The 109,732-nt window shown below is 36.2% G+C and overlaps 5 protein-coding genes and 1 long non-coding RNA gene across 8 annotated transcripts; 2 read left to right on the top strand and 4 right to left on the bottom strand.

The window, feature by feature from the left end:
* Nucleotides 1-18,725: 18,725 nt before the first annotated feature.
* On the top strand, nucleotides 18,726-49,002 carry LOC127882089 (resistance to inhibitors of cholinesterase protein 3-like). 2 transcript variants are annotated; one of them, XM_052430533.1, is made up of 7 exons: nucleotides 18,726-18,898; nucleotides 27,295-27,380; nucleotides 31,166-31,312; nucleotides 32,819-32,921; nucleotides 34,687-34,859; nucleotides 40,156-40,300; nucleotides 41,779-49,002. In XM_052430533.1, the coding sequence occupies exons 1-7, from the start codon at nucleotides 18,757-18,759 to the stop codon at nucleotides 41,931-41,933; spliced, it is 951 nt and encodes a 316-aa protein (XP_052286493.1). In that variant the 5' UTR covers nucleotides 18,726-18,756; the 3' UTR covers nucleotides 41,934-49,002. The 2 variants fall into 2 exon arrangements, with proteins under 2 accessions (XP_052286493.1, XP_052286486.1); XM_052430526.1 differs by having other exon boundaries at nucleotides 32,819-33,002.
* Nucleotides 49,003-51,043: 2,041 nt separating this feature from the next.
* Nucleotides 51,044-83,296, bottom strand: LOC127881882 (uncharacterized). Its single transcript, XM_052430073.1, has 17 exons — nucleotides 83,192-83,296; nucleotides 82,199-82,906; nucleotides 81,463-81,631; nucleotides 81,275-81,336; nucleotides 80,806-81,020; nucleotides 76,298-76,458; nucleotides 75,691-75,799; nucleotides 75,297-75,342; nucleotides 73,932-74,023; nucleotides 72,924-73,127; nucleotides 72,177-72,317; nucleotides 68,077-69,939; nucleotides 65,927-66,043; nucleotides 63,478-63,648; nucleotides 61,921-62,057; nucleotides 59,169-59,740; nucleotides 51,044-56,740 (listed from the first exon to the last, which is right to left on the bottom strand). Exons 2-17 carry the CDS (start codon nucleotides 82,548-82,550, stop codon nucleotides 53,262-53,264), a joined length of 7,890 nt encoding a protein of 2,629 aa, XP_052286033.1. The 5' UTR covers nucleotides 82,551-82,906; nucleotides 83,192-83,296; the 3' UTR covers nucleotides 51,044-53,261.
* Nucleotides 83,297-92,023: 8,727 nt separating this feature from the next.
* On the bottom strand, nucleotides 92,024-92,968 carry LOC127876601 (uncharacterized). Its single transcript, XM_052421965.1, has one exon. The coding sequence runs from the start codon at nucleotides 92,966-92,968 to the stop codon at nucleotides 92,024-92,026; it is 945 nt and encodes a 314-aa protein (XP_052277925.1).
* Nucleotides 92,969-94,840: 1,872 nt separating this feature from the next.
* Nucleotides 94,841-101,035, bottom strand: LOC127882110 (sulfotransferase 1A1-like). Of its 2 annotated transcripts, none has more exons than XM_052430566.1 (7): nucleotides 100,919-101,035; nucleotides 99,253-99,455; nucleotides 98,791-98,960; nucleotides 98,341-98,491; nucleotides 97,865-97,968; nucleotides 96,758-96,947; nucleotides 94,841-95,236 (listed from the first exon to the last, which is right to left on the bottom strand). In XM_052430566.1, the coding sequence occupies exons 2-7, from the start codon at nucleotides 99,449-99,451 to the stop codon at nucleotides 95,106-95,108; spliced, it is 945 nt and encodes a 314-aa protein (XP_052286526.1). In that variant the 5' UTR covers nucleotides 99,452-99,455; nucleotides 100,919-101,035; the 3' UTR covers nucleotides 94,841-95,105. The 2 variants fall into 2 exon arrangements, with proteins under 2 accessions (XP_052286526.1, XP_052286535.1); XM_052430575.1 differs by lacking the exon at nucleotides 100,919-101,035 and adding an exon at nucleotides 100,774-100,896.
* Nucleotides 101,036-101,507: 472 nt separating this feature from the next.
* LOC127882218 (uncharacterized) lies at nucleotides 101,508-103,097 on the top strand. Its single transcript, XR_008050448.1, has 3 exons — nucleotides 101,508-101,707; nucleotides 102,436-102,551; nucleotides 102,809-103,097. It is a non-coding gene; the product is annotated as an uncharacterized LOC127882218 (long non-coding RNA).
* A 3,305-nt stretch (nucleotides 103,098-106,402) lies between these two features.
* On the bottom strand, nucleotides 106,403-107,527 carry LOC127876528 (uncharacterized). The gene has a single exon (XM_052421863.1). It carries the CDS (start codon nucleotides 107,525-107,527, stop codon nucleotides 106,403-106,405), a length of 1,125 nt encoding a protein of 374 aa, XP_052277823.1.
* Nucleotides 107,528-109,732: the final 2,205 nt, after the last annotated feature.

The following is a 109,732-nucleotide window of genomic DNA, read 5'->3' as shown; positions in this document are numbered from 1 at the left end:
CATGTCAAGCGAGAAGCAGACATGGCTTCGGACCATCATCTCCTTGTCGCCCGATTGAAACTAAAGCTGAAGAAGAGTTGGACAGGGGGGCCCAACCAACGCCAACGGTACAACACTGCCACTCTGAAAGACACCTGGAAGCAAGAAGAGTTCAAGGTCACTCTCTCCAACAAGTTCCAGGTCCTAGAGGAGCTGCTTAAAAAAGGGACGATAGAGCAGAAGTGGCAGAACATGAAAGAAGCAGTGACTTCAACATGCCAAGAAGTACTGGGCCCCAAGTCTTACACCCACAAGGAGTGGATGACAGCAGAGACGCTTCAGAAAGTTGAGGAAAGACGAGAAAAGAAGGCAAGTGTAAACAACAGCAGAACACGCGCCGCAAAAGTGAAAGCACAAGAAGAGTACACCGAAGCAAATAGGAGCGTCAAGCGAAGTATCAGAGAAGACAAGAGGAACTACCTAGAGACGCTTGCAACAGAGGCGGAAGAGGCAGCCTATCAAAACAGAACTAAAGATATGTACTCAATCACCAAGAGATTAGCAGGAAAGTTTGCCAAGCCAGAGAGGCCAGTTAAGGACAAAAATGGAGGAGTAATACCAGATGATGAAGGGCAGAAGAAGAGGTTGATTGAGCACTTCCAGGAGCTACTCAACAGGCCTGCCCCTGTGAACCCACCGGAGATTCGGCCAGCTACAAGCGATCTGCCAATCAAATGCTGCACTCCCACAAAGCAAGAGATCAGCAGCGCCATCAAACAATTGAAGAACGGCAAATCTGCAGGACCTGACAGAATACCGACAAAAGCGATTAAGGCTGACGTGGCGACCAGTGTGGACCTACTACACCCGCTCTTCAGCAAGATATGGGAAGAAGAAGAAATCCCAACAGAGTGGAAAGAAGGTTACCTCATCAAGCTTCCCAAGAAAGTCGACCTCAGTTCCTGCTCCAACTACCGAGGAATCACGCTGTTATCCATCCCAGGAAAGGTGTTTAATCGCATCCTACTGAACCGAATGACTGAGGCAGTAGACTCGCATCTCCGTGACCAACAAGCAGGCTTCCGAAAGGAGAGCTCGTGCACGGATCAGATCGCAACCCTGAGCATCATTCTGGAACAATCCCTGGAGTGGAATTCGCCGTTGTATGTCAACTTTATTGACTATGAAAAGGCGTTCGACAGCGTTGACCGGGAGTCCCTCTGGAGACTTCTGAGACACTACGGAGTGCCAGAAAAGATCACCAACATCATCAGGAAGTCTTATGAGGAAATGACCTGCAGAATTGTTCCCAACAAATAGCTCACGGATGCCTTTGAAGTCAGAACTGGTGTGAGGCAAGGCTGTTTACTCTCACCTTTCCTGTTCCTGCTGGCCATAGACTGGGTAATGAAGACATCAACGGTGCAGAAGCGGAATGGAATTCAGTGGACACTCTGGGAAAGGTTGGAAGACCTTGACTTTGCCGATGATTTGGCTCTTCTCTCCCACACCCAACAACAGATGCAGGAAAAGACAAACATGGTAGCGGACAAATCAGCTAGACTGGGCCTCACCATCAACAAAGCGAAGAGCAAGGTGTTCAGGACCAACGCATCAAACAACACACCCATCACAGTCCAAGGCGAGGCGCTGGAGGAGGTGGACAGCTTCACCTATCTCGGCAGCATTCTGGACAACCAGGGAGGAACGGATGCAGATGTCAGAACCCGCATCGGTAAAGCACGAACAGCCTTCTATCAGCTGAAGAACATCTGGGGATCCAGCGTAATTGGCATCACCACCAAGATTAGGCTCTTCAATACCAGTGTGAAGCCGCTACTCCTCTATGGATCAGAGACCTGGAGAACCACTGTCACCACCATAAAGAAAATACAGGTCTTCATCAACACCTGCCTCAGGAAGATCCTCAAGATCCGCTGGCCAGACAAGATCTCCAACGAAGAATTAAGGAGAAGAACAAACCAGCAGCCAGTTGAAGAAGACATCCTCCAGTTACGTTGGAGGTGGGTAGGCCACACCCTTAGCATGCCTGCATCCAATACGACAAGGCAATCCCTCACATGGAACCCCCAAGGGAAAATGAAAAGAGGGCGGCCTAGAAACACCTGGCGCCGTGACCTGGATGCAGATGCTTAGCAGATGGGCCAAACATGGGGGCAGCTAGAGAGACTCGCCCAGAACCGAAACGCCTGGAGGAAGCTGGTTGGCGGCCTATGTCCCAGATGGGACCACAGGCGAAGATGAAGAGATGATAAAAAAAATAAGCGGCATATAAAACATTGAATAAAGCTACAATTAATCCATAATCAAACTAACATAATTGCTACGTAATTTAAAAATCTAAGCATCACCCTGGAATAAACATGGCCTTTTTTTCAAACACGGAGCGTTTATTGAAAGGAGTTGAATCGAGTATTTGACCCTTACTGTAGTAAATTCAATTGTATGCAAAAACTAATCATCCGATTTCATTGGTTTATACGTTATCTTGTTGCTTGTTAATTCCTTTTTCAAACAAAATATAACTTTTAGTATATTTCCGTTGTTATTAATGGATTTATAGCGCGTTTAACATAAAAATAAACATTTTATGTTTTACCCCCACGCGTTTAACCGTGTCGTAACTTAGTCACGTGACCGGTAGCTATCGCTTAGGGTACATCAAAGCGCCGAGATTATACATTTTGATGTACCCACTAACGTCTTTTTTGACAAATTATATATCATTAGAAAGCCTACGTTTTGTAGTTTTCAGATATATAAATATATATGAAGTTTTGTCTTCTGATTTTGGCAGCCCGGCGAGTTATAACTTTAACTTTTGCAAATATCATACCGTTTCAGAATCTAGATTTACGGTTCACATGTTCGTACTTTATACCGATTTGTAGCAGTTATATTTGGAGTTCAGTTTTTAAAACTACATCTTGCTTAGGAGAATAAAATTCTGTATACGATAGAATAAAAGGTTTAAAAATGAAAATAAATAAGGAATGAAGGCGTACGAAAGTAGCGCGCGATCCTAACGCTCCGAACGTTTGTAGTTGTAGAATCTAGGTTGACATGTTCGTACTTTATACCGATTTGTAGCGTTTATATTTGGAGTTCAGTTTTAAAAATTACATGTTGCTAAGGAGAATAGAATTTTGTATACGATATAAAACAAATGGTTTAAAAAATGAAAGTAAGTAAGGAATAAAGACGGAAGAAATTAGTGCGCGGTCTTAACGCACCGAACTGATGCTACGGTCATGGCGCTTATAAAATGCGTTTGTTTAAATACCGGCCATTTAATTTCCTTTGACATGACTATTATATTTTTTATGGAATAAATTGAAATATTTTGTTCTAGAAACATATAAATTAAGTTAATTAGTATTGAAGCTTGATAAATTAACGATTACAGCTGTTGTTTATAATTTTATGATGAGACAGCGTATATATAGCGGACCCTCTTGATATTTTTCGGCTTTGCATACTTCAAATAAAATGGGTGTCAAAACATTCATTGTTTGTGGTTTAATTATTTTCAAAGAGGTTATTGTGTATAATTATATGAAAGGTTATTTACCTTAAATTATCAATTAATTAAAATTATTTAAAGATTCTTGAAAATCCCGACCGAAAAAATATCAAGAGGGCCCGCTATATATACGCTGTCTCGTCATAAAATACCAATTCCTTGGTATTATTGTAGATTCTGTTAATATTGCTATTTTTCCATCATAGCAATTTTTGTACATTGTTATACATTAAATCTTGTTAAAATTGCTATTTTGTATAGCAAATTTCCTTATTTTTGTGTGAAACTACTATTTTATATAGCAAATTTCCTTATTTTTGTGTGAAACTGCTATTTAATATAGCAAATTTCCTTATTTTTGTGTGAAACTGCTATTTTATATAGCCAATTGCTTTAACATTTTCTTTGTGTTGCTGTTTCTGCGTCATAGCGGGCTTTGTACCTTGTACTACATTAATCCTTGTTAAAATTGCTATTTTATATAGCGAATTCCTTATTTTATGTTAAATTGCTATTTTAAATAACAAATTGCCTCGGTTCTGTGTTTAATTGCTAATTTACATAGCAGATAAGGTACTTCAGTACTTATTCCTCTATTATTATCCCCAATATATTAATAATATTGGTTGGATAAGAGCTTTTTGTGTGTTTTTTCCTGCATTTAGGTTATATCTGGTCTTTTTACCAATTTTATATCACGCTTTTTTTAAATTTTCTTCAATTGTATTCAAACTATTTTTCATCTACCGTGCACTCCCTCTGGTCCTGGGGAAACAACCGTTGTAGACCCCATCCCCACAATTACCTCCCTTAGTTCAACCGAGGGGCATCGCCCATGCTGGCTATTCCCCTATTCACTCCAGCCTGCACTTCCTAATCTCTTCTTCTTTCAACCCTACAGGGTGGCAATTTGTATTATATATATATATAAATGCATATAGTACTGTACATATTGTAAATAATGTACTTTTTGTTCAAATTTAGTTGTTTTTTCTCCTTTTTAACTGTAAAGCACATTGTTTTACTCATGATTTTTATGTGGCCCTATAAAGGTGACCGGTTGGCGACACGCAAGTTATTACCCTCATTATATACCTGTAAGGGTTTTTACAAATTTCACTTTTAAATATTGTTTTAACGCCACTCTGGGGGGACTTCTCTTCTCCATAGCCCAATCCTCTTTTAGTTCCATACAGACAGTGTCTTATGTTGGAGCATTACGGCTATACTCCCTGTCTGCAAGTGTTTAATATTGAGCCACATACATAAATATATACACAATTACAATAACAATTTTCCATATAACTGCATGTCTACATGCAAATTCTCTTTTCATATGAGAGCTATTCAACCAGGCTCTAACTTTCCTACTAATTTATGTTGTAAATAGTCATATTTTCCCACTGCCTAGATCTTGTTGTATGACATTTAATTTAAACCTTAAATATACACCTAATTTTGATACTTTATTATGTATGTAAATATATAGTGGTTAATACATGTTTAACCACTTTGTGATCTGAAAAATCCTTAAATATTATTATTTGTTTTTGTTTTACAAACATATTACACATCCGTGTATTCCTTTTCTTTTCTATAAACATTATATCAAAAGTAATCCTATTTGGATTTTGATATTTAAAACATAGATCACAAAGTTTCAAGATTCCAACAACCCATTCCAGTAAATACTGAACAATGGGTCAAGTAATGATGATAACACATATAATAAATAGTATGTGTTTTCACCATCAATACTTATAAAAATTGGGCTATTCCTCTCCTTCTCTCTCTTTTCAACACAAACAACATACATAAATTAATAATAATAATAATAATAACAATAATATTAATATAACATCTTCATAGTGGTTTAATAACATATACCAATCATATTAAATTCAAATAGATTCAAGCATTAATGGTTGTAATTATTTCTTCTTGTTTCATACATTTCCTAATGAAATTCTGCTTATTTTACATTTTAAAAGTGCAAAAGAGCAGACGCCATACAATATGATTGGTTGTCTCTTTCACGTCCTTTTTGACGATGCTGCGAAGCAGCTCGTCTAAGTTATCATACCATGAGAAAATTCTTAACAACGGCGACCTATGTAAAAGACCGAGCCATTCCGATTGAGATAGCTCAATTTTTCTAATCGGCATACCTCGCTGATAATCATTGATTAAGGTATAGGAAGCTCAGCTATAAATAGGACAGCATATTCTGGGGAACAGTTTTAATAATAGTTTGAAAACGTTAATTTTTAATCAGTTATATTCAATCCATTTTATGTTTATAGATCAAGTAAACAACTATGTATTTTCTGTATTGTATTTGATATTTGTCGTGATTTAGTAAATAAATTGCGAATTAAAACGTGTATAATTCACTTTCAACGCGATCATGAGTGTAAAGAAACGAATTATTTTGAACCTGCCATTTGTAAACATTGTAGCGACTATGGTATATAAACAGCATATTAACCGCATGACATCTGTGAAACTCGCTCTAATGCGTGCTTTCTCAATTTGCATATTAAATAAACTATTCAAACAGAAATTGCAGAGCCACATCAGTGCACTGCACATACTATGTTTGATAATTCATTCGTTTGTTGGATATTGTTTGCTGTTTTAAACACATATTAGGTCATATCGCGGAGATTTAGTTAACTTTACTATGTGTTCATTGGCGAACTCACGTATTCAAGTGCTCTTACGACTATGTGCTCATACCTACCGGTTCTTTCGGGAATCATTATGAAATTATTGCCGTACTTAACGAACAAACATGCCTAAGCTTATTGAATTAGAGAAAACAACAATAATCAAAAGAGAGAAATTATATGGTCATGCACATGGGCATGTGAAATCCACGTCCGTACACATAGCATCATTTACTTAGGAAAGGAAACAACGAAAAGTTTGGTATGATAAACGTGTGAAATTAAAGAGCATGGTGTAATTAAAGAGCATGTCAAGTTTTCAATTTATATGCTATTACTTAATGTTATAACCCACAAAGTTTTACTGTAACAGAACGTTTTTAAGATAAGTGGTACAGAAAATACACGGCGAATATCTTTTTAAAGATATTTCTTGTTATATTTGATCGAGAATGTAACCCGCCTCCCAGTTTCGCTGAATAGATCAAGTTCCCCACGGGTACTACTTTCCCGTACCCCCAATTTTTTTTCGTACACTACATTTTTCGTACCCAATTGTTTTAGTACCCATTTTTTTTCGCACCAAAATTTTTGCTCGTAACCAAATCTTTTTTCGTACCCAATTTTTTGTTGGAATAATTTGTGTACCCAAAATTTTCGTACCCATTTTTTTCCTACCCAAAATGTTCGTACCCACATGCTACTACTACTACTACCACTACTACTACTACTACTACTACTACTACTACTACTACTACTACTACTACTACTACTACTACTACTACTACTACTACTAGTACTACTATTACTACTACTACTACTACTACTACTACTACTACTACTACTACTACTACTACTACTACTACTACTACTACAATTGCTGCTGATACTACTTCTACTACTACTACTACTACTACTACTACTACTACAACTACTACTACTACTACTACTACAACTACTACTACATCTACTACTACTACTACTACTACTACTACTACTACTACTACTACTACTACTACTACTACTACTACTACTACTACTACTACTACCGTAGGCGGATCCAGGTGGGGGCGGACGCGGCGTACGGCCCCCTAAAATCGCCAAAGTAAAGTCAATTCATTTGATGCCCCCTGGACCACCAAAACTAAAAACTATGCACTTTTTTGGCATTAGAAGAAGGTACTTTGATGAAAGTATATAAGGCGTGACATGCTCGAGAAGTGGTTGTCAACGCCTTCAAAATCACTAAAATCGTGGAGCTTACGGGCCTGGACCCTCTAGCAGGACTTTGTCCTGCACCAACCAGGTGCCCTAGCGGCCCCCCCCCCCCCTGGACCCCCAACAAATCTTTCAATTACCCCCCCCCCCCCTCCCCCTTACCAGAAATCCTGGATTCGCCCCTGCTGTAAATACTAAGCCCCCCCCCCCCATATAAATTTTAGTAAATAAAAAACGTTTACATGCGAAACAACGGATGTTGGCGTGCGCTTATTATCGAACCTGTTGACAAACTGTAATGGGCGTAGACAGAAAACATAAGAACAGTTATCTTGAAACTCTCTATTTTCTTCTTTATTGTAGCTCTAGTTTTATTTTGTTGTTACTGATTTCGTTACTTAAAACGCGATACAACCGTGAAAGAATGCACACAGGGCGGTTTAAAATAATTGATATATAAATTCTTACAGATGGTCTTAAAGCTTGCCGAATCAAATCATTTAAACATCATCTTTAATATAAAACATAACCAAATTATTATGTGGTTTCTTTGCAATTTCTTACTAATTTATTCTAAAAGATTAAAGCCGACTATATATGTTCACTAGAAATTCAATCAGATTGTAGACGATAGATTTAAGGCCCTCTGAAGTGAAACGGAGTCGAAAGAAACTTGTACAGATTTTTAGTAATATCAGTCACGTAAATAGTTTTCTTAAAGCATGGGCAATCGACATATAAAACTGTGTATGTTTCGTTCGTGTTTGACCCTTTGTTACTAACGTGTGGATGTTCTCTACAGCGTTGTTGTTATCACTGTTTGGTAATTGCCCAGTTGGTACATTGCCATTCAAAGCACCACATTGTAAAATACGGTTCCTTTCATGCTACTGCAACTGAAATTACAGTTTATGTGTTTCTCATAAATTCTTAAACTCTTTACTTATTATAAAGTTTTACATTTTGTCTGTGTAAATTTTATAATCCGTAACAAAATGTACATTTGAGTACATAACAACTATTAAATTTATAAAATTTATAAATGTACCAATAGTGTGGAACACCTATATAACCAAAGTGCCGGCATATTATATAGTTTCGATTAATTAAACATACAAATGAGTCAAATGATAGCGACTTTCTTTAAAAAAAGTTATCAGTCACACGAATTTTTACTATAATATGTTAAGGAATCAATCGCAATCTCCAGTCTGCCAATTTATATAAAGAAAAAAATAATTATGCAGAAACAATCATATTGCACAACACAGGTGGTTAGCGTGTGGCTATGCTATTAATTAGTGAAAACATCATTTTGAATGATAAATAATCATATTATAACGAAAAATTAACTTTTCTGAAAAAAAATATTTCACTATCAAATATATATATAACAAGGTATGCAACTCAAAATCAGCCCAAAACGGGGTGCATCGCTTTGAACAGCCATATCTTCATCAATTTTGCAGCGATTTTCACGATCTCGGTCTTATTCAACGCAGAAATGAATTTCCTTTCTGGAAATGTATATGTCTTGCAATATTTTTACAAATGCTGGGTCAACTTTTAAGAAATAACACGATACACAACACGCATGACCCAGTTGACAGTGATCATGCTGTCTTTAAGACTGAAATCTTCACGGAGTAAAGGGCAACTCCACTATAAAGTTCATGTAGTTCGATACCATAATTCAATAAAACGTATGAAAAAACATTATTACCGTTCTTGTCGTTACATTCTGCATCAAGACTAACTGTCCAGCGCCGTTTAAAACCTTTGTTTACATGCATTTCAACTAACTGACATTTTAAACATACGAGTGATTTCATTGGTCCAATGCGGAGGTGTGTCTTTACAACTGGATATTTCATTCATAAAGAATACATGATCACTGTCAACTGGGTCATGCGTGTTGTGTATCGTGTTATTTCTTAAAAGTTGACCCAGCATTTGTAAAAATATTGCAAGACATATACATTTCCAGAAAGGAAATTCATTTCTGCGTTGAATAAGACCGAGATCGTGAAAATCGCTGCAAAATTGATGAAGATATGGCTGTTCAAAGCGATGCACCCCGTTTTGGGCTGATTTTGAGTTGCATACCTTGTTATATATATATATTTGATAGTGAAATATTTTTTTTCAGAAAAGTTAATTTTTCGTTATAATATGATTATTTATCATCCAAAATGATGTTTTCACTAATTAATATCATAGCCACACGCTAACCACCTGTGTTGCACAATAGGAATCTTATTTTGACAAAGACTTCGGCATCAAATGTTCAGTGAACCGTTTAGAATGGCACGCAATACCGAAAGCAAAACGCGTCAATGTTAATAATAAAAACATATCATTCCAAATAATTATTACTTTGTTATTATTCCGAACTTCAACTGATTTGAGTGATATTTAATGGATAAGTAGCCAACTATGTAATTGACATTTTATTTTTATTATAAACAAATAGATTTGTTAACACATAAGTTAACCACGCACAAATAGCAATTTGTTTATGAAATCTTGAATGTTTCCATTGTTTGCATTTGTAAAACTAAGAATCCCGATAGCATATCCAATAGTCATCATTGAATGCATATCTTCAGAAACGACTTAAACATTACAAAAGAGAAACATTGTGGGACCATTTTCGTCATTACAATTATCACTGTACTATTGTTGTTTTGGTCTTTTCTCTATATGTCGAATTCTATAACGGTACGTACAATGGGACCGCGTAGTTTATGTTTGTCGACAAATGCTTGAGCGTCCTATACAGCATTTAAATATATTATAGATATGCGTGTAAAACTGTGTGTATTGTTTTTTGTTATTTTTGTGTTGTTTTTTGAAAACACAGAGTACGAATAATGATTTCAAAACTTATCATTCAATGGAATCTTCAAAAATAAATGTTAGTGTTTAGATATGGTTTCTGCTTTCATGCTGAGCAAAACTAGTACAGAATCTCACGATCTTTCCATACAATTTATTACACGTTCCTTTTGAATTAAGACATAAAACTGGCAGATGCACGGTATATGGTCTGAATATAAAATTGCTAAAACTACACGGTTTCTTCACGCCTTATGTTCTAAAATAAATGTGTATAATGTGTGTTCTTGAATGAACGTTTGGAGGCTCTTAAAAATGTTAGTCGCGTATGTTCTTATTTCCAGTTACAAAATATTGTCTGAAAGACATACCGTCGTAATAAAGGTTCACAAAAACATGGATTCATGTTAAACGGTCTCATTTTGCTACAAAAATAGCATAGAATATAAACAGTTAGTATTTCTCATTTAGTTGTCTTATAGAAAGGAAAATAAACTTCATCTTCAAACCTTGAAACTGTCTCTATATCACCGAGCAATTAGGTCCATAGCTGCAAACCTCTTATATTTTCCTGCACGTGTCTTGAAATGACCATTAGCCATGTGTACAATATATAATAAACAATGTGTATATAATAAACAATGACCCGTTTGAAACACATTGATAGTTTCGAGTTATGTGAAACATAATATTAAATTCTTCTTTTAATGAATTAATCCAGATATTGTCAATAATTTAAATGTATCAAAAGTAAATCTCTTACTTCCAGTGGTCGCTTAACAGTTTAAAAGATCGACGTTACTCTGGCAAACAACTCTAGGGGTCTTGAGATTTCCATTAAAATCAAATAAAGTTAAATATGATTATATTTGGTAATTGACGCGTCGCTGAGTAGCGTAGCCATGTTAAACAAGTGTGCACTTGCTTTAATTGAATGCAATATGTGTTGGTAAATGTACCACGATGACTTCAGGTAACAAAATATCAATAATATATTGCGCGAAGAAAAACATGCAAAGACCTGCGTGTATACTCTGATTATGATACTAGGTTCATTTAATACCGAATTATACATTTACTCTTCAATTACTTGGATATAATTCGTACGTTTCTATATAACAAATAACACTTAAAGTGTATGTGTATTCATTTTTTATGATTTGCCTTTGTAAGCATCTGGTGTTTACAGTAGTGTTAGGTTGCCAAATTGTATTTTGGAACAGGATAATACAATAAGGTCGAAATCGTGTAATTTAATCATGGTTCAAATACTTTATGGGTATCCTGCGCATAGTTTTGCATATTTTAACATGCTTTATCGGTGATTATCATATAGTCTTTTAGTACATGTTTTTGAATCAAACTTATATTTTAAATTGTAACAATGTTATTCCGATTTACGTTTTTTTTGTTTAGGCTTATAGTGAACGTATATCAACGATTGTTCATTCACAACAGGAGGATACGCCACTGCTAATACAGCAAAACAAGTTTTATAAAACGTGCACTAACAACTTAACTCTTTGAGGATTGTTTTTAAGCCGACAAAGTTCGGAATTTAGACAAAAACACACGACCAGCGCTGGACCGGACGCATTGTGTCACACCGGTCTTTACTGACAATAACGTAGTGACTTCACCATCTATGTATAGAATGGGACCGGACGTTTATAATCGGCCCGCGGCCGACATAACGGCCCGTTGAAAAGAACCGTTGTATGTGTTCAATAACTAAGCCACATAAACACAATTTGTTCAACCCTTTGTCAGTGATTAGGAATCTCGAAAATACGAAAACTCAAATAAAATCGTAATAATATATGTGTATGAGCGTCGTTGAAAAACTTATAGGGCAACGTCATTTCCATTTTCTCCATGAAAAATCGTTTATTTGTTCAAAAATTCGCCACTAAAATTCGAAAATTTTGATGTTTACATATTGATAGCTATATGTCACTTCATTTCATCGAAAACAATGTCAACGTGACCTAACGAAATCAGTTTTGAATATATTCTTTGCCTGTTGTCTTTCGTTTTTTGTACGAGTAACATATCGCAAAATATACGGTTTTTACGCCATATGGCACTTGATTTCATCGAAAACAATGTCAACGTGACCTAACGAAATCAGTTTTCAATATATCATTTGCCAGTGTAATTTCGTTTTTGTACGAATAGCAAATCGTATAATATACGTTTTTGCAGCCATATATCACTTGATTAGAACGCAAACAATGTCAACGTGACCTAACGAAATCAGTTTTGAATATACTATTTGCCTGTGTTATATCGTTTTTTTTGTACGAATAACATATCGTAAAATATGCGTGTTTTAAGCCATATGTCACTTGATTAGAACGAAAACAATGTCAACGTGACCTAACGAAATCAGTTTTGAATATAGTATTTTCCTGTGTTATTTCGTTTTTATCTCACCCGAGCTGTGCTCATGGTGAGCTTTTGTGATCACTTTTTGTCCGTCGTGCGTCGTCAACATTTGCCTTGTGAACACTCCAGACGCCACATTTATTGTCCGATCTTCATGAAACTTGGTCAGAACATTTGTCCCATTGATACCTCAACTGAGTTCGAAACTGGGTCATGCTGGATCAAAAACTAGGTCACTAGGTAAAAAAAGAAAAACCTTGTGAAAACTGTAGAAGTCACATTTGATGCCCAATCTTCATGTAACTTGTCAAAATGTTTGTCTAAATGATATGTTGGTTGAGTTCAAAAATGGTTCCGGTCCGTTGAAAACATGGCCGCCAGGGGGCGGGGCAGTATTCCTTATATGGCTATAGAGAAACCTTGTGAACACTATAGAAGTCACAATTTTTGCCAAATCATCAAGAAACTTGGTCAAAACATTAGTTTCATTGATATCTCGGACGAGTTCGAAAATCTGGATATGACGGTTGTGTTCGAAAATGGACCAGATCGGTGGAAAAACATGGCCGCCAGGGGGTGGGGCAGATTTCTCTATATGTATATAGTGAAAGCATTTGAACAGTCTAGTTGCGATAAGCCATAATGTTAAAGAAAGATAACCTGTACATACTTTCTAATAGTTAACTAAAAGTTAACTCCCTTGTATAAACCTGGGACTTCTTTCTTTCATAAAATGTGGTGTACATAAAGACAGTAGTTTGCATGCAATTTAATAAACCTATGTCATAAAATTACTGTACATGTACTAATGCACTGTAGAGCCTTTTCTTTGATCTTTACTGATAAGCCAAGTTGACCTACTGTGTTTTGGTGTATTTAGCAGACTACTGTGCTATGAAACTGTTTCCATGGCAACCTTGTTATTTGGCATTTTCTAAATTAGAAAGACTCTTTTGATTGAAAAAACTTTTGTAAATTCTTTTTATTTTTTACATTTGAGTCACTGGAGTTTTCCACTCTCCATAAATTGTGTTCTTTAGATTAAGTTGGACTTATTTTATAAACAAATCTTTTGAAGCAACTTCTAGCCTAACAGTAACTAATGTTTATATCAGTTTTTTTGACAGATTGTGAACTTCTTTTTACGCCATAACGCCATAACAGACCACTTTATCACTATTTGTTTATAAATTATTGTATACGTTTACATTATTGAGTTTAATGAATGTTATCCTATTCCGCTGTTCGAAATGCTAAAATTAATTGAATAATGAAAGGTTAGTAGTACAAAATTGCAATAATTTTAATAACATGCGAATCCCACGTGTGATCGTTCCGGTAATATCTTGAAGGAGACTACCTCTAAGGACAGTCAGGTTTGTTCAGTTGAGTTGTATAGTATTTGAAGATGCAATTATCCTTATAATACTGTATAATTTTCCCGCAAAATGCAATATTTTACAATTTACCTCTATACCATATACATTTTGCTATGTAAGATAACTCATACAACTCTTCAATTTGCAATACATGCACATTTGTTAAGACCGACTGTGCACAAATGTAATAATGCAACGACAAACGGTCTACAAAAATGATATGCATTTCTAAACAATTATGGAACCAGACACGGTGCACAACCTGGACTCGGAGCAACTCTTACCGCTTCATTCATACGCTCACCAATTCGTGCTTGGAATGGAAAAATTATTAACATGCTTGAATAATTTCTGTTCCATAAACATAAAGTCAAATCACATGCAAATACCCCACTACCATCTAGCAGCATTTCTTATTGACGATGCTGCGAAGCAGCTCGTCTAAGTTATCATACCATGAGAAAATTCTTCACAATGGCGACCTATGTAAAAGACTGAGCCGGACTGATTGAGATAGCTCGATTTTTCTAATCGGTATACCTCGCTGATTATCATTGATTAAGGTATAGGAAGCTCAGCTATAAATAGGACAGCATATTTTAAACAAAGATTTAATAATAGTTTGAAAACGTTAATTTTAAATCAGTTATGTTCAATCTATTATATGTTCATTGATCAATGAAACAACTATGCATTTTCTGTATTGTTTTTGTAATTTGTCGTGATTCAGTAAATAAATTGCAAATTAAAACGTGTATAATTAACTTTCAACGCGATCATGAGTGTAAAGAAAACGAATTATTTCGAACCTACCATTTGTAAACGTTGTAGCGATTATGGTATATAAACAGCATACTAGTCGTAAGACATCTGTGGAACTCGCTCTTATGCGTGCTTTCTCATTTTGCATATCTAATAAACTTTTCAAACAGAAATTACAGAGCCTACATCAGTGCACATACTATGTTTGATAATTCATTCGTTTGTTGGATATTGTTTGCTGTTTTAAACACATATTATGTCATATCGCGGAGATTTAGTTAACCTTACCATATGTTCATGGGATAACTCACGTATTCAAGTGCTCTTACGACTATGTGCTCATACCTACTTTCGGGAATCATAATGAAATTATTGCCGTACTTAACGAACAAACATGCCTAAGCTTATTGAATTGGAGAAAAAAACAATAATCAAAAGAGAAAAATTATATGTTCATGCACATGGGCATGTGAAATCACGTCCGTACACATAGCATCATTAACTAAGGAAAGGAAACAACAAAATAAAAAGTTTGGTATGATATAAATGTGAAATTAAAGAGCATGGTGTAATTAAAGAGCATGTCAAGCATTCAATTTTTATGCTGAAACGTAATGTTATAACCCACAAGCGTTTTACTGTAACAGAACGCTTTTTTAAGATAAGTGGTACAGAAAATATTTCTTGTTATATTTGATCGAGAATGTAGCCCGCCTCTCAGTTTCGCTGAATGGATCAAGTTCTCCACGGGTACTACTTCCCGTACCCCCAATTGTTTTCTCGTACCCTACATTTTTCGTACCCAATTTTTTTCGTACCCATTTTTTTTCGTACCCACATTTTCGCTCGTACCCAAATTTTTTTCGTACCCAATTTGTATTTCCTTCCCAAATTGTTTTTCGTAACCAAATCTTTTTTCGTACCCATTTTTTGGGGCAGAATTTGTGCACCCAAAATTTTCGTACCCATCCTTTTCCTACCCAAAAATTTCGTACCCACATACACAATTGTGGCGATGTAGATAAACTTAAATAGATGCTTTTATATCAATCCTCTTCAAAAGCATCGTCACACCAGAACTGTCAGTACTTTGATTGTAAAGAAAAGTACAGATATTTTTAAACCAATAGATTTTTATTGAAGCACCGCATCAACAAAATGTATTGTTGTATTATAAATGGTACAGCCCAGTAAAATCAGGGCTGACCATATTATAGCCGTTTTCGGCTTCTTAAATGTAGAGTTTTATGTTAAGCAGTGTGCTCGAGCAATGGTTTCTAACCAAAGTCCTGATGGTAAACAACCTCATAATGATAATAATTAACACCCTTTATGTGTTATGAACAAGAGCTGAACTCGTTAATTTATTAACCTTCATTCATAATTAGCTTTATTGATATGTTTCGTGAACAAAATATTTCAATATATTCCATACAAAATATAATTACATGAATTAATAACATGAAAATTAAATGGCCGGTATCTAAACAAAAGCATAGTCGTCAAAACCGTAGCATCAGTTCTCTGCGTTAGGACCACGCGATACCTTCGTACGCCTTCATTCCTTATTTACTTTTATTTTTAAAACCCATTTTTCTATCGTATACAGAATTCTATTCTCCTAAGCAAGATGTACTTTTTAAAACTGAACTCCAAATTTAAACGCTACAAATCAGTTTAAGTACGAACATGTCATCCGTAAATCTAGATTCTAAATCGGTGTGATATTTGCAAACGTTTAAGTTATAACTCGCCGGGCTGCCCAAATCAGAAGAAAAACATTTATATATCTAAAAACTACGTAACGTAGGCTTTCTAATGATATATAATTTGTCAAAATCGGCCGAGAAATGAAAGTATAATTAAAAAAAGACATGAGTGGGTACACCAAAATGTATAACCTCGGCGCTTCAATGAACGCTTATCGATAGCTACCGGTCACGTGACTAAGTTACGACAAGATATTTGCCGATACGGTCCCGTTTCATAACTGTCTCATCTAGAGTCCGTGACAGCTGTAAAGACTAAGTAAGTGCATCAACTATAATAATAGCGGATGGTTACAATTTTTTTACCTCTGATACTTGTTCTGATAGTTGTATAGGTATCATCAGAGATAACTGGTATCTTCGTCTCTTGTATCATGTTATTTAATAGTTGTATAGGCATCATCAGAGATTACTGGTATCTACGTCTCTTGTATCATGTTATTTGATTACTAATTTATTAATTAATTCACGACCTTCTTGTTGAAAATCGGAGATCTGTTAACAAACGTTTATGTTATTCATTTCAATGTATGACCAGAGTTTTAAATGATGTTTATTTATTTAGAGTCGAGTGCACAACATGTCGATTTAAGCAGGGACATATATGAACACAATTAGTGATGATTAAATGATGCTTTATATTAATTCTTTCCTTTTTTACAAAAATCGTTTTGTTCCTGTTTAAAAACGGAAGCATTATATAATACGAGGACATGATACCGAAAACATTAAATTTACCGAAAACAGTTAATTAAGATTTCCCACCTTTACTTCATGATAGTGGCGCTAAACTATGATTTTAATGAATGTTTACTCCAGTACCCATTAAGATGATGCTATATATTAATTATTTCTTTTTTCCAAAAAGCATTTCTATAACTTTATACAAACGGAAGCATTATATGATACGAGGACATGATACCAAAAAACTGTAAAATTACCGAAAACAGTTATATTTCCCCTTTAACATCGTGATAGTGGCGTTAATCAAGATTTTAATATATGATTACTTCAGTACGCATTTAAGCGAAGTTTCAAATATGTTTAATACAGTACTTGTAATTAAGTCAATGGTAATAAAAAAAAATACATCATCGAAATATATATTTTATTATTTAAGACATTTTAAATATTGGTATTTCTGGTAGACAAAATTAAAATAAACGAACATAAATGTTTTACGTTAAGATGATCAAGTATTGATCTGGAAATACATAACATTTAATTTAGATGCATAATGTGTCGTTCGGGATCAGACCGTGTTAAAAACGATCTTTTCCCTTAGGGCAATGGCTAATAACATTCGAGGTATTGGGTTAAAACTGTGTATATCTGTATTAATCAGTGGTTTCACACCAGAAAGATATATAACTGTGAAAATACTTTACACTCCAAAAAACGTAATGCACTTCAATTGTTATAAAAAACAATTGAAGGTGTTAGAAAACGACTGACGAACAAATAAAGAATTCATAGGTTGCATATTTTGTTTATTTTACAGTAACGTTCTGTACAAGAATAATATATATTTGCATTTTATTAGAAATAATTTCACATGATTTAAATCATGTGAAATTATTTATAATAAAATGCAAATATATATTAAAGTAGAACATATGAAAGTACACACGTTACACTTGCCAATGGACATTTTTAGTCACTCTCATGTTATCACAATGAAAATTAAAAGTATTAAGAAAGATGCAGGACTGAACGTCTAAATTACCCAAATAAGTCGGTCAGATTTAAGTTATTTCTTATATGACAAAACTGAATGCGGATTTTTTCTTAAATAAATTTTATAAAAAAAACAAACATATATATTAAAATTTCTTTAAATTACTATTCTTTTTCAAACCAGACATAGGAAAAAGCGATGTTTTCGTCTTCATAATCTATGTTTTAATATATTAAAACACTGTTTTCGGTAAATTTTACTGTTTTCGCGAAAACAGTGCTGTTTTCGGTATCTAGTCATACCGCACAATTAGGTCCCTAATTTAAGTAACATTTATACGAAATTTCATGTCTGATTGTGGGATGGGAATGTGTCTAAACTTTAAAATGAACAAATTGAAGTTTATGGATAGAGGACTTTGTTACATTTCTTATAAACAAATATGCACCTTCTATTTCATATGCGATAATTGTCGTCTGCGAATAGTTGGTTGTAACCTGTCATGTGACTAAATGCTTTTGTAGCTGTCAAAATGGATTTTCAAACATTTCGCATTTATGGCTCAATGGCAGTTATATTGGGATGTTTTATATTTCTTTATCCTAAATTACTTCATCCGTTAATACTCACCATGTTTGGAATGCATGAACAACCAGGCAATAGCCGAACTGAAGGTACTGTCACTAATGTCATATAATTCCGCGGTCACATTAAATTGTTAATTTCTAATGTTTCGTTTTCGTTTAACTCACACATCTGATGATTTTTAGCGAGTCTGTTTTCGGAGAAAACCCGAGAAATTGTCATAGCCTGCTCGTCGTCCGCCGTCCGCCGGCGTCGTGCTAAAACCTTTACATTGGCTCTAAAATCAAAGTGCTTCCACCTATCGTCGAAGTACCTGTAATCAAACAGCACCTATTATCGAACGTTTTGTTTTGGTTCTGTATGCGCAAGCACAAAAGTGCACATGAGGTCACATTGATAAACAAATAGTCGTACATGAAGTCCATGACCTACTTGCCTACTTACCTTGAAACAAATGCGCAGAAAACAGGTAAAATGAATGCATTTATTGTTATTTACACGTTTTTATGTGTTTTTTGCTATTACCTTTTGAATGCTTTTATCAAAACGTGCATTTACACACCAAAAAGCATATTTCCCTTTGCAATTTTGATTGTAGCAGACGCAGATTTATTCGCGGAGTCCGGGTCACGTGATAGTCATGTGACTTTCGGATATACTGGAGTAGTATTTATGCACTGTCTGGTAATGGGTCATGTTTACATCGGCCGCCATTTTGTTTTGTCTGCTAGAGGATGACAATAACCAGGGAATCATCGTTATGTTTTCTTGAAGGATATTTGCTGGAAAACTTTACAGATCAGTTAATAAGTGATTGAACTGTTAGTCATTAGTTAAAACAAAATGTTTTTGTTATTTTAAGTGTTTCAATTTTGAAGTAATTTCTTAGGTGTTCGATAACTGGTGCGTCCACCATACAACTTTGAAACTTCATATGTTGATGCACCTTGATGAGTTCTACACGCCACACCCATTTTGGGTCACTAGGTCAAAAATCAAGGTCACTGTGACCTCTAAAAAAAAATCTGACAAGCTTTCGCAGCCAAGCGTGGCACCCATTATGCGGTGCTTTTGTTGATTACTGCTCTCCAATTACAGCAACCTATGCAGATTGGAAATATTTTAACAATAATTTTGACTTAAAATATTTGAAAATGATGTTATGTGTTCAAGATAATCCATAAATTGATGATATTTGTGCTCAGGGCTTCCCACAGGCCATTTAAGGATCCCTCGCCGGGGTGCTTGAATTTCGAAATCAGAGGATTGAAGAATCCGCTATTGTTTTGATTTATTTAATGTTCGGCGTCCTTAGATATTTAACGACATCAAAAACGTTCAGGGCTCCCGCTGCCGTTTGCCAGATTCGCCAATGGCGAAAATTTAGCAAATTCGGAAAATAAAATAATCGTTATGCGAAAACGTCCGGCGAACGATTTTTGTCAGGAAAAAAATTGTTCAAAAGAAAAAAGCGTTCGCCGGACGTTTTCGCCAAACGATTATGTTCTTGACGAATGCCATCCCAGATAGTAAACTCTTTCAGCTGTAGACTGTGCTTTTATACATCACTGTGTTATTGTACTTTATAGTTTGTTGTTGAATAACCCATGACCGGAAAATTAGATGCGTGGTTTCAAATGCTTCGCACTCGTGATTTAATCCCTACACATCTAAACTATCGACCGTGGGTTTTGACAACAAACTTGACCGTACACGAATTATTTCTTAATTATTTGGTTGAGTTATGGTCAGTAGCCAACCTACGCACAGACTTTTGTTTGGTTCAGTGCATGTTTGTAAGCTATTATCAAGTCGACAACGATTTAAAACATTGGTATAGACTTACACAGATTTAAGAATATTGACACCGATGAAAAAAAGTCTGATAAAACAGCACACGAAACAACATTGAAATAAAAATGATAAAACCAGTTGATAAAACTCGTATGTTCCGTTTAAAAAAAAATGCCTATGGGAATTTTACTTGTACATTTATTATACCACCTTCATGAATGGCAAAATCAACGGTATATATTTTAAGGTAATTTGTCATGATTTCGGACATAAATTTTCGGATACCTTTTCCCCATTTTATATCCAGACCATTTGATGTTGCGGGAAAAAATATTATCCCTGATGATTATAGTAATAAACATATTAAAGCTTCGTTTTGCAGTTTCTTCTTTTACACCCCTGTAGACTAGACGGTTCCGAATGCTTTGCTAAAACTTTGGCTGCAGTTTCTAAAATTTGGCTACAAAAAAATCAATTGGCTAAAATGTTGGCTACAGAAATTTTTGGGCCATGGGGAGCCCTGAACGTTGTCGCTATTACTCATTGTTGCGGTTAACCAGAGACGTAGAGACGTTACCAAATTGCGATATGACGTTGCATCATGTGCGCAAACTATCCAACCGGCTCTCATTATATTATTAGCAGACGACAAATGTTGATTCTGATTGAATGATTAAAATACACTGTTACTGTTTACAATCGACATTACCGCAAGTGATCGGTGACTGATTAGATAATTGATGGCACATGGTCAGGGTGTTTATTCTATGTACATGTATGCAGGGTTCTCAATAACTTTTGAGCCAACAGGCCCAAATGTGAAACCAACAGGCCTTGTAGAATTTTTTTTTTTAATTGAGCACTTGATTTCCTGCATTTTGGGCCATTTTATGGCTATTTTAGTGGTCAACCAGGCACTTAAATTTGAGCATCATTTTTGCGTGCATTTTATGAATTTTAGCTATTTTAACTAACAAAAGATAAATGGAAAAAGATCTTTATTACTTTTGTAAAATTTTAACTCAATATGTAATGAACAGAAAGTCAAAATATTTTACTGCTTTTTGACCAATTCCAATATGCGCCTTTTCATTGTTGTTGTTGTAATGTGTTAAGGGAGATAATGAAGCAACAACTAGGCTTAATAGCAGATAAGAGCAAAATTACCGAAAAGACACGCAAATTTCTAAAGTCAATTGCTGATTTTCCAAATCTGAGCGATTTTCAAACGGCCAAAATCTGATTTCAAACGGCTGATTGGGCCGGCGGCCGGCTCTTATTGAGAACCCTGCCTATGTCTGTCAATAAACCGGGCTACCGCTGTTATAGATTTATAGTAACCCGGCGGGCGTGAGCTAGAAAATTTCAGTAGCCCGATGAAAAATTTCGCTAGCCCCCGGGCTCCGGGCAATGGATTTGTCCGACACTGCTGTCAGTCCGTCAGTCTGTCACACTTTTCTGGATCCTGCGATAACTTTAAAAGTTCTTCATATTTGTTCATGAAACTTGTAACATGGATAGATGGCAATATGGAGAGTATGCACGTCATTTCATTTTGGTCCTACATCAAGAATTCTGGTTGCTATGGCAACAAATATTAAAAAAAAAAATACAGACAATAGTGGAGTTTCACCGGTAGGGGACAATATTGCTTGGCAATCTCTTGTTTAACTTAATTTGTGCATTTATTTGAATATAAACCGCGGGCTTTAATGCCAATCATTTATCAATGTCAAATATCAGTGCTTTCCACAGGATTTTTGTCAGGCGCCCCGGGTTTGATAGGGCTGGTTCGGGAGGGGTGTCCCCTCCCTACGTTGATTTTTGTTAAATTTTACGTGTCAATTCACATTCTGTGGTGCGTTGTAACTCAAAGAAAAACAGCGTCAAAAGACGTTATTTGGTGCGCTATGACTCTTCAAGAAAATCCCCCACTCAACAAAATACATATATAATTTTTTATATATTGTATAATTGTTTTAAAACTTTCCCGCACAGATAGTAAAATCCCGACTCGAACGATTCCCCAAATACATCTGTTTCAACCCGACTCTATTTACTGTATACTTACCACTTTTCAAGTTTCTATTTATTACCCGATAATCCCGTTTATTCCGTTTTTATACATCACTTTCTGGTAAATATTTACGATAAAAGCTCTCAATTATTTCTTTAACACAAACCTTGCCATTTTTCTATAGTATCAAAAAAAAATTGTGTGACTTTTTATAGATTTGATGAAATATTGCCTCTGAACATGCGTCAATCCCCTGACGTGTTGTGTGCTCACTGGTGCTTGATAAAACGCAAATGATGCAACGTTGTACATGCTGCATAATTTGTGCGCTCTTTTTATTTGAGAAAAAGATTCGACACAACATTAATTTGCACTGCTAATTTGAAGCAAGATATTTTAACGTTGCGGTTACATTTACATTCGGAAGTGTGTTTCGAATTAAAAACGCGTTAACGTCATCGACTTACGGGCATGGGTTTCGGATTACAAATTTTATTATTCCCATTTGAGATTTCAACAAATATTAACAGTTGTGTTATGAATTCAACGATAATTTGTTTGAACACTTTACGAGTGGAATAAATGTTTTGATGGAATTATGCATGAAATTCACGTTGTCCTCGAGGATTACGGCCGGTTGCCATCATCAGTCTTCTAAGTATCAATTATCACACGAAACATTTATCAGTGTGCGTAATTAATTCAATGAACATTTGATAACGCGCATTACGTGTCGAATAAATGTCAGAAAAACGAGTTGAATGAGTTCCATAAATGGACATGATGAAATAAACATGTACTGGAATTAAATTATTATCGCATAATTATAACCGGGGTTATTTGCACAACTTACTTGCTATAACTAATTAATTGTTTACCACTTGCAATTAATTTCTCGTATTAATTATGAGTCATTGGTGACACTTGTTTACAGTAAAAAGGTGTGATGATGATGCCCGAAACCGTCTTTAATGTACTGTATTGTACTAGTTACCGGTTTTATATTACGTAAATGGTACAACTTCTTGCTAATCAAGCTGCGATAAACTCTTACTTCATGCCCGACGTCAATAAAAATAATGGTCGATAGTTAACCCTGCCCTCGTAAGCATTCGCGTAACGGATTGGACGATGAACATCGCAGTTTGCGACTGGAAAGTTACCTGATACATCATTGTCAGCATTTAAATGACTGTGTAATGTGGCTAGAATAATAGATACGTGCTTCATGCTATTCTCTTATCAGTGGATTATCCATCACCCCATGTGGTGTTTATGGCGATTACTTGTGAAAGTAGGTACCGAGTGCTCTTTTAAAACATGGAATATTGATACACTGACAGAGAAACCTTGATTTTTTTTTACGATCTCCACTTTCTTTTACTGAAAAATACACCAATTGGAAATTTTCAAGCGCCCCGGGGACTCTGATTTCAAAAATCGCCCCGGCGAGGGATCGTTAAATGGCCTGTGGAAAGCCCTGAGTATAACATTTACCAAGTGTGCATGTCTATATTAAAGGGGCCTTTTCACTGATTTTGGCATGTATTGAAGTTTGTCATTAAATGCTTTATATTGATTAATGTAAACACTAGATCTACATGTAAAAACCTCCAGTAAAAAATCAAGAATGATATTTTAAAAAAGAAGAAAAATAGTAACCTTCAACAGGGCTCGAACCACTGACCCCTGCAGTGTTTGATACTAACTATTTCGAGTAAGGAGTTCTTTGGACTCCCCTTTTCTGAAATTAAAAAATTATGACACTTTTTATACTGTATTTTTTGGTTTATGACACATCTTAACCCTTTGCATGCTGGGAAATTTGTTGTCTGCTAAAATGTCGTCTGCTGAATTTGTAAAATAAGCATTTCTTCATTTTTTTTCAAAGAATACTATCAGAATAGCAAACAGTTTGGATCCAGATGAGACACCACGTTCTGTGGCGTCTCATCTGGATCCAAACTGTTTGCAAAGGCCTTTAAAATTCGGTTCCGCACTGAAAGGGTTAACCACTAATTGTTAAATCCTCTTTCTCGTTTGGTTTCAGATCGAAGTTCAAAGTGACTGCAGTTCAATATTTGTTGTCACTTGTTATCTCAGATTGCAAAATTATTAAACAAAAGGCAGTAATATCTAAGTTAATTATTGTGAGTTTTAACAATTTATATTATGTTATATAATGCATTTATATATGCTTGCTTGTTTAGCTTCAGGATTTGGTGTAACAGCAACTTTGACCAATCTAGAAGTCAAATGTTCTGTCAAATCATCATGAGACAATCAGAACAATTGTACTCATGATATTTCAACTGAATTCGAAATTGATTCTATCCGTTCCAAAATACGACTTAAGGTGAAAAAAGTTTAAGGAGGGATTATTTAGAAAAATGGGATAAAAGAAAAAAATACTATTCAAGTGAATAGTAAAAATGATGGTATTTTTTTGTATATGCTTCAGACATCACTTAGTTTTGAGTAAACACTTCTCACTATCAATAGACCAGCTGTCTATAATCTTCCTTGTTAAAAAGAACTCTCACAGTTCTCGAGCAGTGGTTGAAGTGTGCGGTTATGACTTGGTATTACAGGGCCCTCAATCTATCAAATCTGCGGCCAATTTCGGCTGCAGTCCCCCACCTGAAAAGTATACTTTTTTCCCCTTTTGGTGGGAAAAATTCCCCCTGATTTAAAAAACTATTTATTTTTTTTTTTAAGATGTGTCTCATGATAATTATATCTCAATTCTATTTAAATTTAATCTTGTCAAACATACATGTACTTAATTACGAAAAAAGAAATGAATATATTGCAAACATGTACAAATGTAATAATGAGAGAGTAAGTAAAAAATTCCCCAAAGAGGGAAAGGCCACGAAAATTCCCCCTCATGAGGGTAGCGACCCGCTTCCCCTAAAATGGATTGAGGGCCCTGTATTACAAAAATTCCTTCTGTAGAGGGTGAATGTTAAATTATAACAATCTGTATGTGACAATAAACACATGCAACTTAAGGTTTTTATAAACAGTGTTCCACAATGACTATGAGTATTTCTTACTCTTAGTAAGATATTTTTTAACAGACATTCTGATTTTGCGAAAGGAAGGGATTGTTTTTATAATTCAAAGATGATTTTGAAGGAGTCCGACGGAATTCCTTGACACAAAAACAAGGAGTCCGAGTCTCATTTCACGGAGTCTTGGACCACCGGACTTCTTAGTGTCGAACACTGCCCTGGAGTCCTTGAGTAAAAGTCTACCACTTAGACCACTCAGCCATCCTTCCAGATACAATGACAGATGTATTTTATACATAATATAAGCAATCCTACTAATTTCACAAAATATAAAGACAACAACAGAACTCTACAAATTATTCATTCGTTTCGCGTTGCAACGCTTTATAATTTTCAGGTTTTTAAATCATCAAAAGATGCATATAATGGCTTTTTGCGGCATGATTAGTGTTCAGTATTACTGTTTCCTCACAAATATCATAACTACAACGAATTTTTTTTTTAATTTTGTCAATTTACGAAAACTTGTAAAGGCCCCTTAAAGATTCAGCATATGTTAGCTTTCCATGAAATTTTGAATGGAGCAGGAATTAAAATTAACACTAGGACGCTTTCAAAGTGTGAGTTAAAATAGCTTGAAAGGGTACTTGATTGCAAAGTCAGGAAACTAGACTATTCGCGTTGTTGTATCTTGTGCAGGCTTTTTCCGCTCCATTTTGGGAATACGCCACACTGGAATTTTGGGAATTTTGCGTCGTGAAAACCACCATTTTGGGAAAAAAAATATTCGCAAAATTGGCTCAATTGGGAAAAATTATCGCATGTAAATAGTGTTTCTTATATTTCAATGAAGCCGTTAACTGGTAAATAACGACTTTTTGATAAATTATTATTAAAATTTTACAAAGTATTATGAACATGTGAGATAAGTGCAGGTTTTTTAATCTGAACTTGGGGAAAAGGCCTGGCCTTTTTTGAGGTGAAAAAAATTCGTGCGAAGCGCCGGATTTTGAGGAAAATAAGGAAAGTCTTAAATAATCATTAACATATATTAGTTTTTAAAACAAATTCAAGGCAACAGATAATTTAATTATGCAACACTTTCTATTTTCTACACCGGATCAGGTTAACTTATATATTTTAATGTAAAAAAAAAAAAACAATTTTTTTTTTTTTTTTGGAATTGGGAATTTTTTTTTTCAATTGGGAAAAAAACAACCAGATTTGCATTGGGAATGGGGCCGAATTTCGGACCCGTGGCATAGGGCGGAAAAAGCCTGTTGTGTGAATACCATCAATTAAGGACAAAGTTTTCTTGAACATAATTAAAAAAGGTTATGAAATTGAAAATTAGGAACAACATGTCCTGGACCTTTTAAGACATTTTAGATTATTGTCACATAAAAAAATATGCACGGTTTGGTTAACCCCTTGAAAAACATTATTGAACTTCCAAATCAAGAAGATAAATGCTTTACATAGTAACGCAATTAATAGCTTTATGAAATTTCCAATGGAAAAAATCTTTCCTCACTAATAAAAAGTGAATTTGCATTAAAATTCTCATTTATACGACTAACAATCTGTATAATATTGTTTTCATTGAAATCCTGCAAAGTTGATGACATCTAAATAAATTCAGTGTCTTTTTTTTCAGATATGCTTCCACCTTCATTAAGAGGTCAACACCCTCACCTGGCCAGTCAGCAGGATGATGTGCATGAAAACATCAAGAAAATGAGAGTAAGATAATGCTCGTAGTATATTATATGAATAATGATTATATGTAATGTCCTATTTACATACAAAAGCTTATTTCATAGTTATATACAGTTAAAGAAAACGTCCTTAGAAAAGTACAGGTAATGTTTTTTTAGCTCATCTATTTTTTGAAAAAAAAAATGAGCTATTGTCATCACCTGAGCGTTGGCGTCTGCGTCTGTGTCGGCATCCGGTTAAGTTTTGTGTCTAGGTCCATTTTTCTCAAAAAGAATCAAAGCTATTGCATTCAAACATGGCACACTTACATGTACTTACTATCATGAGGGGACTGGGCAGGCAAAGTTAGATAATTCTGGCTGGTGTTTCAACAGAATTGTGTGCCCTTTTTATGCTTAGAAGATTGAAAATTTGGTTAAGTTTTGTGTTTAGGTTTATTTTATTCCTAAAGTATCAAAGCTATTGCTTTCATACTTGCAACACTTACTACAGGGTAACTATCATAAGAGGACTGTGCAGGCAAAGATATGTTACTCTGACTGGAATTTTGACTATCATAAAGGGACTGTGCAGGCAAAGTAATGTAACTCTGACTGGCATTTTACTGGAATTATGGCCCCTTTTATACTAATAAAATTGAAAAATTTGTTAAGTTGTGTGTTAAGGTTAACTTTATTCCTAAAGTATCAAAGCTTGTGCTTTAATTCTTGCAACACTTACTAACTACACTTGGAAAACTCGCTAACTATCAAAAGGGGACTGTACAGGACAAATTGCATAACTCTGGTTGGCATTTTGACAGAATTACCGGTATGTCCCTTTTTTTACTAAGTAACTTTGAATATTTGGTAAAATTTTATGTTTAGATCCACTTTACTTCTAAAGTATCATTGCTATTGCTTTCAAACTTCAAATACTTTCGTACTATCATGAGAGTACTGTACCTGGCAAGTTGAATTTGACCTTTGAATGACCTTGGCTCTCATGGTCAAATTATTAAATTTTGCTAAAATGGCCATACATTGTAACTTTTTTTATTTATGACCAGATTTGATTCATACTTTGACAAAACAACACTTACCTGACAAACCACAATAGACTTCACCGAAAACCATCCCCCACGCCCCACCCAAGAATTACATTACCCCCCCCCCCCCCCTCCAATAAAACAAGGGCTGTTTGTAAAACATGCATGCCCCCCATATGGGCTCTCCGTTGTAGTAACAGCCATTGTGTGAATATGTTTTTTTGTCACTGTGACCTTGACCTTTGACCTAGTGACCTGAAAATCAATAGGGGTCATCTCACAGTCATGATCAATGTACCCTATGAAGTTTCATGATCCTAGCCATAAGCGTTCTTGAGTTATCATCCGGAAACCTATTTTACTATTTGGGGTCACTGTGACCTTGACCTTTGACCTAGTGACCTGAAAATCTATAGGGGTCATCTGCGAGTCATGATCAATGTACATATGAAGTTTCATGATCCTAGCTAGGCATAAGCGTTCTTGAGTTATCATCAGAAAACCATTTTACTATTTCGGGTCACCGTGACCTTGACCTTTGACCTAGTGATCTGAAAATCAATAGGGGTCATCTGCCAACCATTATCAATCTACCTACGAAGTTTCATGATCCTAGGCATAAGCCTTCTTGAGTTATCATCCGGAAACCATTTTACTATTTCGGGTCACTGTGACCTTGACCTTTGACCTAGTGACCTGAAAATCAATTGGGGTCATCTGAGAGTCATGATCAATCTACCTTTCAAGTTTCATGATCCTAGGCCTAAGCGTTCTTGAGTTATCATCCGGAAACCATTTTACTATTTGGGGTCACTGTGACCTTGACCTTTGACCTAGTGACCTGAAAATCAATAGGGGTCAACTGCAAGTCATGATCAATCTACCTATCAAGTTTCATGATCCTAGGCCTAAGCGTTCTTGAGTTATCATCCGGAAACCATTTTACTATTTCGGGTCACCGTGACCTTGACCTTTGACCTCAAAATTAATAGGGGTCATCTGCGAGTCATGATCAATGTACCTATGAAGTTTCATGATCCTAGCCCCAAGCGTTCTTGAGTTATCATCCGGAAACCACCTGGTGGACCGACCGACCGACATATCGACAGACCGACAGACCGACCGACATGTGCAAAGCAATATACCCCCTCTTCTTCGAAGGGGGGCATAAAAAGTAATATTTTTTTCCATTTCTTTTATTCTTGAAAGATCATCTAACAAATGACCACACCAACACACTATAACCCCTCTCAACCCCCCTCCTCACAAAACACAAATATTTTTTATTATTTTTTGAAAGACTGTCCAACCATCCCACCCAAGAATCCCCCCTTTTCTTTTTTTTGAAAGATAATGTAATAAATGACCACACACCCACACTATACACCCCTCTCCATCCTCACCCCCCCCCTTTTGAAGTATTGAAGTATTAAGATAGGTCCCTTCACCTTTAAAAAGAAAAATAGATGAGTGGTCTGCACCCGCTAGGCGGTGCTCTTGTTTGTTACTGCAATAAATATTTTCTTTCATAAGTTAATGTGTATTCTTGACTTTTTTTTCAGTTGGGAAAAAACCTCATAGTGAAACATTATCTTGAAATTGAGAACATTTGGTTGTGTATATCAAAGACACATTTCATGCTGGATGTATTTGTTCAACATCTGTTGATATAAGGAAGAAATACATAAAAAAAATATTACAATAATCATCCATCTGTTTTAAAGTGTTTTTAAGTATGTACCATTGCTGAAACCAACCAATAGATTGGAACTGATAAAACTTGGTGTACCGGGTATTTGTTAAGGAATGATTGATCGTTGTCAGAGTATGAGATCAAAAACTTGGTAAATCGTATAACTTAATTAGCATGTGTTCATCCTCTGTTTTTCAATAAACATTTGTTTTGTATGTATTCATGTTTGTAGACATTTGTTTTTAACCAGGTTTTCCGAAGGAAAAAACTGGTTATTAGATTGGCGAATGCGGGCGGGCTGGCTGGCTGGCGGGCTGGCAGGCGGGCGGAACAAGCTTGTCAGGGCCATAACTATGTCGTTCATTGTCATATTTTAAAATCATTTGGCACATTTGTTGACCATCATTGGACGGTGTGTCGCGCGAAATAATTACGTCGATATCTCCAAGGTTAAGGTCACACTTTGAGTTCAAAGGTCAAAATTGGCAATAAATGAGCTTGTCTGGGCCATAACTATGTCATTCATTGTGAGATTTTACAATTATTTGGCACATTTGTTCACCATCATGGGACGAGGTGTCGCACGAAAGAATCACGTCAATATCTCCAATGTCAAGGTCACCACAACTTAAAATAGATTTATTTTAAAACAAACTTACAAAGGGGGTTAATTTTGTTTGTTCATTTCAAAAGTTCAGTTTGAGTTGTCTCCCTTAATCAGATTTTTTTTCACAATGAAAACCTGGTTTTGTGACAATTTTGTCCCTTGTCTGTGCATATACATGTTGACATACAGTATATCAATACCAACCACATGTGATGTTGACGATGTACATTGTGCAAGTCAAGTAAAATGTCTGTCTGTAATCTTCTGAGTGGGAATTTAATAAGGGTCTTTTTAATTGCAATATACATACTTGCACAAACCCATCTTAATATTCTTTTACTTGTCTTTTTGCTCAAATGTTCAGGTTTAGGGCTCATTTTATCTGAAATGTTAAATTTTCTTCCCCTATTGGGGAAGTGCCTTTTACATGTACATTATAATGAAGAAAAATACATAGTGCTGGGTTACCAATATGATTACAGCATGGTCCACATCCTGGTATGCGCGCTGCGGCAGCGGAGCAGGCCAAGCAGACTAAGGGTTCTTCAGGTCGTGGCGGCATGATGGGTGTCGTATTGCCAATGTATGCCATTGGTATAGTGGTCTATCTGGTTTATACACTAGTCAAGGTATTCACTAATTGACAGTGTTTTTACTTTGATCTAAGCAGGATATTACTATAAATTTACATAAAACTGAGGAAAAAATAATGGCAATTATATATTTTTTTAATATTACATCATCATTAAGGGAAGAACTAATTGGCTAGCTTTTTAGGCAATTTAGTGTTCAAATTTAAGAGTGTGTGAGCCAATAAGAATAACAATATTTGTATTCCATTTTCGATAAAGTGAGAGTTGAGCACAAGTTGCCAAATAATAAATGTCATTGTATACATTGATGTTGAACTATTCTGCAAAACATTTTCTGCTTTTTTGTCGCTGCTTTTATGTATAATTAGCTGTTTTGCAAAAGAAAATCTGACTATGTGGGCAAAAATACAGACATAACTAAGAAGTAAATAAAAACAGCATGAGCTCTCTTTTTTTTTAATTGGATGCAGGGTAGAAATAAATTTTTATTTTGTTTTTAAAATGTTAGGTGCAGCAGATCCCTCTAACATCTTATCAATGTGTTGTTGCCTAAATTTGGAGGTACTCACAAAGACAAACATTTTATTTCTGATACTTATTATAACAAATGGCTTTTTGTCATTCATTATGCCCCCCTTTGAAGAAGAGGGGGTATATTGTTTTGCACATGTCGGTAGGTCGGTCCGTCCGTCCACCAGATGGTTTCCGGATGATACCTCAAGAACGCTTAGGCCTAGGATCATGAAACTTCATAGGTACATTAATCAGGACTGGCAGATGACCCCTATGGATTTTGAGGTCACTAGGTCAAAGGTCAATGTCACAGTGACTCATTCTTGGATGCAGTTTAGGACCACATTTGCAGATCAAATTATGTACTGTTGTGGTGGGGTCTCCGTCCGTCCACCAGATGGTTTCGGGATGATAACTCAAGAACCATTACACCTAGGATCATGAAACTTCATGGGTACATTGATCATGACTGGCAGATGACCCCTATTGATTTTCAGGTCACTAGGTCAAAGGTCAAGGTCACAGTGACTTGAAATAGTACAATGGTTTCCGGATGATAACTCAAGAATGCTTACACCTAGGATAATGAAACTTCATAGGTACATTGATCATGACTGGCAGATGACCCCTATTAATTTTCAGGTCATTAGGTCCAAGGTCAAGGTCACAGTGACTCGAAACAGTAAAATGGTTTCCTGATGATTACTTAAGAATTATTAAGCCTAGGATCATGAAACTTTATAGGTACATTGATCATGACTGGCAGATGACCCCTATCGATTTTCAGGTCACTAGGTCAAAGGTCAAGGTCACAGTGACAAAAACGTATTCACACAATGGCTGCCACTACAACTGACAGCCCATATGGGGGGCATGCATGTTTTACAAACAGCCCTTGTTTAACATTAAAACAACAAATATAAATTCATGCATAAAAAGCAGGATTTTTTTTAAATCTTTTTTAAAACCATGTTGGATATTCTTTTAAACCCATATTCATATACACAAATGAGTTCACTTTCCTGTTAGGTATTCGGCAAGAAGAACAACAAAAGCAAATCAGACCAGAGAAGTAGCCCTACTCGTGGCCAGGAAACGCCCCAGCAGTCGGACACTCCAGAGGGTGAAGAAGGTAGAGTATCCCCTGACGCATTGCAGAGGCAGCTTAAGAAATTGCAGGCATTTTCTAGTAGCTTGCAGGATAATGAAATGAGTAAGAGTATTTGTATGTGTGTGTGTGTGTGTGTGTGTGTGTGTGTGTAAACTGCCTGTGTATAACCTATGTTTTAGTGCTTTATATGCATTCCCATGAAACTGACCTCTCATGTACTGGACTTAAGTAATTTATTCGATACATGTGTTGAAAGTTGTAAAATATAAGGTTTGTATGCTGAAGGCTCCTATTTGATGTCATAAATTATATGTGTGTATGACAGTGTGCACTTTTGCTATTGTTGCTTCTCTAATGATAAGTATGATGTGTTTAAAGTCATTTCTCTGGTTTTTGGGGTCCTTCTTTTGGTTTTGTACTGGATTTGAAGAAAACTAAAAGAAGATTTTGATAAATTGTTTGAAAATTCAACATGCACTAAAACATTTATGGTAAAATAATTGTACTTGCTGAATTGATATAGTACCTTAAATATTGGTTTTGACAAGCATTTTATTTTTGCAGACATATTGAACACTGATAATCAAACATTTAAATGAACAATTTAAAGATCAGAAAAGTGTGTACGTACTAGCTGTAGTATTAAGAATAAGACTTATATTTTAAAAATCCAGGAAAACTTGGGTACTTTTAATACGTATTATAGTTTCACCCTTGGGGGCGGGCGGGCAGTGTCCGCTCTCTAATTCAAATAGTTTTAATCCGATCTTCACAAAACTTGGTCAGAAGTTGTATCTAGACAATAGCTAGATCAAGTTCGAATATGGGTAATGCCGGGTCAAATCTAGGTCACAGGGTAACTTAGTACATTTCAAGCATAAAGCATGGTATCTGCTCTCTAATTGAAGTAGTTTTTATCCCATCTTCAACAAATTCGGTCAGAAGTTGTATCTAGACAATATCTAGGTAAAGTTGGAATATGGGCCATGCCCAGTTAAAAACTAGGTCACAGGGTCACTTGCATTTTAAGAATTTAGCATGGTGTCCGCTCTCTAATTGAAGTAGTTTTCATCCTATCTTTGCCAAATTAGGTCAGAAGTTGTGTCTAAATGATATCTAGGTCAAGAACAAATATCGGTCATGCCGGGTCAGAAACTATGTCACAAGGTCACTTAGTGCATTTCAAGCATTTAGCATGGTGTGTGCTCTCTAATTGAAGTAGTTTTCATCCGATCTTTGCCAAATTTGGTCAGAAGTTGTATCTAGACAATATCAAGTTCGAATATGGGTCATGCCGGGTCAAAAACTAGGTCACAGGTTAACTTAGTGCATTTCAAGGATTTAGCATGGTGTCCGCTCTCTAATTGATGTAGTTTTCATCAGATCTTCACCAAATTTGGTCAGCAGTTGTGTCTAAATGATATCTAGCTCAAGTTCAAATATGGGTCATGCCGGGTCAAAAATTTGGTCACGAGGTCACTTAGTGCATTTCAAGCATTTAGCTTGGTGTCCAAAACCTTCAAACGGGCGTATCTTGTGACAGTTTGGCACTCTTGTTTAAAATCACAAAATTCTTCCAGCCTTAGTTTGTTTATTTTTCATTTAATTTTTGTGAGGCTTTCTATTGAATCACCCACCAAGATAAAACATTGAATTTAACAATTAAAATTAAATTTCAAAATTTCCATTCATACTTCTGATGGTAATAGTTTCCTAAGCAGATAAACTTGACCACCAGATTTAATTTGGTTCATACATGCCAAGATTTCTTTATATTTGCTTGCAGAGGGTATGGACATGCGCAAGCTGCAGGAGCGCCTGGCGGAAACTGAAGCCCAGATGTCCAAGATCCTGCAGGCCATGCAGTCTGTACAGAACAAGATGGGCGATGTGACTGCACCCAGTAGCTCCACCAATCAGAACGCAAGCGCTGCGCAGAAGGCTGAAGATGGGCAAAATGTATGGTTTTCATTGAGAGAGAGTTGTACCATTTTTAGCTCATCTATTTTTTGACAAAAAATTATGAGCTATTGTCATCACCTTGGCGTCGCCGTCGGCGTCGCCGTCCGGTTAAGTTTTGCGTTTAGGTCCACTTTTCTCAGAAAGTATCAATGCTATTGCATTCAAACTTGGTACACTTACTTACTATCATGAGGGGACTGGGCAGGCAAAGTTAGATAACTCTGGCGTGCATTTTGACTGAATTATGTGCCCTTTTTATACTTAGAAAATTGAAAATTTTGGTTAAGTTTTGCGTTTAGGTCCACTTTTTTCAGAAAGTATCAATGCTATTGCATTCAAACTTGGTACACTTACTTACTATCATGAGGGGACTGGACAGGCAAAGTTAGATAACTCTGGTGTGCATTTTGACAGAATTATGTGCCCTTTTTATACTTAGAAAATTGAAAATTTTGGTTAAGTTTTGTGTTTAGGTCAATTTTATTCCTTAAGTATCAAAGCTATTGCTTTCATACTTGAAACACTTACTAACTATCATAAGGGGACTGTGCAGGCAAAGTAATGTAACTCTGACTGGCATTTTGACAGAATTATGTGCCCTTTTTATACTTAGAAAATTGAAAATTTGGTTATGTTTTGTGTTTAGGTCCACTTTATTCCTACAGTATCAAAGCTATTGCTTTCATACTTGCAACACTTATTAACTATCGTAAGGGGACTGTGCAGGCAAAGTTATGTAACTCTGACTGGCATTTGGACGGAATTATGGGCCCTTTATACATAGAAAATTGAAAGTTTGGTTAAGTTTTGTGTTTTGGTCCACTTTACCCCTAAAGTACCATAGATATTGCTTTCATACTTGGAACACTCACAAACTATCATAAGGGTACAGTAAAAGGACAAGTTGCATAACTCTGGATGTCATTTTTACGGAATAATGGCCCTTTTTTGACTTAGTAACTTTGAATATATGGTTAAATTTTGTGTTTCGATCCACTTTACTTCTTAAGTATCAAGGCTATTGCTTTCAAACTTCAAATACTTTCATGCTATCATGAGGTTACTGTACCTGGGAAGTTGAATTTTACCTTGACCTTTGAATGACCTTGACTCTCAAGGTCAAATTATTAAATTTTGCTAAAATTGCCATAACTTCTTTATTTATGATTAGATTTGATTGATACTTTGACAAAACTACTCTTACCTGACATACCACAATAGACTCCACCCAAACCATCGCCCGTGCCCCCCCCCCCCAGAATCCCCCCCCCCCCGAATCCCCCCCCCTATTTTTTTTTTTTTTTTTAAAGATCATCTCACAAATGACCACCACACCCTCACACTTATACCCCCCCCCCCACCCCACCCCCTTCCCAAATATTTTTTTTAAACGGTTAAAAAACAAAACTATTTATTTTGATTATTTTATGTTTGAAATATCGTACAACCATCGCACCCAAGAATCCCCCCCCCCCACCCCCTACCCGAATCCCCCCCCCCCCCCCCCTAAATTTTTTTTTTTATTTTTTTTTTTTTTTTTAAGATCATCTCACAAATTACCACCACACCCTCACACTATACCCCCCCCCCCCCCCTCACCCCCCCCCCCCCCAATTTTATTTTTTTTGAAACGGTTAAAAAACACAAATATTTATTTTTATTATTTTATGTTTGAAATACCGTCCAACCATCGCATCCAAGAATTCCCCCCACCCCCCCCCCACCCCAGATTTTTTTTTCCCTTTTTTTCGCATTTTTGGAAGATAATGTAATAAATGTCCACACCCCCACACAATGCACCCCTCTTCACTCCACCCCTCCCTCCTTTGTGATTGAAAATGAGAGTCCCTTCACCTTTAAAAAGAAAATAGATGAGCGGTCTGCACCCGCAAGGCGGTGCTCTTGTTTATTTTTTAATCTTACATACAGTTCATGATTAAAACAAGTGTTTGGTCCTGGATAACATTGGTTACGTACCACACTCAGCCATGTTCAATCTAGTATGTTGAAACTGAATTAAAATTTATAACCATATAGGTACAAGAGGCCAGTCTGAATAGTTTTTTAGCGAGGCTGTTTTTGGAGAAAACCCGAAGTATTATCATAGCCAACTCGTCCGCCGTCCGTCATAGGCGTCGTGCTAAACCTTAACATTGGCTCTAAAATCAAATTGCTTCCACCTTCAACTTTGAAACTTCATATGTAGATGCACCTTGATGAGTTCTACACGCTACACCCATTTTTGGGTCACTAGGTCAAAGGTCACGGTGACCTCTAATATCAAACTTTTACATAGGCTCTAAAATCAAAGTGCTTCCACCTACAACTTTGAAACTACATATGTAGTTGCACCTTGATGAGTTCTACATGCCACACCCATTTTTGGGTCACTAAGTCAAAGGTCAAGGTCACTGTGACCTCTAATATAAAACTTAAACAAAAACCTTAACATTGCCTCTAAAATCAAAGTGCTTCCATCTACAACTTTAAAACTTTATATGTAGTTGCACCTTGATGAGTTCTACATACCACACCCATTTTTGGGTCACTAAGTCAAAGGTCAAGGTCACTGTGACCTCTAATATAAAACTTAAACAAAAACATAAACATTGCCTCTAAAATCAAAGTGCTTCATCCAGAAACCATTGTACTATTTCAGGCCACCGTGACTTTGACCTAGTGACCTGAAAATTATAGGGGTCATCTGCGAGTCATGATCATTGTTCCTATGAAGTTTTATGATCCGGGGCATAAGCGCTCTTGAGTTATCATCCAGAAACCATTTTACTATTTCAGGTCACCTTGACCTTTGACCTAGTGACCTGAAAATCAATAGGGTTCATCTGCGAGCCATGATCAATGTACCTATGAAGTTTCATGATCCTAGGCCTAAGCGTTCTTGAGTTATCATCCGGAAACCATTTTACTATTTCGGGTCATCGTGACCTTGACCTTTGACCTAGTGACCTGAAAATATATAGGGTTTATCTGCGAGTCATGATCAATGTATCTATGAAGTTTCATGATCCTAGGCATAAGCGTTCTTGAGTTATCATCCAGAAACCATTTTACTGCTTTGGGTCACTGGGACCTTGACCTTTGACCTAGTGACCTAAAAATCAATAGGGGTCATCTGCGAGTCATGATCAATGTATCTATGAAGTTTCATGATCCTAGGCATAAGCGTTCTTGAGTTATCATTTGGAAACCATTTTACTATTTCGGGTCATCTTGACCTTTGACCTAGTGACCTGAAAATTAATAGGAGTCATCTGCAAGTCATGATCAATGTACCTATAAAGTTTTATGATCCTTGGCATAAGCGCTCTTGAGTTATCATCCGGAAACCATCTGGTGGTTGGTCGGACCAACATGAGCAAAACAATATGCCCCCTCTTCTTCAAAAGGGGGGGGGGGGGGGGGGGCATAATGAGAAAACTGCCCCCCTCCCAGCAGCCATGTTATTCAACTGACCAGAACCATTTTTATGCCCCCCTTCAAAGAAGAGGGGGTATATTGCTTTGCTCATGTCGGTCGGTCGGTCCGTCCGTCCACCAGGTGGTTGTCATACGATAACTCAAGAACGATCATGAAACTTCATAGGTACATTGATCATGACTCGCAGATGATCCCTATTGATTTTGAGGTCACTAGGTCAAAGGTCAAGGTCACGGTGATTCGAAATAGTAAAATGGTTTTTGAATGATAACTCAATAATGCATACGTGGCCAACAGGGCACACTCTGAACAATATTACTGAAGCAACTGGTTTGTAATCCTAAATCTATAATTATCAGTCCAATGAAACATCATCCTTTTAGTAAAATACAGTGGATCAGTAAAAATATTATCAGAATATGAGATTTTTTGTATATTTTGTATATTAAATATTGTGTTAATGTTTAATTTTGTTGATTAATATAAATATAAGCAGGACAGGGGAGGTAATACACTATTATATCTTTGTTATATACAGGGGATACAAATGCAATAAGTTTAAATTTATTGTTCAGACATTTGCCTCCCTTGATATATATTTAAATTTTACCAAATGTAAGGCTAACTGCATTTTTGTAATGCATACTACTACTACAACTACTGCTGCTGCTGCTACTGCAGCTGCTGCTGCTGCTGCTACTACTAATACTACTACTACTTCTACTACTACTTCTACTACTTCTACTACTTCTACTACTACTACTACTACTATTACTACTAATACTTCTACTACTACTACTACTACTACTACTACTACTACTACTCTACTACTACTACTACTACTACTACTACTACTACTACTACTACTACTACTACTACTACTACTTCTACTACTACTACTACTACTACTACTACTACTACTTCTACTGCTACTATTACTACTTCTACTGCTACTACTACTACTACTACTACTACTACTACTACTACTACTACTACTACTACTACTACTACTACTACTACTACTACTACTACTACTTCTACCACACTACTACTACTACCACTACCACCACCACTACCACCACCACTTCCACCACCACCACTTCCACCACCACCACCACCACAGTGTGACAAAAACGTATTCACATAATGGCTGCTACTACAACTTATAGCCCATATAGGGGGGCATGCATGTTTTACAAACAGCCCTTGTTGAACTAAACTCTCGTATCAAGGAAACAAATGTTCTGAGCGAATTTCATGAAAATTGGGCCAAAAATGTGACTTCTACTGTTTTCACTATATACATATAGAGAAAAATGCCCCGCCCACTGGCAGCCATGTTTTTTCACCGATCTCGACCATTTTCGAACTCGTCCGAGATATCAATTAAACTAATGTTTTGACCAACGTTCATGATGATTGGGCAAAAATTGTGACTTCTAGAGTGTTAACAAGGTTTCTCTATAGCCAAATAAGGAAAACTGCCCTGCCCACTGGCGGCCATGTTTTTCAACAGATTGGAACCACTTTTAAACTCAACCAAGATATCATTAAGACAAACATTTTGACAAAGTTACATGAAGATTGGGCATGAAATGTGACTTCTACAGTGTTTACAAGGTTTTTCTTTTTTTTTACCTAGTGACCTAGTTTTTGACCCGGCACAACCCAGTTTCGAACTTGTCGGAGATTTCATTGGGACAAAGCTTCTGACCAAGTTTCATGAAGATGGGACAAGAAATGTGGCTTCTAGAGTGTTTACTAGCAAATGTTAACGGACAGACGGACAAAGACCGGTCACAAAAGCTCACCTGAGCAATCAGGTGAGCTCAAAATCTATTCAAAATTGTTGCAGGTAAACGATATCATTGGGAGCTCTACTGAGTCGACCCCAGACTCTGAGAGCTATGAGATTGTGAACAAGTCTGACAGGGAGTCCAGCGGGGAGGAGCAAGAAGGGAGCCCTCTGGAAACACTGGGTTCGAAAACAAGGGAAGAAGGTGAGCTTGCATCTTTTGTTTGAAGCTTGCAGTCTCTAGTACAATGTCCCTGGTTTAAATTTGGACTCTATTGGAATAAGATAACAAACAAAAATAATGCTCACAAGCCCTGTAGAATCATGGACCAAGCTCCATAACTCTCACCTGCAATTCAGCGGAATTGTGCCCCCTTTTGTACTTAGACAATTGTTTACAGAAAACAAGCAACACCTCTCTTTCACTGTTTCTATAATAAAACTATTTGATTGAAATGTCTCACCTATGTTCAGGGTCATTTTATTTTTATATGAGGGCATCCACCTAGTTCCATAACTTAGGATAATTTGTGTATATGTTGTTTTTTTCTTGCTACAAATCCTATCTCGATTGTATATGTGGACGTAGCATGGGGTTGCATTTGAAGCCAGTTGGGTCAAGCTAACTGTTGCTTAAAATATGCAAAATATAAAAATACCACAATTTCTTGAATTATTTGAATAAAAATTGTCATCATCATCATCATCATAAAAGGAGGATAATAATGTTTTGATAAAAAGTAAAGTATTTTAAATTGCTTAAAGGAAATACATTAATGTAAAGGTTAAAAACCACCTTGTGTTCTTAGCTCAACAAATTGTTTAATAGTAATGACATTTTGTTCATTTAGTGTAAATGTATATATAAATGAAGTAATTGCAGAATATGACATCATGTATTATGTCAATGTCGAAATGAAATAAAAGTCTATGCAAATTTTACAATAGCAATGACCATACCTAAACTTATTGATAAAATTTAGTGTTTAAGGATAAGATGATTATGCACATCAAAATGTGACGCAAACCATTTGTCAATAATTGAGTTTTGGGTTTTCTTTTGTTGAAAATACCTTTATATACATTTTTTTCAGTCTTGAGCTGTATCTCCAATACCATATTGCCACAGCCATGAAACTAGGCTTAGGCTTGTGATAAAAACCTTTTTAAGCTTCACAAAGTAAACTTATCTGTATTGAATACTAACCCTTTCAGTGCGGGAACCGAATTTTAAAGGCCTTTGCAAACAGTTTGGATCCAGATGAGACGCCACAGAACGTGGCGTCTCATCTGGATCCAAACTGTTTGCCATTCTGATAGTATTCTTTGAAAAAAAATGAAGAAAATGCTTATTTTACAAATTCAGCAGACGACATTTTAGCAGACGACAAATTTCCCAGCATGCAAAGGGCTAATCTAGTATTCCCCCTATGTTCATCCTCTCAATTCAGAAAAGAAATCTATAAAACCAATATGAGTCTTACTCAGCGAAAACAGGGTTTAATGCATGAACAGTGCACGCAGGCTTATCAGGGACAACACTTTCATTGCTTCTCAAATATTTGTCAAATAAAAGAAATCTCTTCTTTAAGACTCCAGTTTAAGGGTAAAGTAGTGCAGAACACACAGGCTGACCTGTTTCCAAGAGAGTGGCTCATATCTTGTTTCTATGTTTGTTTCCAGAAAATAATGATGACGAAACCAAAAATGATGCAGAGAAAGAAGAGGAGGGAGATTGCATTGAAGAAGTCCTGCTGGATGATATCAGCAAGCCTTCTGAGGTGGACACGACTGTGAGAAAGCGTCTGGTCAAGGCTGAGGACACAGTGGATTCTTGAGTGCTGCTGATTGATGCAGTGTGTCAATTGTGTCTTAAATTGATGGGAGATTTGATCACTGTTACAGCTACCTTATATTTGCAGGTTTTAGGTTTTTGTGTATGGAACTTCCACGTTTGGATTGCAGTTTTATGTTCTTTTGCAATTGTTTAATTTTGCAAAGACACTCTTATAGGTGGGGCATCAATTTTTTACCATTCCTTGAATTTAACACAAACTGACGCGAATTCCTCTTTTTTCAAAAAATAAAAATTCCATGAATTTACCCGTCCACAAAAAAGTGATTTTTAGAAACTTCATGCCAATTAAAGGGGCCTTTTCATGTTTCCGTAAATTGACAAAATAAAAAAAATCAGATTCTCAAATTTCGTTGTAGTTATGATATTTGTGAGGAAACAGTAATACTGAACATTAACCATGCTCTAAAATATCCATTATATGCATCATTTGACGATTAAAAAACCTGAAAATTATAAAGCGTTGCAACGCAAAACGATTGAGTAATTTGGAGAGTTTTGTTGTTGTTGTTTTATTTTGTAAAACTACGAAAATTGCTTATATATAGTATAAAATTCATCACTCGCTGTATGAGCACGGATGGCCTAGTGGTCTAAGTGTTAGACTTTTACTCCAGGGGTCAGTGGTTCCAGCCCAGTTGAGGGTTACTTTTTTCTTCCTTTAATTTTTATCTTGTTTTTTACTGGAGCATTTAAGATCCAATGTTTACATTTATCAATATATAGCATTTTATGACGGACTTCAATACATGCCAAAATTAGTGAAAAGGCCCCTTTAACAAATTGGGAAATGAAAAACAGCGTGTGTATGTATTGAGCAGTAATTTATTTTAAGACATAATTGCATTGTAAGAAAGAACACAAAACAAAATTAAAAGTACACAGTCATTTTATTCATTTTTGTATGAATACTGTTAAATAACATGTATTGGTAATTTAGTGTAATATTTTGGCAGTTTATTGACAGCAGTAATAGATAGTTATAGTTAGAATTCCACTGGTTTTCAAGAGTTGCCACATGGAATTTTTGAAAAATCTAGACATCAATGACAGGATGGTGTCACGCTTGCTTAAAGTAATTACAATTTATTATTATTATTTTACATATGTACCAGGCATAATCTAGTATATATATAGCTCCATATATACTATATCCAACCTCCATTGAAAATATCAATACTCCTCAGTATATATATATATCTCCATATATACTGTCCAATCTCCATGTATTATTTGTATTGAGCAGTAATTTGTTTAATAAACTAGTTACTATTAACGTTAAAAGTGTGAAGTATACGCCGGAAAGTAGAGGGTTGTATGCTGAATTCACCATGGATATATTCCTGTGAGTCTGTCTGTCACACATTTTGACATTTGGTTGCGGGGGTATCTATCACTGCTTGGACATGCATTAATTAGAGTCTAGTTTAGGGTTTCATAGTTTACCAAATTGTTTCTACACAGTTTTATTATTAGATTCAGTAATGGGAAACTTAGCTGTTATTGTTGTTATGTAATTCTTTCATCAAAATCCATAATTTTTCTTATCTTGGTCTTTGTTTGCTGCATTGGACAGAGCAATATAAAGATTAAGTAAATAGCAACATGTCAAAAAGTAAGTGCAATATGATAATACCTGTTTAATTATAAATATGAGGTTGTATTACTATTTTTGTTTGGTTTGCACAATTTGTATTTGCCAGGATTTTTAAACAGAATTATTGTAAACAAAGAAATCAAAAATTGTACAAAAATACTGAGACTGTGTTTTTTTTTACCAGCACGCTATTGTCCAAGTTGGCAATGAAAAAACAAAAATTGAACTTGGTTATATTTGTTTACTTATTCTACTCTGGTCTACATTAAGTTAATATTTAAATGCAATTTTTTATTTTTGTTCATTTTATGACTTGTGATATTACATAGAATCTCTATTTGTTTGTAAATGCCTACCGATATACTTTCGGTATACTTTCAGTATTTAATCTCTCTGTATTGTATGGGCTGATACCTTTTACATTCAGTTTGTTGTTTCTATTCATGCAGTCTTTAGCCGTATGATATGCACTTTATGTTTGATGTTGTCTGTACCTTTTTGAATGAGTTATGGTAATGTTTGAGTTTTTATTATTTTGTTCATATATATTGTTGCCCATTTTTCTTTCATCATATTAACTATTTTTTGATCAATTGATAGTTGTTTAGACTGCATTTACATTTTTATGCCCCCAGAACATAGATTCTGGGGATAAATTAAAATCGCACCTGTCCGTTAGTTAGTCCATCCGTCCGTCCGGATTAGTTTCCGCTCAATAAGTCAAGCAATTGTCATCACATCTTCACCAAACTTCATGAAAATGTGTAAGGCAATAACATCTAAGTCAAGTTCGATAATCAGCCAAATTGACCCAGACACTCTTGAGTTACGGCCCTTGAATCATCGTAAAATTGGGGTTTTTCTCCTCAATAACTCGAGCAATTGTCATCTGATCTTCACCAAACTTAATGAAAATGTGTAAGGCAATAACATCTAGGTCAAGTTCGATTATCGGCCAAATTGACGCAGACACTCCTGAGTAACGGCCCTTGAATCATCGTAAAAAAAAATAATTCTCTTTTCTGCTCAATTACTTGAGAAAATGTCACAGGAGCTTTGCCTCACTTCATGAAAATGTGTAAGGCAATAATATCTAGGTCAAGTTCGATAATATAGCATTTTTCGGGGGCATGTCATCCGATGGAGACAGCTCTTGTTTTTAAGTAACCTGAAGTTTAATTTTTCATGAGCAGTTCTTGAACTATTTGATCTCTAATATTCCCACTCAATGTAATATATTAGGGATGCAAGAGGTTAACCGGTTAACCTACCGAAACAACCAATTAACCGTTTACATTTTCTGGAAAAGGTTAACCTGGAAAAATATTTGATTGTTTTTTTTCATGGAATATTTTACTTTTTTCGCATGACATACTGCCAACTTGTGCTGGCGACTAGTTAGAACAACATGCTGCACCATTGACGGTAATATATAACGTGTCAACAATAAAAGAAATAAAACAACTAATCAATAATTTTGTAAAAACAAATAGGGGTACGTTTAGATAACCGACACTATTGTTTTTTTTTACTCACTAAAATTTAACTAGCGAACTGCAGTGAGAGGGAGCTATAAGTGAAGATGTAATTGACACGTTTTATTGAACATCCAACACTGATTGCTCACAAAAATACCGTGTTTATAAGTAACAATTTTATCAAGAATTGCATTTGTAGTTAAAATCTTGACGAGTTAACATCGTGTTTGTTTATCAAAAATTAATATCATTGTAATAATTTACGTTCAACGAATCCACCATTCAACAAATCCACCATAGTCAGATGCAAATTTTATTTAAGAAAGCAAATTATTAACTTATTAAATAATTAAACATCACTTAAAAATATTTAAAAAATAGCACCGTTAAATTGAGTATTTGTGTAATTGCTTAAAATTTGCGCGTTATGGTACGCTAACAAACATACGAAACTATCAGTATTTGAGATCATAATACTTAGTTACTTCGCTATTAAATAAATAAACTGATTTTATTAGCGAGGCTGTTTTGGGAGACCCGAGGTATTGTCATAGCCTGCTCGTTGTCCGCCGGCGTCATGCTAAAACCTTAACAATGGCTCTAAAATCAAAGTGCTTCCACCTACAACTTTGAAACTTCATATGTAGATGCACCTTGATGAGTTCTACACGCCAAACCCATTTCGGGTCACTATGTCAAAGGTCAAGGTCACTGTGACCTCTAAGAAAGAAAAAAAATTCTGACAAGCTTTCGCAGCCGAGTGTGGCACCTGTTCTTTTGTTAAATATTCAACTTACATTTCGTTCAAAATTAATTTAATTTGCAGTCCTGTCCTTTATTTTACCCACATTTTTTAATTGTACATTGTATAATGAAAATCAAACAATACTACTTCGGCTACAAACGCTAAAATGCAAACTACAAAATATGCAATTATCGAATAAGAAGAGATATGGATTCGTTGAACACAAATGACCCACTTTACGTTGAATTAAAAGGGGAAAAAACATATATTAAGCCAATTTGAGTTTCAACAAGATGCATTTGTGAAACACAATGTCCCCCTATATGACGTTTGACTTTGAAGGATGACCTTGACCTTGTGAAGGATGACCTTGACCTTTCACCACTCAAATTGTGCAGCTCCATGAGATACACATGCATGCCAAATATCAAGTTGCTATATTCAATATTGCAAAAGTATTCATAAAATAAGCGATTTGGGCCACATATATTTGACCTCTGACCTTGAAGGATGACCTTGACCTTTCACCACTCAAAATGTGCAGCTCCATGAGATGCACATGCATGCCAAATATCAAGTTGCTATCTTCAATATTGCAAAAGTATTTATAAAACAAGCGATTTGGGCCACATATATTTGACCTCTGACCTTGAAGGATGACCTTGACCTTTCACCACTCAAAATGTGCAGCTCCATGAGATACACATGCATGCCAAATATCAAGTTGCTATCTTCAATATTGCAAAAGTATTCATAAAATGAGTGATTTTGGCCATATATATTTGACCTCTGACCTTGAAGGATGACCTTGACCTTTAACCACTCAAAATGTGCAGCTTCATGAGATACACATGCATGCCAAATATGAAGTTGCTATCTTCAATATAGCAAAAGTTATTGCAAAATGTTAAAGTTGGCGCAAACAGACAGACCAACAGACAGGGCAAAAACAATATGTCCCCCACTTCTATAGTGGGGGACATAAAAATTAAAACCGAATGAACAAAGGAACACACCATTTTTGTGAGCGATACGACGCGAACGTAATATTAGCGGCCCAACCAAAAATAAGTTAATTACACGTAAAAATGAACATTGTGTAGTTCTTTAATTTTTTACTCCTATGCATTTACGCAGGAAAAATAAATAAAATATATAGCATACATTTAAAAAATTATTAAAATAAATTGTATAATACTTTTTATTACGAAACTGGCAGGTTATCAATGCAAGCTATTTCAAATTTTTGTTTCTACAGAGGGTTTGAGCGGTATGACATTTTTTACGTACTCTAAATCATTTTAACTACTTAGGCGGTTGGGTTAACTGGTTAATAACCGGTTATGGAAAAATGTTAACCAGTAAATTATTTTTGTAACCTCTTGCATCCCTATAATATATAATGAAGTTCTTGTTGAATGTATACCATGGGTTTTGATTACATATTAATTCCTCCCCCTCCCCCCCCCCCCATAATACATAATAAAGGATTTGTAAAAAGTTATTTTGTATGATGAGTCACTGTTTGGTATAATCGTGTTATTTTCAGTTGTTCAAAAAATCCTTTAATATTCTTCATTTGTTTAATCATTTTTTTATTAAATGTGGTGTTGTGGGTGAAAGCCTTTTGTGTGAAGCTTTTGCAAACTTATAAAGTCCGTTTTTACGCACACATATATACATACATTATCTACTCATTCTGTTTACAATCTTCATTTGCAAGCAACTAAATCTTCGTGGAGATGATTTCAATTGGTTTGGATTTGAAGAGGCAATACATATACAACATGTTTAAATATACGTTCATGTTAGATGACAGAAGCTCAAGTACAAAACAGGATTATTTTGGCAATGTGAAAGGATCTGAATTTATTGCATAATTTTTCTTAACCCATTTATGCCTAGCGTCTAGAAAAAAGACCGTGACAAACAGTGTAGACCCAGATGAGACGCCGCATAATGCGGCGTCTCATCAGGGTCTGCGCTGTTTGCTGAAAGGCATTTCTGTAAGAAATATTCTAAATATAGAAATACATATACTAGACATCCCAAATTTTGGAAATAAATAGATCCAATTTAGAAGGATGGGAGAGTCCACTAGGTGTACATGGGTTAAATCAGATGTTTAATACATGTGTAGTGCAATTGTGTTTACAAAATAGTCTTATTTGTTTAATTTAGTTTATTTATATATTTTGGATTTATTTCTGGGTGTTTATTATGCCCCCCTTCGAAGAAGAGGGGGTATATTGCTTTGCTCATGTCGGTCGGTCTGTCGGTCGGTCCACCAGGTGGTTGTCAGACGATAACTCAAGAACGCTTAGGCCGAGGATCATGAAACTTCATAGGTACATTGATCATGACTCGCAGATGACCCCTATTGATTTTGAGGTCACTAGGTCAAAGGTCAAGGTCACGGTGACCTGAAATAGTAAAATGGTTTTTGAATGATAACTCAAGAACGCATACGCCTAGGATCATGAAACTTCATGGATAGATTGATCATGACTCGCAGATGACCCCTATTGATTTTGAAGTCACTAGGTCAAAGGTCAAGGTCAAGGTGACCCGAAATAGTAAAATGGTTTCCGGATGATAACTCAAGAATGCATATGCCTAGGATCGTGAAATTTCATGGGTAGATTGATCATGACACGCAGATGACCCCTATTGATTTTGAGGTCACTAGGTCAAAGGTCAAGGTGACGGTGACCCGAAATAGTAAAATGGTTTTCGGATGATAACTCAAGAATGCATATGCCTAGGATCATGAAACTTCACAGGTAGATTGATCATGACTCGCAGATGACCCCTATTGATTTTGAGGTCACAAGTTCAAAGGTCAAGGTCACGGTGACCCGACTAGTAAAATGATTTTCGGATGATAACTCAAGAACTCTTTTGCCTAGGATCATGACACTTCATAGGTACATTGATCGTGACTTGCAGATGACCCCTATTGATTTTCAGGTCACTAGGTCAAAGGTCAAGGTCACAGTGACAAAAAACGTATTCACACAATGGCTGCCACTACAACGGACAGCCCATATGGGGGGCATGCATGTTTTACAAACAGCCCTTGTTTTGCATTGTTTTTATGTGTGCAGTAAAAAGGAAATTAAACTGATGTAAAAGATGTTTATCATTTAAAACAAATTTATAAATCACTTGAGGCAATTCACATACTTGCATACCAATTTTGCAAACATGAAGTACATTGGTTGAAATTTTATTGGCCTTACTTGACATTTGACCCCATAAGTATGCTCTTTACATGAAAAGTTTTCATTTCACACCTAACAAGCCTAGAAGCATTTGAGATTAAGCGTGGGAGGATTTTAATATTGTATAAGATTATCATTCCCAATTACAAAACATGTTTATCATCAAAGGTCAGAAATAGAGGTCAAAGCAGGTATTTCTAGGATTTTAAAGAAACTTGTGGAGTATCATTCTGATCCAGTAAAACACACGCGAATGCAGTTTGGTGACAGATGGGCTAGATATTTGTTTAGGGCCCGTATTCACCAACACGTTCTTAGACTTAAGAATAAAGAATAGACTTAAAACCAAGAAAAGCCCTTCAGGGTTTGCATAAATGAAGGTTACCACTGGTTCTTATGTCATTAACAAAATGTTCTAAAGAAAGCATGAGGTAAATAAAGGTGGCTAATACCATGCAGACTCAAATTGAAATATTTTATTCAATCCCACATCCTACAAAAATGACCAAATCCGATTGGCTAAGAGCAGTCACGTGCCCTCACGTGCCCATGGTGTATTTTCCTTACACCCCGAGTAATTTCCATGCACCCCAAGTAATCAAGTAGTCGGTTGAGTTATAATTGTTACACAGTAATTGATGGTGTATGGGATATACATCTGCAGACTATATACCATACTCGAGCTTCGCTCCCGTACGGTATCAAATTACTGAGCGTGTATATTCCATAGACCATCAGGTACTAACAGTGTAACTAATAATAGAACATTACTATTTAAGAAATATTCTTAGTAAGAATTGTTTGGTGCACAAAATATACTTTCCAGCAAATTCACAAGAGTGTATAAAGTATAACCTAGATATGGTCTAGTGGTGTTGCAAAAACTCCCCAATTCAAAGGTTGCAGGTTCTAATTCCATTATGTACATCCTAAATTACAGTAAAGGTCCAAACAAGAAACCGTCGGAGATGGGTGATGCTCCCCAAAGGTTATTTTGTCACAATATTGCACTTTATATTCAGATAAAAGGAAACGTCTTGAGGGGCATAACTTTGGACAAAATAATATGATGGATGCTTTAGCAACTTAAAAATTTCAAAGGGCCATAACTCTCTAAATAAATCATCTAACCAGAACCCACAAATAACAAGCACATCTCCTCAAGGTAGTTAAGCTTCCCATAAAGCTTCATTAAATTCCAGTCAGTAGTTGGGGAGAAATAGACCCGACAAGAATTGCACTATATGTACAATGGAAAATTTCAAAGGGCCATAACTCTGTGAAAAATCATCCGATGAGAACCGGCTGATAATATGCACATCTCTTGGTAGTGAAGCTTCCCATAAAGTTTCATTGAATTCCGGTCATTAATTGCTGAGAAATAGCCCAGACAAAAATTGTGCACAGACAGACAGACACACGGACAGACGAAGCGGCGACTAAATGCTCATCCAAAAAATTTTGGGGGAGAATAATAAAGACATAAAAGGGTAACTCAAGAGTAAAATACTGGTATTATGCCCTGAAACAAACAAGAAACCGTCGGAGACGGGTGATGCTCCCCAAAGTTTTTTTTGTCACAATATTGCACTATATATTCAGATAAAAGGAAACGTCTTGAGGGCACAGTAGTTGGGGGGACAAAGAATTTTTTATAGAAAATTTAAAAGGGCCATAACTCTGTGAAAATTCATCAGACCAGAACTCGCTGATAATATGCACATCTCTTGGTAGTGAAGCTTCCCATAAAGTTTCATTGAATTCCGGTCATTAGTTGCTGAGAAATAGCCCGGACAAAAATTGTGCATGGACGGACGAAGCGGCAACTATATGCTTCCCCAAAAATAAATTTTGGGAGAGCATAATAATGAAGTTTGGGGATCGGAAGGATATATGCTAACGTCTGGAATATAATGAGCACTATTGTTCCAGTGTAGCAACTAACATAACCACACCAAGCTTGGAGGACATAATGTATAGTTATTGTACTAGTGCAATCAAATTTGGCTGACATGCATTAATTTTAAAGTGAAGGAGAATAAGGTCAGACATGTTTATCAAATTGAATTTATTTTGAACAAATTACCTCTCATAAACATTGATTCCAAAATAGTTGTACGGTATATCTCAGTAACATCATAATGTACACAATTCAACATGATCAACAGATAAAATGAACAGTGATGTGGAGGTACATGTACATGTATATTATTCCGCAAGCATTTACAAAGACAGATATTATAATCATGAAAACAAATGAGTGAATGAATGCATATAAGCGCTTAAATGTGATCACAAAATGATGGGACATTTACTATCCATTGCGACCATATATTGGTATGGAAGAAAACCATTCTGTATGTAAAACATGTACACAGAAAATAGCACAAAAGATGATAGACAAGAAGATAGGCAAACAAATAAATGGTTTTCAAACTCATCACAAGCTTAATGGTGTAAAATACTAGAAATATATTCACAGAGAATCAAGGGTTCTATTCATAGAGAGACGTTGCTGGTTTAAAGAAGCAGTCATGAAATAGCAAATCCAAAAGTGATATAACTTTACCTGTATGTGTAGTTTATGAATAATCATCAACTGAACCGAAAAAAGTACACCTTTCATAAAGCAGTGAATTTATCAATAACTTAAAGTGTATTAAAAAAATATTTATAACATGACCTACGCGCCATGAGTGAAATAACGTAATGCTCATTTTTGTTTTTTACACTGGTGTTATTACACTAGTTATATAACTGTGAAATGACATCATTTTTGTGACGAAATGACGTCATTATTCCAGCAAACTCTTTTACAATGTGAATAAACGGTGAAAAGAGCATAAAATATAAAAAAATTGTTGGTAATGTTATAAATAGAATCTTAGATTCGTGGTCATTTTGTTTATTCAATTTGTCATCTAATTAAAGATAAAAACTCGGCAAGCCTCCTTTTTATCTTTATTTAGATGACATGTTTAATAAATTCAATACAAAACGACCACTCATGCAAGATCCTATATAAACAAAGGGTTAAATCAAAGATATGGAGTGCTTGTACCAGAAGTATATTTATTATATGTAACATTCACCCCTACATTTATTTTAATAAATTTGTACCGTAAAAGACATTTTTTATAAATTAAAATTAACTGAAAATTGCTTGTCATTTGCTAAACAATAACAACTTAAGGACTAAATTATCTAATGGGGTAATTTATATGATAAAAAATTCACGCCATGAGCCAAAACAAGCATTTAATACACTATTTGAATAGTGAGCATATACTATTATTCACTGTGTATATCTCAATGTGGAACGTTTGAAAATGACAATGAAACATGCATAAGAAAAATAAATGCATACCAAGATTAAAACTGAACAGTTATTTGAGAACAAGATGTAAAATGTACATGACTAAAACGTGAAACATGAGATATAATATAGCTGCACTATTCAGAAAGCATCCTCCAAGTTTGAATTTTACATGAAATAATATGACAACTTTTTACAAGAAAAATAAAATGGCAATGTTTCAAGATTGAAACTTCACCCAACATGCAGCTAACAGCATGACACATGATTTTAACTTATTACAGTTAACGGAATCAAAGGAAGAATGGAATAACAGACATGTATGTTGTACATAATAACTTATTTGCTATGTTTATGAAAAACTCGCGTTATTTTGCTGGCACCAAATTCAAGCAAAACATATTTACTTCAATTTACAACTAAATAGAGAAAACACAGTTGTTGAACATTAATATTTCAACAAAATCACACATCATTTATATTAATATTTCCCACAAAGTGATTTCTTTGAGTATTAAGATGGATGATCTTCAATATTCAAAAGGGAACTAGTATTGGATTCAAATGAACACAATTCCAACTTGGCCTGGATATTGTCATGATAAAAATTGCAATTAAGTTTCAAGATTGAATCAGAAGTGTGACTTCCTGGTTACCTAGTTTTTGGACGCAGAACTCGGAATCAAACTATACCTAGATATTCTTAATTTATTTTTTGTGACCAACTTTCAAAACAAATTTGAAGAAAAATTAATCCTCTAGAATGGATATGCGCTAAAAGTTGACAACAAAACACAAACAGCTGTGCAAAGACTTCTAAAATAGCTCACCATGATGATCTTTTAACATACCAGAAAACAGAATCTTTCTTACTGCTGGGAGATGCTTTGTTCACTAACTTCATAAATATAAAACATTACAAAACACATGTTCTCTATTACAAATTCATTATTAATCAGCTGATTTTTCATCGTAATAATCCTCATTAAGCTCCACCTTTATGCTGCCTGGTATCAGAGCCTGGTTTGCCAATGTCAGCAAATTCAGCGCCGCTTCTTTTTCGCTCCTTCCATCATCAATAACCAGTCTATGTTCTTCCTCGTCAGCCTCATCAGCGTTGGCTGCGTCCCCTTCCCCATTCACTGGTCTTGCTACAACGCGTTTTGTAGAACTCGTTTCGGCACTTTGATTTGAAGCACCGTGAGAAATGCCCATTTTATTAGTAACTTGTTTCAATGCACTACTGGAACTCTGAATATTGATTGCAAGGGGTTGGCCTAAGCCACTGTGAACGGCAACAACATGCTTTATATCATGTTCTTTTTGTACAATCGTGCTATTTGGGTTAAATGGTAAGGTGGATTGAGATTCACCAATAGATGGTTCAGTGAAAACCTTAACTGGCTTATTCATACTATCAAAAAGAACTTTTGTGACTACAGTTTTCTTCAACTGGTTTGGATCCTCAAGTTTCATCATTGTGGTTGAACAACCAGAAACCACAGGTGACTCCTTGATAACATTGATGTTTTTTCCCTCAACATGAACATTGGTGACTGACTGTTGGTCATTAGGATTAGCAATCATATTGGTGGCCAATGTTGCCACGTTGTTATTAATTTTCGACAATGTCTGCTTCACCTGCTCTTGTGTCAATGTTTGGTTGTTAATTATGACTTTTCCATTCGGCAGAACTTTTAAAACACCGTTGCTGAGGGTGACAGGAACTCCCTGACCAGTAACAAGCTGACCGCCAATACTGAAGAGCAAAAGTTTTTGTTGCTGAGAAGTGGACGCTTTTTGGGAATCTGGCATCTGGACTTGAGCTGAGCCAACCCTAATTGCAGAAATCGTCTGTTTTGGACCCTTCACTACAGCCGGAGGGGGAATAACCATTCTTGGAGACTTACTTTCGGGCTGAGATTTTTTAATCAGATCCAGTGATTCTGTAGCCTGAGTGCAAAGCGTTTTATTGCGCGAAGAGTTCCGATAGTCAACGTAAGTCACAAGTGGGCTCTTCAGGAGCTTCATTAGACTTGTGCCTTCAGAAGAGCTAGTCACTGTATTTGTTGTCGATGCTAAAGATGATACGTGGTGTGACCCAAGGGCAGATAACTGCTGACCGCCCGGAGGGCACTGGAACACGAGCTGTCTCTGAGCGGGACTCGGCGTGGCTGCAATCTTCCCCAGCAGCTGACCAGATGCATCAACAGACGACAGCATTATTGAGGAACCTGGAAGCTGAGCAAGGGGGGGCGCCATGGTAACTTGCAAGTTCGTCTGAGTTTGAGTACTTTCTACTGGTCCTGCACTCATTTGCGTCTTTGCCTGCCCGCCAAGAATCAACGTGGGAGCGCTGATGACTGTGTTCAGCATCAACGGATTGATGCCATATAATTGTGGTGTTACGATAGGATTGGCACCCCCTTGCAAGATGTTCTGATTGCCCTGATTGTGAAGGGCCGTGCCTGACTGAAGCAGGTTCAAGCCCAGAGGGCTAGCGAGCTGCACACCTGCCGGTAACACTAGCCCCCCATGATGCAGATTGATCAAGGGGGAGAGAAGTCCTGCCTGCGTACCAGACGGCGTTGTGGAGTTGATTAGATTTGTAGGCTGACAATGATTCAGCAAATGTGAGCTTGAAGTGGTGTGCAAAACCTGGCCCCCTGTTGCCAGGGTGTTGTGAACAAGCGATGACGGAGATACCTGCACGGTTGAGTTGGTTGATTTCCCTGTGGCAACCCTTAGGGCAGCTATTGGCATTCCATTTGCATTCAGAGCTATAACAGGCTTTGTACTTTTCTTGAGATCTACAGGGTCAGCTTCAGTGGCTGTGTCTGAAGAAACACTCTTCATGCTTTGGCCAGTACTTGGAGACAGCACGGACAATGTTCTCATAGAAGGGTTATTACTGGATGACACAAGAGGAATAGTACTCGATCCACCACTATCTGTATTGAAGAACCGAAGTTGCATTTGCCCTTTAGAGATTACAACATGTGGAGCCATTTTGTTTGCTTTACCAACATCTATGAGGTTACTCTCAGGCGTAGAAGCAGCAGATGCAGGGTTTGAGGTTGTAGGCAGCATGTGAAATGGCTGGGCCATCGACATTGAAGAATTAGACACGGCTAAGCTGGCTGATCCACCCGAATATTGCGTAATCACCTTAGGGGCAACAGGTATGGGTGACTTCATTGTCTGTATGGTCTTAGTAACATTCCTTCTCGGGACAATGGATGGCAAAGAAGTAGGGGAAGGCACTTTGATGTTGACCGTTGGGAGACTTGTATTAACGCTTGTCACTACGGCCTTAACAGCAGAATCCAAGGCTGCTTTGCTTGGCAATTTAATCATTGAAGGAATGGACTTTGCCCCTGCAGCACTCGTCTGGAGCAGTAAAGTGTTCAGTTTGGCGGGGGATATTGATGTAATGACACACTGCTGAGCTTTTTGCAGTTCTGAATCAGGGCTTACAATTTTAATTAACCGCGGGTTAATCGAGATTGTTTTATGTGAAGGAGGGGTTGGGTTTGTATGTTCTATGGACACCCCACTCATGCTGGAGGAAACTAAAGAGGTGCTGCTATCCATCTGTGCCTGAGTGGAAACGGACGTTGAACCCAGGGCAAGGTCTGAAGCTGCTGTAGCAAATGTTATTGGTTGAGTAGTGTTTAGAAATAGCTTCATTACCTTATAAGGTGGCTTCTTTTCATCAGTAGATTTGCGCTTATCCAACAGAGTTCTGACTGTCTCATTGGAGGGGTATCTTGTGGAAGAAGGAATTACATGCTTGTTCAGGGGCGGTGGAAGCATTCCTGGTGGTTTTGGCAAAATAAGTTGGTTTGAAATGGATTTGGTTGGTGTGACTACAGGACTTGTAGCTCGCAAAGCTGATTGTAAAACAGGTGACAATTGCGTTTTGCTTTCATTTGGTGTTATAGATGAGGTCTGTTGGTTTGCTGGTGATGCAATTGAGACGGAGGACTCGATCTCCGTTTTTATGTTCAGAAGATTTGTTGTCTGCCCGTTATTGTCCATTGGTATGAGGAGTATACTTTGGTTGTAAGCCCCCGTAGAAAGTTTAGCTCCCCGCTCATTGATCAGCTGTTGCACAACGTTTATGGGCAACGTGCTGGCATTGGCGGCATAGTATTTGGTTTGGATCTTGGTGATACTCTTAGCCGATGAACTGACACTTACTGGAGCGATTTTACGCGGAGTTATTTGCAAGGCCGAAGGCTGAAGGCGAGGTATAGCCATTTTTTGTAGAGTGACAGAACTGGTAACGTCAATTTTATGAGGTGTGGTCTGGCTAGAAGATGGGGAAACAACAGCGGCCATAGTTGGTGACGACTCTGACAGGGTTGTAGTCTCACACGACACGTGGAGATGTGTTGTACCTGAAGCTTCGGTAACTTGTGTAGTCTCTGAAAGGAACATTTGGAGATGATTAAAAGTGTAATAAAAATATATTTTGATAAAGTGATACAGTTTTAATAAGATGAAAATATGTTTTACCTTGTTTTCTTTAGTCACACAACACTTTCTCATTTGTATACATAATTATTATATTAATGTATATAAAACAAATAATATTAATGATATTGAAGGCACTTTTGAGATAAATTAGAAAAGCAGAACACTAAACCAATACATTCACATTTTCTGGGATACCTATAGCGTTAAGTGAGATAATTTAAAAAAAAGTAACATTTTGCCCCAAAAATTGATGAAAGTGTTTAGAACTGAACAATAGGTACATGTACAAGTAATATATTTACATCTTGGACAGGCATTCAAAAAGTATATTCTTAAAATATGTAGTGCATAAATATTTGCACATCTTTAAGAAGCTTACTTAATAATAACCTGAGAGAAAGCTGTTAGAACTTTACTAGGTAAAATAGGTTTTGCTACAAAATTTGTTCTTAAAGGAATGTTGCTAACCTTTCAAACCAGTAAAGTTAGTAAACATACGGCTTTTCCTGAGAAAAAAGCTTAATAAATGTGCAAAGTGCTATTCAGGAACAACACTATCCACCTAACATAGATTTTCCATTAGGAGAGACTTCCTTTGAACAAAAAAACTTAAGAGCGGAAAATGCTTTCCCTGTTAAGACTGCACATGACAATTGGTGACGGCACTCTATGCATTAAGTTAATTGGTGACGGCACTCTATGCATTAAGTTAATTGGTGACGGCACTCTATGCATTAAGTTAATTGGTGACGGCACTCGATGCATTAAGTTAATTGGTGACGGCACTCTATGCATTAAGTTAATTGGTGACGGCTTTCTATGCATTAAGTTAATTGGTGACGGCACTCGATGCATTAAGTTAATTGGTGACGGCACTCGATGCATTAAGTAAATTGGTGACGGCACTCTATGCATTAAGTTAATTGGTGACGGCACTCTATGCATTAAGTTAATTGGTGACGGCACTCTATGCATTAAGTTAATTGGTGATGGCACTCTATGCATTAAGTTAATTGGTGACGGCACTCTATGCATTAAGTTAATTGGTGATGGCACTCTATGCATTATGTTAATTGGTGACGGCACTCTATGCATTAAATTAATTGGTGACGGCACTCTATGCATAAAGTTAATTGGTGACGGCACTCTATGCATTAAGTTAATTGATGACGGCACTCTATGCATTAAGTTAGTTGGTGATGGCACTCTATGCATTAAGTTAATTGGTGACGGCACTCTATGCATTAAGTTAATTGGTGACGGCACTCTACGAATTAAGTTAATTGGTGATGGCACTCTATGCATTAAGTTTGGTGACGGCACTCTATGCATTAAGTTAATTGGTGACGGCACTCAATGCATTAAGTTTGGTGACGGCACTCTATGCATCAAGTTAATTGGTGACGGCACTCAATGCATTAGGTTTGGTGACGGCACTCTATGCATTAAGTTAATTGGGGACGGCACTCTATGCATTAAGTTTGTTGAGGGCACTCTATGCATTAAGTTAATTGGTGACGGCACTCTATGCATTAAGTTTGGTGACGGCACTCTATGCATTAAGTTTGGCGACGGCACTCTATGCATTAAATTGGTGATGGAACTCTATGTATTAAGTTTGGTGACGGCACTCTATGCATTAAGTTTGGTGAGGGCACTCTATGTATTAAGTTTTGTGACGGCACTCTATGCATTTAGTTTGGTGACGGCACTCTATGCATTAAGTTTGGTGATGGCACTCTACGTATTAAGTTTGGTGATGGCACTCTATGCATTAAGTTTGGTGATGGCACTCTATGCATTAAGTTTGGTGACGGCACTCAATGCATTAAGTTTGGTGATGTCACTCTATGTATTAAGTTTGGTGATGGCACTCTATGCATTAAGTGTTCCCAGAATGAGGCTTTTATCAATATCAGGCTTTGCTACATTATATCAAATCTCTATAAAAACTGTGTAAGCTGCTGATAATTATTGGTTATTCTTTTATTAAGCCAGTTGTCATAAGACATGGATAATTAAAATAAGCTCTAATAATCAACTAATAATCAATGCTCTTTCTTAAATTTAAGATGCATTTCTAACAACCAACTCACTTCTGATAAACCCTTTAACACTTTGATACGTATTTTGACTTGTTTGTAGTCCCTTATAAAGTTAAATTTAACTAAAGACCTTACTTACTAGATTCAAGTTTTAAAGGCTTCATTTCAAACCCTTAGACACTGATAAGCAGCAAACAGTTTAAATCCTGAACAGACTGCGAGTTACTCACAGGCTGTTCTGGTTTTATGCTATTTGCACATAGCCATTTTCACTTTGTCTCTGAGAGGGAAATGGTTAAATTACTAAGCATATTTTTCACAGCACATTTACCAGACTGTTGTGAAGTACCCTCAGACTGGATCTCCATCACTGACGCTTCTGGGTCATTTGGCTGACTGCGGGCAGCGGTTACGTTGGGGTTGGCAGACAGGAGGGTGCGTATGGTGGGATGCTGACTGGGCTTCTCTGCTACCACGTGAACGCTTTCTAGAGGCTGAATTAGAGGTCGCCTACCGGTGGACATTGAACAGGAAGTCATTCTGAAAGTGGCTGTGTCTTCACCCGAAACCGCAAACTGGTTGGACGAAATTGGTATCACGCTCGTAATAACTGTTTTCCCACCTTTGACGGTTTTGAACAATACGGGCTTCATTATGTTACTGCTACTCAGCTGGCGAACAATGTCAGCATAGTCAACGAGCTGTGTTTTCCCGCTCTGAACAATTACTGCTTGTTGCTGGTCAGTCTGAGTGGTTGCTGACGTCACATCTGTCCATTTTGTCTGCCGTGATTTCTTTATGGCATATTGGTCCTCTACGTTGTTTGGAATAATTCTCCTCTTCCTCAGTCGACCACGCTGACTGACATCTATCTCCTCGTCTTCTAAAGCTTTTATAGGAGTACTGAAGAAAACAAAGTATGATTCTGTATTCCACCTGTCTAACACAAGGATCAAGTTATGCCACTTAGGACGACAGGAAAGGACAAGACTTGCCAAACAAGTCTTGCTAAATCCCCCAAAAGTACCAGTATTGTTTTGAAAAAAAAGTGTGATCTTGAATTTCATAGTTGGGACAAACAACAAGTTTTATTCATTTAATTAACAAGAGGAACAAAGGCACTAGGTCGCTCAACTGAGACCTGATAAGACAGAACTGTTTTCATTAGATCTAAGCATGTTTCACGAACCATTTTAGAATTCAGTTGAGATATTGTTTAAACAAATGGTCTAAGCAAGCAAGTTTCATAATGATTGGGCAAAAATAGTGATTTATTGTGGTAAAAAGCTAATTCCTTAAGTTATCCTCATGACCTAATTTAAAGCCCCATGTGACCCAGTTTTGAACACGACCAACATGTCTGCAAACAAGTTTCATGAAGATCCAGAGATAAACGCGGATTATATGTTCTAGAGTGTTTGCATGGTAAAAGTTGCCTAAACACAATTGACAAAAGGTGACAATTTAAGCTCACCATGAGCATTTTATGTTCAGAAGAGCTTAAACTAGAGTTCTGAATAGCCTCTTTTTATAGTTGACTTTGGATTACAATAAATCAGATACTAATTCTTATGATTTTCTCAAGAAAATTAAACAAAGAGCAGTAAATCCATACATAGATACATCTATCAAAGAAGTATAGTTCTTACATTCTGCAAATCCTCTAAAGTCTTATATCATTATATAAAATTGCATTAGAATCTCTTACATACTTTTTTTGAGATATGATCTGCACGATAAAATTATGCTACGTAATTGAGCTCTGAATGGTAAAATACCAAGGGAAAAGCTCTTTCCTCTGAACTAACCTACAATTTTTGCTTTCTGTAGATCTATGAAGTTTCATCTTAAAATGTTAAATGGTAGAGAATTATAGAGTGCACGAAAAAATTAACAAAGGGTTATAACTATGTAAATATTGAAGACAATAATATGATACTTTCCTGTGCACATCCTGTCGATGTCATTTATCATGAAGTTTGATTTTATTTCCTTCAATACTGATGAATGTATACTCCAAAAAGAAAAACCATTGCATTTTCTCTTGAAGGAATCTTTAATAACATGCATTTTAATTTGAATACCTTCAATGCTTGCAGTTATGTTCCACACAAAAAATAGATTATAAGAACTAAACAAAGGGCAATAACTCCAATAATATTGATAACAGAGGAGTGGTTCTTGTATTCTGCAGTGCTTCTAAAAAGTCTTCTATTTCTGTGCAAAGCTTTATCAAAATACCTTTAATACTAAGCTAAGCTAAGAGAAAGTAATGTTTTATATTAAGATGAATAAAGTATGTTATCTGCACTTTCCCTTTATTCCCTTTACATGTATAAGTAAAAATTCATAAGAATCACTTCAAAACTTTAAAAGTTATGCTCTGATCAATGAGCAGGACAGAATTACAGACAGAAAGATGGAAGGACAGGTGTGATTATTACAATGTAAAAACATCGCTGATGTGTAAAAAAAACTAGTTTTTCTTCTAAAAAATAATGTAAAATTGTTTGTTACAAGATTTTTCTTAACTTATTCAAAAGTATGCATGATAACACAAACAAGCACCTCAAATCTAGTTCTTATAAATACAAACTAACAGACAAAAAAAGATCTTCATAGAGCAATCCAAAAAATATATATATATTCTTAATGTCATGTTTAATATTTCCTTCATAACACATTATTCAGAATTCTGCTTGTAGATAGCTATGATGACAATAAAAATTAACCATAAATTATTATTTGAGCCATGTTCTGAGAAAGCTGGGCTTAATGCATGTGCGTAAAGTGTCATCCCAGATTAGCCTGTGCAGTTCGCACAGGCTAATCCGGGACGACACTTTCCGCTTTTATGGTATTTTTAGTTTCAAGAAAGTCCCTCCTTACCGAAAATCAAGTTTAGGTGGAAAGTGTTGTCCCTGATAAGCCTGTGCAGACTGCACAGGCTTATCTGGGATGACACTTTACGCACATGCATTAAGCCCAGTTTTCTCAGAACAGGACTCATTTGGTCACTGAGTTGACAATTTTTTTATAACTGAGTCCTTTTGTGCACAAACATGCTGTATCACTTTACCCACCTTGCACCAGAGTTCGTCTGACTATCTACTACAGACGACACGTCTGACTTCTGCTTGACCTCTGAACCCTCGGGTTCGCCGACATCAGAGTTGCCTGAGTCTGTTGCTTCATCATCAGAAGTATCCCAGGCATTCATCTAACAGGAAAGCAGGGAATGTCTTGCTTTATATTTCAGCCTTGCTCAGGGAACATGGGTTGTAATGCAAGAGCATAAAGACTTGTCAAAGATTGGTAATTTTTCAGTAAAAGAAAGTATCTTCTAAATGAAAATCAGGTCTAGGTGAAGAGTGTAGGCTTATATTTGGTTAAAGAATATTTATTCACGAATGTGTTTTACAACACAAGTTACAAGTACATGTATCTAAAGTTTATAGGATTGGAACGTTAGCTATGCTAGTAGGGTGAGTTTCCTCAGTAATATATTTTCAAACATAGTGACGGTAATTGCATTTTAAACACAAAACATTTGAATAATCATTCGAGTTTAAACAAGTTTGTGTGTATGATTGGAATCAAGGTTGTTAAAAAATGTTGGAACAATGTATTAAGAAGAAAATATATTGCTGATGTAATTATAATCAAAGAAATTATTTGTAAAAAATGTTGAAACATAGAGAACCGATAGTAATATCACACTGAACCTTCCCGAGCCTTTGATGAAACTATGGACTGCATCACACACTTCACAATTATCTCTGATCATGGAAAGATTATCATCTCCATACCGTTATGTGCGGAGTTATATATCCGTGCATTGTTCTATAGTCTTACTAAAGTTAATCTCATAGATGCATATAGGCTTATATGAAACATCACTTCAAGAACATGCATTAAACCCAATTTCCACTGAGAAAGGCACTCTTTTTTCAATATTTACAGGAATATGCCAAATCCAGCTTTTTGAAATAACTGGAACATCTTAATTTCGATGTCACTTTTTGTTGTGGACGACCAACCATTACGCTTGCCTGCCTGTCAAATTGATCACTGTGTAACATCCAGCTATGTCACACTTGATCTTCCTCTAAACATAGCCAAATAATCTTTCATGCAATTAAGTTTAACCTAACTTAAAGCTGTTGTAAATATAATTAAATGTAAGCAATTAATTAAAAACTGAATTTCTCGCAATATTCTGACACTGTCAAACTATTCAATATTTATAAAATAACCAAGTGAAAATGCCACAATAAAGATAAAACGATCCTAAGATTCAAGCAATATCTGACGCTAGCATTGAAAGTTCTGCTTAACAGTTTTGTTTCCCCCCTGGTTCTTTCCCCCAATTATTCAATCGTTTCGCGTTGAAAGGCTTTATAATTTTATGGTTTTTATATCGTCAAAAGAGGCATATAATGGATATTTTAGAGCAAGGTAAATGTTCAGTATTACTGTTTCCTCACAAATATCATAAGTACAAATAAAATTTGAGAATCTGAATCAATTTTTTATCTATTTTGTCAATTTACCATAATGTGAAAAGGCCCCTTTAATAAATTAAATAAATACACATATACGCGTAACACACACAAATGGATGTCCAGTAACTGTCAGACCTTTTCCTCTGGGGGTTCCTCATATTCCTCAACCTCCCGCCTCAGCCGTATGCGTGCGTTGCGCGTTGCCTGATGCAGCTTGCCCTCCCAGGGCTCCAGTTCCTTCAAAAGGCACAACAGCCTCTCGTGTAGCTCTATCACGTTCTTCTTACGTGGTGGCAGTGGCTGAATCTGCACGTGGGAAACATGGGGTAGCATTTAGTATAATCATTGGTTATATATGTGCGTCGCTCTGAGAAAACAAGGTTTTAAGCATGGGCGTAAATTGTCATCACAGATAAGCCTGTGCAGTGTGCACAGGCTTATCAGGGACAACACTTGGCCATTTAAAGCCACACACCTTGAAATGAAGTACATGTTAATCAATACATATAGATGCAATTTGAAAGTGTGCAAAATTGTCATTAAATCTATAGCCTAGTTAGCAAGTAACATAAACAAAATTAAATTTTAAAATCGAAAGTAGGATTTATATACTTATACGTCAGTTTCGAAAACGCGATTATTTTTAATTTTTAAAGCGCAACAAAGACAGATTTCTACATGGTAACCACCAGATATATTATAATTGAGAGAGATAAAATTAAATCTATAGTCTAGTAAGCAAGTAATTTATTATTTTTCAAACGGTACCGCTTTTAGAACCAGAAGTAGGATTTCTAGACGTATACAAACGCGATTATTTTTAAGCGCGAAAAGAGACGGATTTATACCTTGTAACCACCAGATATATTCTAATTGGCATAGATAAAATATGATTCTTATTTATACTTAAATTAACTAAGCCATGTATTTCATTTCAAGGTGTGTGGCTTTAAAATCATTAATTGAGTCCGGTCTTCCCACAACAAGGGTCTTATATATAAATGGACTTGTTATAGACTAATGATCATGCTGGTATGTTTCCAATATTTAATTGAGCTTGTGACATACATTCCCCTGGAACATTAATATGTTCTTCAAGCTATATTTTCCTTATAAAGCTTTATATTCAGCCCAATTGAAGGTTGTAAAAGCAGGAAATGTTTCAGTATATCAGAATTTATATTTTAAAGCATTAAAGCCCCAAAAATGAGATAACCTGGTGCAATGTGCACACATCTGATCTCATAAGTTAACCTTCATGTACAAATGTGTCTATACAAGGGTTGTTTTTTTTAACTTAATATCCAGTTATTATTGAGTGAGTCTTTTTGCACGAGGCCACAAGTTAAAAACAGTGGTGTGAAACCACCTTAGGGGAAGACAATGCGATACCCCCATTAACTCTTCATATTGTACATAGATCCATCAAAGTTCATAACTATTGTTAAAGGGGCCTTTTCACAGATTTTGGCATTTTTTAACTTATTCATTAAATGCTTTATATTGATAAATGTAAACATTGGATCGTAAAAGCTCCAGTAAAAAATCAAGAATAAAATTACAAAAAGGAAAAGAACATTGCCCGGAGCAGGTTTCGAACCAGTGACCCCTGGAGTCCTGCCAGAGTCCTGAAGTAAAAACGCTTTAGCCTACTGAGCTATTCCGCCAAGTACACATACTTGTCGTATTTTATACGTTATATAAGCAATCTTCGTAGTTTCACAAAATTTAACGACAAAAACAGAACTCTCCAAATTATTCAATCGTTTCGCGTTGCAACGCTTTATAATTTTTAGGTTTTAAAATCGTCAAAAGATGCATATAATGGCTATATTAGACCATGGTAAATGTTCAGTATTACCATTTCCTCACAAATATCATAACTAAAACGAAAATTTGCGAATCTGAAACAACTTTTTTCAATTTTGTCAATTTACCAAAGCGTGAAAAGATCCCTGTAACACAAGATTGACATGAAACTGAAAGGGAGGTAATCCGCTGAAAGAATGAGAAAATCACATCCCTGTAAACATGAAATAAAACAGCAAGGCAAAACTTTAGAAAGAACAGTTGCTTGGACAGAAGCAGTTTTTAAACAACAGTTTGTATGATGAGGTTCATTAGTGAAAAGTTAATCAACAACATATTATTTATTATTATTATTATTATTAAGTGCACATTTAATGCATTGAACATGTTATTATGACCATTTCATCGACAGTGGTTAGCTTCTTATGTAAAACAGATATTCCAACAGAGGAATTGTAAGCAAAATACGATTTCTTTTAAGGCCACTTTTTATATTCTTCTTTATATGTCAGTAAAAAATGGGGTTGCCACAAAAGAAGTCTCAAAGCATAACCACTCTTTGTTTTGAAGAAAATATGCTTGAATTGATTCCTCCTAATAGTGTTTTGTCTCATTGTTCAAATTTGTAAATGAAGTTGTAATTAGGAGTAGGAATTAGAAGCTGGATATTAGGGAAACTAAATACCTTTGAAGCAGCATTGGGGCAAATCACTGAATTCTGGATCAAAGTTAAAAAGAACACAAAAATGTCAAATGTCAACTTATGAGCACTCACCACTTCACGTTTGCCTCTGCGTAAAACCAATGGCTCTGGGTCCTCAAACTGCCTGGCAAGGATGCGTAACTCTTCCACACTGTCGGCAACCATGTAAAACTCCTTAGGGTCAGGAACCTGCAAGCAAAAGTACATTTTGTTCTATGTTGTAAATGATGGAAATGTTAATCCCATAGAGCAACAGTCTAAGACAGTAATAACAAGACTATTGCCAAGCAATATATGTTCCCTACCGGCTCCACCATTGTCATAAATTGCCATAGCAACCAGAATTTTTTACGTCGGAACAAAATGACGTGCATAATGTCCTTATTGCCATATACCCATGTTTCAAGTTTCATGAAAAAATATTAAGAACTTTTAAAGTTATCGCAGGATCCAGAAAAGTGTGACAGACTCACAGACTCACGGACACACAGAGCGCAAACCATAAGTCCCCTTCGGTGAAACCGGTAGGAGACAATAAACTGAGGAAGATATTACAAATTTATTAACCTTTTTTGTACACTCATACCCTTAACAGTTTAAAAATATAATTATTGAAAAAAACCAGATCTTTAAAGTAATTTGGAGCATGCATGTACAGCAAAAGTTATAGTCATAGAATTTATAAAATAAAGAAACGTTTTTATCCCCACGCTTTTTGAAAAAAAGGTGGGGATATTGTGGTTATCTCCGCCGTCCGTCCGTCCGTCCGTCTGTCTGTCTGTCTGTCCGTCCTGGCCACTATCTCCTCCTACACTAAAAGCACTAGAACCTTGAAACTTACACACATGGTAGCTATGAGCATATGTGCGACCCTGCACTATTTGGAATTTTGATCTGACCCCTGGGTCAAAAGTTATAGCGGTTGGGGTGGGGCCGCGTCAGAAATTTTTTTAGGTTATTTTACATTTACTTCTTTATTTCTACACCGATTCACTTCAAATTGATACTGGACCTCTCTTATGACAATACGGTCAATCTCAACCATGCATGGCCCCATTCCCAACCCTGGGGCGCCCCGCCCACATAGGCCACACCCACCAAAAATTTCCATTTACTATAATTTTTTCATTTCTACACGGATTCACTTCAAATTGATACTGAACTTTTGTTATGACATTAGGGTCAATCTCAACTATGCATGGCCCCAATCCCAACCCTGGGGCGCCCGCCCACATAGGCCACACCCACCAAAAAATTCCATTTACTATAATTTTTTCATTTCTACACGGATTCACTTCAAATTGATACTGAACTTCTCTTATGACATTAGGGTCAATCTCAACTATGCATGGCCCCATAACCAACCCTGGGGCCCCGCCCACATAGACCACACCCACCCAAAATTGCCTTTACTATAATTTCTTCATTTCTACACCGATTCACTTCAAATTGATATTGAACTTCTCTTATGACAATACAGTCAATCTCAACTATGCATGGCCCCATTACCAACCCTGGGGCGCCCCGCCCACATAGACCACACCCACCCAAAATTGCCTTTTACTATAATTTCTTCATTTCTACACCGATTCACTTCAAATTGATACTGAACCTCTCTTATAACAATACGGTCAATCTCAACTATGCATGGCCCCATTACCAACCCTGGGGCCCCGCCCACATAGACCACACCCGCCCAAAATTGCATTTTACTATAATTTCTTCATTTCTACACCGATTCACTTCAAATTGATACTGAACTTCTCTTATGACAATACGGTCAATCTCAACTATGCATGGCACAATTACCAACCCTGGGGCGCCCTGCCCACATATGTCACACCCACCCAAAATTGCCTTTTACTATAACTTCTTCATTTCTACACCAATTCACTTCTAATTGATGATGAACTTCTCTTATGACAATACGGTCAATCTCAGCTATGCATGGCCCCATTACCAACCCTGGGGCACAACTAGGTCAAACATTCGGCGTGGGGATACGCGTCGGCCTCTGCCGCGCCATTTCTAGTTATATTTTATGTTTTACATATGGTAACAATTATGTTTGTTTCCATTAAATACTGAAAATAAAGTTCGGTACAGAACATGACGAGATGTTGTTTATTGAAATATACAATTACATGATTAACTAGATTTTCTGTTGTTACTGACATAGGGTAAGAAATCTAGTATAGATTATAATAATTATCTTAAATTACCATTTCATCTTCCTCACTTTCCTCGTCAATTTCTTCAGTCTCCTTCTTATTGGCAGGCTCTGGATCATGTAAAGCCTTAACACTAGATTCTTCAGACTTCATTCCAAGGTCAGTGTCTTCCTTAACTATTGTACTGACCTCAGCCTTCACAATATCCTTAGAATTGTCTGTCACTGTTTTCAGATCATTACCGGTATCTGCCATTTTCACATTATTACTGAGATCTTCACATTTGACTGATTCATCTTTTTCAAGGTTACCTGCTTCAGGTTTGATATTGTAAACATCATAGTGACTTTCTGATTTTACAACCAAGTTTTTTCCATACTTTTCCTCTGATGAAAATTCCTCCTTTGCACACACTTTATTGTCGTCAGCCTCACTGCCTAGAAATTGTATTTGTTTGTGCTTAACATTTTCACCATTTACCTTCACATTTGTTATCTCAGTACTGTTTTTCTCTTCACATTTCAAGTCTTCAACAAGTTTATCTTTAAAATCAGTTTTGGAGTTCTGATCATCTTTTCCTTCAAGGAAACCATTTGATAAATAACTTGTTGCTTTTAATTCTAATTCTGAGATAACAGTTAATGGTTTCATCAGCTCTATTTCATTAAGAGGCTTATTTTCTGTTTCCTTATCACCTTCAAATAAATTATCACTGAGGTGTAAATCTTTACCATCTATGGCACTGATAACATTTGAAAAGTTCAACTTTGAGGTTAACATAGAGGCAGTAACATTACAACATACCACTGAAGAATCTTCAAATACATCGTGATTATTCAAACTTTTAGTTTTGGTGTTTTTTGCCATATCAGAACTTGAAATTACACTTTCCAACCCACTATTTTCATGATTTCCGATAATGGAATTCGACCACTGATTATCCTCATTTAATGTGTTTGTTGTGGAGTTTATACTATCCACATCAAAATTACCAGTTGTTTTGGATTTGTCTTTAACCAAATTTCTAGTCAACTGATTATCATCACTGTCTAAACTTAATGCACCAGATTTCCCTGAGGTTTTATCATTATCATGTTTGTTTGACTCCAATTCTACATCTCTAGAATCTACGCTTAAGCAAGACGGTAGGCCATCTAACGTTCTTGAGTTTGAGAACAGGTTATTAATATCACAGAAATTGCTATCCTCCCCAGTTTCACATGAACTCTGTCTGCTAGTCCCAGCATTCTCCACCCATAAGCTACTTCCCTGCTCAGAGAGACTATTATCACCCACTATACTGGAATTGGATGTGGAATTCTCGTCGAACAGAAAACTTGTTAAATCGCGAGCAGCGTTATAAGGTGGAATGTTCTTCAGACCTGCTCGCATTCTGCTTCCGCGTCGAAGCCCAAAATCGGCATCAAAAATGAGCGGACTGGCATCGCGCGAGGTGTCATTACTCCTATCTAGCCGCGCACTGCGTCTAGGAATAAAGTCTGCAGGGGATATGCACGGACTCGATTCCCGAGATACGTCGCTTGACTGGTTCAGACATGAAGAAAGTCTGGCCTTGAGATCGTGACCAGTCTGACAAGGACTGGCCTCCCTTGAGCTCCCGTTACTGTCCGAGTCACTGTTATCGCAGTAAGGTATAGTGGCTTCACTTACAGAACTTTCATCCCCTTCAGATCTATCATCTGTATTTTCAATACCATTATTGTCTTTGTTGTGCAAGAGATCGTGTTTTTTTCCAACTCCGCTGGGTCCTGGTATCGGATCATCATAGATGCTTGAACCTGAGGGAATGTCATCTTCTTGGTCGCTGGAACTACTGCTGCTGCTGCTATCACTGTTGCCTTCTGTCAGCAACATGTCCTCTACCAGTTGCATCGGAACAAATACTTTAGGAGCCTAAACAATAACAACAACAGTTGTTGTGTATTTACGATAACCATTTGTGACACAACAAATTTATTCTAAGCATTTCAAATTAAAATCGTTTTTATCTTTTTTTTAGTTTTAAGTGCCTAAATAAGATCAAGTACAGCCGTTGCATATTTACCATAACCACTTTGGGACCTGATAAATATTTGAAACACCAAGACTTAATTGGATTGCATTGATTTAAATACACAACAAATGTTTGAATTATAAAAGCATGATTATTTTAGTGTTAAATTTGAGCTTACAGTTTACCTTAAATGTTCTGAAAATTGTAGTAACGTAAGTTTTTTAGGAGAGATATGACTCCATGGTACACTGTTTCATAGTTAGAAATGTATGTAAAATTTTTAACACAATAAGCATCCTAGTTATGTGAGATAAGCACAATGTTTTGAAGCAAGATCTTATCTTGCAGCAAAGCACATTTTAAAGAATATGGCTTCATGTGCACAACAACATCTCAACTCTTAAGTTTTGTTTACTTGCAATATGAAATTACCCAATTGATAGCTCGATAATTTCAAACAATAAACAGCTATGCCTTATACATGTACATAACTGTTATTACGAAATTCAATCGTTCTAAGAGTATAAATCAGTAAATCAGTATGTTTTATGCCAAGTTTCGAGAGTAATGATACGTATGTACATTTGGAACATTTAGAAATAGTGCAAACCACATGAATGTTATATACTTTTTGAGACAAGAATTTTTTTTTCTTTATCATGTACTATTGGACTTTGATTTTCTGGAAATTTCCTAATTCCAGTGTAAATTTCACTATGCCTAAAAATTATATGCCCAAATGAGTATAGGACATGGGATAAAACAAGAATATCAGTGAAACTGATGGATGCTCCCTGATGATGCGCTTTGTCAATCTATGTGTTAATAATCACCTTAAAAAAATCTATTATAAGCCTCGGTGACCTTGACCCCAGTGACCTCAAACCTCATCAAAAGGTAGAGGTCCACGCAAGGTACCTACATGCCAAATATGTAAGAGATCGGTAAAATATTGAAGGCACTATGAGAAACTGTAACAAAATTGTGACTGAAAAATCTATTTTTAGCCTCGGTGACCTTGACCCCAGTGACCTCAAACCTCATCAAAAGGTAGAGGTCCATGCAAGGTACCTACGTGCAGATATGTAAGAGATCGGTAAAATATTGAAGGCGCTATGAGAAATTGTAACAAAAGTGTGACAGAAGGAAGGAAGGAACTTCAAACTGGCAACTATTATGCCCCCTGAATATTTTCGTGGGGGGGGGGCATAAAAAAGATAAATAGCATAATACAGACTTTTTCTGTCAAAATAGATATAAATGATAGGGGTCATCTGCCAGTCATGATCAATGTACCTATGAAGTTTCATGATCCTAGGCTTAATTATTCTTGAGTTATCATCAGGAAACCATTTTACTGTTTCGAGTCACTGTGACCTTGCCCTTTGACCTAGTGACCTGACAATTACTAGGGAACATCTGCCAGTCATGATCAATGTACCTATGAAGTTTCATGATCCTAGGCATAAGCATTCTTGAGTTATCATCCGGAAACCATTTTACTATTTCGAGTCACTGTGACCTTGACCTTTGACCTTATGACCTGAAAATCAATAGGGGTCATCTGCCATTCATGATCAATGTACCAATGAAGTTTCATGATCCTAGGCCTAAGTCTTATTGAGTTATCATCTGGAAACCATTTTACTGTTTCAAATCACCGTGATCTTGACCTTTGACCTAGTGACCTGAAAATCAATACGGGTCATCTGCCAGTCATGATCAATGTTCCTGTGAATTTTCATGATCATAGGCGTAAGCATTCTTGAGTTATCATCTGGAAACCATTTTACTGTTTCCAGTCACTGTGACCTTGACCTTGAAAATCAATAGGAGTCATCTGCGAGTCATGATCAATGTACCTATGAAGTTTCATAATCCTAGGCGTAAGGGTTCTCGAGTTATCATCCGAAAACCATTTTACTACTTCAAGTCACTGTGACCTTGACCTTTGACCTAGTGACCTCAAAATCAATAGGGGTCACCTACAAGTCATGATCAATGTACCAATGAAGTTTCATGATCCTAGGCCTAAGCATTCTTGAGTTATTATCCGAAAACCATCTGGTGGACGGATGGACATGTGCAAAACAATATACCCCCTCTTCTACGAAGGGGTCATAATAATGCTATTTGCCTGTCTTAATCTACTGGGCCTAGTTCTCTGCGGTGAATCCAGCGGGGAAATCTTCACGGGTGAAGGGACAGGGCTGGATTTCTTTTTAATGGGTGACAATTTCTTCTTCTTCACTGGTGGAGGTTTGTACACAAATGGAAACTGAAATAATTATGTGAATAGTTCTGTGAAATGGTTTACAAATAAGTAGTTATTTAGATTATTCAATCTTCAATATCGTATTTGTTGTTTATTGTTCACTTCGCGGAACTGCCATATTAAAAGCAAATAAAGGTAAGTTACTATATGCTGCACACTCCAAAAGTATCAATTATTATATAACTTATTATCATAATACAGAAGACATAGATCTTGTATGAAATAGTTTTATGAAATGTGTATGGCATAAGCAGATAATTTTTATCCGCTATTTTGCCAAAAGACTTATAAGCATCCAAAACTGCAAATGCTCATAACAGAATTTAACAGAGCATGTGTTTTATAATGATTTTAACAATGTACATTGTCAAGCATACAACAAATACAATCAAAATGCACACAGCAGGAATAGAAATAAATTTGCTATAGTTACTCCATTTCCATCTGTCAAAACTTCTTGTACAGAGTACACAGGTGTCTTTTCAAAAGATCTAGGTGCCAACTATTAATTTTAGGGGTCATTGGCTAGTGGGCCCCTACTTATTTCCATCCCTGAACACATATACTGTTCATAAATCTCTAACAAAATTCACAAACCATCATGATTACCTTTCTTTTACTATCAAATGGGTCAGGCTTGATCTCAATCTTTGGGTACTTGATCGCGGCCTGGCGGTACACCCTGACGTCAGCCCCACAGAATTGTGGGAAGTGAATGTAACGCTGACCTGAGGCGTCTGTTCCCAGCACCAGCTCCCGCTGGTCCTCAAATGGCTGTAGCTCTATTAGGTCTCTCAAGGACTCCTGCATATGCTGTGTGATAAAAAATGTGTACTGGGTATATGATATTTTAATACTATTATAGGTGGGGTTTTATTCGTTTCTCCAACTTTTTAAAATAACTTCATTGCATAAAATCTACCATACAAATTATTTTTTAATTACATAATTAATTGCACATGTAATCCGGTTTTAACTCAAAATAAGAGTTATTTCATGATGTGGAATCATAAGTTTATGTCATATGTAAAGATATTATTAATTAAATGCACTAGAGTTGAGCAATTGGCAAGGTGTGAGAGATTTATTTTTTCGTACAGAATGACATCTCCACAAGACTACTGCTACATGAAACCCTTTCCCACTCAGAAGCAAAGTAAAAATGTCTATGTGCAAACAACATAAAACCAAAACAACCTGCGAGTAACTGTTTGTTGCTCATCAGTATCTAAGGGTTGGAAATTAAGCCTTTAAAACTTTGATTCAGTAAGGTATTTAATACATTTAACTTTCAATGGGACTAAAAATGCCTTAAAATATGTATCTAAATGGTAAACAGTTAGGGGAGTGTTACACAATCATCTCATGGCTATTTAAGAAGGCATCAACATATTAACCCTTTGCATGCTGGGAAATTGTCATCTGCAAAAATGTCATCTGCTGAATTTCTAAAATTAGCATTTTCTTTGATTTTTTTCAAAGAATACTATCAGAATAGCAAACAGTTTGGATCCTGATGAGACGCCACATTCTGTGGCATCTCATCCGGATTCAAACTGTTTGCAATGGCCTTCAAAATTCGGTTCCAGCACTGGAAGAGTTAAGAGTACATCTCACCAGACAATAATCACAGAGGGACTTGAGGATCCAGACTTTCCTATACAGGCTCAGCTCATGGTATTTCCTCTTTTCCAGGGGATTTTTAGCACCTTAAATATAAAACAACAACAACACTCTTTTTTCAATATACAACATGATAGAAGACCAAAAAAAAAATGCACTTGAAACAAATGAATCTGCAATTGCAACAAGAGTACTGGTAAAACAAGAAAAAAAAAGCACTCTGGTTTTTCTCATCAAAGAATCATAGTTAAAGTGCAATTGTAAATCTGAAAACCTTTTTTGTTAAGAATCACTTGTATATAATATCAATAAGTATAACTAGAGCTTTGGTACATACGTGACGAATACCCCCACATGCCGCATTGACACATAATATTTTGCATGTCGTCTTAACAAAAAACAGCGGACACCATGCTCAATTTTTAAAACGCACTAAAGGACCCCTTGACCTAGTTTTTGACCCAGAAAGGCCCATGTTCTAACTTGGCCTTAAAATCATCTCCATAAAACTTCTGACCAAGTTTGGTGAAGATCGGATGAAAACTACTTGAATTAGAGAGCGGACACCATGCTGAATGTTAAAAAACGAGCTAAGTGACCCCGTAACCTAGTTTTAGGCCTTGAATGGCCCATGTTCAAACTTGTCCTAGAGATCATTTAGATAAAACTTGTGACCAAGTTTGGTGAGGATTGGATGAAAACTACTTGAATTAGAGAGCGGACAACATGGTGAGGTTTAAAACGCACTAAGATACCCCGTGACCTAGTTTTTGACCCGGCATGACCCATATTCAAACTTGACCTAGACATCATCTAGCTACAACTTCTGACCAAGTTTGGTGAAGATTGGATGAAAACTACTTGAATTAGAGAGCGGACAACATTGTGATGTTTAAAACGCACTAAGTGACCCTGTGACCTAGTTTTTGACCCGGCAAGGCCCATGTTTGAACTTGGCCTAGACATCATGTAGATACAACTTCTGGCCAAGTTTGGTGAAGATCTGATGAAAACTACTTGAATTAGAGAGTGGACACTTAATACGGACCGACAGACAGACCGACCGACAGACAAGTTCACTCCTATATACCCCCCTAAACTTCGCATTTATGAAAAGTAAAATGTGCTTCAAAGGAAAAAGGAATCATATAGAAATGAGTTGTGTGCATTGATAGTTATTACATAGTTAAAACATAAGACATATGGTAAAATACGTATATGCATGTACATGTCTTTGTGAATTGATTGTATCATATATTATGACATGAATAACAACTTTGTAACAGGAAAAAAACACAATTTTTTGTTATAGAAACAAATTTAAAACGTGTCATGCGCACAATAAATTTGAGAGCTTACCCATAACATCAAAGAACTGTTCATCTATGCCAAGTTTCAGGCAGACCTGAAAAAAGCAACATAAAAAGCAAACCAAATCGGCTATCAAATAAACAAATTATTCATATTTCTTGTTATTGTGTAACTTTAATTAAGTTTATTTCAACAGGTTTGTTATGATTTCTGATGACTTCTGATTGATTTGAAATTTTGAAGATAATTTTACAAGAAGATAGTTGGAAAACAATACATGTTTCAAGAGCAAAGATGCATAGAATCATGAGGTTGCTGAAAACGTCCAGGCCTGAGGGAATGGGACAAATCTTGAAATACGGTTGGTGGTGAATAAATTCAATTCTAGGGAGGACACATAAGAGCAATAAAGCTGCTAGCAGAGTATTTTTTTAACCCTTACTTTTTCCTTCACGTAGCCTGCATCAGCATACATTTTAAACCACACCTGGAGCTTGTAGCGCAGTTTTGATTCCCACACTTTGTAAGGCATCACACTCTTTTTATCAAACCTGAAAAAGTCACATAACAAGATCAATATTTTCAAGGATATTTTAAATCCAAAAGGTTGGTATGTGTCAAGGCCAAACAGAAATCGACAGACTGCGAGTTGGCAGGTCATTTGAGTTTGCTGAGTGTTGAATCAAAGTATCAAAACTGTTAAGTCTTTCCCACTCAGAGGCAAAGTGAAAATTGCTATGTGCAAACAGCATAAAACCAGAACAGCCTGAGAGTAACTCAGTCTGTGTGGGGATGTTGATAGTGTTCAAAGACAGCATCCATGCAGGCATCAAAGCTTTGTAGGAAGAATTACTGACAAAAAATGTAATTTTGGGTTCACCTTAAACTGACAGACGAACTAACCCACATGCCCATTGCTATATGCCTCATACAATAGTAATACTGAAAATATAAAAATTGGCATAAAAAGAATAGAAATCCGGTATAAAATGAAAGCGTGAACAGAACAGAATGTTAGTAACCGGGATTATTCTCACTAGTAGACCTACTTGACTCTCTGGAATGGTGTACTGAGAAGGGAGGTCATGATACGTGCCAACGTCGTGCTTTCCCGGGGCATCACGAAGGAACGCTCAAGCTCAAAGTGCATCACCTCACCGATGTTGAGGGGCTCTTGAAGCAGCACCAGAAACAGGCCAATCTGGGGAATCTGAAATGAAGAAACAAGAAAGCTTGAAGCCTTGAGATGCTCACAGGATTCCTGAAGAAACTACACTATTCTGAGCAGGTATTGTTCATAGAAGAAACTACACTATTCTGAGCAGGTATTGTTCACAGAAGAAACTACACTATTCTGAGCAGGTATTGTTCACAGAAAAAACTACACTATTCTGAGCAGGTATTGTTCACAGAAGAAACTACACTATTCTGAGCAGGTATTGTTCACAGAAGAAACTTCACTATTCTGAGCAGGTATTGTTCACAGAAGAAACTACACTATTCTGAGCAGGTATTGTTCACAGAAGAAACTACACTATTCTGAGCAGGTATTGTTCACAGAAGAAACTACACTATTCTGAGCAGGTATTGTTCACAGAAGAAACCACACTATTCTGAGCAGGTATTGCTCACAGAAGAAACTACACTATTCTGAGCAAGTATTGTTCACAGAAGAAACTACACTATTCTGAGGAGGTATTGTTCACAGAAGAAACTACACTATTCTGAGCAGGTATTGTTCACAGAAGAAACTACACTATTCTGAGCAGGTATTACTCACAGAAGAAACTACACTATTCTGAGCAGGTATTGTTCACAGAAGAAACTACACTATTCTGAGGAGGTATTGTTCACAGAAGAAACTACACTATTCTGAGCAGGTATTGTTCATAGAAGAAACTACACTATTCTGAGCAGGTATTACTCACAGAAGAAACTACACTATTCTGAGCAGGTATTGTTCAGAGAAGAAACTACACTACTCTGAGCAGGTATTACTCACAGAAGAAACTACACTATTCTGAGCAGGTATTGTTCACAGAAGAAACTACACTATTCTGAGCAGGTATTGTTCATAGAAAAAACTACACTATTCTGAGCAGGTATTGTTCACAGAAGAAACTACACTACTCTGAGCAGGTATTGTTCACAGAAGAAACTACACTGCTCTGAGCAAGTATTGTTCACAGAAGAAACTACACTATTCTGAGCAGGTATTGTTCACAGAAGAAACTACACTATTCTGAGCAGGTATTGTTCCCAGAAGAAACTACACTACTCTGAGCAGGTATTCTTCACAGAAGAAACTACACTATTCTGAGCAGGTATTGTTCATAGAAGAAACTACACTATTCTGAGCAAGTATTGTTCACAGAAGAAACTACACTATTCTGAGGAGGTATTGTTCACAGAAGAAACTACACTATTCTGAGCAGGTATTGTTCACAGAAGAAACTACACTATTCTGAGCAGGTATTACTCACAGAAGAAACTACACTATTCTGAGCAGGTATTGTTCACAGAAGAAACTACACTATTCTGAGGAGGTATTGTTCACAGAAGAAACTACACTATTCTGAGCAGGTATTGTTCATAGAAGAAACTACACTATTCTGAGCAGGTATTGTTCACAGAAGAAACTACACTATTCTGAGCAGGTATTGTTCACAGAAGAAACTACACTGCTCTGAGCAAGTATTGTTCACAGAAGAAACTACACTATTCTGAGCAGGTATTGTTCACAGAAGAAACTACACTATTCTGAGCAGGTATTGTTCCCAGAAGAAACTACACTGCTCTGAGCAGGTATTCTTCACAGAAGAAACTACTCTATTCTGAGCAGGTATTGTTCATAGAAGAAACTACACTATTCTGAGCAAGTATTGTTCACAGAAGAAACTACACTATTCTGAGGAGGTATTGTTCACAGAAGAAACTACACTATTCTGAGCAGGTATTGTTCACAGAAGAAACTACACTATTCTGAGCAGGTATTACTCACAGAAGAAAGTACACTATTCTGAGCAGGTATTGTTCACAGAAGAAACTACACTTTTCTGGGGAGGTATTGTTCACAGAAGAAACTACACTATTCTGAGCAGGTATTGTTCATAGAAGAAACTACACTATTCTGAGCAGGTATTACTCACAGAAGAAACTACACTATTCTGAGCAGGTATTGTTCACAGAAGAAACTACACTATTCTGAGCAGGTATTGTTCACAGAAGAAACTACACTATTCTGAGCAGGTATTGTTCATAGAAAAAACTACACTATTCTGAGCAGGTATTGTTCACAGAAGAAACTACACTATTCTGAGCAGGTATTGTTCACAGAAGAAACTACACTGCTCTGAGCAAGTATTGTTCACAGAAGAAACTACACTATTCTGAGCAGGTATTGTTCACAGAAGAAACTACACTATTCTGAGCAGGTATTGTTCCCAGAAGAAACTACACTACTCTGAGCAGGTATTCTTCACAGAAGAAACTACACTATTCTGAGCAGGTATTGTTCACAGAAGAAACTACACTATTCTGAGCAGGTATTGTTCACAGAAAAAACTACACTATTCTGAGCAGGTATTGTTCACAGAAGAAACTACACTATTCTGAGCAGGTATTGTTCACAGAAGAAACTACACTGCTCTGAGCAAGTATTGTTCACAGAAGAAACTACACTATTCTGAGCAGGTATTGTTCACAGAAGAAACTACACTATTCTGAGCAGGTATTGTTCCCAGAAGAAACTACACTACTCTGAGCAGGTATTGTTCACAGAAGAAACTACACTATTCTGAGCAGGTATTGTTCACAGAAGAAACTTCACTACTCTGAGCAGGTATTGTTCACAGAAGAAACTACACTATTCTGAGCAGGTATTGTTCACACAGTTTCACTATACTTAAGGCATAGAAACAGCCCCATCCTATAGCTGTAACGTACTTCTAAGCCCAGAATTGTTTCAAAATTTCAATTTTATGAGCAAGTTTCCTGATGACTATTTCCTGAAAAAAGTGACTTCTAGTACTCAACAGGTTTGACTATAGCCATAAATCATTAATTGACAACTGGCCCACGCCTTGACAGCCAAGTTTTTTTATCATTAATTAATAATTTGAAGCCAATAAAGGCCTTCATAAAAAAAAAGATAATATTATATAACCTTACTTGTAGATATTTCCTTCTATTTGAAATTTACATGTTTACCTATACAAAATTATTACTAAAATATTGCATGGAAACATGTACAGGGTAAATTTAACCTTGGATACATGTCATACAGGTTCTACAGTAATTAAAGAAGGTATTGGTCTTTATTTGAATAAGTTTACTAAATATACAATTCCCTAAAAAAGTATATAAACCAACACTTTACAGAAATAAACAAATGAACAAAAGGAAAATCAATCTTGAAAGCATTTAGGTTATGTACAATTTTATTGGACTTCTTAGAGAGTTCTTACAAAACAGAGGCTTGTAGTAACTGGAATGTTTTTTAAAGAAAACTTTTAATAAATTCTATAAAATATTTAAGGAAAGAAGTTAAACTCAGTGCCTTTACATATGTATCATATATATACCATATATGCAAAAATGCTTTGTTGTAAAGGCAAACTACTTGAAAAAAAGGTAAAAATAGTATTAAATTTTAAACTTATCTCCAAGCCCCTACTTACATATACCAAACACGATGCATGCAAAAATTGTCTCATGTTATGAAGGCTGATTTGTAAATCAACAAGAGCACTGCATAACGGGTACCACTCTTGGCTGCGAAAGCTAGTCAGAAATTATTTTTATTTTTTATTTTTGTATAGGTCACATTGACCTTGACCAAAAATGGGTATGGCATGTAGAACTCATGAAGGTGCAGCTACATATAAAGTTTCAAAGTTGTAGGTGGAAGCACTTTGATTTTAGAGCAAAATGTGAAGGTTTTAGCACGACGCGGACGGCAGATGATGACAATCTGGCTGTGACAATACCTGGAGTTTTCTCCAAAAACAGCCGAGCTAAAAATATACTTCAACAGTTTTAAGAGAATATTCAAAATGCAAAGTACCATAAACTCAAATACTGGCCCTTTGTTATGGAACACAAACTACGTAAATTACCAAAAATGTAATGTTAAAAAATCTTATTTCAAAGCATCACCAAAGTTTATATGGTTAAATGGCCATGAATATGTAAAATCTTAACAGCCTAAAATTACTCGAAATTAATTAAGAGAAATCCTTTTTATGTTTACAAAGTTTCTACAGAGTCTTTAAATGTTAATTCTGCAACAATATAAATGTAATGAAGATTAGGTAATAAATGTTGCTTCTGGAGCTTGTTGATAATGGACCACACACAATGGAGATAACATTGATTCGGACAAATGTTAAGACCAAGTTTCATTAAGAGAATTTAATGCAGCCTTAAGAGTGTTCACAAGTCAAACGCTGATAACACAAGATTCAAACTCCACCTAAAGGCGATTACAAAGGCTTACTATGGTCATGTTGAGCTTCTTCAATAAAGAAACTTTCACAGCACTATGCCAAAGAATTACCTCCCACATAGCTTTCATATGTTCCTTCTTTCCCCTAAACAGCACGGTCTCCTCCCACTCGTGTATTTCCTGTGCAAGGGCCTCGCGCTCAGCCCTCCGGTCAAGGATCATCTTACGACGGCGATCTTTCTTACGCTGAATCTGTTCCTCTCTAAGCTGGGTCATCAGCAAGGATGAATTGTGTGGAACCAGAGATTTTGGTCTCCGTCTCAGACCTTTTAAAAAATAAAAATTATTTGAAAAATTTCTCTTTTACTTGAAAACAGTTGTTTTCTGCCTTACAGGTTTTTTATCAGTGTTTGCACAAAACAGAATCTATTTATCATATTTATCTTGCCTGTAGGGATATAGGAAAAAAATGTTTCCATATTGTTTTTGTTTTTTTCGTTAGCAACACTTATCTTGAAAAGACATTGTGTGAATTTAAGTAAATAACAAAACAGCAAATCTATCAGTCATATACCCAAACCTCCATGATCTGTGTGTCTTTCACCTGATGTAGCAGCAATTGAAGTTTTCTCTCTGATTTCCCTTAAAGAAAAAAGAACCTTGTTCCATCTACAGAAACAATAAGAAAAAATACACAAGATACAGATAACTCAAAACCCATTCAAAATCAGTATACAATCATATAACTTTAAGTACAATATAATAAACCTTGAAAGAAGGGCCAGTTTCTGTTCAAGCATCATTTCCAACTTGACAGCACGTTTTGAAATGAGATGATCGGGTCCATTGAAATGGTAGCAATTCTCGAGCATCAACCGGAAGTCGGACACGAAATCTGTGATGGATGAGTACTGGTGTGTTTCAAATTTCTCTTTCACTAGAAAAACAGACAAAAAATAAAAGTCATAAATTTTGTTTTAAATTATTTTGTTTGTTCATCTTTTTCCTACTATTGGTGAATATCAAGTGTAAAAGGGTGATCTTATTGCGGCACAGCTTCTACTTTTAAGTACCCTGGGTTTTCTTAAAGTATCCTACAAAATACCTGGGGTTTAGAAAAAATGCTAAAAAGTACCCTTGGGTATGGCCAGGTGCCATGAAGCATACATAATTTTCCTATCTTAGGTGGATTGTTGCATACTTAAGAGAACCCAGGGTACTTTTAAGTTGTACCTGAGCCAACTAAGACCAAATGAGCAGCAGTATGGGGCTCAAGCCTCACATTTCTGAAAGAAACTTAACAATTTGTTTCTCATCTTTCTTCCTGATGATAACTGTCATGTTACCACTGCAAACATGATTATATATCCTCGCCATTAAAACAGTATTAATATAATATAAATAATAATTGTTAATAAATATACATCATTAATTACTGTCAAATATTGACAACATATGATTTCCCATCACATCAATATTTATTAACATAAAAACCAACACTCACTTAGTTTAAGCCACATTGGTTTGGCTATTTTCAGCTTATAAGTTTCAAAGAGGGTTGGGTCTGTGGTTTCCACCGATTCCATGAATGGCCAGTTTACATGCTTCATAGCATATGCCATTAGGTCTGTCAGAATTTTATAGCCAGCCTGCAATTCCTCGTTAAGTTCGATAACTGGATCAAAAGTACTTGTCAAACTTTCAGTTTCATCCTCAACATCGTTTGAGAATTCATTACTGTCCTGGTCTTCTGGGTCGTTTGTTGACAAATTGTCAACTTTGGGAAGTTGATTGACCCCATTATGGTGAAAATCTTTTTGAACTGCGCCTGCAATATCTGACTCTGAGGTATCCATAGTTGATACCTAGTTCAATTGTTTCACCTACACGGAAGGTGTTGACATTTGCGGGAATATTTATACATGTTTGTTTATATTCGCTATCATACTCATAGTGATTCTGGCAAATGGGGGTTTCCTATATTTCTGGAACAAAGTTGACCTCATTCTCTGATATAATAATAATATCGAACGAATAAAACTGCGAAATATTCAACTTTAGTGCTAAATGTAAATAAATATTCTTGGCAAATATATCATTAGATGCGAAGACTCTGTTATTGTCTATAAATTTTAGCCGGGTTTCATCTTTACGCTCTGCATCCACCTGTGAGTTACGAATTCTTTCCACTACAAGAGCCTGTTGGACCGAACTACAGTACACGCATAAATATATTATTACTACACAACATGTAACAACTATATAAATGAATTTCAGGATGCAAGTAGCACCTGCTGATCATAAGTTATTCATTTTAAGATAACTTATAGTTTACTACTTCGAATAATCGTTTCATTTCATTGAAAAAACATCAAATATTTAGAACTATTTTTCACTTATACAAACGCGCATGAATATATGCAAATCAAGTGATATTTGGCTGGACGATTATTTAATAATTTGTACATAAATTAAGAACATATTAGCACAAATTTACCACAAGCTTCTCAATGTATATTTTTACAACAATCCGGAGACAATTTGTATTATTTTTAACTTCATTTTACATCATTCGCAATGCTCCGCAAGACTTATCAGGTGACGTCACTTAATAATTTTTCACGAATATAATCTGTGCAAAATCCGTCCGTACACTATCATATTACAATCATCATCATCATCATCATCATCATCATCATCATCATCATCATCATCATCATCATCATCATCATCATCATCATCATTACCAACAAAAACATATATGATTTAAAGCAATATTATAGCAAAACTATTAAACAAATTTAGTTGCTTTGTCTAACTCATTTTACATCGACCAATCTGTTAGATCTAAGATCGTAAAAGTTTGTCTTTTTGTGGTATTGTTCTTGAGTCATTCGGTTGAAGGTGGGTAAAACGGTTGATTACAGATATAAAATATATAACTGATCTAACTTAAACAAAAACATGTTTTGTAAACTCAGTTTTTATTGCGAGGGTTACCGATTTTAAGATCGGGTAAAAGTACAACAAACTTATTTGCTATTGAGATACTTTACATGAGATAAATACTGGTATATTGTTCGATATAAATGTTTCTTTTGGCACCTAGTGTCCCCAGTTCAAACATCGTGTTACCTCTCCAAAAAGAGCCTTTTTAGAGCCATTTTTAAATAATAGCATGCAATATATACACTTAGTTTGCAGCTGCATTTTAACGATTGAAATGAAAAGAAATGTTCAGGTATATCATCCATATTTTTTCTTCATTCATTCATTCAAATAACGCATACAACAATCATGCATACATCGGTAATCATCCGAGCTTTTTTATCTGCCATTAATCTACTATATCGGCCTAGCCGCTACAAAAAGCATGTCAATGATGTCAGTATACTCAGTCACCATCATCATCAATTCCTTGACCGGTTTCGCCGTTGGGGAGAAATGAGGGACGACGATGCAGAAATTCTCCTCAAGTCAGGTATGTTGTGTGCTGCTGAGAGTAATTAATCCATGGGAAGGGATGTCCATTCTTTTACATTATCCATCTAGCTTTTCTTCTGAAGGATCTCGACGTCGACCTCCCTCTAGCGTGGCCTGGAGAACATTCTTGCACTAGGTAAAATTCAAATAAAAATCGGCTGAAATTGTCAGTTGGTGACGAAAGCAGTATCTCGTCATTTGAAAGCAAGCGGATGATTAACGTTTCCAAATAAATTAATTCAATTATGGTTGTACTTTTATATTGAATGTTTATCCATTATTATAAAATATACCGCTCACGACCAGATTTAGGGAAAAAACCACCGGTTGCTGGTATTCAGTGTCTATTATCGCAGTGCGAACCTCTCCTGAAAAAGTGCGAGTTTGAAACCAACGCGAGATTTAATGTTTTCAATCTATTTTAATTCTATTGTTGATAGATTTATGACGATAATTATAAGAACAAGACGTTAGATTGATCAAAGGGAATACATTCGAAACATTTTACTTTGATAAATTCAATCGGGATTTAAGCAAAACTCCTCCTCTCCCTCCTCCTCAGCATCGTCATCACCGTTATCATCACAACCATTATCATGATCATTATGAACATCATCATTATCATCAACAACAACAACAACAACAAACATCCATATCAGCATAAAAATTCTTTTTCTCCACAAACACCGTATTCAGAGCAATATCCATATCAAATAATGAACACCAAACAAGCTTATTGTAACATACTGAATTCTTTTAATTAGTATTTAAATAAAACGAAAAACTCCGTACATGAATTCGATGTCGACCTAGATCAAAGTTTATGGTCACACAGGGGCTTTAACGGGCAAATTTAAAGGTACTTGTTCGCAGATACTCGAACTGTTGAAAATTATATTTAGTTACACATCTATTACGTTTTGAATAGTCGTTATAAATTATAAAAGCAAGACAAACGTTTAATAGAAGCAATCACTGGGCCATGCAAGTCGCAAAACAGTAACATTATGTCAGTACAGTTCTCAACATAAAGTCGCAAACCATGAACGCTCTGTCAGTTGAGTTCTCAACATAAAGTCTCAAAACATTAACGCTATGTCAGTACAGTACTCAACATTCGGTCTCAAAACATTGACACTATGTACGTCAGTAGAGTACTCAACATAAAGTCGCAAAACACTGACACTATGTCAGTATAGTACTCAACATTCAGTCGCAAAACATTAACGCTATGTCAGTAGAGTACTCAACATTCATTCTCAAAACATTAACGCTATGTCAGTAGAGTACTCAACATAAAGTCGCAAAACATTAACGCTATATCAGTACAGTACTCAACATTCAGTCTGAAAACATTAACGCTATGTCAGTAGAGTACTCAACATAAAGTCACAAAACATTATCGCTGTGTCAGTAGAGTACTCAACATTAAGTCTCAAAACATTAACGCTATGTCAGTACAGTACTCAACATTCAGTCTCAAAACATTGACACTATGTTAGTAGAGTACTCAACATTCAGTATCAAAACATTAGCGCTATGTCAGTAGAATACTCAACATTCAGTCTCAAAACATTAACGCTATATGTCAGAACAGTACTCAACATTTAGTCTCAAAACATTAACGTTATGTCATTAAAGCAATCAACATAAAGTCGCAAAACATTAACGCTATGTCAGTAAAGTACTCAGAATTCAGTCTCAAAACATTGACGCTATGTCAGTAGAATACTCAACATTCAGTCTCAAAACATTAACGCTATGTCAGTAGAGTACTCAACATAAAGTCGCAACATATTAACGCTATGTCAGTAGAGTACTCAACATTCAGTCGCAAAACATTAACGCTATGTCAGTAGAGTACTCAACATTCAGTCTCAAAACATTAAAGCTATGTCAGTAGAGTACTCAACATAAAGCCGCAAAACATTAACGCTATGGCAGTTGAGAACTCAACATTCAGCCTCAAAATATTAATGCTATGTCAGTAGAGTACTCAACATTCAGTCTCAAAACATTAACGCTATATGTCAGTACAGTACTCAACATTCAGTCTCAAAACATTGACGCTATGTCAGTAGAGTACTCAACATAAAGTCGCAAAACATTAACGCTATGTCAGTAGAGTACTCAACATTCAGTCTCAAAATATTAACGCTATGTCAGTAGAGTACTCAACATAAAGTCGCAACACATTAACGCTATGTCAGTAGAGTACTCAACATTCAGTCGCAAAACATTAACGCTGTGTCAGTAGAGTACTCAACATTCAGTCTCAAAACATTAAAGCTATGTCAGTAGAGTACTCAACATAAAGCCGCAAAACATTAACGCTATGGCAGTTGAGAACTCAACATTCAGCCTCAAAATATTAATGCTATGTCAGTAGAGGACTCAACATTCAGTCTCAAAACATTAACGCTATATGTCAGTACAGTACTCAACATTCAGTCTCAAAACATTGACGCTATGTCAGTAGAGTACTCAACATAAAGTCGCAAAACATTAACGCTATGTCAGTAGATTACTCAACATTCAGTCTCAAAATATTAACGCTATGTCAGTAGAGTACTCAACATTCAGTCTCAAAACATTAACGCTATATGTCAGTACAGTACTCAACATTCAGTCTCAAAACATTGACGCTATGTTAGTAGAGTACTCAACATTCAGTCTCAAAACATAAACGCTATGTCAGTAGAGTACTCAACATAAAGTCGCAAAACATTAACACTATGTCAGTACAGTACTCAACATTCAGTCTCAAAACATTGTCACTATGTACGTCAGTGCAGTACTCAACATAAAGTCTCAAAACATTAACGCTATGTCAGTAGAGTACTCAACATAAAGTCGCAAAACATTAACGCTATGTCAGTAGAGTACTCAACATTAAGTCTCAAAACATTAACGCTATGTCAGTAGAGTACTCAACATTCAGTCTCAAAACATTAACGCTATGTCAGTAGAGTACTCAACATTCATTCTCAAAACATTAACACTATGTCAGTAGAGTACTCAACATTAAGTCTCAAAATATTAACGCTATGTCAGTAGAGTACTCAACATTCAGTCTCAAAACATTAACGCTATGTCAGTAGAGTACTCAACATTCAGTCTCAAAACATTAACGCTATGTCAGTAGAGTACTCAACATTCATTCTCAAAACATTAACACTATGTCAGTAGAGTACTCAACATTAAGTCTCAAAACATTAACGCTATGTCAGTAGAGACCTCAACATTCAGTCTCAAAACATTAACACTATGTCAGTATAGTACTCAACATTAAGTCTCAAAACATTAACGCTATGTCAGTAGAGTACTCAACATTCAGTCTCAAAACATTAACGCTATGTCAGTAGAGTACTCAACATTCAGTCTCAAAACATTAACGCTATGTCAGTAGAGTACTCAACATTCATTCTCAAAACATTAACACTATGTCAGTAGAGTACTCAACATTCAGTCTCAAAACATTAACGCTTTGTCAGTAGAGTACTCAACATTCATTCTCAAAACATTTACGCTTTGTCAGTAGAGTACTCAACATTCAGTCTCAAAACATTAACGCTATGTCAGTAGAGTACTCAACATTCAGTCTCAAAACATTAACGCTATGTCAGTAGAGTACTCAACATTCATTCTCAAAACATTAACACTATGTCAATAGAGTACTCAACATTCATTCTCAAAACATTAACACTATGTCAGTAGAGTACTCAACATTCAGTCTCAAAACATTAACGCTATGTCAGTAGAGTACTCAACATTCAGTCTCAAAACATTGACACTATGTCAGTAGAGTACTCAACATAAAGTCGCAAAACATTAACGCTATATGTCAGTAGAGTACTCAACATAAAGTCGCAAAACATTAACGCTGTGTCAGTAGAGTACTCAACATTCAGTTTCAAAACATTGACGCTATGTCAGTAGAGTACTCAACATAAAGTCGCAAAACATTAACGCTATGTCAGTAGAGTACTCAACATTCAGTCTCAAAACATTAACGCTATATCAGTAGAGTACTCAACATTCAGTCTCAAAACATTGACGCTATGTCAGTAGAGTACTCAACATAAATTCGCAAAACATTAACGCTTTATCAGTAGAGTACTCATCATAAAGTCGCAAAACATTAACGCTATGTCAGAAGAGTACTCAACATTCAGTTTCAAAACATTAATGCTATGTCAGTTGAGTAATCAACATAAAGTCGCAAAACGTCAACGCTATGTCAATACAGTACTCAACATTCAGTCTCAAAACATTAACGCTATGTCAGTAGAGTACTGAACATTCAGTCTCAAAACATTAACGCTATGTCAGTAAAGTACTCAACATTCAGTCTCAAAACATTCAACGCTTTGTCAGTAAAGTACACAACATAAAGTCGCAAAACATTAACGCTATGTCAGTAGAGTACTAAACATTCAGTCTCAAAACATTGACGCTATGTCAGTAGAGCTATCAACATAAATTCGCAAAACATTAACGCTTTATCAGTAGAGCACTCATCATAAAGTCGCAAAACATTAACGCTATGTCAGTAGAGTACTCAACATTCAGTCTCAAAACATTAATGCTATGTCAGTTGAGTACTCAACATAAAGTCGCAAAACGTCAACGCTTTGTCAATACAGTACTCAACATTCAGTCTCAAAACATTAACGCTATGTCAGTAAAGTACTCAACATTCAGTCTCAAAACATTCAACGCTATGTCAGTAAAGTACACAACATAAAGTCGCAAAACATTAACGCTATGTCAGTAGAGTACTCAACATTAAGTCGCAAAACGTCAACGCTTTGTCAATACAGTACTCAACATAAAGTCGCAAAACATAAACGCTATGTCATTAGAGCACTCAACATATTTACCGATTGATTGAGGAAATGCGTTTAAAACACTTGTTTATTTTACCGATTTCTAATCATCAGCCATAAGTGAACCAATATTATTAGATTTTACATTATGAGTACATTCTTTTTTATCTCTGACAATTATTTTTTAAAACGTCATTTTATAAAACTATGAACGATTGTCTTAACATTACATTTGTATTTATGTTAATACAATCGAAAATGAACTGGCACAAATATATCGGATATGTATTGAAGAAATCTAGTCATCAAATGAATGTTATCGTCATGTTTAAAGTCAATGGTTAAAATATTTTGCTTGCGTATTACTTGATAAATTAAAAAAAAAAAAATAACAAACTTATTAGCCTGTAGGAAATATGCTAGAAACGTGAGATACTTATCAGTTGTACCTATAGTCTGGTTAATTTTTAATGTTATCGTCAGCCGTTGGAAGAAAAAAAAATAGAGTTCATCGGAATATATAAATATTAAAGGAACCACTTATGCGCCGGTGCCTGAATTAGTGACCGGAAAGCTGTACAAAAAGCAAGCATGAAAAACAACGAGCTGCGTCTGCAATCATATACACAAGCTAAATGGAATGATATCAATCAACGTCTAATGAAGTTCTGTTTACAAAGCTTTTCTTAAAATAACACTGTGATGATCACAGGTGGTTAGCGTATGGCTATAATATAAATAAGTGAAAACATAATTTTGAATGATAAATAATCACATTATAACGAAAAATCAATTTTTCTGAAGAAAAAAATCACTATCAAATATATATAAAACAAGGTATCCAACTCAAAATCACCCGAAAACAGGGTGCATCGCTTTGAACAGCCATAACTTCATCTATTGTGCAGCGATTTTCATGAATCCGGTCTTATTCCAGAAATGAATTTCCCTTCTGGAAATTTACATACATCTTGTAATATTTCTACAAATGCCTGGTCAAATTTTAAGAAATAACACGAAACACAATGTGACCTATTTGAAAGCGATCATAAATATGAATTGCAAATGTAAAAGTACATTATTGTTCTAAGCGTGTCGGGCATCTGGCTTATCATATCTCTTGTTATTTCTAGTTACTCTTCTGAGAGGAAGTCAGTACATACTGATATTGAACGCATGCGATGTTCACTTACACCATGAACATTTTACAGAATAAAAATGTGTGTACACTAATATAAGTTTTAAGCTTACAGTTAACTACGAACACACCAAGACCACTTATCTTCTGATGTCTCCAAATTATATTACATGTCCCTTTCATTCATTTAATATATTACTATCATCTTAGCACGAACAAGAAACCTGGCTTATAGTATCTCTTGAACACCAAGATAACATGTTATTGCTTGTATTCACTGTACTCCTCATTTATTATTCAAACTTAATATTTAAGTCACTCCTAACGCAGACGTTTAATACACTTATGTTTTTTATGCGGCTACAATATTTCTGTTTATGATATTTTGGTTGTACCCTTCTACAAAATGTATAAATACCATAACGCCATGAACAATATGGTTATCCTTACAAAAGCCGTTAATTTGAGATGCTTAACAGTCTGTTATTTAGTTTTAGCTTATTTATTAAATGAAGCTCGACGGCATCGAAAGCCGGGGCTTGTAATGAGTCGAAGTCGGGTCCGTTTTCTGGATAGAAACGTAATTGGTATATTTGAGGGAAGATCGTGAGAACGCCTTTGAAGTGGGATCAAACCCCGGAACTCTCGGCCTCTAGACTTCACCATATCCACCATGTGATATTACCGTGTTGTCTCTTACTAAAAGTGCCAGGCAAAGAAAGTTACACACGCACCCCTAATGCTCAGGTAAAATTGGGGACGAGAAATCGTGTCTTTTGAAATATCCGTGCTTTTTTGCGAGAGGTCTTTGCATGTTTTTGGTTTTAATTCTAAAAAAAAAGTATTATGTATACACTTGTTGTCGTTTTTAGTCGTATATTTAATGACATTGCTGAAATATGGCCCGTATTTAATATCTTAATTGAAAAGCATTTAATTTAGTTTTAATTATGCTTTATGTTGGGCGTCTCCTTCATCCGTTCACTAATCTTTGGTATGTGTGAAGTGTACCTGCGATCGAGGACTTTTACATATTTACAGAATTACTGATCGCCTAACTTAACCACAGTATCTAGTAATTCTTGTCATGCGCGTTTATAAACATATGCCAATCAAAAGCGTCATATCCACCACATAAGCCATGTGTTGTTTTATTGCTATGACGAATGTTCCCCTCTTTATGCTGAGAATTTTATTGCAACACTTGGTTACAATTGCTTTAAAAAAAGGGAGTTGCGGTAAATATTATACATTCGCAATGGCTTAAATATACCAGTACTTCGTGAAAACGTAGGACATTGAATTTTTATCGACTGGAGCTAATCAGATTTGTCTGCGGTTTCCTTGACAATATCTTATATCTGTGTTAAGCACATATTACAAAATATATGAATTTTCACCAATAAAAACTTGAAACTATCCAACTAAAACGTTGCAATATGAAGTTCTTGGTGTTAATGAAGTGAATAATCTTTGTTACTTTATATGTTTGCTACACTAAATGCGTATTTATTAACAAATACTGGTATTGCCATCAGGTTATTGACCTGAAACGTCCTATTACAAAATCCTAATTTTAGCTGATATTTTCGAAAATGCTTACCGGTAACATTAAGCTACCAAGCAATACTATACATGGTGATTAGTGATTTCGACAAAACATGCTGTAACATTAAGAAAAACAAAGTACATTGTCGAAAGCATTTACTCCAACATACTTTACATTGGAGAAATAAAACCATGACACACATTTCCACTTTTTTTCTGTTTGCTTAATACATGGGACCTTAATTGCAATCGTTCAAGGTTAGTCCTCTGAATAACGTTTGTATAACAATGAAAACAAACGGTCAAAACAATCAAAAGATTAAAATTCCTCCTATGCACTTGCAGCAAAGGCCTTGCTAGCCACTCTGGAGACCTGGTCATAACTCACTGGTCTTTCGACGGCGGTGTAGACTTCGGAATCTGGAGGCGAAACCGGCGTACTCCCACTTTTACCGGGAACTATCTTCGCAAATATCTTCTTAGCTTCAGGAAGAGACTTCGTTTTAGCGATTTCAAGCGCCGCCTTCGACGGTCCTTCTAACGGTTTGTTGTTTTTTAGTAAGGTGGTTGCTTTTGCCCCGGAATTGTGAAGTCTGTCATAAACTGACTTTGTAATTGCGTCCCTATCAGGCTTTGCACCTTTTGCTTTAACTGCTGAAACTTCCTTGTCTACTTCTTCGCTGATTTTCTTCATAGCCAATTCTTCTTTAGCTCCACCGATTATGGCATCAATTAGTGCTTGTGGAGTTGATAATGGTACGTACTGACCCCCGGCGATGTAAGCTAATGCTTGGAAAAAGTCTTTGTAAGGTAGAATGGAAGGTTCGCAGCCGACCGAGTACAGTGTTATGCCAGTCCTTGCCATTCTGTACGCCATTTTGACTGGATCAATGCCAAGAGGATCACCGTTTGGCCACCTGTCACCTGACGACACCAGACCATGTGGCGGCGCGTCTGCTATCAGGACAGCAATCTTGACAGCAGAGTCGTACCATGACAATGAACTCCCCGCGTACAGTGCAACAGCAACAGCCTCGGGTAAATCGCCACCACCTATTGCTTCTGATTTATCTAACCACGATTGCATTGTATCGACCGACGACGTAAAGTCTTGTTTTCTGTACACGTATGTATATTCTTCCGGTTTGTGGTCCCTATACTCAACGAGTGCAAACCTGATATGACTTTCGGAAATTTCCGTGATTTCTTGCACAACTCGTTTGATGTTGTTCCTTGCTGTTTCGATATACGACCCCATGCTTCCAGTTGTGTCCATTATAAACGCTATGTCAAGGTGTGAAGTCATTGAGTTAGTAGCTTCACCATGACTTCGTATTCCACAGATCACCGTCGTAAGAACAAAGAAAACGTTTAAGACAAACATTGTTCTCCGTGCTTTTGAAATAACAAATAAGTAAACTCTAAAGCATTGCTATTTATACAGGCATATTGTGGACGTTGCTGGTCTTTAAACAGGATGCTCACGTACCAATGGTTGTTAAGCAGGCTTTTACATCCGTAATGGAGCAGTTGTATCAAAGCAGTATCTGTCAATTGCTAACATTCCATACCAAATAAAACGAGTAACCTAGATATACTAACATCAATGAGCACTAAAACGAATGTTTGTAACATTAAAACAACATCACACAGCAAGATTCGTGTTGATTGGTGTTGTTTTTTTCTCCTCGTGTCATTCTGTACCTAAGTCTTGAAATTCCACTGTGTAGATTGGCCAAGCACAAACGTAAAGCCGAACAACAACAACCTGTGAAAGGGCAATTAAGCCTATGTAAATAAATGAGTAACAGCTCCTAAATGAGATATTCGGTTATATACCAAACACAATGTGAATAGATACACGTAAATTAAATAAATGAAATGTGTTGTTATGTTCAGATCTATGTGAATATTGAGTAAATTGACAGGAAACAATCATGTACTGATTCGCCCATTTTGTAAAAAGGGGCCTTTCTCGTTTTGGTAAATTGACCAAATTTAAACAAGTGTTTCAGATTCGCAAATTTTCGTCGTAGTTATGATATTTGTGAGGAAACAGTAATACTGGACATTTACCATGCTCTAAAATATCCATTATATGCATCTTTTGACGATTTAAAAACCTAAAAATTTTAAACCGTTCCAACGTGAAATGATTGAATAATTTGCAGAGTTCTGTTGTTGTCGTTATATTTTATGATACTACGAGGATTGCTTATATTAAGTATAAAATACATTACTAATTGTATGAGCACGGATGTGATCTAAGCGATAGACTTTTACACGCGGGGTCAGTGGTTCGAGCCCAGTTGAGGGTAACTTTTTTCTTTCTTTAATTTTATTCTTGATTTTTTACTGGAGCTTCTTAGATCCAATGTTTACATTTATAAACACAAAGCATTTAATGACAAACTTCAATACATGCCGAAATCCGTGAAAGGCCCGTTTAAAATCTTCATATGCACGACACTAACATAGCAGCTTGTGTGTTGTTAAACTTTAAAATAATAGTTTTTCAATTTATAAATAATTAAAAAATAGATTATACATTTGCATATATGATACATAAATTGTCTCAATTTTGTTAAAAACTTGGTCAGAATGTTTCTCTTTGCAATATCATTTGAATCTGGGTAGAGTGGGGTAAAACAAAACTAGGAAAACGGGTAAAACATTGTTACCTATTTCGGAGGCACTGACGGATCAATCTTGAGAACATTCCTTCAACATATTTATCTAAACAATATCCATTTCGAAAACCCTTATAACCTCTATAGAAGCCACATACTCTTGAGTAAAAATATTTTGGATATTTATCTGGACAAAAGCTATAGATCAAATTTGATGCGATATTATGTTCTGTGTGAGTGGGTTTTGTGACCGCACGAAACCTCAAATGTTTTAAAGGTGAAAGCCAATTGATTCACATGCACCGAGTCGGTCGTATCTGTAAACATACAACGATGCGTACATGAGGAATGCGATGCGACTTGAATGAGAGGTCTACCTTAAATATATTTACTGTATGTACCGGGTACTCGTATGTAATCAGTGCCGGATTAAGCACCGTAAAGGCCAATATGCGGTGAAACTTTTGGGGACCATGCAGTGATGTTGTTTTTATTGTAACAGTTAACATATACGGATGTTCGTTATATTTTTTTAATTTAATTAACAAATGAAGTAAAGTCAAATAGGATTGTACATTCAATCATTTATCCTCAGAAATATAAATACGATGTTTACGAGCGAATGATTATTCCTTCATTTCCGCGAGAATATCGTGTTGCAGGCAAAATCGTTAGTAAACCATTATTTCGCCACGGTCTCATAGGGCCCCTTAAAGTCACGGAGCCATCGACCTCCTGGTCGCGCTTTCCGGGCGCCATACCACTACACAATTGCGACCCAATCTACTGACAGCCCGAATCAAGCGTGTACCGGAAGGAGAACCTCGTGATGTCCATGGTCTGCTCGGCCCACCAGGCGTCGAACTGCTCGCTCTGGGCCACAGTGAACCAGTTCTTCCAATCACCTACCTGTCCTGAAAAGTTTATGGTATGTTTGTATAAATGATATCTGTGAATACATGTTTATATCATACAGTTCATACCCGCTACGACACGTCAAATGGACCAGTATATACCATCCCTGAAAACATGATATATCATGCAAGGTTTTTCATGCATGCTATGTTTACGCTAAAAATCGCTAAATTAACAGGTCGAACAGGTATACAATTTAACCGCCCCTGATAGCATTATTTTTTTTCAAAAATGTGCACCGTTAATTTGACTCGCTAAATGGGTGGGTATTTATCCCCCTGAAAGCGTGACATGTTTATATCATACAGTTCATACACGCTACGACACGTCAAATGGACCAGTATATACCATCCCTGAAAACATGATATATCATGCAAGGTTTTCATGCATGCTATGTTTACGCTAAAAATCGCTAAATTAACAGGTCGAACAGGTATACAATTTAACCGCCCCTGATAGCATTATTTTTTTTCAAAAATGTGCACCGTTAATTTGACTCGCTAAATGGGTGGGTATTTATCCCCCTGAAAGCGTGATATGCATATTATATACGTACGCTACGTTCACGATTAGGCTCGCTAAATGGAATACAATAAATTCCCTATAAAGAGTGATATAAATGGTATATACAATGTCTGTACGCTCGGTTCACGCTAAGACTAAACAATCATCATGAGCCGCGTTCTGAGAAAACTGGGTTTAATGCATGTGCGTAAAGTGTCGTCCCAGATTAGCCTGTGCAGTCCGCACAGGCTAATCAGTGACGACACTTGTTTTTATGGTATTTTTAGTTCCAAAGAAGGTTCTCCTTACCGAAAATCAAGTTAAGACGGAAAGTGTCGTCCCTGATTAGCCTGTGCGGACTGCACAGGCTAATCTGGGATGACACTTTACGCACATCCATTAAACCCATTTTCTCAGAAAAAGGCTTATCATGATTAAAAGTATTTCTCACACGTCAACATGCACCTTGTATCGAACAGATGCGTTGAAACCGCAGATAGTTACAAGGGAGTAACGACTAAGTTATCAAAGCCTTGTAGTTACTTTATATACTGTATATTAAGCTCCGCATTCTCCATAATATGGATGCTTTATGATGACAATTCTGTAATCATTAGAATCACATGACATAGAATCTATTGATATTGCATCTTTAAATGTTTGTACGCTGAGTAATTACCACGAATCGTATTAGTAATTTTCCGACATTGTGGCGCCATAATTTTTATTTTAAGCTTTCTATAAACACCGTTTGAGATCAAGTGTATTTGTTATAATGAAATTCACCGATGTTCATAAAAAGCATTCTTAAAAACGATATCCCTTTCGATAGGAGAACGACATAAAGGCCCGCTTGCCGACAGATCAAGGCCCATATTTCGTAGTCAATGTCAAGGTCGTGAGGATAAATGTGGACATACACCAACTTTGGGACATATTGTACTTTAGCTAGAATAAGTAACAGCACGGCATTGCCAACAACTGCAGCGTTGGCTATTACTAGAACATGTGTATACCTTTACGTATAAACAAGAATCCGTCACGCGTAAGCGTTTTTAATTGTTCAAGCATTTCCGGGTCCATCTTTGCCAGCTTGCCCTGCCTCATGCTGTTGACCTCGCATCTGTCCTGTATTTGGTGCAATCTCGCCTCATCTAAGTTATATCCCATGAACGCGCTGAGTTTGCGCATCTCTTCCACGAAATACTGAGGTAAACGAAGAGTAACTAAGATACCATATGTATAGTTTTTACAGAAAATATATTTTGGTATATTTTGCTTATTCGGCGTTTATGTTTATCATAGGTTTGAAAGGGGACTTCCGCGTTTTTGTTAATTGAAAAAAATTAAACGCATTTTTTCGGAATCGCAAATTTTCGTTGTAGTTATGACATTTGTGAGGAAACAGTAATTTTTAAAATTTACCATGATCTAAAATATCAATTACGTACATCTTTTGACGAAATTAAAAACATGAACATTATAAAGCGCTGCAACGCGAAACGATTGAATAGTTTGGAAAGTTCTGTTGTCGTTATATTTTGTTATACTACGAGGATTGCTTATATAAAGTATAAAATACACCACTCATTGGAAGGCCGAGTGGACTAGGTGATAGACTTTTACTCAAGGGGCCAGTGGTACGAGCCCAGTAGATGGTTACTTTTTCAATTTATTCTTTTTTTTACACTGGAGCTTTTTGGATCCAATGTTTACATTTATCCATATAATGGATTTAATGACAAACTTAAATACATGCAAAAATCTGTTAAAAGGTCCCTTTAATCTCTCTCATAAGTAGATTAAATTTTGAGAAACCAAAATTAATAAATCCAAAACTCCATAGGGTAATATGGTAGAAATTCCCATAAACATTTGCTGTCTATCTTGTTAAAAAAGAGCGGGAAATCAGTTGTTAATCAGACCCATCTGATCTTATAAAATACATCACACTTTGAATTATGAAATAAGTTCATATTATCATTTTTGTCGAAATATTGTTAAACATATACATGTCACCAAATTTTATATCGAAAATTCATGTCTGCAATGTCCACCTTAAATATGCATTTTTTGACACACGACATTTTTTCTGAAAAACAAGGATAGGAAACTCAACCTGCCTCTTTTAAGTCCTCGTAATACATCACGTGCATGGGAACATCCGGGTGCTCGTCCATAAAATGCTTCCACTGTCGAAGGTATTCCGGATATCCGCCATAGTCCACTGGAAAATAAGAGCGTATGCAAGACTCAACTGCAAAAACGCGAATGTTTTTTTTAACTTTGTTGGATTTTATTGAAGAACAACATCAACAACCAACAACAAAGAGATAATCATAGCTGGGCTGGCTAGCTGGGTAAAGCTCTGAACAACACGATTGAGGATCGCGGTTTCTATCCCCGGCCAAGTGACACGAATTATGTGCGGATTAGTAATACGATATTCCAAACTGGAATCACCGGACTGGAACGATCAATTATAAGCATTTGAGGATTAAACCGGTCAGAGGGCTGGCCGAACCTCACAATGACATATGAAAAAAACCATAAAAGCAAGCCCCACAGGATAAAAACTTATATTGGCAAAACATTGCACCTTCTCCGCGCATGAACATCTGCAGATAATTCTCAAATTTTCCGTTGTATTCATAACCCTTGATGCCTTTTGTATGGTTGTAGAAGGATACGGCGGTGTCTTTCGGGTTTCTGGCGATGAAGACACACTTGTGGTTGCCTGTTGAAATCGCCTGAAGCACACACATTTTAACTGCACAAACCATCGGATACGATTAAGTTATCAGCTTTTCCCCGAAAGTACAATGACGATAACGACGGAGAAGCAAAATATGGTGATAATGATAACAACGTCAACAAAGTCTTTTTTTCCATTATGGCTCGGTTAAAGATTATACTGGTGCTACTGCTGCTGTAGATGAATGAATTTTATGATGATGATGATCATCATCATGATCATGATGACCATAGTCAGAATTATTTATGATAGCATACATATAAAATCAATGAATGTACCAGTAGCGAGACTCACTTTGGGCAGATATTTAGGAAGAAGATGAGAGTTGAGGATCCGGGGGTCCGGTAGCTGGTCCGCCATAGCGACCGGCATCGCCTCGACCATGCCATAGCGTTTGTCGCTAGTTGAGACTTCTTGCGATCCCGTCGTTACCATCGTCATGATTTCCCACAACCAGTTCGTGCCTGTAACATTTGTTCATATATTAAAACAAATTCCTTATGTATCAGTCAAAACACGCTGTAATGAAAGTGACACTAGTATAATATTATAATTAGAATGTCATTAAACAAATTAGTGTCAATTTCGCAATGGAAATCGATTAATAAACAAAGAAATGCGAGTCTGCGCAAGATTTAACATTGCGTAAGCCTAAATACATGTTCTTTTATAAACACGTTATTGAACAACGAAGATTGTTTTACATTAACTTAACGTGTTCATGAAAAATCATGGTTTAAATGAAAAACATGTAACCTGTTTTCGGATACGATAAAATAATAATATCTTTTTCTCGACACTTGTAGTGTGGTAAATTTGACATGATCGCCATCTTTTTCTCGAATGTGTCATGCATGAAGACGCCAAGTCTGTAAGGAACTTCTGGTTTTTCATCGATGACGTCAAAGAGAATAGTATCTCCACCCGGTACATCGTGAAAATAATGTCTCGACATTTTCCTGTAACCAAAATTTTAAAGGGCATTGTTCACAGACTAGCTAAACCAATGTTTCGAACAAAACGTGTAGTGTACAATACTATTATGCTATATATAAACTTCGAACAACAAAAAGAGCCGTTCTAATTACAATAAGAAATATTGGTGTAAACACATTAAAACACAAAGATTCTGCAACTTTTCCGCATCTTAAAATCGTTCCACGATGTCATCTCGTTTCTTTTAACGGATGATCTCCATTCCGGATCGGATTCATTTGGTTTAAGTTTATTTCTGATTTTGGAACGCATTTGCCTGTGCTTTTTCTTAGGTCCGCGCGCTATTATAATAAACAACGAGCAACTTCAAAATCATGGAATAATCCGATTCTTTTCTTGACGAAGTTAAATTCAGTATTGCCCCGCATACACTTTCATTTTTGCAAGCTTTCTTTCTTTTTTACCGCAGCTGAATCGCTAAGAGAAGGGCGTCCTCGCTTAGACTCCGCTAATTGATAACGTACTGATTATTTATGAGAACTACGTCATGCTTCGGATTACAAAGTCATTCCTATATTAAATGACACATAAAGAACACCATAGAAATAACACACGCCGCAATATCAATAATAAGCTCAACTTTGAACTCCGGATTTTGCAATGTACCTTACATTCGAGCGATTTCATGTAGCTATACTTGAATATATATATCATATGATCATGCGTCGGGGTGAGCATTTAAACCGCATTTAATTATAGTTTGACCAACATTCGGAGTCAGTTCGCTGCAAATTCTCGGACACCGATAACTTTTTTTTCAGTTAAATTCAATAGATGGAGCCAGACTGCGATCAGTCTAAAGTCGGTTAACAGATGAAGGAGAAAAACCTAATCATCAATGCATAAAATCATTCACTTAGTATTCAACACACTGCCACTCAACGTTATATTGGTGAAGTTGATATGGTGTCCTCCCTGTGGCTGAGAGGTTCCAGGTTCGACCCTCATATGGGGAGCGTTCTCAGAATGTTTCCAAAGGCACAAAGAACTGATCTTACGAGAAAACCGACTCTATTTTCTCTATAATCCAATGACAATCAATATAATCGAGCACAACTAAAGATTCAAACTACATTTAACTATTAAAGCCTATACGCCCAACAATTAAATGAAGCAAACAACTTGTCAATAAAAATATGTAAAAACACGTTCAAAAACATGTATAAATACATGTGTTACAATATATTTATTAACGAAATACCGCATCATCTGAATAGAAAGCGAATATTCAGCGATATAGAGGTTTATGTTCAGTAGCAATATATGTACGCAAACAAGTACCTTATTTATCAACCTTCGTCTCGCTCGCACTGCGTGATAAATTTATTGATGAAACATCTACGTTATATATACAGGTTTAATCAAGCAACTTTTCACGCGAATGTCGTCAGAAATAATGTTCAGTTAATTTTATTTTTAGACTCACCTTAAACTGTTGAGGATGCATAAGGTGACTGTTACGCGTGACTTAACGGCTTACGTGGCCGTTATAATGTTTATATCAAAACATAGAATTTGATGAAGATTTGTAATTTTCTGTAACATCGGTTGTTGATAGATAAATAAATCAAAGTCCTGTTTTTTCCTTGGTGTTTATTTTAAATTGACCATTGCACAACATGCCTATTTCAACTTTCGGTTCAATACACACAAAAAGGCATTCAAATACAATATTTAGTATATGAGTGAAACAGTGTATACACGTACATCTTGAAATATTTATTAATCATATGGACATTTTACTTCATTTCACGCTTACATGTCTGAGTGATAATTTTGGATCAATTACAATTTAGAACATCATACATTAACAGTCCTAAATTGCATATACATATTTTATCAAAACGTATCCAAATGTTTCATGAATTATCAATGAATATGATGGTAAAAAGAAAAAAAGTAATCAAGTCGTTTAGTTTGAAACTAAGTCAGTTGGATACAGGCTATGTAGAACAGATATTTCTCATACTCCGTTTTTTTCATCAGTTGCGAATTCCCTCTAAAGGGATTGACGTTTATGTATACTGTAAACAAAAAGCAAGGCTCTTCCATAAATGGTGTTAAATCTATCAACAGGTATATCTTTATTCAAATAAGCCTGTATTTTAGAATAATCACTTGTTGCAAACAGACGCTTATATATGCACGGTGCCTATACCACGTGACTTTTTAAGATCTGTGTGGGGAGTAAAATATCAACAAAAGCGCGACGAAGGTAAGATTTTTAAGGATAACTTTTTTAATATGTCACCATTTTTAATGGGATAAAGTGATGAGCCCGCTCATTCATGAGAGTTTTCTATAGGTATCATGATTTTATCAAACAAATAAGTATTTTTTCAGTAAAGTGCAACCGCGCGTTTGAACGGTTAGAAAAGGGTAGGATCAGTGTGGGGACATTATTTTTTTTTACACAAAAACATCACCTCTGGTGAAATTAAGAAATAAATTTTATGGGCGGAGCTTACACTATATCATTTTGCATCCATTTTCAGGTTTCTGTTATTTATTTACGAAACAAAATTTAAGAAAACTATTCTTACAGTAATATGATCTGTGTGGTATACGTTTTTCAACGGATCTGTGTGGTATACTGTTTTTAAGTTCTATTTAGTTGTTTAAAAAAAATGCTTGTCAACAATGTATTTGAAACGGGATTTTTAAATGCGCTAGCTTGTTAAACACATAATGGCTATACACTACGCTTGCACCGCTTGTTGAACTAATACATAATTATGATTTACAGGCATGCTGTAAAATCCCCATTATACTATTAAAATCTTACGCTGGAGCATCTTAAATCGATGACAAGTCCATGCTTACCTTAAATAAGTGTACACTTTATGTTATTGTATCAAATTCCATTTTTATTTTGGCGCCAAACACTACTGTCAGGTGAAGTAATGTATCGTTTATTATTTTTGATATTATATTTGCTTTAAGGTATGGCTCAATGCTCCGAATGCGGAAAAATGTCGAAGACCAAAGCTGGGTTATTGCGCCACATTAGGGGACACGCTAACTCTGGAAACTATAACTGCTGTGGGAAAGCATTTCAGGTAAGATTAAATACCTTAAAAATAGTTACATTTTGATACAGTTATGCTAACCAGATGAACGGATTTTCTTGAAACAACACAAATATACAATATATCTCATCTCTCAGGTTATCATATATTTTGAAATAACTCAATAATCGTCAAATCGTTTGTAATTTAAAACTAACGAACGCGTGCCCTCAGATACTAACATTTTTTAAATAGCGTGTTTACGCATTGAAATGTCACGTGAATAAAATATGTGTTTTTTTTCTCAGGATGCCTACAATCTTAGAAGGCTTCAACGAACAAAGGACCCCAATGTCACGTGTGTGTACAGTGCGGCAGGAGCTTTGCGGACAAGTACCTACTCGTGGCTAGAGAGAAAAGTGCAAAAAAGAGGGATTGGTGATATGTTACCAGTGTGGGTTGGCAGTTAGGAGTGAGAATGACCTCAGAGAGCACGTCAATACCCACATGCATGGCAAGTGTTACAGTAGTGAGGAGTGTTTCAAAACGTACAAACGCAAAACAAACCTTTCTCGATACGTGAGGACTTCACATAAATCCGTGAATACTGATAAAAAATCATAATGGTTTACAGTTTGTCTGTGTAACTTCATTATCGTTTTACGTTATTTTATTCGTTGTTTTGTTTACTTTTACTTTATTTTTCAAAATGATTCTAAAGTTATCCGAATTTGATAAATTTTTAGGTTTCGTTTAGTTCGTTTGTGTGTTTGAAATCATTCTCAAATAATTGTGCAATAATTTGGATTTACGTTATTCATTAATATATCGCATCTGTGATTTGTTTTATCGAATCTGTGATTCTTTTTTAATTATAACTTGATTAAAGTTTTGCGATGTTTTTTCGTTGGTTTCAATTTTAAATACCGCTGTCACGAGCTAGTTCGATAATCATAAGCAGCCAGGGTTTCTAATACTAGGGTTTTACACGATTGCTTTACATAATTAACTGCCTGCTTATAATTACTCTAGGCCGTGGTAATTGACAGTAAACAATGTATGCAATGTGGTTGTGTATACAATACAATACTCCTTAATTCGAAATACGTGTTGACATTCTTCAGAGCTGCATCCATCCACAACACAGAATCGTACATATATAATCATATAATATAATATTTATTCATTTACTTTTTATATTCTCTTCAAAATAACTAACGCTAAAGATAAGCATACACTTGTTACACTGAAAACAACGACATAATTTATAACATGACATTATCACCAACACATTGCGAATGATTGTCAATATCTATACTATGTAATAAACTAATGCAACAATATGAATTCCATATATGAAATAAAACACACAAACACACACATATATATATGTTTCTACTATGACCAGTATTTTGTTTTTAATAAACATACCGTTTACCTTAAACTTTAAATAACAACAAAATGACAAGCCAATACGTCTGGTGGATTCTGTTTTATCAGTTTGCATTCCAAATTTGATTTTAAAACATACGTATTACTCGGGAAAGAACATGCCTTTGCTTTTTGTCAACCTGCGTAATATTTGACACACTTTCTATTGCAGAATTTGTGTCAGAATTAAAATGTCCTTTGTGTTCGTCTATCCGCATTCTTATTGTTGGCAACAGTTTGCTATCGTTTCGTCTCGCCCGCTCCCACCTTACTCCAAGTGTCCCCTTCTGTATAGCATTCATGTCTCGTGAAACTGTTTCCTCTATTTTTTCTTCCCTTGACCCTTGTCCGCTCACTAGTGCCAAATAGGTGATTACTGAAATGAATGAATTTTTAAATAATAATAATAGATCTACTACTACTACTATTACTACTACTACTAGTAGTAGTAGTAGTAGTAGTAGTAGTAGTAGTAGTAGTAGTAGTAGTAGTAGTAGTCGTAGCAGTATAAGTATTGAAATTAATTAAAAATATATATATTGTCGTTATTATCTCAATTTACACGTATACCACACAGATCATATTACTGTTAGAATATTTTTCTTGATTTTGTTTTCATAAATATATGAAAGAAACCTGAAAAAAGAATGCAAAATGATATAGTGTAAGCTCCGCCCATAAAGTTTATTGCTTTATTTCACGAGAGGTGATGTTTCTGTGTGATAATAAAATAATGTCCCCACACTGATCCTACCTTTTCTAACCGTTCAAACGCGCGGTTGCATTTTACTGAAAAAATATTCATTTGTTTTACAAAATCATGATACCTATAGAAAACTTACATGAATGAGCGGGCTCTCCACTTTATCCCATTGAAAATGATGACATATTAAAAAAGTTATCCTTAAAAATCTTACCTTTGTCGTGCTTTTGTTGACATTTAACTCCCCACACAGATCTTAAAAAGTCACGTGGTATAGGCACCGTGATATGTATGCACTGTCTATAAATGGTTATTAAAATCTGCATTCTATACAGATGGTGACGTCACTACGTTATTGTCAGACCGGTGTGACACAATGTTAAAATAGTGTTGTAACTTGTACGTAATTCGCAAGTTTTACAAGTAACCGATATATTGCAAACACACACACACACGCACGCGCGCGAACCCCCCTCTTCCCACACGCACAAACAAGCAACACAAATACCGTAATGAAATACTTGTTGAAATAGAACACTAAATGCATATTTAAACGGATAATCGAGATTTTGAAACACACACTTAATAAAACAACGTTTGAACAAACCCCGCAGATAGCTGCGTATTGGGTTACGTAAACACTGTTCTGTATGTGAACTGGCGCTGACGTGAGTAACTGTTTGCATATGACGATTCCAATTTCATTTTTTTATATATTCAATTCTTAATCCGTCATCGTAAGTGAACTCTATGCTAGTTCGTATACAAACGAAGATTTTAACTTGGAATATATATATGAATGATCATATTAGCAACATTTTGACTAAACGCAGTGAAAAGTGCATATTTAAATGGTTTCCTCTTTTGAGAAGACCTAAAATGACATTTGGATTAAGTGATTGAAGACGCTAGAGTAACAATTTTACGACTTTTTGTAATCATTGTCAATAAATAAGATCCCTTTAAACATATTGTTTGTGTAACGATAAGTAAAAAATTATTTATTTATTTAGGAAAGTACTTTATATATAAAACACACACAATACAATTGTTCTCAGAAAAGCGTTGAAAAGGACAAAATGATTCTTTTTTCGGCTTCCCCGGGGGAATTTTAGCAGTGATTAAACAACAATATAATTTGGTTTATTCCAGACATAGAAAATATTGGTGATAAATATGCAAAGGTTCTGAAAGGATAAGGACGTCGGACGAACGCTTGTTGATTCGAGGACATAGACATCAAACCACAACTACGTCAAATAACATCGCTAGTTATTCTGGAGATTCTTTTATGTATTGATAATTTATTTGATTAAACTGGTTCAGGATTTTGATCGTACGCAAACCTTTTGCGAACTGACTATCGACTTTTATAAACGTAATTTTTGTATGACATGTCACTGAATGTCAGTTCATTTTTCAGACTCTTCGAAAAAATATATATCCTTAAATACACACAACTAGACAAGACAATACATTACCATTAGTATTTCTTTAATTGAAAAATTAATTAATTAATTAATTAAGTAAGTTAAATTACGTGCAAGTGCATTCATCAACGTCTATGTCGGATCGTACAGCATGTTCATTACACGACGATACAAAAACCATAAACGATGGCCATTTGTATGTAAATACTTTTATATACGTAAATGATAATACAAAAACATCAAAATATTTTACGTCAGCTGGTCTACAAAAATGAACAACCTGATGCATATTTTAACAGACACGGCATGCATGTATTTAAATAAATATATACAAAATGTTAAACTGCGGCTGCAACAGCCATGTTGACCATTCGAGCGACCTGGTCCATACTAATTGACCTTTCAACAGCCGTAAAAGCCTCACCGCCGACCCCACCGCCAGTGGCGGAATGAAGAATAGGTGCATCTGCTATTCGCATTGACGGACGTGAAGCCATTTTATCGAAAGCTGAAATACGACCACCGATAGGAGAAAGCTTTCTCGTTAAAGTTCCACCTGTCGATCCTGCTGAACTTCCCTTTGTGAAAACATTCCTAGCGTCCGCCAGTGAAGTGGTCGCAGCAATGGCCAACGCACCAGCGCTTGGCCCTTCTAAGGGTTGGTTATTTCTAAGCAACTGTGTAGTTTGTGCTCCTGAGTCAGATAACCTCTTAAATACTGATTGTGTTATTGCATCCTTGTTAGGCTGTGCCCCGCTCGCGATCACTTTCTGCACTTCATTTTGAACATCTTGGCTGAATTTGCTCAGCGACATTTCTTCTCGTGCACCTCCGATGATCGCGTCAATGAGCTTCTGGGGATCTGTCAATGGGATGTATTGACCACCAGCAATGTAAGCCATTGCCATAAAGAAGTCCTTGTAGGGTGAAATCGAGGGTTCGCAGCCCACCGAATACAATTTCACACCGAGCTTTGCGAACTTGTGCGCCATGTCGATGGGATCATGTCCATTCGGACTCCCTCCAGGGAACGACCTGTCTAGCGGCGGATCTAGACCATGGGGAGGTGCATCAGCGACCAGGACGGCGATTTTTACGGCGTTTGGTCTCCATGACAACGAATTCCCGGCGTGTAGGGCATCTGCTACGGCTTCTGGCGTGTCTCCGCCACCTGACGCCTGGGAGGCGTCCAGCCACGATTTCATAGTAGAGACCAACGGCGTGAAGTCATGTTTTCTGAAGACGTAGGTGTGGTCCTGTGGAGGGTGGTCCCTGTATTCGACAAGCGCGAACTTGATATCTTTGTTTGAATCTGTTGATACTTCGTCGACGACCCTCTGTATGTTACGTCTGGCCGTCTCAATGTAAGATGACATACTACCAGTTGTGTCCATTATAAACGCAAGATCCAGCGATTCTCGTCTTATCGTGAGATCCACGGGAACCGGCTTTGAGGTAATCATCACAATCGGAATGTTTGGCCGAAGCCGTTCCGGAGCCGCCTTCATTACACCGCGATTAAAATTGTTACGAAAATCTTCTAGTGACACCGGCAATCCTGCACGTGCGCAGTACACAAGCGACGCAAGTATAGGCAAACACTCTTCGACCCGCATGTTGATGGTTTATTGTATACCTTACTGCTTCTTAACAATCTAGCGTCGTTTATATACTCACGTTAAACCGCAAATGACGTAAACGTTTTCATTAACGTTGCGGATGCGGGAATGAATACTTGGAAATGAAGTTTATTACCTTACAAAACCGATGCGTTACGGCATTACGTGTGTTTACATCGTAAAAAAAGCCGTGCGTATTAATGTTTACGTCCTCAGCCTCAGGGGTCGTATTCATTGTATATTATATTGTAAATTTGTACGTTATTTGTTGATTAATTTTTTGACGTAGGGAGTGTTGCGAAATGCGTCTGACCCGAACGATTTCGAGTTTTAAGTAATCGATATATCACAGGTGTGTACCAATATTTTATCGTATGTTTGGTTTGCTGCAATTAAACGACATGCAACCTGTCAAGTAGGCAAAGTAAACCAGTCCGTGTTGACCGTGACGGTGGTTGTTGACAAGGTTTCGGAATCAAAGCGCTGAAGGCACTGAAGATGTTCGCTATTGCATAATTTAACACCGGTTCATTTTTCAAAATCAATCGCAAGTTTGAAATGAACACACGCCATTCAACTTTATAAAGTGTGTGTCATAGAGCACGGGTCGAGTTTTGTGTGCACTTTTTATCATCCTTATTATTTCATAGAAAAAACTTAGACAAAATAAAAACAACATGATTTTTTGGACGTACTGAAAGCATAGAAAGTATGATGAAAATGGTAATGAGAACTTAATATAAAGAAAATTTGCAGTCACCATCATATTAAAGGAATATTTTTTTCTAATATCAAATAACTATCTCACCAAGAATATAAATTCATAATGAAAGTTCCGTGTACAAAACTTTTGATTTTTGACATCATATACAAAATCAAAATATACAATAATCTTCGTATCTTGTATATGGACGAATAAAAGTATATAAACATTGCTGTTTATGCGTTACTTGGTTCCCGAGCAGTTCACACGGTGTCAACAACGCTGACATAAGCATAGGTACAGAGCACTTATGCAATTTTAGGCATAGCTGTTTTACTCAGTTTTCATCTTAGTGACTTTTACATAACGCCAACAGACACGCATGAATATTTTCGAATATTTAATAAGCTGATTCGAGATACAACCTCTGAATTTTTGCTACATCACTGCGTATGTGCTCAATTCAAAGGATATAGCACTGTTCAGTGCAAAGATTTTCCAAACTACTCTCTGTATTCTCAAACGACACAAATTGTGGCCCTGTTACAATTACGCGTTACAATCCATCTCGCAGAATTTCACTTTCGCTTCCAAGATGAGAAAACAATCATTAGCGAAATACTATAGTGTCACGATAAGAGAAAATCGTTTAATTATCATACCACAATGTTTGCCGTACTTGGTCAGAACGTCTGGAAATCATTCCTTAATGTGTGGATAAGCTGCCATTATTAACAAGTTTGCTATTTTGAATTCAATTTTGTATCGAAAAGCATTGTTCTTAAATGTGGCATTTTCAATTCGCAATGAGATTTGTAATGACCCTCGTCATGCGAAAATGGGTCTTATTCCATATGCGCCCATCATATAAATAGCCCACTCAGCTATCTCTCCTTCTGGTAAGGAGAAACATAACATATTGAGTGATTTTATAGCGAACAGCATCGCCTATGGCCTGACTGTGCAAAAGCACATGTTGGGTTTAACAAACGCTTGCCGAAACGCATTAGACCCATTTTCTCATGACGGCGCTATTGACGTGTGATTTAAATGTGTCGAAAGAATACTGCGTTTAAATCAAATATTAACATACGATATATTTCGATAGTGAAGACATACTCATAACAAGGCATATGAGGACACATATGAAGTGCTCTCCCGTAGTATATTTTTTTATCTACTCACACTAATGTGTGGGTTGACAATGCTAACACACATTTCATGCGGTGAATAAGCAACTTACAAGTGAAAAACACAACACAATAGTTTAACTTTTGCTTAATTGTATTTATTTATTTAGAAAAGTAAATTTTTAAAAGATATTTATTGTTATAAAAATATTTAAT

This window comes from Dreissena polymorpha, chromosome 1 (assembly GCF_020536995.1).
Source record: "Dreissena polymorpha isolate Duluth1 chromosome 1, UMN_Dpol_1.0, whole genome shotgun sequence".
Lineage (NCBI taxonomy): Eukaryota > Metazoa > Mollusca > Bivalvia > Myida > Dreissenidae > Dreissena > Dreissena polymorpha.
The sequence above is the reverse complement of the archived record's forward strand: the minus strand, read 5'-3'. Positions and strand labels throughout refer to the sequence as shown.

Bases quoted from the DNA above. Each gene is read 5' to 3' on its own strand.
- LOC127876601 (XM_052421965.1), bottom strand. From the start codon at position 92,968: ATGGACACAACTGGAAGCATGGGGTCGTATATCGAAACAGCAAGGAAC.
- LOC127882089 (XM_052430526.1), top strand. From the start codon at position 18,757: ATGGATTTTCAAACATTTCGCATTTATGGCTCAATGGCAGTTATATTG. The intron at 18,899-27,294 runs GTACTGTCACTA...CTTTTTTTTCAG, and splicing joins AGGCAATAGCCGAACTGAAG to ATATGCTTCCACCTTCATTA. The intron at 40,301-41,778 runs GTGAGCTTGCAT...GTTTGTTTCCAG, and splicing joins TTCGAAAACAAGGGAAGAAG to AAAATAATGATGACGAAACC.
- LOC127882110 (XM_052430566.1), bottom strand. From the start codon at position 99,451: ATGTCGAGACATTATTTTCACGATGTACCGGGTGGAGATACTATTCTC. The intron at 96,948-97,864 runs GCAGGTTGAGTT...CGTTTACCTCAG, and splicing joins ATTACGAGGACTTAAAAGAG to TATTTCGTGGAAGAGATGCG. The intron at 95,237-96,757 runs GTATACACATGT...TAAACTTTTCAG, and splicing joins ATTCTTGTTTATACGTAAAG to GACAGGTAGGTGATTGGAAG.
- LOC127876528 (XM_052421863.1), bottom strand. From the start codon at position 107,527: ATGATTACCTCAAAGCCGGTTCCCGTGGATCTCACGATAAGACGAGAA.
- LOC127881882 (XM_052430073.1), bottom strand. From the start codon at position 82,550: ATGGATACCTCAGAGTCAGATATTGCAGGCGCAGTTCAAAAAGATTTT. The intron at 81,021-81,274 runs GTTTGGGTATAT...ATTTTTTAAAAG, and splicing joins AAGACACACAGATCATGGAG to GTCTGAGACGGAGACCAAAA. The intron at 76,459-80,805 runs GTAATTCTTTGG...TCTTCATTTCAG, and splicing joins ATATGAAAGCTATGTGGGAG to ATTCCCCAGATTGGCCTGTT.